This window comes from Corvus cornix, chromosome 19 (genome assembly GCF_000738735.6).
Source record: "Corvus cornix cornix isolate S_Up_H32 chromosome 19, ASM73873v5, whole genome shotgun sequence".
NCBI lineage: Eukaryota > Metazoa > Chordata > Aves > Passeriformes > Corvidae > Corvus > Corvus cornix.
The window spans coordinates 5,638,917-5,760,812 of NC_046348.1; the positions used below are offsets into that span (position 1 = coordinate 5,638,917).

At 51.9% G+C, this 121,896-nt stretch overlaps 7 protein-coding genes and 1 long non-coding RNA gene across 13 annotated transcripts; 5 read left to right on the plus strand and 3 right to left on the minus strand.

Annotated features, from left to right (window-relative positions):
- Window positions 1-22,688: 22,688 nt before the first annotated feature.
- On the minus strand, window positions 22,689-47,019 carry TMEM132E (transmembrane protein 132E). Of its 2 annotated transcripts, none has more exons than XM_039563101.1 (9): window positions 46,913-47,019; window positions 35,202-36,102; window positions 34,227-34,367; window positions 30,847-31,039; window positions 30,316-30,459; window positions 26,566-26,771; window positions 25,719-25,998; window positions 25,448-25,639; window positions 22,689-24,992 (listed from the first exon to the last, which is right to left on the minus strand). In XM_039563101.1, exons 1-9 carry the CDS (start codon window positions 46,983-46,985, stop codon window positions 23,964-23,966), a joined length of 3,159 nt encoding a protein of 1,052 aa, XP_039419035.1. In that variant the 5' UTR covers window positions 46,986-47,019; the 3' UTR covers window positions 22,689-23,963. The 2 variants fall into 2 exon arrangements, with proteins under 2 accessions (XP_039419035.1, XP_039419036.1); XM_039563102.1 differs by having other exon boundaries at window positions 24,224-24,960.
- Window positions 47,020-65,799: 18,780 nt separating this feature from the next.
- On the plus strand, window positions 65,800-66,803 carry LOC109144985 (C-C motif chemokine 4-like). Its single transcript, XM_019287517.2, has 3 exons — window positions 65,800-65,967; window positions 66,149-66,263; window positions 66,395-66,803. Exons 1-3 carry the CDS (start codon window positions 65,895-65,897, stop codon window positions 66,498-66,500), a joined length of 294 nt encoding a protein of 97 aa, XP_019143062.1. The 5' UTR covers window positions 65,800-65,894; the 3' UTR covers window positions 66,501-66,803.
- Window positions 66,804-66,888: 85 nt separating this feature from the next.
- Window positions 66,889-68,742, plus strand: LOC104691092 (C-C motif chemokine 5-like). The gene is made up of 3 exons (XM_010402478.3): window positions 66,889-67,696; window positions 68,043-68,160; window positions 68,509-68,742. The coding sequence occupies exons 1-3, from the start codon at window positions 67,627-67,629 to the stop codon at window positions 68,606-68,608; spliced, it is 288 nt and encodes a 95-aa protein (XP_010400780.1). The 5' UTR covers window positions 66,889-67,626; the 3' UTR covers window positions 68,609-68,742.
- A 4,793-nt stretch (window positions 68,743-73,535) lies between these two features.
- LOC104691091 (C-C motif chemokine 3) lies at window positions 73,536-74,498 on the plus strand. The gene is made up of 3 exons (XM_010402477.3): window positions 73,536-73,689; window positions 73,925-74,033; window positions 74,184-74,498. Exons 1-3 carry the CDS (start codon window positions 73,617-73,619, stop codon window positions 74,275-74,277), a joined length of 276 nt encoding a protein of 91 aa, XP_010400779.1. The 5' UTR covers window positions 73,536-73,616; the 3' UTR covers window positions 74,278-74,498.
- Window positions 74,499-80,075: 5,577 nt separating this feature from the next.
- LOC104691090 (merlin-like) lies at window positions 80,076-101,450 on the minus strand. Of its 3 annotated transcripts, none has more exons than XM_019287683.3 (19): window positions 101,431-101,450; window positions 97,264-97,509; window positions 95,992-96,109; window positions 94,254-94,379; window positions 93,758-93,880; window positions 91,244-91,327; window positions 90,510-90,578; window positions 90,196-90,278; window positions 89,467-89,542; window positions 88,916-89,053; window positions 87,184-87,258; window positions 86,720-86,833; window positions 86,191-86,313; window positions 85,450-85,667; window positions 84,506-84,608; window positions 83,717-83,844; window positions 83,031-83,181; window positions 82,141-82,350; window positions 80,076-81,164 (listed from the first exon to the last, which is right to left on the minus strand). In XM_019287683.3, exons 2-19 carry the CDS (start codon window positions 97,269-97,271, stop codon window positions 81,129-81,131), a joined length of 1,983 nt encoding a protein of 660 aa, XP_019143228.1. In that variant the 5' UTR covers window positions 97,272-97,509; window positions 101,431-101,450; the 3' UTR covers window positions 80,076-81,128. The 3 variants fall into 3 exon arrangements, with proteins under 3 accessions (XP_019143228.1, XP_019143229.1, XP_010400778.1); XM_019287684.2 differs by lacking the exon at window positions 101,431-101,450 and adding an exon at window positions 100,374-100,809 and having other exon boundaries at window positions 97,264-97,454; XM_010402476.4 differs by lacking the exon at window positions 101,431-101,450 and adding an exon at window positions 100,374-100,809.
- An 836-nt stretch (window positions 101,451-102,286) lies between these two features.
- MRPS17 (mitochondrial ribosomal protein S17) lies at window positions 102,287-105,526 on the plus strand. Of its 3 annotated transcripts, none has more exons than XM_039562662.1 (3): window positions 102,287-102,374; window positions 103,640-103,786; window positions 104,789-105,526. In XM_039562662.1, exons 2-3 carry the CDS (start codon window positions 103,664-103,666, stop codon window positions 105,077-105,079), a joined length of 414 nt encoding a protein of 137 aa, XP_039418596.1. In that variant the 5' UTR covers window positions 102,287-102,374; window positions 103,640-103,663; the 3' UTR covers window positions 105,080-105,526. The 3 variants fall into 3 exon arrangements, with proteins under 3 accessions (XP_039418596.1, XP_039418597.1, XP_010400776.1); XM_039562663.1 differs by lacking the exon at window positions 102,287-102,374 and adding an exon at window positions 102,424-102,514; XM_010402474.3 differs by lacking the exon at window positions 102,287-102,374 and adding an exon at window positions 102,656-103,282.
- Window positions 105,527-107,730: 2,204 nt separating this feature from the next.
- NIPSNAP2 (nipsnap homolog 2) lies at window positions 107,731-121,183 on the plus strand. The gene is made up of 10 exons (XM_039562661.1): window positions 107,731-107,880; window positions 111,400-111,539; window positions 111,622-111,667; window positions 114,369-114,463; window positions 116,310-116,380; window positions 116,718-116,858; window positions 117,260-117,291; window positions 118,393-118,487; window positions 119,246-119,329; window positions 120,034-121,183. Exons 1-10 carry the CDS (start codon window positions 107,795-107,797, stop codon window positions 120,096-120,098), a joined length of 855 nt encoding a protein of 284 aa, XP_039418595.1. The 5' UTR covers window positions 107,731-107,794; the 3' UTR covers window positions 120,099-121,183.
- Window positions 111,800-119,309, minus strand: LOC109144996. Its single transcript, XR_002046095.2, has 3 exons — window positions 119,054-119,309; window positions 114,189-114,255; window positions 111,800-112,027 (listed from the first exon to the last, which is right to left on the minus strand). It is a non-coding gene; the product is annotated as an uncharacterized LOC109144996 (long non-coding RNA).
- Window positions 121,184-121,896: the final 713 nt, after the last annotated feature.

A 121,896-nucleotide genomic window follows, 5' to 3' on the forward strand; every position in this document is an offset into this window, starting at 1 on the left:
ACCACTTCCCTCAGTCTCTCACACTTCCAAGGCACTTCCAGCAAGTGAATAATCAAACTTTTTTCCCTGGGATGAGGCCGGGCACCTTTTTCCTTGGACAAAACCAGGAACTGCCTGATCCTCTCTGCATGGGAAGGGCAGCACAGAGCTGAGTTCTCCAGCTGCGGCTGTTCAAGGCCACTCAAGGGAGTCGGACACGCAGGATTTCGATTTTTGGCTCTGTAATCCCTGGAGTTTTCCCTCCAAGTTGCTCCAAATATCCAGGAGCTCCAAATATCCAAAAATTCCCAGCAGCCAGCCCTCTCTCTGGCCCAGGTTTAAGCAGGAAGCACTTTTGGCTCCTGTGGATGTCAAACCTTCAGCTCAGTATCTCTAAGTGATGCTAAAACAGGATAAAGACCCTCCCAGGCCAATCCTACTCTTGTGGCCCCTCAATTCCAACGTTTTACTTGCAGAGTCCCTTAATTTTTTGCTTTTTTAGCCAAATTTGGTGCTGTTCAACTCGAAGATGAAGTTTTCAGCTCCTGGAGCAGTGGCATTTGGTGCCAGACACCCATCTGACTGCATGGCTCGGGGCCAGCAGCTCCCTGCCTCACCACGATGCCGAGGAATTTCACCCCCGGATGCCGGCTCCGGATCCTGTTTGCTTCCCAAAGCCCTGCAGAGCGCAGGGACTGGTGCTGGCACCGAGCTGGAATGGGAACAGCACCCCCAGAAGTTGTTCTGGGAGATGAAAAGGGCTGGATTTGGGGTTTTTTTCTCTTTGCATTTTTGGAGCTGCAGATGGGCCCAGCTCAGAGAAGGGATGGACTAAGCTCCGTGCCAGGACTAACCCAAGCCCAGAACTTCCAGACAATCCAGGAAGCTTCCCACTCTATTTCTGGAGCTGATCCAACCCAGACTCACTTTCCTGGGTCACCGTTCAGATCTTCCCATGTCCTAATCCTGCACCCTCATGTGATGCCGGGTGATCCCTTCCCACGTGCAGATCGCTGAATCCCTGCGAGCCGGATCCAGGGGGAGAGCAGCACATTCCTGGCCAAAAAAACCCCCACCAATCTCATCAATCCTTGCAGGAATGAGCCCAAATTCACTTCCCTGATGGATTTTCTGGGCTGCCCAGCAGCAGCCTGGAGGCTGAACTCAGAGTTCTCCTCTGCTTCCCTCCCGCGCCCATCCCGGGGGAGCAACTTTGCTTTTCCCACCTTGGAACAGGACTGGCTTGGAGCAGCCTCTTGCAGGAGCCTGGGGCAAAGGAGTGAACCCACTGCAGGGCAGAAGGTGGGTGAAGGTCCCAGGATGCCCGTCAGGAGTTTTTCCCCCTTTTCTTGCCCTAAAACCCAGGCTGGAACATTCCAGGGTTTATCAGAGATCCCGGCGATCTCCTCCGGCTTTTTGGGGCTGAGCAGGTGGGTGGGACTGGAGCAGATGCTCTGGAATTTGGGATATTTCAGTCTCATCCCAGTGGCCTGGAAAGCCCTGCAGGAACCCTTTCCCTGGTTCATTGCCCCGCTGACACCTCCTGTCCGCACTCCTCGGGGAGGAGATCGGAGCCTGCAGCTGGAGAGCGCCGGCTCCCCTCTGAGCAGGGATTCATTTTCCCCAAACGAAGGGTGGTTTCTGCTTTCCCAAACCCAGCCCAGATCCAGGAATATACCATAATTCAGAGGAAAACCAAAACCTGTTGTTTAAATCGCTGAATTCACGAGGAAAAACTGATCTTTTAAGTCCCAGGCTGGGCTTAGCCTCACCTGTGCCCTCCCAGGGGATGGGCTGGGGCAGGATCGGGGGTGTTTGGGATTTTGGGGGAATTTTGGCTGCAGGGTGGTGGCGACTCCATTTGGCACTGCAGCAGCAGGGACCTATTTCTGTCCTCCTTCTGGCGTTAGGAGGGTCCGGGCTTTTTTCGGGGCTGCGGGTGCCGCTCGGCTCCCGTTTCCCATGGAGAGGGAGCTGCCAACCGCATGACTCAGGGAGCTCCAAGGAAAAGCAGGATGCGAACACGAGGAGGGCTGCTGGCTCCCACCTCCTGTCTCTCCCGCTGCCAGAGTTCATACAGCTGTTTCCTCCGGCTCGAAACTGCCTGCTAAAAATACTTTGGAAAACTCGGGGATGTTTCATTCCAAATCGCCTCATTCCGAGCTTTTTCCAGGCTTTTCCCCCGCTCCCTCCTCCACTCTTAGTTGCTTTTCCCCTGTGCAAAGATGCTGCCCAGGTGCTTCCTGGTACCGAGCTTGGGATGGGTCATGAGCAGGAGCAAGAGGAGGAGGAGGAGGACAGGGATGAGCTGAGCCCGGCTGAGTCAGAGCTGGGAATGCGACCCCTGGGAACGGCCGGATTTACACCAGCCCGGGACTGTTCTTGGTCCAGCAGGGAAATATTCCTGCTCTGCCACTCCTCACCTCCTCCCTGCTGGCTGCGGCACAGGAGCCATCCTGCTCTCCAGCCTGGAGCTGCCCCAGAGGGAAGATTCACCCAGGGCAGCTGGGACATCCCAAATCATCCCTAAACCCCAGATCCTGGGAGCTGAGGAGAGGAGATTTGGGAGCAACAGGATGCTCCCATGCTCCGTTTATCCTTTTTGCTGCTGGGCACAGTCGGATTTTGGGGAAAGGCTGGATTTGGGGCTGTCCTGGGAGGGCAGTTTTGCTTTGCCAGCCCATCCAGAGCGGCAGAAAATAGAAGTGGGAATGTGGTGGCTTTTTCTCCACATCATCCCTGGGGGATTGGATTCAGCAGACACTGCCCCGTGTGATCCTGTCCATCAATTCTCCTGGGATCCCAAATTATCTCCTGCTCCCAGCCTGAAAGGAGAGAGTCCAGCTGCTGTAATGCCGGAAAAACCAGGAAAATCCACTCTGCCTGGCGTTTTACTCCCGTTTTTTACCCCAAAACCATCCTCGGGCAGGGTGCAGCCCCAATCCCTGCCCCTCAGAGCAGCCCCACCATGGCATTGGAATTCTCCCCGGATGCCGAGATCCAGGTGCTCCCGGAGTTTCTCTGCAATCCCCCTCGGGGACGCCGATCCCCAGCTGAGCAGGGAATTACAGCGAGCGGCCTTTCCTTTCAGACACTCAATTTTATCTCCCTCTTCCTTAATTTAATTCCATCCTTCCTCCCTTCCACCCCCCGGGGGAAGCGATAGCACATCATGATATCCGGGGAGAATTCTGTCTTTAATTTGGCTCCGCCATCAAAAGGAGAAGAAGAAGAAGAAGAAGAAGAGGCCACAATTTGTCTGATGGGGTCTTTGATATCCTCTCATTCCGCGCTTCCATTCCTGTGCTGGCAGCACCTTTAGGAGGATGCAGCTCTGTCCCAGTCCCTCCCAGTCACTCCCAGCCCCTCCACCAGTTAATCCCTTAACGCTCTCCCGCCACGCTCCCATTTCCTCAGCGTTTCTCTTCCCCCCCTCCCGGAGCTATTTTTATGAGGCCTTTGTTACTTCCTAATTGTCCAAACCACTTTTCCACATTTCTCCTGATAAAGGCAGATTTCTAAAAGCAGTTCAGCGTCTCAGCCATTTCAGCCTCATCATCTGTCTCATCCCTTTTATTGTTTAGCAAATGCCCTACTTTTGCTGGAGCATTTTTATTCCCCCCCCCTACCCCCAAGAGAGGGTTGATTCCACTCCCCTCTCCCCCTCTTTTTTAACAGCTTTTTCTACCTCTTAAATAATTCCACTTACACCGATTCCTCCTGCCTTTGTTTCCCTGTTTCATTCCTCTGCTGGGCCAGCCTCCGCGGGCTCTGCCTCTCTCCCAGCGCTGAGACTTGGGTTTATTTATTTTATTCCCTTTTCCTCAGAAAAATCTTTTGGCTTTTGGGGAGGGTTTCAGTGCATTTATCAAAGGAGGGGAAGAGCTGGTGGAGGGTTCCATCCACCCACGGGGATGTGCTGGTGGATGGTTGGCATCTTGGTGGCCAAACTGAGCGGGTTATTGATGTTTTTGAATTCCCCAGCCTTTTCTTGGCCAAAAAAATTCACCCATCAACATTTCCCCAGTGCTCGCAGTTATTGGAGGAAAATCCCACCAGGCCCTTGGTGCCTCACTCCAGTAAAGAGGGAATTTGGTCCCTCACTCCAGTAAAGAGGGAATTTGGTCCCTCAACGGAGTTTTTGGAGCTGCCTGGGGACCACTCAAGGAAATTATTTCCTCTCGGGGGGAAGGAAAAGTGAGAGGAGACAAAACAACAAAAGGTTTTGTTTCCAAATATTGGATTAAGGGACGTGAAGGCAAACAGAGCCTTTCCCTCCAGCTGAGGCAGGGCAGGAAAAAAATCCCTCTGGGAGAGGATCCTGAATCCCACCCTGGATGGTTTGCTCTGAACTCGACAGAATCAGGAGCTTTTTGCTGTTGAAGACAATTTTCTTAACGAGAGCAACAAAAGATGTCAAGAAGATTCAAGCTTGGGTTTGAAACAAACCTTTCTACGGAGCCTCCCGAGGATCCAAACTGGTGTTTCCTCGGCTCACAGTGACACCATTCCATGGGATTCTGGGGGGAACAAGTGACATTTTAAGATGAAAGGGATGTACAGCACATCCCTGTGGCTGCCCAGAGCTGAGTGGGAACGGCAGGACAAGCACGGAGACGGTGTCTGTGCCCGGGAAAATTGGGGCAGCACATCCTGAGGGGCCTTGGTGGAGGGTGGGGATGGAGGGAAGGATCCTGCCAGGGAGGATCCATGGATTCCATGGGTCTGGTGAAGCTCCTGCTTCCTTTCATGAGTGTGGGACAGGGAGGGTGAGGATGGAGGGAAGGATCCAGCCAGGGAGGATCCATGGATTCCACAGGTCTGGCTGCAGCTCCTGCTTCCTCTCATGAGTGTAGGATGGGGAGGGTGAGGATGGAGGGAAGGATCTGGCCAGAGAGGATCCATGGATTCCGTGGGTCTGGCTGCAGCTCCCATGAGTGTGGGACAAGGAAGGTGATGGTGGAAGGAAGGATCCAAGCCAGGGGGATCCATGGGTTCCTTGGATCTGGTGAAGCTCCTGCTTCCTGCTGTGAGTGTGGGACAGAGAAGGTGAGGATGGAAGGAAGGATCCAGCCAGCTCGGATCCATGAATTCCTCGAGTCTGGCTGCAGCTCCTTCTTCCTCTCGTGCTACTGGAGAAGGTGACATGGCTGCCAAGCGAAGAGAAAGGAAACTTTCCATCCTGGAGGCAAACCAAGCCCTTCCAAGTGCACAAGCACGGAGCAGACACCAGAGAATCCACACGGGAGCGGGGTCTCAAATAGGGAACACCTCCCTGCGCCAGGATTGTCCCACAAACCCCAGAGACCCCGCAGCCAGCTGTGGTTTTCCTGCTGGTGCTGGATAACGCTCAAGGAATCTCCCCAGGGACTGCTCCTGATTGCCTGGGGCCATTCCCAGCACGGCCCTTCCCTCAGCAGGGCTGTTAATTGTTTAATTGTCCCTCTCCTCCAGCAGGCTGCGGATCCTCACCGAGCCTGGTACAAGATAATTCTCCTCTGATTCCCATCCTTGCTGTCAAATCCAGCCCCGACTGCTTCCTGAAGTCCAAAACGAGGAGGGCAGATGCTCCGGCTGTCTCAGGCACAGGGAAGGAGATTCCTCAGGTTTTCCCCAGGAATCCAGGCTTGCAGAAACCAAAATATTCCTTTTTGTTTTTTCTTTTCTCTGGAGCTCAGCACATCCATCCTGGCACTGCTCTCCAGCCCTCAGCACAATCCAGGGGTCCCTCGCTCCAGGAATCTTGGAGCACTCCTGGAAAGCTGTCCCAGCAGGAGGCCACAAGGGATGACCTGTCCTGGAGCCTCAGGAGTGAACCCAGCCCAGTGAGCACCACAGTGGGAGAAATCCCTCTGCCCTGGGGTTTCACCCTGGGAATTTACACGGGGTCCAGCTATAGGATAATTCCTTTTTAATTCCCTCTGTGGGGTGCAGAGCTTGGTGCTTCCAAGGATTGGGAGCACCCCAGGAACCAGTTAAAGGGGTGTCTCCATCCTTTCCTTGGGATGCACCAGCACCCGTGCTCATGGGCAGTTTGGCACTTGCCCTCTGCAGGGAAAAACAGGAAAATAAAAATGTCTTTAAAAGGTGGAGTGGTGTCCGTCCTTTGTCACCCTTGCAGGTGTGTGAGTGCCAGGGAAAGCAGGAGCCAGCTGGGGCTGGATCCTGGGATCCGGATCCATCTCGGCTCTGCAACAAACTGGAATAGAAATTTAAAGGTTTTCTCTCCCTTCTTCGTGTGCCCGGTGTCTTTTTTAGGATTCATGGGAGGAAGGGAGAGTGCAGGGGTGTGGGCAGGATAAAGCACTGGCTGGAGATGGGGGGAAAGGAATTCCAGGTGGGAATAACTCCCGGCAGCAAAGGCAGGGGGAGTGACACAGGGACAGGGCCCTGTACTGGATGGGGACATCCAGGCTCGGAGCAAAGCACGGCTCGGGAGCTGGAATGTAGAAGGTGGGAAGAGGAAACAGGGATCCAGCAGGGGATGAGGGCTGGGAGCAGGGGACAGGGGCAGCTGAGCCAGTGTCACCTTGGCCAGGCTGTGCTGGGGACAAGGACATGGCCTGGGGAGTCCTGCGGCTACCGGGTGCTCCGTGGGAATGTGAAGGATCAGGATTGACCTCTCCTGCCTGGGAGGACAATTTTTAGGGGCTGCTCTGCCCCTGTGACAAAGAGGCTGCAAGGAAAACTCTCCCTGGGTGCTCGGGGACTTTTCCTTCCTCAGCCCGTCGTTGCTGGCTGGGCTGCAAGGAGGGATTTGAGCGAGGGGAGAAGGGATCTGGCCGGGATGAAGGTGCTGAGCTCCCCTCTGCTGCCTGAGGATCCAGCCCTGAGCACAGCGTGCAATTCCTGGAACTCCAGGAGGAAAATCCGGGAGAATCCCTCCCTTTCCCAGCACTTCACAGCTCACAAAAGTTGTTGGTGCCGCTTCCCCCGACACAGGAAGGCAAAAAACGAGCCCTGGTGGGAAGGAAGCCGGGAAGGGAAGGAAGGAAATGAAATCATCCTCCTCCACAAGGCAGCAGAATTCCTGAACCAGCCAGGATCCAGCTCAAAAATCTTCCCAGAGCGTTTGGGGGGGTTGGTATCGGGGTGTGACACCCCTGCTGGGATGTGTGACGCTGCTGAGTGCTGGCTGTGCCACAAACCCATGGACAGGCGCCTCTCTTCCCTTTCACATTCCAAGGAGCTGGAAATTCTGGGAATGCTGGGAATGCTGGGAATGGGACTGCCAAGGCACAGCTCAGAGCTCCGAGCAGATGTTGCTCCTCCCGCTCCACCAGCGCTCGTCTGCTTCCCAGATGTCCCTGGTTAATGAGCAGCTCCTTCCCCTAATTCCAGAGGTCATCCCGGGTCTGAGGGGTTTAAAAATATCCATGGATTGTGCAGCTCAGCACAGTCCAAGTGTTTTGATGTGCATTGGGAAGTTCCAGGCCAGTGGCTGACCAGGAGGTGGATTTGGGGTGCATTTTAAACTCCTTTTTAAACCTGGAATGAAGCCGAAGTGTTGATCACGATACATCCCACATTTTTCCTCCAGCAAACTCCATGGATGCTGCAGCCACAGGATTCACCCATCCTGGTGGAGGTGGGCTGGGAGATCCCAAATCATCCCATCCAGGAGGTGGATGGAGAGATCCCAAACCATCCCATGCATGATCCCAGAGTGGGATTGCCACCATCCCACCCCACCTGGATGGACATTCCTGGCCTCTTTTCCTGCTCCCCATAAGAGCCCTGCAGTGGCTTTGAGCAAGCTCAAGGGAATTCCCATGGGATGGGAGCTGGGGGATTTGGGAGCACGGCACCTTCATTTCCTGAGTCCTGGTGGGGTTTCCAGGCTGTGCCCCACCCCGAGTGGAGACAGTGTTGCAGCAGGGTTATCCTGACGGAAAAAGCCTCCTGCTTCCCAAATCCGGAGTTTCCCTGCTCAGCTGCCAAAGCTTGGCCATCATCCCAACATCTCCGGGTGCTGACACCCTGCTTGTCCTTCTCCTTGCACCACAAGAGGTGGTGATGAGAGGTCCTGTGGGGTCTTCATCCCCCTCCTCTGCACACCCCTGGGCAGGGAATGCCCCACTCCTGTCCCTTGGGATGCCCAGGGCCACCTCGGGGGCTGTGCCCAGCTCTCCATGCAGAGACCCGGGCTAACTCTGTCCCTCCCCCATCTCCCCTGGCAAAGGGGGAAAACACCTCTGTTCACCCCTCCTGGACGTGAATTTTGCTGTCACTGCTGCTCCAGAGGATGAAGGCAACTCCTGCCACCAGCTGGGTCATCCTCGAGCTCCAAAACAACCCGACCCGAGCACGTGGGCAGCAAAAGCCATTTCCCCACTGCCTCAACCCCAAAGGAAGAGCAGCCACGGCCCCCACGCAGCAGCACCTCGTGGGACACGCGGGTGGGACAGGGATGGGGTCACATGGCTGTCCCCAGGCTCAGCCCCACAGCACTGAGCAGAGCTGTGCTGCCCTAATTAGAAACCCCCAAATTAATCAGTGCAGTGCAGCTCTGAGGAGAGCCTGTGTTGTTCTGCACTGACCTGAAAGGATTTGTCAGCGGTCACCGCCGCCGTGCGGGGGGACGGTGTCTGCTCCCATTCCAGATTTCCCTTCTGGTCTGGGCTTGGGTTCCCTGGATTTTCTTTTTTTCCCTGAAGAAAAAGGGGGTATGTTTGTGTTTCTCCTTCAGCAGCAGGAAATTTCCAAAGGAACGGCTGTTTCAATCAAAGTCTGTCCCCTCTGAACGGGCCAGTGAGGTATGGGGTGATTTTCCCTGTTTCTTTTTGAACTTGTTTGGGATGAGACTCAGGAAAAGTGGAAATGGGGTGTGGGGTCAGCACCCACAGCTCTGTGCCGGGACAGATGCGAGGGGACAAACCGCGGTGTGAGAACTGCCCGGCAGCCAGACCTGCCTTGTGACAGATCCAGGGAAGTGGCCTCGGGGCCTTCTTCCCTCCACTTCAGCCTGAAGCCGTGACAGCTCAGGCTGTGCTAAGAGTTCGTCACCCCAAACAGGGCAGGGAGGCTCTTCACAGGCTCAGCTGAGGCTCCGTCCTGGGTTCTGATGGGGACACTGGGAGCACAGGCGGTGATCCGTGTGTTCTCCCCAGTGACAAGAGGAAACAGCCTCGAGTTGCTCCGGGGGAGGTGTGGGTTGGATATCAGGGGAATCAATGCCTTGGCTGAAAGGGTTGTCAAGCTCTGGCAAAGCTGCCCAGAGCAGTGGTGGAGTCCCCATCCCTGCAGGGATCTGAAAGCAGCGTGGATGTGGCACTTGGGGACACGTCAGTGGTGGCCTTGGCGGTGCTAACGTTGAACTCGATGACCTTGGAGGGCTTTTCCAACCTAAATGACCCCAAAATTCCATGCCCACGGTGCCAATGCTCCCACGGGGAAAAGCACCACAACCCATCCCCATTTCTGCATCCTGCCCTCCTCCAGAGTCACCCCACAATCCCTCTGTCCATCCCTCACTCCCTGGGAACGGGGATGGTGAGCAGGGCAGGGATCAACCCCGAACAGAGGTGGGAGCTGAGCTGGAGCCTGGGGTTGCCCCCTTCCTGCCCCGCTGTCACTGTCACAGCTGAAAGGCAGCAAAAAAGGAGGGATTTACTTTGGGATGGCCATGGAAAAATCAGCCAAGGGTGAGGAGGCACTTTTTGGGAATGTGAGAGCTGCTGAGCGTCGTTTCCTTGCTCAGACCTGCACCAAAGCAGCTCAGGGATGTTAATACAGTCTGGGGCGTCACACCTGAGCCCAGGTTTGCTCCGTCCCAGAGCGATGCTCATGCTCTCGAGGGCAGAGCCGCAGCTTCTCCTTCTCCTCCCTGGGCTCCCACCCTCGGGGAAGGTTCCGGCAGCAGAGAGGCAGCAGCAGCTCGAGGCTGGTGTTTGAAGAACGAGTTCGATCCGCGCTCTGCGATTTGGGGAATTGCAGGAGGGAGGCGGCGGCAGCTCGGGATATTGGGGGTAAAATAACATCAATAACGGAGAGAGCGAGGAGGGAACGAGCCAGGGCTGCCCGTCAGCTCCCTGATTTAGGATTCACTTTGAAAACCCCTTCCCCTTCAGGGGAAACACGTGCGTGCCCCGCCGGCATCCTCCCCCGCCCTCCGTGCGCTCCCGGCAGGAGGAGTTCGGGAAGGGGAGGATTGCGGGAGGAAAGCGGAGTTTTGCGGGGCCTAATCCCTTCGGGAGAGGGGCAATTCCCACTGGATAAATGGAATGTGGGTGGCTCCGGGCTTTGCCCTCGGGGTGTGGTCAGGCTTTGGTCAGCGGGGAGCGGGAGAGGCTCGCCCTCAGCGCGGGGATCCAGGCGCGTCCCTCTGGGAAGAGCTTCAAAGGCTCTCCCGCCTCAAACACCTTCCCTTGCTCATAGCCTCTGCTTTGCGCTGTCGTTTTTCAAGCACCGCCTAATCGCGCTAATTAGCACATTCTGGGATAATTCTTGCTGGCTTCCATCAAACCGAAGTCAGCTTTTATCAGCGCTTTGCCGTGGCTGCGGTGTTTGTTCGGGTCCAGCACGGCCTCGGGCGTTATCCCACCCTGCTGCCAGGGCCGGGCGCTCCTTCCCCGGCCACTTTCCTCTCCGCAGAGGTGACACCACGGGGTGATGCGGTTTGGAATTGCCCTTTCCAGCCAAAATTGATCGTTCTGCCCTTTGATCCCGCTCTTTTCCTGCCTCCCCTTTCCTTGCGCCAGCAGGAGCCACAAGGGCCGCTGGGGATGGGTCAGGACAGGCACACAGGGGGCTTTTTCTCCCCAAAACCCATCTCTTGGAGCTCACACACCCTCCTGCTCCATCCTCATAGAGGCTGGGGGAGAAGGAGGCTCTCAGGTGCCTCAGACATGGAATGGGAGGCTGCATCCCCCTCCCTCACCTCCCACCGGGGAGAAGCGGATGTTGAATCCCAGATTCCGGCAGCTGGGGAGCTGAGAAGGTTCGGGGGTTACCACTTGAATCGCTCCAAATTGTGGCCCTCGCGTTTGGGGTTCAAACCCCCCTGCCCCATCCCCTCCCACCGGCACGAGCAGGAAACTCAACAGAAGAGGCTGAAGGATGCTTTTGGCACAGTCACTGGTATTTCCCGGGGGAAATTCCTGCTGGAGAGCCAAGCCAGCCCTCCCTCCTCTCCCCGCAGTCCCCTCGCTGCCGCCGGCGATGGCCGTGATCGATTCCCGGTGTCACGCCGGGGCAGGTCAGGGCCCCGCGCCCCCAGCGCCGGCCGGGCTGCGGGGAAAAGTCACCCGCATCAGCGTCACGGTCATTAATATTAATTAGAGGTGCCAGGGCGGCTCGGAGCCCATCAACCCCGGCTCGTCTCGGCTGTCAAACCCAGCTCCCGCCGGGCTGAGCCCCTCCGTGCCCAGGGAAGGAGCGGGGAGAAGGCGGAAAGGGTGGAAATTTAAGGAGAGGAGGAGAGCGGACACCTGGGGTTTTTTAAGAGCACAGATGTTGCAGCGTGCCCTTGCTGTCACCCTCTGCCTCCCCATCCCAATGTCCCCCATCCCCTTTCACAGCCCCCAAAAGGACCCCAAGGCAGCAGCACCACACCAGGATTAACCCGATCCCGAATTCCTTTTTTCCCAGCAATTATGAAAAGCTCCGAGATTTTGCCTCTGCCTGACACAGTCCCCCATCTCTGCACTCCCAAAATATTCCGGGGGGTGCTTCCCAGCTGCCTGGTCGTTTAGAAGGGCAAAAAAAAATGCTCCGATTCCAGCGGCTGCTCAGTGCGGGAGAGCTCGCTGCTGCATTAGCTGGATCAGCTTGGAAAACGTATCCTTCAATCGGTTTAAACCCTTAGGCTTGATGTAATTTCACTGCTGCCTTCTCTCTGAGGTGCTTTTACGGCTGCTATCTCTGAGTATTTACAGCAAAGTGAGGAGAGACTCGGCTCCGTTTGTCCCCGCCACGGGTGGCAGCTCCAGGGCTGGCACAAGAGGTTTTTCCAGGGATTCTGGCACGGGTAAGGTGCATTTTTCAGCACCAGCGAAACCTCCAGCCTGGGCAGGAGCTGGTCCTTAAATCCTCCCATCCCAGGTTTTTCCTCCTGGGAGCTGAATTTACTGCGGGTCTAGCTCCTCGCGGGGGTGCTCCCTGATTTTTGCCACCCCTTCTATTCAGGTTTTCAGGAGGAAAAGCTTCCCTGAGGATGAGGAAAGCTGCAAAATCAGGTGTGTTTGCCCACGCCGAGAATTCACGCCCGGAACCGAGCTCGGTTTAAATCAGGCGCAGGACTAGAGTTGGGCGTGCGCTTAATCCCAGCTCCGCCAGACAAAAGGGCCCTGCCTAAAGTTCAGCACGAGCTTAAATTTAAAGCGTTGGGCGAGGTGGAGCCAAGCCCGCCGAGCCCAGCCCCGCAGCGAGCTCTTGGAACGGAGCTAATTGCGCATTGTGCGCGGCAGGCGGGCCCTCGCCTCCAAAACCACCACAATTAATTCTTGGGAAGGTTCCGCGGCAGCTGCGCCATCGACACCAGCGGCGCTTCCAGCTGCATTCGCACGGGGCCGTGGGGTTTTGCTCGCTGGATATAAAAAGGGGTTTATTAGAGCGGCCCTGGGCTGTGTTTTGGGTACCTGGGGTGAGTCTGAGTGGGACCCACAGCTCAAAATGCACAGGGGAGCAGAGAAGGGAGAATAGGAATGATGGGAGCACTCCCTGTGGCCTGCACCCTGAAAATGGGGAGATTTCCGCATCATTTTTGCTTCCCTGGATCTTTCCCGACACGCAGGGCATCCCTGCTGTCCCTGCTGCTGGCGGGAGCATCATCATCCCTCTCCTCCACCACTGCTGGGCTGCTCAGGGCGGCACTTCTGGTGCTGCCTCACATCCCAGTGCTGCAGGGTCACCCGGGGATGCTCGGGCAGGAGGGATGTGGCAGAGCCAAAGTGTCACTACAGCCAAAGTTGTGACTCCTGGGGACGTCCATCCCCACTGAACCCCGTGAAACTGCTGGTCCCAGATCTGAGGGCCTTCAACTCCATCCGTCTTCTCTTCCCAAACCCATCCCAAACCCATCCTAAACCCACCCTGTGCCCATGCAAAACCCTGTAAATGTTTTTTATCCCCTATTTTCTCTCCCACCCTGCAGCTAACTGGAGCTAATTCACCCACATGGCCCCAGAACTACCAGGACCTTCTCCAAAACCCGCTCTTGGGCTTGGTTGCAGCCAATTGTCCCTTCCAGACGTTTTCAAGCAGCCTGGATGGCTGGAAATGCTCCAGGTTTGGGTGGCAGTGACAGGAAACGACCACAGCTACAGAAAACTTGTCCTGGGATTTTGCAGCTGCCCTTTCCTCTCGTCCGTGGAAGGCACCACGAGGTGCCCACTGCACTGCTCTGCTTTCTGGGACAAAGTCCATTTGTCCATCCCTCCGTCCATCCCTCCGTCCATTGCATCTCAATTTAGCCACGAGCCACGGCCGTTTGCTGCCTGGGCCACACAGATGAAGGGAAAGTTGTTAATGCGGCAAATGAAATTCATTAATCAAGGGACAGAGAAAACGCTGAAGGGAAGGGCTCTCGTTCATCCACTCCCTGACACCTCTAATGGGGCTTTCGTTTGCCTGCGTCTTCATCTCGCAGATGCAGAAATTCCAGGATGGAGCTGAGTTGGAAATTCCAGCAGGAGGAAGCCCAAAATCGCCTGTCCCCACGCCGCTTTGCATCCTGCAGGCTGGGGAGGTTGCTAAGTGACAGTGTTTCTGCTCTCACTGCCAGAACCTGGGTGCTTAAAAGCCAGAAAATGGCGATTTAAGGACACGATAACTCCTGGGCTTTGGGAGGTTCGTTGTTCCACGAGGAATGGGCGGAATTCCATGCGGGAATCTGGAGGGGATGGCCGGGAATTTGGCCTTGGCCACACCTGGCCTGCAAAGAGATTGTTGTCAGTCAGCGGTGGAAAAATCCAGTTCATTCCCAAATTCTGACCCTCAGGACACTCCTTGGGTCTTCCCCGTGCTGGCAAGTCCAGAACAAATCCCAGCAAAGGGATCCAAACCCCTCACCCTGCTCCTAGAGCACAACACTCAAACCCTTTCCCAGCCTTCCAGAGACGTGGAACAGAGCCAGGGATGCAGCGTGCCCAGGGATCCGCGGGCATCCCTGCCAGGGTTTCAGCCCAGTTTGAGCCTAAGGGACGCCGTGCCTCAGTTTCTCGGCCCTGGGTAGGGTGCCACACGTGCCACACCCTCATGCCCAGCCCCGTGGGTCGTGTCCCAGGTGCGATGCTGAGGAGCTGATCCCAATTTTACTGGCTGTGACTCAGGACCGAGCGGAGCCTGCTGCACCCTTTAGGGATTCCCGAGGGGATGGGGCGGATCCCGAGGCCCCGGAGCCCATGCCAGCCCAGCCCTTCCCCTCTCCCCTGCCAGGCAGCTCCGTTTAGTTTTTTCACCCCACTGCTGTTGTGCAATTCTGTTTAAAACCATTGATCGGAGCAATTGCCGCTGTTATCTCGCTGTGGGCCACACGCTGCTGGCTGTGAGGGGGTGAAAAGGGGGAAAGGAGAGCAAAAAGAAGGAAGAGAAAAGGCTGGAGCTCCCCACAGCCAGCCTGGATCCATCCCTCACCCCATTCCACATCTCTGGGAGGCTGGGAGGGGGTTTGAGTGCTGCGGTGTGGGAGCAGGGAGAGGGGTTTGGATCCCTTTGTTGGGGGTTCTCCTGGATTTAGCAGCACAAAGAGCATGAGCTTGGGCTGGCACCCAGGGCAGGCATGGCCTCTGCAGGGCCTGCAGATCCAAGGAGTGTCCTGAGGGTCAGAATTGGGGAATAAATTGGGTTTTTCCACCCCTGGTTGGACACGAACACAATCAGAGCCGTAGGATCCTGTGTAACACAGCCCCTGCACCAGTGCTGGGAGTTCTTTTTCAGCTTGGGCTTCAAAAGTTTCTCCTCTCCCTGCTCAGGTTTGAGGCCTCAGATGCCACCTTTGCCTCCTGTGTCTTCTGCCATTTTCTTGGAAAAACCCCTTTTTTGGGGGGGAGGGGGGAGAGGGGAGAGGAGAAGGAAATCCCAACGTGATTCCAGGGAAATCTCTGCATCGGCGAGCTCAGAAACAGAAAGTGAGAAACAAAACCTTCCCCAGCTCCGTGAGGCAACAAACAATTGACAGGAGCTCTGAGGGGGGGAGAAAACATCCCAGCCCTGTGGTTCTCAGCAATAAATTTCCAGTACTTTCCTAGCCAGCCTGGAAAAGAGCTCAGGTCTTCAGAGCGCCCCAAAAAGCACAATAAGGGTGGATTTTAGGGGTACCTGTGTCTTTTTAACCATTAGTTCCGAATTAAATCATGAGAGCCCAGGGAAGCTGTCCCAGAGAGGCTTTGCCTCCGTGGTGATGGGTGGAGAACTCTCTCCTGGCTGTAATCTCCAAGACAAACCCTAAACTCAAAATCTGGTCATGGAGAGAGAGTGAGAGAGGGGGAGAAGGAGAAGGAGAAGGAGAAGGAGAAGGAGAAGGAGAAGGAGAAGGAGAAGGAGAAGGAGAAGGAGGAGAAGGAGAAGGAGAAGGAGAAGGAGAAGGAGAAGGAGAAGGAGAAGGAGGAGAAGGAGAAGGAGAAGGAGAAGGAGAAGGAGAAGGAGAAGGAGAAGGAGAAGGAGAAGGAGAAGGAGAAGGAGAAGGAGAAGGAGAAGGAGAAGGAGAAGGAGAAGGAGAAGGAGAAGGAGAAGGAGAAGGAGAAGGAGAGGGAGGACCTGGCAAATGCGAGCACTGCGGGGATTTGAAAACAAATCGTGAGCATTCTTCGAGCAGAGAGAAAATAAACCATAAAGCAGCTACCTGAGAGCTTTAAAAACTCCCTCACAAAGGGATCCAGCTGCTTTCCAGAGGGTTTGGGAGCTGCTTTTTAGGGGCAGTGACGTGCAAGGGGTCGCTGTGCCCTGCTGGCATTCCCAGTGTGCAGAGGCGAAGCGATGCTCTTTGGCGGTGGGGAAACACCTCAGAAATGAGGGGGTTTTTTTTTGGTGAAATGGCACTGAATTTGTTGCTGCTGCTCCCAGAAATCCCTGGATTGTGTTTCTCCTTCCTCCAATGGTTTTTGCTGGAATGGAGATGACCCTCAGTGCGTTTCCTGTGTTCTCACCCTCACCAGCATGCCCGGTTTGTGTGGGTGCCACACACAGCACCTGGAACCAGCAAAACCCACCCAAGCACCCCAAAGAAACCCCTCAGCAACAACAAAAGCTTCCAAGTTGTAAAGATCCCCAAATTCCCAGTTTTTCTGTGGGGAAGAGGAAGATTTTCACGCTATGAGCCGGAGCAGGAGGCTCTTCCACAGAGCAGGACCCTGAGTTGCCTCTCCCTGAGACCAAATCCTTAAAGCTGCCCCCAAGAGGGATCATTTCTGTGCTGGAGGGCTCATCCTGCCTCTGGACATGCTGGATTCCACGCTTTTGCAGCACCCAGCTGTTTTTCCAGAGGCATTTCGGCATCTCCAGCTGTTGGCAGAGCAGGGCCAAGGCCGTTCCTGCCAGAGACCTCCCCAAACTCAGTATCTCCTTCCCAGCTATGCCAACAACAGATTTATTTGGGCTTTTTCTCCTTCCTGGTTCTGGAGTTGTTCAGAGAAAATAAAAAAAATCCCTTTCCAGAGCCATCATCTGTGCTGTGTCTCTGTTCCAGTCAAAATCGAAAGGGCTTGGGTTGATTTCCAGCTTTTTAAGGCAAAAGAAGAAATAAATGCAATCAAAGGACGTGTCGGGGGGAAGAAACTTCAGATCAAAGCATTGGGGCGGCTCGCTGTGAGCCAAGGCAATGTGTCAAGAGGAAATATTTTTATTTCTGAATGTGAGATTTTTTTCCTGCCCTTTTTCTCCTGGAGTTTTCAGCCACAAACCGTCAGGGATAAATCCAAGGGGCTTGGAGCGATCCTGGGATGGTGGAAGGGGGTGAAGGTGTCTGGGAGGGGTGGAGTGAGAGGATTTTTGAAGTCCTTTTCCAACCCAAACCATTCCATGATCCCTGTGGGCATCTGTGGTGGGGAAAGGGAGCTTGGGAGGGTGCAGGGATTCCCCCATGGAGCTGCCTCTGGCTCCAGAGGGACTGGGATGAATCTGGAGGGATTAGGATCACCAACATCGGGGGTAAAGGGGTGGAGAAGAGGCAAACCCCTTTTGTTGCCATTAGAGAATCAAAGATGGGACTTGGAGATGCTCATGGACTTCTCCCAGCTCTTGTCACCTCTCTCCAGCTCCCTAGGAGCCTCCAGCTCCATAAATCCCAGGCTGGGTTACACCGATCCCAAATTTTCCCCACTCCACTGCTGATACAACTCAGAGAATGCTCCCCTTTCCCTAAGCAGCCCCAGAGCCATCCGAGCAGCAGGTATTCCTCGTTATTTTCCCACTGCTAAAACCGGGGATTTCAGCACCTCCATATCCTCCTGCAGCCCCAAACCAGGCCGCTGTTTATCAATCTGCTCAGTGGGGTCCTGGCAGATAAAATGCATTTCACTGCAAGGATGCAAAGGGATGGGCTCCCAGGAAGCAGCGGGACCATTCCCATGGCATTGATCGGGGCAGAGCTGCTGCTGGCTCAGCACTTTGGACCCCTGGATTTCATCAGTGGAGTGCTCAGCCCTCGGCTAATTGGATTTGCCGTCGTTAGGGTGATCTATGGCTCCTCCAAGAATTCTGGGCATGGGCCTGGCTGGGATTTCAGCAGGGACAGCGAGCCAGGAGGGCCTGGAGCTGCAAGGTCAGGCGGGAAAAGGCATCATGAGGTGTTGGGACATCAAATATTGGGATATTTCTCCCTGGGGATGGCAGGGACAGAGCTGGAGCTGGGTGAAAATTTGGGCTGAGGGAAGATTTTGTTTTTAACTGAAACGGCGCCTTGCAAAGGGCAGAACGAGACCCTGCAAACCCAGGGTCAGGGAGGGTGTGAAAACCAGCTGGGATTAATTACTGAGCAGTGAATCCCTGCTGCATTAATTAGGATGCATCCCAAACCGCAGCCCTGAGCCTGCCACAGGCTAAGGACGTATCAGTGGCGAGGTAAACTGAGGCATGGGTGGGTGAGGCTTTGTCACAGGGCCACCCAGGGGGGGCACCTTGTCCCTGTCATGCTGGATCATGGCAGAGATGCTGTTTCCATCCCCAGTTTGGTATTTAAGCCGTTTTTATCTCAGTCTGGAAAAGAAAAAAATCTGGGAAAACAAAAATCTGGAAAAATCTGAGTTTTTTCCTCCATCCTGTGGAGCAGCTCCTTCGATTTCCAATGAAGGCAAAAAGAGAGCTGCAACAACAACAACCAAAGAAGCTGTGCACCCACTGATTCGCAAGGAATGAAGATCCACGACTTTTTTCTGGGCCAAAAGGCTTTTGCTTTCCCTCGGCTGGCACAAAAAAAAAAGACCCAGTTTTGGAGCCAAGCATGAGGAGAGCCCAGGAGCTCAGCTGTGCCTCAAAATTCAGATATTCAGGAGGTGTTTCATCCCACGGGAAGGAGGAAAAGCTCCAGAACCCAGAGCCTGGCTTTCCATCATGTCCAAGAGGAGCCCTTTGCCGGGAGGAGCCCGGCAGACAGATAATTGGGAGCCGTGTCAGGCGGGTCAGACGAGCTGCTCTTCCCTGACCTTTAAATCCAGCAACTCACAAAATTGGGGCTTTTCTGCAGCCAGGCCACCGGGACAGCATCTGCTGCCTGCCCTGCCCGGCTGCGCCGTGGAGCCGGGAGTGGCTGGATTTATCCCAACCATCCCAGCCATCCCTCTGGGTGCGAGCGCTCCGCGGCCGCTCCAGAGCGGGGACAGGGAATCCTTGCACCCAGGGACAGCTGGGTCACCCCTCCCGTCAGTGCCGGGATGATGCGGGATGAACTCCGGGAAATGATTCCCGGCGGTGCTGAGTCGGGGAAATGGAAACGAGTCCGGTCCTTTACGGGAAGCCGGGGGAGCTCATTGAAAATGCAGGATCTGCCTCTCCCGGAGCCATCCTGATGATGGTCCTTTCCTGAAACGCTGGGATGAAAGCCCAGAGCAGGTTTGGGGCAGCAGCTTCTGTCCCAAATTGGAGAATTCCTAAATGATTTGGGTTGGAAGGGACCTTGAAGTTAATTTAATTCCAATGATATCAGCAGGGACGTCTTGCCCCGGACCAAAGAAATCCAGAAAGGCCCTAAAATTCCTGCCAAGCCAAGGGGGAGTCCTGGAGAGCAGCGAAAGCTCCCAGCAAGCCCTGAAAAACATTCCGGAGGGGCTCCAGTCCTGCCGTCCTTGCAAAGTGCTGGGGGATGCCTAGAAAACGGAGCGGGATTCACAGCAGGATCCCGGTGTTCCTGGGGGATTTGGGGACCTGCAGCCGGGGTTTTTAGGCAGCACAGAAGGATCCTCAGCTGGGAGGAGGGGAACAGCTTCCTAGAGCAGAGGAGGAGCCCCAAAATTTCGTATCTGATGGGTTTTCCTATTGCCGGTCCCTGGAGCCTCTCGGGAAGCCGGCGCTGAGCTCCAGCTGGTGTGGAGACAGGAGCATCCCATCCCTCCGCTCTCCCTGGGGAGGGATCCTCGCTGAGCCAGGCAGGAAAAGCAGCCGCGAGCCCGCAGAAATAACGGCGCAATTAGCAAAGTAATTAAACCGCGGCTGCCGCGCAAATCCCGCCCCGGGACAGAGCCCGATCCTGCTTTCATTAAACTTGCCCCGGCCAGTCGGGGATGGCTGCGGAGAGGCTCCGCTTGTCCCGGGACATGGATCCCCGCGCTGCCGGGAATATCCCTCCATCCGCCGGGATGTGGGACAGCTCCGGGAGCAGCTCCGGGTGCCCCCCAGGTTTTGGGATCGCTGTTCCTGGACAAGTCCCACCCTGGGGACACGGCTGGGAGTGGCTGGGGCATCCCAAGAGGGAGGCATCGGGGAAAAAGGGACAAACCCCAGAAAAATGGGAACTCTCTGAAGGCTCTGATGGGGTCCGATGGTGTCTGCTCCTCTTCTCTCCCACCACTGCCAGTTTCTGTTTTTCCCCATAGGAATGATCCAGTTGGGACGTAATAATTAAATTAATAATTAAAACCTCACTCAACCCTGAGTGAGGTCTCAGGGCTGAGAGAAAACCCAAGGCACGAGGAAACGATGATGGAGGAAAAGGGCGGAGAATAATCCCTATTTTTCACTCTCCTTTGATCCCTGCTCCCTCTGTTTCATGGAGCCATGGACGCCCTCTGAGGTTTGTGGGGGTTTTTAGGAGTTTAAAGGAATTTTAAGGCACGGCCGGGGGCACCGAGCATCCCTTTGGGGACATCAGGGGGCCGGTCCCCAGCTCTGCCTCCCTCCCCCTCACAGGGGTGGCTCCTGCAGCCTCACCAGGCCGAATTAAAATGCAAATATGTCCCTGCCTGCTGGGGACAGATAGGGAACCTCTAAACAGGGAAAAGGCAGCGGGAACAAGCACAGGGAGCGCCGAGGGGACCTGGGAGAGAGCGGCTTTTTCCATTATTTCCCCTTTTTTCCTCCTTTCCGTGGCACTCGGCTGTTTGGCTGGGGATTATTTAACGGGATCTGAAGCAGTCGAGGGGTTTGGGGTAGCACAGGTGGGTTTGGGGTTTGTCCCGTGGGTGCCACCAGCCCGCAGCTGCGGCTTCCATCTCCCAATCTCCAACAGCTCTCTGGGGCCTTTTTAAAAATTATTATTATTATGTCCCAACTGGATCATTCCCATGGGAAAGAAAATGAAAAATAAACAGGCAGTGGTAGGAGTGGAGACACCGTCAGGGCCTTCAGAGAGTTCCCATTTTCCTGGGGCTTGTCCCTGGGCGTTCTGCATTTGCTGACGGACTTCCAGGGCATGGGGAGCCTGGAAAAATTGGTGGAGAGCTGCTTTCCTGGTGTTCCTAATTCCCAGAGGGATTGTTTGAGGGCTGGGATGGTGGGTGGGACTCAGGGGTGTGGATTTAGGGGTGTCTGGAAATGTACCCCTGCCCCTGAGCAAAGCCTTTATATATTATACAGCCTTTATATATATATATATATATTTATAACATTTATATTTATATTTATATTTATATATTTATATATTTATATATATATAATATATCTACATATAGAAAATATATATAAAAATATAAAAAAATAAAATATAAATATAAAAATATATAGATATATAAATATATAAAAATATATAAATATAAAATATAAATATATATAATAGAAATTTATATAAAATATAAATTATAAATATATATTTTTAATGTAAAATGTATACTATTTTTGTTTTTTTATTTTTATTTTTTAATTTATATAAATCTATATATTTCTATTTTTTATAGATTTCTATTTTTATAGATTTCTATTTTTATATATTTATATATATTATATTTTTATATATTTATATGTTATATATTTCTATTTTATATATATTTATATAAAATATAAATATATAGAAATAAATAGATGTATATAAATTTTAAAATAAAAATATAAAAATATAAAAATAAATCTATCTATATATAAATAAATATACATACAAATAAATATACACACACACACACATTATGGATGCATATATATGTATAAATTCTAAATACATCCATATGGATGAAGGATAAATATCCACATCTAAAGGCACCAATAAATTGATGGAGCTACAGAGAAAGCTTTGCTCTCTTCACCCTGGTCCCTCACCCAGGAATGACCGGAATCAGGGATCCTGGGATGCTGGGAATTGCCTGGAGGAGGTGCCGGGGGGTGCAGGACACGGACTGGGGGCACACGGCCCTGAGAGCATCCTCAGCCCCTACAGACACCGTGGGTGCCGCCTTCCCAAGGGTTCCTGCGTGCTGGATCCATCAGCTGGGACGGGAGCTGACGGGCTGGAAAACCGCTGCTGCTGCTTGGTGTCAGACCTCGGGCTTGGCTACGGCTGGGCCAGCAGCCAGAAGGAGTGGGAAAACCCGGCAGTGGGCACAGCCCGTGCCAAGCCTGCCCGAGCTCCCTGTGGATCCGTCCCTGTCGTCCCCATCTTGCACCTCCGCAGCCCCAGGACGCGCTCATGGACCGGAGTCAGGCGCTGCCAGCTCTTATTACACTTAGAAAATTTTATTCCACCCTTTTCTGACCTTTCCCCACTTCTTTTCCTTCCCTTTTCAATCCCCCCCCCCTCCCGCCCCCCACGAATATTCATTTATGTTAATTTGAGCGAGGAGTTCCAGGCAGGGGAGGCAGCTGAGTTAATTTTCCTGCTCAGAGCCACTATCAGCTCCGTGGCTGGTTCAGATAAGGGGGCAGAGTAAAAACCAACCCCCTGCATGCCCTGCCTGCCCCCCGAGCACATCTCAAACCTGCATTCATATATTTATGGATATATATGGATATAGGAAACCAGCACGGAGCTCTCAGGTAAATTTTAAGGCCACCCAGGGGAGAAACTTTCCCAGCCCCAAAACTGAGCAACTCCTTAAAGAGGCTGTTGAGACACCACCCACCACCCCGAACCACGGCTCTCCTGCCAGGGAAACTGAGGCACAGGTGTGGCTACGGCATCACCTGCTCTCTGACCACCAGACTGCCCAACAGAGGAGGATTTTGGAGGGGGAACCCTCAAATCCACAGCTTTGACCCCAAAATGCTCGGTCAAAGCTGAGCCAGCCCCCAGCCGACCCCACAGCCACCAGGGCTCAACCCCAAACCCCCTGGGAGCCGCCACCCAGGGCACCACAGCAGAGACAGGGCCGTGACAGTGCTGCCACTTTGCTTTTTGTTCCATTTTTTTCCTTTTCTGATCTTTTATTTAAGAAAAAAAACTGAAAAAAAAAATAAAACGAAAAAAAGAAAAAAAAAAAAGAGACACAGTGGTGGGTAACTTTTGATCCAGAAATAATCCGCTGCCAGCCTCCACCGGGTGATGCCAGGGTGTCCCTGTCCCCACATGCTCAGTGCCCGTGGGGACAAGTGCACAGCCCAGGGTCCCCAACCTGCCAGCCCTGGTACCCCGGTGTCCCCTCCAGGCCGAGGGTGCTCTGCACCGGGCTGGGAGATGGCATGGCCCTGGACTGGGGGGTCCCCTGGGTGAGCCAGGGGGGCTGGGAGGTGCCACCAGCACGGGGAGACCGGGAGGCATCGGGTTATGGCAGTCAGAAGGCACCACACAGGCTGAGCCTGGCCCCGGGCATCCCTGCTGGGCTGGCACTGGGGGAGCTGGGCTGGCACTGGGACACATAGGCCAGGTCCCATCGAGGGTGTCCCCGTGGCACTGGGAAGCCCCTGCACCGCGTTGCCATCCCAGAGCCACATTCCAACACTGGGAGGGGGCAGAAACCCATGGCTGGCCCTGGAGACCCCAGTGGGGCTGTGGGGCGGGGGGGCCGAGCACTGGCCCCATGGCTGGGACAGAGGGACAGGCAGGGTGGGCAGCAAACGTGCTGGTCACCCCCAAAGTGCCCCAGGCAGCCAGGGAGTGAGTGGGGCACACCGGGAATTTGGGGCTGGGTCACAGCAGGCGATGGGGACAGCAGTGCTCCGGGCCCGTGGCCATGGTGTCCCCAACTCTTGCCTCGCCCAGCATCACCCAGTGTTGGCCAACGTCCCAAAAGCCATCGGGGTGACCCAGCACTCACCTCCAAAACTGTGCAGCTGAGCGCAGCAAAGGCTGGGGGAGGCCCTCTGGAAGCCCTCGCCCACCACCTCCCTGCTGGGCTCCGGGGAGAAATGGGATCTCTCCCCTCTCCCAGCCCCTTCCCGGCAGCACCCACAGCCTCCTCCTGCCCGGCCACGCGCACGCCCCGAGCTGTGACCCCGTCCCCTCGCTGGGGGGCCACACGTGTGCTGCTGCCTCCCCTGGGAAAACCAGTGGGGAAAGGGCGAGAACAGAAAAGAGGCGTCCCCGGGGGTGCCTTTGGACGGGGTGAGGACGTGAGATGTGCGGAACAAGGAGCCGGACGCGGGTGTCTGGCCCTGGAGAAGCGTGGTGGCGTGGCGTGGCGTGGCACGGCGTGGCGTGGCGTGGCCACAGCGTGGCAGCCCCTCCCTCCCACCCCGTCCCTGCTGCCCCTGCGTTAAGCGATCTCTTTGATCCTGCAGATGTAGTTGTGAAGCTCCTCGGGGTCCTGCAGCCCCATGTCCTGGCACACCCACTCCAAGTCCTCCTCATCGGCGATGGGGATGGAGTTGTAGGCCAGCTCGTCCGAGGGCATGGTGGCGAAGGTGGTGAATTTCACCCGCTTCCGTTTGGAGGTGGGTGAGTTGAGCGGGTCCTCGCTCTGGTCCCGCGTGGAGCCCCCCGAGGAGCCGTCCCCGCGCCCGTGCACCTGGCTCTGCACGCTGGTCTGCGAGCTCCCGCTGCTGTGGTGGTCCCCGTGGCAGCAAGTCTGCACGTTTTCCAGCGGGTTCCCCGGGCTCTCGGGCTGTGGGGAGAGGTCATTGTGAGCCCGCAAGGGCTGCCCATTGCCCAGGAAGACCCAGTGGTGGGAATGGTCCATGTTGGTCTGGCCTTCCGGCGGGATGCGCTTGTGCCGGTACTTCAGCACAAAGACGATGCAGTTGATGAGGAAGACCAAGATGGCCAGACAGAAGACGCCCAGCAGGGCGTACATCCCGATCTCCAGGTCCGTCAGCCCCCGTGTCACCTGCACGAAGCCGGTGGGGATGGTGGGGAAGTCCTCGGTGGGGTGAGACGCGCTGGACATCCGGCTGTCCTCGCTTGGGTCCGCTTTCCTGTCCACCTCTGCCCGCAGGGTGGTGCTTGCCCCCGCCTCGCCCAGCCCCGGCCTGCTGGGCATGTGGTCGTAGTCGTAGGTGGGGTCCTCCTCGGACCCGAAATGGACGCGCACGGTGGCCAAGGCCGTGAAGAGGACGCTCTTGCGCTTGGTCTTCTGGCAGCTCTCGCAGATGACCAGCTCCGCCCGCAGCAGCTCCCCTGCGCCCTCGCTCTCCGCCACCACCAAGGGGAACGCCCGGTCCTGGGTCACCGACACCACCTTCTCGTCCAGGCTGCTCACCACCAGGTTGTAGTCCTTGGGGTCGTAGAGGGACAGGGGCGCCGTGGTGCCGTCGCTGTAGGAAATCCACAGGCTCAGCAGCGCTTCCTGCGGGACCAACACAGGCACCGGTTGCCCAGCAGGAGGCCAGTCCCACCTGCACCCCTTTGTCCATCCTCCCGTCCACCTCTCCATCCTTCTCTCCATCCAATTCACCCTTTATCCCTCCATTATCCGTCTTGTTCCAACCATTCCCTGATTTTTCTCCTTAGCCTACTCTTCCCTCCATGTTCCCCGTGCTTGCCCAGGCTCATCCCAAATCCCAGATGTGGCTACCAGAGCTGGGCCAGGAGCTGCATAGGATTCCATCCCTCCCCCTCCATCCCCATGGTTGTCCCCAGGCTTGGATCACAGGTCTCTGTGAAGGTTTCTGGGGTGTTTTGTGGTCACCAGGGTGTCATGAGGACACCGGGTGCTGTGAGGGCCAGAGTGTGGGCAGGATTTGGGAGGAGGGGGTTGCACCCCAAAATCCCCCCCAAGCCTGGATGCCCCCCCGGCCTCACCTGCTTGAAGAAGCTCAGGGTTTGCTGCACGGATGTGCGGGCGATGATGGTGTGGCTGTTGCCAGGGCTGGGGTGGAGGGACAGCGAGAGGCTGGAGACCACCTGGGCCTTCAGGTCCGTGATGCTGACCTTCTCCTCCGCCACCGTCACCAGCGTCTCGCCCAGCACCGCCTCCACCAGCGGGGACACCACCTGCAGGGGTCGAGGTGCCTGTCACCGCCTGCCACCCCCAGCCAGGCTGGCAGAGGTGGGGAAAGGTGGCCAGGGGTACCTTGAAGAGGGTTGTGCCCGGCTCCCGCCCGGCCAGCGTGGAGCTGTCCACCATGTGGGCCACCCGCGGGTCGTCCACGCGCATGAAGTCGCTGACCAGGTCAGTGACCTCCACCAGCCAGTCGGGCCCCAGCATGGTGACCACCTGGCCCGTGCCCTCGGCCGCCGTGGTGTGGAACTGGGTGAAGACCTGCAGCGTGGAGTGCTGGTACTGCAGGGCACAGCCCCGGCTCTGCTTCCGCTCCTCCTCGTCCTCCTCGTGCTCGCTGTCCCGCACCGACCTGCAGGATGGATGGATGGATGGATGGATGGGACAGTGGGTGGGCAGTGCTGCCAAGCTCGCCATGCCACGGCTCTTCAGCTCCCTCAAGAAAGGTGGCCAAGCAGGAAAAAATGTGATGTCACCAAAAAATGGTGGCTCCTGGGCCAGGAGGGGCTGTCCAGGAGGGTTCACGGGATTTAGCAGGATGTGGTAACGGCAGGGTCACCAGCAGCTCTGCCCACTAAACAGCTGAGAGGACAAGGTATCTCTGCTTGGGATGGACACCTGGAGGTCTCTAGACAACAAAAAAGGCACTTTGGAGCTTGGCTGTTCCCAGTTTCATCCAGGGAACTTTTGATGACTGCCAAGGAGGGATGTTCTCCACCAACCTCCCTGTGAAACTTTTCTCCTTCCCCATAACCTGTGTCCATGACCTCTCACCTTTCCACCGAGGACCCCTGAGATGCCTTTGTCTCCACCACCTTTAAAACCTCCTCATGAAGTCACTGAGCAAGGCAATCAACCCATGACCACCACCTCCACCTCGCCTTCTCTGGGCTGGCCAGCACGGCTCCGCAGCACCCACCTCCTGTCCGGCAGGATGGGCACCCTCCAGCCCTTGACTTGGCTCAGCCGGGCGTCCGAGAGCTCGATGTGCAGGGGTAGTTTGGGCACCCACACCGTCATCTCCAGCGGGGCCGACAGGTGCTCGTAGTTGAAGGTGACCCGGGCGCTCATGGAGCCCCGCGACTCCTTCCCGCTGACGAAGACGTAGTCGCAGCTGCTGGAAACCTGTGGGACAAGAGAGGATGGGAATGGTCCTGTAGACACAGCAGAGATCCCAGCAGGAGGCTGGATGTGCTGGAGGAGCAGAACTTCACCCGGCATGAATCCAGTTCATGCCTCACCTGGAGCAGGGATGCTCCCTCCTCCTGGAGATCCTGCTCAGAGGGAGATCCACACCCCGTGTCCACCATGCAAAATGTCCCCTGACCCTGGTCCTCCTGAGGCACAGATCCGTGTCCACCACGCAAAGTGTCCCCTGACCCTGGTCCTCCTGAGGCACAGATCCGTGTCCACCACGCAAAGTGTCCCCTGACCCAGCTCCTCCTGCCAGCCCTCACTCTCTCCCACCTCCACCAAGAACCTCCACCAAGAACCTCCACGTGGAGCCTCAGTTCCCCTTTGGCCTCCACACTGGGTTGTCCCTGAGCTAGAGGCACCCATGGGTGCTTTACAGAGGTTGCAAATTGCTCAACCTGGAAATTCGCCCCAAAATCCCCTCCAGAGGGCACATGCAGCAAGCACAGCCCCACCACGTGCCCATACCCACCAGTGCCTTGTCCCTGTCCCTCCTGCTCACCCCAGAGCGAGATTCCTGCGGTCTGACTGAACCCTCCTGTTCCTCTTCTCCCTCCTCCCCTTTTAATTCCCACTTATGCAAATGCCATCAGCGAAATCTGCTATAAAACAAATCCATCCTGCGGGGGGTCACTCATTAAGGAGACAATTAAGGAGCTCAGGGGACACCAGGGCAGCATCTCCCAGGGTTTGAGCTCGGGTCACCAGTCAACAGCTCCTTCCCAGCTGGGGTGGCAGAAGACAACCAGAAAGGGACTCCAACCTCTCACCTGCAGCAGCCCTGTGGCCCACCCCTGATCTCCTGTCAGGGACTGCATCTGATTTGTTGGATGTTGGAGAAGAGAAGAACTCGTTTGCTCAGCCAGCAGCACTGAGCAGCTCACCAGTGCAGAAGAGCTGATTTCCAGCATCAGAGAATCCCTGGATTCTCTGATGGCTGATAAAGGGTTGAGGCCAGGCTGCAGGAGGCTGGCAGCATCCCTGTCTCTCTGCCAACCTATTCCTTGAGCACCTGTGGGCAACCAGATGCAGGAATTTTGCATTTCTGAGCCCACAGCAGGGTTTGACTTCTGCAACAGCTCCAGGAGCCCTCTGCAAAGGTGTTGGTGGTCCCCTGGGGCTGGTGGAGGAGTCAGAGCCCAGGATGTCTCCTTGGGATGTCCCTGCTCCCTGAGCACTGGAGGGAAGGGCGACGCAGGAGGGTTTGTTCCTCGTCTTCCCATCAGAGGTACCATCTCAGCAAGTCTGACAAGACAATCTCATCTGTGGCGAGGCAGCGCCTGAATAAAGATGAGCTCCCGGGTGAATCCTGCAGCCGAGGATCTCTGGATATTGTGCCATTTATCACAATAAACACGATGGGCTCTGCCGGTGTTACCTTGGCTAATAAACCCCCCAGCACCTCCCTCTGGGCACCACTTGCTTTGCAGCCAGGGAGGGGGGCTGAAACTATGACAACAAAAAATCCCTGCACGCCAGGCCTGTCCCGAAGATGGAGTGACTGCAGATTAGCTCGGAAATGAAGCTTGTGCGAGGAAACTTCCCGGATTTACGGCGAGGTGTCAGGAAGAGAGAGGCTGAGGGCTGCCTGGGCTCCCAGCCAAGACACCGCTGCCTCTGCTGCTGTGGCCAGGAGTTCCTTGCTTGGCACGGGGATAAGTGTGGGATCGAGGGGGACACACGTTCTCCAAGGCCCCCGGGAGTGGGAAGAGCCACCACGGTGCTGGTGGTGGCTGTGGGTGAGCAGGGTTCCTGAGGATCAATCCCACTGAGCTCCTGGGGGGTTCTCCAGGGGATGTGCAGTGTGGGGTTCTCAGAAAGGTCACACACAGGTGAGATCGAGCATCTCCCACTGAGCGCCGCTGGCAGCAGAGGTGGCCCTTCCACTCCCTGCGTGTCCCTCGACAACCCCCAAAGTCACCACATTTTAAAAATAGCGGGTGGTTTCTACACTCCCCTGAGTGATGATGTCCTCCTGGACACCTTTGTCAACCTGTGCCACCACAGAAGGGGACGAGGATGACAACTCCCACTCATACTCTCCCACCACATCCTTCAGAGCCATGTCCACACCAATCCCAGGACAAATTCCACATTACACAAGAGAGCAACCACCGGGGAGCCACACCAGAGCAGGGAGAGGCAGCTCGCCAGCCCGCCCTCACGTTAAATTATTTACAGTAACAGATAGCACATCCCACTCCGTAAGCTGTGATTTATGGAGCAGGTTTAGAGCTCTGACACCGCAATCATCCTCCCCGATCTCAGCAGGTAACTGAGAGGCTCCCTCGGAAATGAAGCTCCAACACAAACACCAAATAACTCAGCAAGAAATTGTGCAGGGCTCCGAGCGGGATGAGAGCCGGGGCCGGAGGGCTGCTCCCTGCATTATTCATCCCAGCTCCTGGGCATGTGCCTGCTCCCCCCAGGCCTGGGGACAGAGTGTAAATAGATTTATGAGCAGAAAGGCAGCACATTAAACAGTTTAAGTGTCTTGGAGTCCATCCTGAAGTGTATTATTGCTCCAGTGTTTTATCACGCTGGGGAGGACTGGGCTCCATAAATTAGAGCCGGTGTTGTAAATCCCATGGATCTGAGTTTCAGTCGAGAGCTTGGGTGAGCACTTTGTGGCACTGGATGTCCCCCATGGTGCGTGACACGGACCCAGCAGGGACAGGGATCTGCCATCACCCCTGTGGCAAAGGGGAGAAGGGGCTACAGCCCCCCGGAGAATCCAGACCCCTTCCCTGCCTCTGCCCAACCCAGCGGGATCATGGAAAGGGAGAGCTGGCTGGGTGCACGCAGGGAGAGGGGTGGGAGGTGTTCGGGAGAAGGGAATGATGTCTGGGGGCGGATGGATGGATGGAAATGGTGGCAGAGTGACATGGGCAGGTGGGCAGATGGATTTATTCAGGGATGGAGAAATCTATATGGATGAACAGGGCTGGTGATGGAAAAGTCGGAGGGTTTGAGTACCAGGGGCTGCCTCAGTGGCTGGGGCAGGGAGCCTTTGGCATTGGCCCCTTCAGCACCTCTCCCATCTGGATCTTCCCCCTCAGCTCCTCTTTCCCCTCCATCATTCCCAGCTTCCATCTCACCAGTCCCCAGCCCAGCAGCTGATCCAGTCGGGACAGAAATATCACTCCAAGGCCGAGTGTGGGCACCGATGGGGCCGTGCAGCTCAGCCCATGAGGTGACATTTCCCCTTATCAGCACCAGGTGTTGTGATAGCCTGCAGTTACTGCTGCTGCCTGCTGCCAGTGTTGGAGCATCCCGTGGACAAGTGTCTTGTCCTTCTCCTGGCAGACCCCAGGGAGAAGCTTGCATGGACTGGAGCCACCAAGGGGATGATGCTTGGTTTGGGTGGGGTTGTGAGCCACATCAGCTCGGTCACCAGCCCAGCCCAGGGTGCTGTTGGGGTCAGGAGAACCCCAGCCCCTTGTGAGGGTCACAGAAGTCCCCTCCCCACACCCACCTTGATGATGTCCTCGTTGTTGGACTTGCACTCCACCATGGCTGAGACATCCACGATGACGCCACTCAGCTCGATGGCAATGACCTTCACGGGAATGGCCACCGTGCGCCCCGTCAGGATGGCCGTGTTGATGATCTCCGTGTCCTGGGGGTGGCACAGAAAGGGCACCATCATGTAAGAGGGCAGCTTGTCCCAGCTGGGGCAGGGAAGGACCTGGGTGTGGGTGGGATGGATGGATGGATGGATGGATGGATGGATGGATGGATGGATGGATGTAGAGATGGATGGATGGATGGATGTAGAGATGGATGGATGGATGGATGGATGGATGGATGGATGGATGGATGGATGGATGGATGTAGAGATGGATGGATGGATGGATGGATGGATGGATGGATGGATGGATAGATGGAGAGATGGATGATGGATGGATGATGGATGGATGGAGAGGTGCTATAGGGCAGGTGGGCAATCCCTCAGGGGTCCCAACCCCTCAGAGCAGGTAACACCTGAGGGCATGAACTTGCTCACCATGGCCAGGGGCACAATGGCCCTGATGTCCCTCTGGATGACTGTCAGCTCCGTGACCACCTTCTCCAGGTCTGGCGGGGGGTTGCGGCCGCGGTAGTCGATGTGCCACATGATGCGGCGTGTCACTGACTGGCTCGTGAAGTTCTCCATCTCGAAATCCAGCTGCATGATCTCCGACGAGGAGTCCCCATCCCTGGGCAGGGGGACGGCAGGAGGGGACACGGTGAGGTGGCTGTCCCAGGTCCCACAGACACACCAGGATAAGCGCCAGGCCGTCCACAGACTCCCCAGCAGGTGCCCTTGGTGTCCCCAGGCACAAGGGGGACTGTGCAGTGGGTGCCACCCAAACCCAGCAGCCCGGACCCCCACCACTGCCAGGGGCTGCTCCGATGGGATCCTGCAGATTCCCATGGCAATCTCCCCAGTGGGAGAGAGAAATGTTTTTCACCGCCTCTGCCAGCAGGACAAGAACACCTCATCAGCTCTGCCAGGGCTGCTGGGTGACATCACAGGGTGAGCGTGTGGCCATGGCCTCGGGGGACAGTGGGTGGCTGCAGGTGCTGCAGGCCTTGTCTCCCTGACTGTCTTCCCAACAGCATGGATGGATTTATTGCTCCTGTCTGGACACTCATGTCCCACAGGTCAGATCCCACATGTCCCACACCCAGATCGCAGATGTCCCATAGATCAGATCCCAAATGTCCCACAGGTCAGACCCTATGTGTCCCATAGATCAGATCCCACGTGTCCCACAGGTCAGATCCCAAATGTCCCACAGATCAGATCCCATGTGTCCCACACCCAGATCGCAAATGTCCCACAGGTCAGATCCGAAATGTCCCACATGTCAGATCCCAGAGCACTCAGGAATGACAAATAAATGTCAACACAGCAGCCCAGCCCAAGCTGTTGATTTTAAAGCCCCTTCCAAGGGGATCCCATGGGGAAACTGAGGCACAGGAGAAAGAGGTCCAAGCCCAGGCAGGAGCTGGGACAGAGCTGGGATTTGGGGCTGGGCCATCCCCCAGCCTGTGAGGAAGGAGGGGCAGGGGACAGGGGAGGTGGACAGAGCCAGCAGGGGAGAACAGCCCCGGGACCGTCAGCTCAGCAAACACACCCAAATTAATGCCAGGGCTGGGGACAGCAGGACAGGGAGTGACCTCTGGGGTGTCCCCGAGGCAGGACAGGGTGTAGAGGATGCCAAACCCAGGATATGGTGCCAGGCTGAGGGGACAAGTTGGTGACCGTCTGCATCACGGCTTGGACACAACCTTACAGCAGCACCACCAATTACTCGCACGCCCCATCCCTACAACCAAATCTCCCCGGAGCTGATCCTGCCCTCACAGCTCTGCCCACCGGCAAATCCTTGGGGAAGCTCAGGGTTCAACCCTGCCCCGAGCCGGACTTCACTGCTCCAAAACACTGAACACCCCTGGCAGAAACCCCAGAGCCCCCCCAGACCACAGCACCGCTAAAAGCCCCTGCAGAGCCAGCGGGGTGGGGAGGGAAAGTGGAATTGCAGTGGAAGGGAAGCCAGGACTGGCTCCGCTTTCATCTCGGCGCAGCAGCAATTGAGAAGGTCCCATCGATCTGGGGTACAGGACACAGCCAGGTTTCTCTCTGATCAATATCTAATGAGTGAGAGGGAGCAGGGAGAGAGGAGAGCGAGAAGCTGGAGCTGCTCCAGACCACGGCAAGCCCCGATCCCTGATCCCTGCTCCCCGATCCCACAGCAGCTGTGATGGGCTTAGCAGTGGAGCTGATCCACAAGGGCTGGTGGGGTCTTGCTGTGCCCCCAAGGCAGGTTTGGGGGTTCAAGGCAGTTCACCAAAGGCCACGGGGTGTGAAAAGCAGATTTGGCTGCTCTCCCAGTGCCAGGAGTACCCAACCCAGCTGGGAAGGGGCAGGTCCAAAGGCAAAGGAGAGCCAGGGGTGCTGTGGCAAAGGGACTTCTCGCCGTGGGGTGCCCCGAGGTGTCCCAGGAGCGCTGCCAGGCCCAGCCGCCACCCTCTGCCCTGCCCCAGCACCGTCTGCTCTGAACAGAGGCAACAGCCAGGCTGCTCACATGGGGGGAACCACTCAGGATGCAGCTTCTGGGGTGCAAAACACCCCAAAATGGCCCTTCTGACCCCAACGCTCAGGGCTCTCAGCCCCTTCCTGCACAGCCAGCGCTGCCAAAAGCCCCCAGAGCCCCAGCGCAGCAACTCCTCTGTTTGCACAGCCCCGAGGGCAGCACGGCGCGGAGTCATTCATCCTCTCCGTTCCGTTAATATTTGATGGAGTTGTTTGTCTAAAAGGTGATTGTAATCACTTTAAATTCCTCCCCCGTCTCTAACCTTTGCAGGCTGATTGGAAGCAGCGCTGGCAGCGGCAGAGGGGGAAGGGGGAGAGGATCCGGCTGCTGCCAGCCCTGCTCTCCTGGGCTGCGGGGTGGGCGTGCAGGGGACAGGGGGCTGGTGGCCCTGGGGACACGCCAGGATCAGCCAGGCTGAGGCTTTGGACGCTGTGGGTGCATTTGCAGGGTGGGGGTGAAGGAAAATCCGCCCTCCTGGTAAGAAAAGGGTTCTGCAGAGCTTTGGGGGTCACACAAGAGCAGGCAGAGCTGAGGATCTCCTTTTTCCAGGAGTCTGGCCCCAGCTTCGCTCAGTTTTGGGGTGGGGGGACAGAGGTGTGGGGAGATTTCCATCGCAGAGGGCAGGAATGAGCACATCGAGGGGCTTTAACCCAGCTCCTGGAGACACTCGTGTCCCTTTTCCCAGTGACAGAAATGTCACTCTTGTGTTCCAGCACTTCAGAACCTTTCCTGCTGCTGGTTTTGACCCCGTGCCCATCCCAGCCCTCGCCTGCCATGTCCTGCCAGTCTCACATCTCCCCTTCTTCAGGCTGAGCACCCTCTGGGGTCTCAGCTTGGCTTTGTGGGTCTTTTCTCCTGCAGATCGTTCTCATTTCCATCTCCAGGGCTCTCCTCAATGGACCTGAGCCTTTCCCAGAGCCCCAGGAATGTGTGAGCAGGGTAGAACTGCCCAGCTCAGGTGCTGGCATGGATCCTGCTCCCCATCCAATGCTCATCCATCATTTTAGGGTTCAGGTGGGACCTTGCCTTGCTCCGCTGCCTTCCCGGAGGAGACAACAGGATGGACAGCAAAGAGCTGCTGCCTCTCACGGGGCAGAAATTCAATTTCTTAATTAAAAAATTAAAATTCCTCCACCCCAGACTACGGAATCCTCCATGGCTTCACAATTCACCGTAAAACCCTCCATTTCCCCTGCCAGCAGCCACGTGGCACCTCAGCCCCCCAGGGCAGGGGGTAAAGGGAGAACTGCTCCAGGCCAAATCCCAGCAACTTTCCTGGCATTCCCAGAGGTGCAGCCCTTACCTGGGCCCGGCCCCGTCTGCCCTGGACACGTCCACGGTGGCCGTGGAGTGTTTGCCACCCGTCAGCAGCTCCGAGCTCACCAGCCACTGCCCACTCCTGGACTTGGTGCTCAGCAGGTTCACCCCTTTCTTGGCCTTCACCCTGCGGAGAGCGACAGTCAGGGATGGAGCCTCCCCCTGCGGCAGCCCTGGATCCCCTTGGATCCCCTGCCGTGGCACGGGAGGAGTTTTACCCCTGATCCCTTCAGGCTGTGGGAAGCATCATCCAGGCTGGCAGCAGCAGCCCGCTCCAGCTGCTCTTTTTCATGGCATTTTGTCTCTCCAATGACCCCTCCAGCAGGATTTTGACCTCCCAGCCCCAGTGCTGACCCAAGTGAGACTGGGCACCCCTGGGGCACAGGACACAAGAGCCTGGAGCACCACATCCCCCATCCTGGGGGCTCCCTGCTGCTCCAGAGGCCACAGGGACGTTTGTGAGTGCCCTTTGAAGAGGTGTGGCCAGCCCTTGTGTCCCCATCTTTAGGGACACGCAGCGATGGGGGTCCCCCCTGCTCACCGGCCCACACTGGGGTGCCCAGCACCTCCTGCCCACCGCCCCATTCGGCTCCTGCGTGGCAGGAGGAGGGGACATGGGGCACAGCAGCCCCACGGCCATGCCACACCTTGTCCCCAGAGTGGCTGGCAATAAACCCAGAGCTGGCAGCAGAATCCCAGTGTGACTGGGAACACTGGGAGAGGACAGGCAGCAGCGCTAGTGCAGAGATGTCCTGCATGGACAGCCCTCCCCTTTTCTCCAGGAAGCTCCCACTGCAAAACCGCATTCCAGATATTCCTCCAGCCCTGCTTCCAGATCTGCTCCAGCCTCCAGCAGACCCCACAAACACCACTCCCTCCCAACCCACGCCCCCATGCCCACAGCTGCCTTTTCCCAACCATCCCCTGGAGAAGGGAAGCGGGAACATCCCCAGGCCCTCACCTGAGGGTGAAGTGCTCCACCGTGGAGTTGGACATCAGGTAGAGGAGGATGCTCAGCACCTCTCCAGGCTTCAGGGGCTTGTCGGGCAGGCGGATGAAGACGTTGCCGTCCAGGTGATGCTCCTGCAGGGCGGGCGCGGGCGGGGGCTGCAGGAGGCTGACGCTGCCGATGCGCAGCAGCGGGTGCTGCGTGGGACCCTCGGTGCGCGCCCCGCCGGCCCCGCGGCGAGCGCCCGCATCCCCAAGGCACTGTCCGGCACCGTCGGGTGCGTGCAGGGTGTAGTACAGCTCGGCCTGCTGGCTCTCCCCCGGCACCACCTCCAAGCTCTCGGGGCTCTTCCTCCTGCCCAGCGGCACGGCCGAGGGGCCGAACCAGGCGTGGGGCAGCTCGGCCTGCACCAGGCACATGGCCAGGCTGCCCCGCAGCCGGCACGAGCTCTTGAGCTCGCGGGCGTCGCGGAAGGCGTGGAGCCGCACGCAGGGCAGCCGGTCAGTCACGTCGAAGTCGTCCCAGTCCCGGCCGGCCACGTAGAAGAGCACTTGGACCACGGGCTGGCTGGCCACCAGCCGCGGCTGGACGATGAAGGCGCGCACCTTCCAGTTGACGGTGAGGCGGTCGGGCACCTCCAGGGTGCTGGAGGGCTGCAGGTGCTCCTTGGGCAGCACCAGCCCCGTGCTGAAGGGCCCCAGGGTGACGTTGAGGACAGGCAGCTCCTTGGTCTGGAAGACGACGAAGGGCTCGGAGCGCTGCAGAGGGGTGCTGCCGTTGCCCGCCGGGCTGGCTCCCAGCTCCTTGAGGAAGAAGGCCAGGCGGGTGTTGGACAGGCGGTAGCTGACGGGCAGCAGGATGGCACCGGGGGGCTCGGCGGGCTCGGGGCTGGGGGCTGGGCTCTTGGCGTGGGCTGAAAAGGGGGTGCAGAGTGGGGGTTAGCGTGGGGCATCCCCCTCTGGAACAGCTCCCGAGCAAGAAACACAGATCCAGGCCGGAGTGGCACAAGGAGGAGCTGGAGCTTCAGCCCCCAGACCTCTCAGAAGGGCAGCAAGAGCCTGGCTGGGTTTGTGTCCCACAAACCAAAAATGCGGGAGACCCCGGGACCCCGAGCAGGATTGTGCCTCCTGACGGGTGGCACCATCCTCACCCAACACCCTCGGCGTGGCACGGGGTGTCCAGGGTGTGTTGAAGCCACACCCAGCCTCATATTGTCCCTGGGGAGCCCGAAGCTCTGGTCACCCACCCCAGCACTGCCTGAAACAGCAAAGACCCTTTAACAGGAACAGGGATAACTGGCTTTATCCCAACTTCATCCCAGCTTCATCCCAGCTTCATCCCAGCTTCCCAAGACACGGATGCTGACTTTCTCGATGGGCTCGTTACCGAAAGTTGGATCCAGGCTGACTTTTGGCTGGCAGATCCCACCACGTATTTATCATCATCAAGCCTTTCCTTCTGCATTCAGCCCCCAGATCACCCAGGGAAGGTGGCTAAAGCAGCCCCCAGACCCGCTCTGTCCCCACAGACTGCCTTAAGGGTGGTGTCACAGCCGGTCTGTCACCCGTCACCCACCCCGGGGTGCCACCCGCATTGTGCGTGTCCCCAAAGCTGGCCCAGACCAAATTTTTCCAGACCTGGTGGAGAGGTGATGTGGATGATGTTGGTGGCACCCTGTGCAAACCCCAGCAGCGCCCAGGGCCCTCTGGAAATCCCACTTTGTCCTTCATTTTGATCACTTTTGCCTTAAAAAAAATTACTCCAGGACTGAGCAGAGCAGGGAGCCCCAACCAGTCGAGGGGCAGAGCTTCCCAAGCCCCTTGCAGGGACCCCGTTATCCCACTGCAAGCGAAGAGAAAACCCACGGAAATCTTCCTGGGAAAGGCGGCCGGCGCGGAGCCGGCGCCCGGCACGGGCTGTGCTGGCAGCTGCGGGATCCTGGAAGACATCTCAAGGTCTTTCCCTTCTCCAGCGGCTGCCAGGAATTCCCGGGAGGGCTGGATCCCGCCCGCTCCCCTCGGCTCCCCGCATCCGCCGTTCCCGGCGCTGATTGCAGCCGCTCCCAAGCGGCTCCCGAGCAGCGGAGTCCAAATTACGGGTGTCAGACGGCGAGGAGAGGTGTGGATGTGCCGGCTCCGCTCCCGGGAATGACTCAGCCCCCTTCCCCACGGGGGCTTTGGAGCGTGCCAGGACCCGGAGGCTTTTTCCAGCCGGGAAAGTGGCCCCAGACACTTTCCCCGGGGTTCAAGGGACGCAGGAACCCCCGGGCGAGCCTGGAAGTTTCTGCTGCGGGGCACAGGGGAGTTAAGCAGCTTAGAGGGCTCATTAAAGGATTAGCGCTGGGGACGGGACAGGCAGAATCCCCATCCCGGGATGGGAGCTGTCCAGGAGCCAGGTAGAGAATTCCCCGGGGCTGTGGGAATGCTGGGCCCAGCTCCAGCCCCTGCCACCCCATCCAGCTTGTCCTGCTTGTTTTCCCATCTCCCAGAGAGCCAGAAGCTGCAGGAGAGGTGCCAAACCCTGGAAAGCACCCATGGGTGCCCCTCTGCTCGGCAGTACCAGCGCTGAGGGGCTTTCTGCTCCTGTGACTCGTGGAAGTTGTTTTCTGTTGGGAAAGGTGAAGGTTGGCATGCTCCTGCCATGCCCGACAAGTGGAAAAGGGGAACTTTTTCCAAGGCGTGAGATTATTTGAGGAAAAGGATCCAGCAGCTGCAGCGACACGAGCTGGGCTGTTTGGGTGAGGGACAGGGGAAGGGGCTTTGCTCAACTTGAAACATCATCAGGCTTTATCCCTTCAAGATCTCCGGGGTTCGGAGCAGGATCAGGACATTTCACAGGGAAAACCCACCCCAAAGCCACCCAACTCAATGCCCAGCACAGCCCCGAGCAAAACCCATCCTGGAGGAGGTGCAAAATGCCCGGTGTCACCCTCGAGCGGGGGACAGGAGAAGCTCAGTGCCACCCCAGCGAGCACCCAGGGCCGGGCTGGCACGCACTGGGAGGGCTGAGGCAGCTGGGTTTGGGTGCAGTTTGGCCCCTTCAGCGCCCAGCTCCTTCCTCCTCCCGTGGGGATTCTCTGGTGGGTAATGAGGGTTGTGCGCTGCAGGAAAGCCCCTCTCAGACTCGGTTTGGTGCTGCAGTGGGGACACCCAGGGTGGCCCTGTCGCCGAGCCGAGCTGCGGGGAGAGCCAGGGCCAGGCTGGGCTGGAGATTAATGGGATGGCCGTGATGAGTTGAGTGCCGGCGGATTGGTGGCACACAGGGAAGCGATTTCCTTCGAAGACAAAATGCATTTAAATGATGCTCTAATCTGTAGCCGGGAGGGGACGGGAGCGGCGCCGCCCTTGCCTGGCCGGGAACTAATCCTGCTAGGAGAGGGTCCAACCCAGCCACATCCAGCCTGGAGTGCGGGGAATCACAGCCATGGGGGCAGGAGGGAAGGAGAAGGGAGGTGGGAGGTGCGTGGAGCTGGGGATGCAGGTGCTGGGTGGGGAAAAGGGATAAATAAAGTGTCAGGGAGAGTAAAGGATGGATGGATGGATGGATGGATGGATGGATGGATGGATGGATGGATGGATGGATGGATGGATGGATGTCAAAAATGGCTGGACAGCAGGAGAATAGCTTCAGGATGAGGGAGGAGAGGGGATGGATGGGTGGGAAGGGAAGGGAAGGGAAGGGAAGGGAAGGGAAGGGAAGGGAAGGGAAGGGAAGGGAAGGGAAGGGAAGGGAAGGGAAGGGAAGGGAAGGGAAGGGAAGGGAAGGGAAGGGAAGGGCCAACAGCTCAAGAGATGGAAGGAAGGTGCCCCGAAGAAAACCGTGAGGATGGACAGACGCAGCTCAGGACACTCCAGTCCCCAACGCCGCTGTCCCCAGTTCCTGCCCTGGTTTCTTGTCACCCCCGGGAGAGGGGGTGGCCTCATGTCCCGCTCTGGCCAGGTTTGGGGGGCCAGAAGGGTTAAGCCCTGCCGGCTGGCTCTGCTCCGCAGCGCTGCTGCCGCTGTGGTTAGCGGGATTTGCAGCACCTGACCTGCATTCCGGGTTCATCAGGCCGGCACTGAGGGGCCCATATGGCCCTTCCACCCCGGCAGCCAAAACACAGCTCCCCGTGCCTGGCCAGATCCCACCGGCCTGGGGGCTTCCCAAACCCCCCCGGCTGAGGATCCAGCCCAGCCCTACAGCGGGACCCCCGTGTGTCCCCTCGGGGGGACCGGCAGCGCTGACAGGGAGATGTAAACACACAAGTGGTGACCCCTTTGTGCAGCCCCACATCTGCCCCGCCAGATGTGCCCCACGCCGGCCGCAGACACGGGGCCAGATGGGCCGAGCTGCTCTGGAGGGCACGTGGGGACAGGGGCAGCGCCCTCCAGCCCTGCCTCAAACCCCAGACCGGGGCCAAGGGGTCTCACTCTCTGTTGGAAAAAACAGCACCGAAAGTCCCTGAACACCCCTCCTCAGCCCTGCTGTGGGGTTTAGGTCATCATCATCATCATCATCCGTGCTCCTGGTTCAGGGGGTGCTGGGCTCGGACAGGCTGCTGGACACATGGGAAAGGAGGCTGCTGGACAGCCTGGATTGAGGCACCAGCTCCATCACCTTCCCCTCTTGCCCTGAATCCCCAGGAAATGGGGCACAGGCGGAGCCTTTCCACCCTGCTCCCACCACCCCTGCTCCCACCTGTTATCCCGAGGTTTCAGACCCTCCTCCTCCTCCTCTTCCCCTGATCCAGAACCAATGGCAGAGCTGAGCTCCAGCTTAGCCCAGCCCCAGCTGTCGGCCATGGGGATCACTTCAGGCTCGCTCCAGGGGGGATTTTTATCCCAGCTTATCCCGTGGGACACAGCGGGGGCTCCGGGGCTATATCCCCACTTATGGGGGGAAGAACACACGGGGAAAGCTGTGGAGAGCAGGGATGGGAGGTTTGGGGTCAGCCCAGGAGGGTTAAAACCTCTCTGGGTGTTCACGGATGGCACTGGGGGCTCTCTGGATCAGCGGATTGAGCGCTGCTCCAAGGAATGTGGGACACCAGCCACTGCTCTCCCAGCCAGGCTTCCCTGGGGATCCCACCTTGGAGCAAGGCAGGACAGTTGTCCCTAAAGCTGTGACTTGAGCTGCCATGGGGATAAACCCGCCCCAAATACCTGGGGAAGGATTGGGGGGTGTCACCATCCCTCCCAGAGGGCCCCACCCTGGCTCCCAGCCCAGCTCGGGGCTCCTGGGGAGGGGTTTTGGTGCACACCAGTCCCCAGGACCACCAGTGATCCCTTATTCCCAGATCCAGTCCCGTTCCAGGGTGACGATCCTACCCCTGAATAGGGTGTCCCAGAGGAGTCAGTGGGGTGATGGATCCCCCCCCAAAATCCCGAGAAGCAGGAGCCCCCGAGGAGGATGCCCAGCCTGGCTATTCCCTGCTGGACACCAGCATGGATCTCTGACTTCTCTTTGCTTCCACCCCATTCCCCTGAGCATCCTGCACATCCCAGGCTGAGCCCCAAAATCTTCTGGGTCAGGCTTTGCCACCCCATCCGTCAGGACCAAGCACAAAGGGGAAACAGGGGTGGCAGGGGCCCCAAATACCGGGGATGCGCCACATCTGGAGCTTCTAGAGATGCCCCCCACCTGCAGCTCCCACAGCTGGATGTTCCCACAGCTGGAGGTGGCCCCAGCTCCCAGGGAAGGGTCAGGCTCGGACATCTCCCCACCTGTCCTGGGAATCCTTTCCCTCCTCATCCCACAGCAGCAATCCCTGCCACCCTACACTCCCACCTCAGTGGGGCCAGCACGTCCAAACACACTAAAAACCAACAAAAAGGGAGAAAAGAAACCTCCAGGCCTCGCCCCAAAACTCAGCCAGCCCCAACACGTGCTCCACGCTCCCAGGGGGGAGGAAAATAAAAGCCAGGAATTAAATACAAACGAAAAGCAGAAAATACAGGGAGACCCCTCACAGAAACCTCCAGAATGTTCCCTGCAGCCAGAGCCATGGGAATTGCTTTTGGTGACACAAATGACAACAAGCTCCCCCTTCCCTGTGATGCATCTGGAGCCTCCATCTCCAGTCCCAGCTAATTGGAAGTCAATTAAGTGAATAATTGTTACAAACGTGGAATCACCTTCCCCTGGCAGGGAGAGCGTGGGATGCAGGGATGCTCCCGGATCTGGCCATGGCCAGGGTGGGGATGAGCTGGGAATTCCCATGGCACCGAGGTTCAGCTGGTCCAGGCTTCCCAAAAATCAGCCTGGGGTGGGAATTGAGCAGGAGCTGGCTGGGATATGGAGTCTGGGATTGGATTCCTGGGAGCAGCAGGAGTGGATTCTTTGGTGTCTAACTTGTTTCTTGAAGATCCCTGAGATTTCTCCCTCTCCCAAAAAGTCCAGCCTGGCTTCTCCAGGATCGGGAGCAATAAAATCCAACAAGGCTGGTGGGACACATCCTGGGATTTTTTTTTTTAGCACCGAGGAAAAGGGAACTGCCGCAGCACTGCTGAGGGCTGTGCTTCCCCCAGGAAATTAATAAGAGGGAATAAACAAAACAGGGAAAAATAAATTTAAAAAAAAAAAAAAAGGCAGGGACCTAAAGGAATAAATAAATATAGCCTAAATGGGATGTGCCGTGCAGAGGCACAGCCTGCCATAAATTCCTGGAGCCAGCAAGGCTTTTACACAGCAGCTACTTTGGAGCAATTTCCACAAATCACAGCGAGGGACAGGCCGGGGGACAGGGAGGAGAAGACCTTTCCAGAGGAGGGAGAAAAACGAAGGAATTAATTAAAAAGGGGGATAAAAAAAAAAAAAAACCACGGGAGAAGTGGCTGATTCTGAATGGCCGGAAAGCAACGGGAGGGGAAAAAATTTGGGATAAACAGGGCAGCCCCCAAAATGTTCCCTGGTGGGTGCTGGGCTGGGGGAGCTCCACGCTGGGAGCAGCCCAGGTGGGCACAGGTGGATCCCCCAAAAACCCACGCTGGGGAGCCAGAACTGGGAATTGGGGACGGCAAATCCCGAGGGAGAAGCCCCCAGCACCCCGGTGTGGGGACGGCGGCAATGCAGGGACACCCCCAAAGCCACATGTCCTGCTCGGATCACCCCATCCCCTCGCCATCCCTTCCCACCACGGCCAGGAGCAGGAATACGCTCCCAGCACCCTCTGAACACCGAATGTGCCCCCCAGGCTGCCCTCCCAGCAGCTCCAGGCTGTGCCCAGCGACACCTCCCGCACTGATTCGATGCCAATTAATTCATTCCCCTCCTGCGATGTGGGGCTGGATTCGATTCCAGAGGCACCCAAGGAGCCACAGGGAAAGCCAGCCCTGGGTTTAAAGCCCCAGCATCAGCCTCAGAGCTCCAAAAGCAGGGCTGGGAACTGGTAGCAGCTCCAACAGGACTGGAATTCGTCCCCTTCCTTTGCTGATCCCGCAGCCGCACCGAGCTGGCAGCAGCAGCAGGGAGGGATTGCATTTCCAACCTGATTTATCTTCCAGAGGAGAAACACAGCTTTTCCTTGAAGGAAAATAAATGGAAAATGAATGAATTCTCAAGTTTTGCCAGTTCTGGGGTGAACCCAGACTCCTGCAGGGGACAGGAGGTGACAAAGCCACCCCGGCAGCATCCGCTTGGGCTTTTAGGGAAAATCCAGGCTGGCAAATATTATCCAGGTGGTGGAAAATGCTCGCCAGAAGGTGACAGTGGCTCCACCAGAAGATTGAATTGGCCTTGCTGGTGGTGTCCTCCCCAAGGCCAGGGCAGAGGTGAGGGGGGACGAGGGACATGGGCCGGGCCAGGAGCAGCTCAAGGAAAGGAAGGGAGAGCCACACCCTGAGGAACAACCCCTGCATGCCAACCCTGGGGTGCCTGTGGCACAGGTGACAGCCCAGAAATCCCCCAGCCCAGCTGGGCCACCACCAAACGTGGCTGGAGGACCCTGGACCTCCCAGTTTCCCCGCTGGGTGAGCCTCAGCCTCATTTTCCCTGGGAAACAGGCAGCAGGACCTGCCTCACTCCACCCCCCTGAACCATTTCTCCCTCTGCCACAGCAACTTCCAGAGCAGACCCCGTCCCCACAGCCACCGCTGGGGTCCCCAACCCCATAGCAGCGTGTCCCACCCCACCGCCTCCCTCCCTGCCCGCCCGGGGGGCTGCTCGTTAGCAGAGCCGTGTATTTAATAACAAAAGATCCTGATTAGATTAGCAGCAGCGACCTTTTCCAGACGGACGGGACGCTCCCGCGGCGGCAGTGACAGGCGCCACGCGGGAGGGGACACCCGGCAGCTCCCGGTCCCCCCACACACCCAACACTGTTATGGGCAGGCAGTGCAGGAGCCAAAAATAATCAGGCTGTGCTGTCCAAGCAGCCCTTCCCTCGGCCGTCATCCCCCAGGATGGTGCCACATCCCGCTGGTTCCCTCCGTAAGATGGGATGGAGCCGGGATGAGCCGGTGGAATGCTCTGCAGGCATCCTCAGCTGGGCTGGTTTTGCCTTTTTTCCCCCCTCTTTTCTAGGATGCAGGCGAGCTGGGAGAGGGACCTTTACGATTTAAATCGTGGCACTTCAAAAACAAAATTCCCGAGGAAATAGCCAGGGTTCCAAAAATTCCTGAGCAATCCCCAGCCAGGGGGCTGCTGCCACTTCATTCCCTGCCTCAGTTTCCCCCCAGCGTGCTCGCCCAAAAGGATGAGGACCAAAGCCCGTGGCTGCTGCTCCCCAAAATCATCGCGCAGAGGATCTCCCTCATCCTCTTCCCTCCCCTCAAAAGCACTAAGAGGGCAAAAAGGGGTAGAAGAAAAGATGATTTCTCAGTGGGGTGGAACTTCACACCCCTAAATTGGGCTGGGATTTAAGGTATTGGGGTTTGGGGGAGGTGGAGCGAGCCTTGGGGTCACGCAAGGACACTCCAGAGCCAAAATCCATTGGAATATCCCCCTTTTCCATGGCACCAAATGTAAAACTGGTGCCAGGCCGGGTCCTCTCCCCTCAATTGCCTGCCACGGATCCTATTGCCCCTTCCCTGCTCCTGGGAATGCTCAGCTGCCCTGCGCCCATCCCAATAACCGCGGTGGCGGCTGTCAAACCAGCAAACGGCGGGGTTGTGTTCCCGGCGAGCATTCCCAGTGTTCCATGAGCGAAGCCGGGTGTCGGTTCCCAGCTCCCAGCGAGTTATGGCACATCTCCACCTGCTGGTCTGAAAACCCCGGAGCCGGGAAACGCTGAGCCCAGACGGGCTTGGGGTTTGGGGTTGGGCTGTGTCCCCCCCACTGGGTTTGGGGTGTCCGGGCCGGAGACCCCACAGGGATGAAGCCGTGGATCATCATCCTTCACCCCCAGCCCCGTTTTCCTGGCGTGTGGTGGAAGGCAGGACTGGGAAACACACAGCACAGCCCCGTTCCCTCCAGCAGTGGGATGGGCTGTGGGATCAGGCGCAGCACACCCCAAACCTGCCCGGAGTGCAGGGCCAGGATAACCACCCCAACCCCAGCAGCTCTGGAGCACTGCAGAACCTCCAGGCTCCTCTGGGAGCGGGGAAACTGAGGCACGCCGCAGGCACGGGGTTCGGTGCGGAGCTGAGGGAAGATGCAGAGTCCGAGTTCAGCCCTACAGACAGCACAAATCATCCCATAAACCCATAAATCCTGACACATCCCTACACAACCACGCCGGGCAGACACCACCAGCATCCCCCCATTACACCACGGCCTCCACGTGTCCATCTGTCCATCCTTGGGGCCACCCTGGGGCCATCCCAGCCGGGGAGATGCCAAAATAAAAACCCCCTTTTTGGGCAGCAGCTGATGTGGGGCCTCGGCCAAGCAGCTCCCGGGGAGTGCAGCGGGAGCCAGGCTGGCACAGAGGGCTGCTCCTAAATAAAAAAAAAACCCAACAAAACAAGGAAAAAGGGGGAAAGGAATGAAATCTTCCAAGCAGGAGAGCAGCACACGGCTTCACCACGGGCTGACCCTGCTGAAAGCCCCAACAGTTTGTAGGGAACGCTGGAGAATCGGGAGCTCTCCTGTGGGTTTTTTTTTTCCCAGCTCCCCCTTTTATTTGTCCACCAAAGGCCAGCGAAGGGCAGCTGTGCATCCTGAAAGGAGCTGGCCAACTCCTGGCAGAGGTTTCCCTTTTCCCTGGGCACCGGCAGCACGGCGAGCCCTGGCACAGGCCACCCTCGCCCACCTCACACCGGCAGCGCTGCTGCAGCGACCCCCACAAGCCCCACAGGGAGCCCCACAACTGTTGTATCCCCCAAAATCTAAGCCCCAGGCCCGACCCACTGCATTTGTGGGGTCCCAGCAGCAATGGGGGCTCAGAAACCCCCTCCCGGGGGTTTCTGAGCCCCCATTGCTGCTGGGACCCCCCTTCCCCCCAAGGAGGGGATGGGGAGCAGCACATCTCCCACGGGGATGCTTCCCGCAGCCGACCCAGACAGTTGGATCTTATCCAGGGAATTCGGGCAGCAGGAGCTCCCTGCTTGCCTCCAAGCTGGCCAGACTGCTGAGCTGATGGTCCCAAAGAGCTCTGCCAGCCAACCCTGCCCGTGAAGGAGCCCAAAAAACCCCTCAGTGTCACGGTACAGGGGTCCACCTGCCAGCCCTAAGGGTTCGACGGGAAGTTGCGGCTCCACAGCCCGGAGCATCCTTGCTCCTCCACTGGGCTCCGAATTTCCAGGCTGGAAAACCTCTTCAATGCTCTCAATATCCCCTCTCCTCCTTATTTCACCACTCCCCAAGCTCCTCCAAGACCCTGGAGTGCTGCAGATGCTGAGAGAGCCCCCAAAGCACCTCGGCCATGGGCTGTTGGGGTGACACAGAGCCAGGCACGCTCCAGGGATCCCCTCCGGCTCCAGGAGGCATCACTGGAACCGGGCAGTGTCCCCAGGACACCCCGAGGCCGAGGCCAGAGCCAGGTGGCCACCCCCAGACTGCAAACAGCCCCCGCTTTCTGCTCGGCCCGGCTGGGGAAAGCGGCTTCGGTAGGGGCTTGGTTTTAAATGGGAAACACCCACAAAAATCCTTCGTGGGAACAGCCTGGCACCCCTCAGGGTGCGTGACCCCTCTCTGGCCTGGCTGGCCAATGAGAGCCCCCAGCAGCAGGTGCTGGCATCCCCAGGGCTGGCACCGGGGAGGCCGGGATGGCACCGCAGCCCGATCGGGATGCGACTCAGGGCAAAGGGGGGGGGGGGTGCAGGCCCCCCAAACCGCGCGGAGGGGGGGGATCAGAAGGAGGGAGAGGGATGGCAGGGGCTGCACCCCCACCCCAAAACGCTGCCACCCGCGCAGAGCTTGCCCAGCAACTCGGCGCAGCCCGGGAAAGTGTCTGGGTGCGGGTCTGGGGATCAGCGAGTGGATAATAGCGGATCAACCCCTGATCCTGCCGCTAAAGCAGCTCTGCATTAAGGAGACAAGAGTCGGGGGGGGGCCGGGGGACACCCCCTCGCTCCTTGTGTCCCCCTGCCCACCCTGCTGGCAGCCCAGGCTCAGCCCAGCCCGCCGCCAGCGCTCGCAAGCACAAGCTGTCATTTTATTAAGCCAGGAATAAACTCTAATCTTCACCCATTTCGCTTTGGGGAGGGGGGGCACGGAGAGAGCCAGGGAGGGGGGCGCAGAGGGGCAGGGGGTGCCCCTGGAGGGGGAGGAAGATGGTGCAAAGCCCGGTATTGAAGACAGAGATATAATATAGAGATATATTTATAAATATTTATATCCCCCCCCCCCCCCTTGCCAGCACTTACCGGGGAGCAGCAGGGAGCAGAGGCAGCAGAGCAGCGCGGCCGGTCCGGGCAGCATCTTCTCCGGAGAGGCCATTGCAAGGTGGGGGAACAGCCAGAAAAAACGGGGTGGGGGGGTGGGATGGGGGAGCGGGAAAAAAACCCGAAAAAAAAAGAAATAATAATAAAAAAAAATAATAATAATAAAAAATAATAACAACAAAAGGAATCCAAACCAAGCACCGGAAAAAAAAAACCCGCAGAAATCCCCCTAAATCCAACCACGTGCGAGCCGGGAGCAGCAGCCAACGGCGGAATTTGGGGAGGGGGGGGGAACCGGCTCAGGTTAGGGGGGGCTCGGCTTTGCCCCCCCCCCAGCTCAGCGAGCGCAGCACCCCATCTCCGGTCCCCCGCCCCTCCCCACCCCGCACCCCAAAGCTGCCGCAACCTCCCCCCCAACCAGCGCCTGCAGGGCGGCCGGGGGAGCGCCCAGCCGGCGGGGGCGGGTCCCCCTCCTCTTCCTCCTCCTCCTCTTCCTCCTCGGGAGCCGCGAGCGGGGGGAGCAGAGCACGTGGAACCCCCTCCCGGAGGCGAAAAAAGCCCCGATGTGCGATGGAGGATGATGCTGCAGGGTGCGGGTCTCCAGCCCCCCCCCCCCCCCCCCTTCCCTGCACGAGAAGAGAAATCAGAATTCCAAGCGCTCTTCTATCAAAGGGGGGGGTAAAAAAATTTGGGGGGCGGGGAGGGGGGGAGCCAAGAAAAAAGAATCTGAATTAACGCGCTGCCCCCGAGGAAAAAGACAAACAGGGGGGGAAAAAAAAAGAAGAAGAAGAAAACAAGAACGTAACAAAAAAACCACAACCCGGAGCCGGGTGAATAATTAATCCCAGGCAGATGCGATCAATCGGCGGCAGGAGCGGCTCGGCGGTGGAGTCCCCGCATCCGAAGGCAAACTTTGGGGGGGGGGGACACCCCGGGGCTCAGCGCTGGCAGCGGGGGGACCCCGCCAGGAGCGTTGCAAGGAGGGGGGTCCCCGCCTCCTCCGCGTTAAAGAGGGGGTGCCCCCCCTTGGATGAGCAGCGGGGATGCCGGAGGCTCGGGCAGGTGCGGGGGGCTCTGCCGAGGGCCCCCCCCCGCCTGTGCCGGGCCGGGCTGGGCGCTCCGGTGCCCGCTCGCCCGGCCCGAGCCGCATCGGGCTCCGCTGGGTGCCAGCGAGAGGAGGGCGGCAGGGGGAGGCGCCTTCCTCCTCCTCCTCCTCCTTCTCCTTCTCCTCCTCCTCCTTCTCCTCGCAGCCCCCACCTCCCGCTTCCCGAGCCCCCCAGCGAATTCCCCAAACACCCCCGGGTGCGGCGGGGGGTGCCCGGCCCGGCCTTGCCCTGCCCTGGGGCGATGCAAAGGGGTCGTGAAAATTGGGGGGGTTAAGACCCCTCCTGGGCAAGGGGAAGCGCGGAGAGGAGCAGCCGGGTTTGGTCACTCCTCGCCACCCTGAGGGTGCCTGTGCCACCCGGGGGCATCGGCCTTGTCACCCCCTCCCTGCAGGGCCCCACACAGGCTGGGGGTGTTGGGGATCCAAGGGGATCAGTCACCCCTTCCCTGCTCCCCTACACACTCCACACATCCCGGGATCATCTCCTGCAGGGCCCGGAGATGCTTCCAGCATGGCTAGGGAAGGATTCCCTTATCCCGGCTTGCTGGAGCCATGGGAGAGTTGGGATTTTGGGGAGCAGCACTCCTGGGAATGCCACCCTCCCCTCAGCTCCCCTTGTGTGAGCTTTTGGGGACCGAGACCCCATTCCCAGCCATTCCCTACATTCCCACCTGGTTTTTCCTGCCCACGCCAACCCCGCGGGTGCCTTCCCTCTCCCTGCTCCGCTCCCGTCCATTCCCGCATCTCCTTTCCCCAGGAAAGCTCGGCCAGCACGCTCCTCCCGGCAGCCTCATTGGCAGTGGAAGTGCGGGAGACATCTCCATTAACGCCCAAATAATTCACGGCAATTAATGGGATTGACCTTGAGCGGCGACAGGAGCTGGAGCTGCCCCCAGGAAGAGGCAGCCCCACAGCGCCCAGGAGAAGGATGGATGTCCCCGAGGGTCCCCAGCACCTCTGGGTGCTGCTGGGAGGGCTTGGAAACAACGCCGGGAATGGCGGGACCGGGGTGAGGAAGAGGAGGGAGATGGGATGTGCCCCAAACACCTGGAATTCTGCAGGAATGGCTGAGTGCTGTTTTGGAGCGGCCCCGCCACCTCCCAGGCGCTCGCTGCTTGTTTCCATAAAAACCCCATGATTTATAAGGCAATCTCCCAAATGCTTCAGGAGGGGAGGGCTGATCCCGGGCTGAATCCCCAGGGATGGCACGGCATTAGATGGAGCGAGGCAGTGCCCAGCCCGTGATTTCCCCCTCCCCAGATGGGGCAGAGCCTCAATTTCCCCACCCCAGAACCATCCCTGGCACCGGGAAACTGCGGGATGAAGGCACGGCCACGCCCCATCCTTCCCCGTCTTGGGATCCTTTTCCCGGTGATGGATGAGAGCTTTTAGAGAGGGATGTTTGGGTGCCATCCCTCCTGAGCTCCTGGCAGGTTCTTGGCACCGCTGCCGGGAGATTTTTCAGCTGTTCCAGAAAGGAGCATTTTTACCCCAGCTGGGTTTTATTTACGATTCCGCGGAGGGGGCTGGGGTGGGCCGGAGCCTGGGTTGTGATCTCTCATTCCCGAGTGAGGATCCAAGTCAGGGGGAGAGGCCAGAGATAATTCCCGTTATTCTGGCAGGAATTGAGGCAGGGAAAGGCAAAACGTGGTCTCAGCACAGGGACCCACCTGAGCAACTCCTGCTCTTCCGCGCTGGATGGATTTCCCAAGGAGTTATCCCAAAAAAAAGCAGGATGGGGTCTGACTTCCCAAATCCCACTGGGCATCTCGGGGATGGCAGCTCTGTCCCACTCACCCCATCGGCTTTAATCCCAAAACACCACATCCACCCCATCAGCTTCAATCCCAAAACACCACATCCACCCCAGCGGCTTCAATCCCAAAACACCACATCCACCCCATCGGCTTTAATCCCAAAACGCCACATCCACCCCAGCGGCTTCAATCCCAAAACGCCACATCCACCCCATCGGCTTCAATCCCAAAACACCACATCCACCCCATCAGCTTCAATCCCAAAACACCACATCCACCCCATCGGCTTCAATCCCAAAACGCCACATCCACCCCATCGGCTTCAATCCCAAAACACCACATCCACCCCATCGCACCAGGCCCTGTGCAGAGCAGGATTTTATGGCCTCTGGGCATTTCCCACGTGGATAAATCCCGGTTTTGGGAGCCAATCCCACAGATCCAGCGCCAGGTCGGGCAGAGAGCATCGCGGCCTCTCCCGGTAATCCCTGGCCGGCGTTTCACCTGCCGCTGATCCCGGGGCAGCACTAATCGCTGGGATAACAGGGCGCTAATCACCCAATCCAGCCCTAATCCCTGTGGGAGCCGCTCTGGAGGTGGCGCGGCCGCCCAGGGCCGGGGATGGCTCCGAGAGGGAGCAGCTTTCCTTTTTCCTGGGGAAACTGAGGCACGGCGGAGCTTTCTCCAGCTCCGCTGTCTCCAAGGTTTGCTGGGATGATCAGATGGATCCATGAAGAGCAGGGAGAGCTCCTGGTGTGCAGACCCCTCCTCTGGACTCATTAAACACCAAACCCTGTTTTGGGGGGGCTTTACCAAAAAGCCGAGATTTTTGCACCTGGAATTGTTGTTTTTCAACCCCAGGGCCCTCCAAAGAAGACAAATCCCCTGCAAACCAGAAAGAATTCATCCAAACCAGCCAGCAGAGTGAAAGCCTCACTCCAAGCATCCCATTTTCCCATTATTTCCCAATAAAGCAGGCAGGGAAGTTCCTTGCTGGTGGCTGGAGCATCCCACAGCTCATCCTGGCTGGGAGCTGAGTGCCTGATCCTGGAACGTGATTAAAAATATCTCTCAATTCCCTCCCTCGCAGAGCAGTGCCCGAAATCCATTTGTATCCTCTGCTTTTTCCCTCTATAGTTCTGATAATGACGGAAATAGAGGAATCCCGTAATTGCCATAAATTCATTTTATGTGCTTATTTCTTGGAAAAAAAAAAAAAAAGCCTTTTATTGGAATTAATTTTCCAGCTGCATTCATGGTTCGTTATGTGGATCCACGGCTCGGTCCCTGCTCCCAAAGTCCACCCCAAGGTTCTCCTTCCTCCCAGAAAAAAATTGCAAACCCCCCCCCACCCCCAGCGAATCCTGCCTGACTTTTGGGTGCCCCGAAGAGTGCGAAGGCACATTAGGTACGGAATGCAATATTTATAATATTTAAATGAATATTTTAATAGCCCCATAAAAGGAGCGGAAGGGAGAAGCGAAGCAGTGGCGCCAAAGCCGCTCCTTCCTGCGAGATAAAAACGTTTCATTTCGGTTTTACTGTTCGGATCCGTCCCTGCCTCAGCTTTTACGCGCTGCTAAAATATTCATTTCGGGGCTTAACGTGGAAATTTAATGTTTTAGCGGATTTAACAAGTCAATATTATCAAAACTGGGGGGTTGGGGGCGTCAGAAGGGAACATCTCAACAGAGCAGCAGTGATATTATTTCCCGTTTTCTTCCAAAAATTGTTATCCCGTGGGGAAATTTCTCCATTTCTGCTTTTATTTCTATTTTTGAGGGGGGGAAATGCCAAGGGTGGGTTCCCCGATGTTTAAATCGCTGTGTCCCGTGTTTTGTGTGCATCCAGAATTCCCTGATGGAAACGGAGCATCCCAACATCCTGGAAATCCAGGGAATTGATGAACACCGGGGATTCAAAGCACCTAATTACTGCAGCTCATTAGGAGGGTTGGTTATCTTGGCAGCCAGAGAGGCCAACAAGAGAGTTCCTTTCCTTGGCTTGCTGTTTGTTTTGGGGCATTTTAAAAAATGTGGATGTTTGGAGTTGGATTTAAGCTCTGGATGAGTTCAAAAGCAGCTCCTCTGAAATCAGGGCCGGGCTGGCCGTGGGCATTTGGGGTTGGGAGCAGTGGGGTGAGGAGCAGCACCTCATTTTATCCTCATTTTGGAGGGGCTGAGGGCGGATTCGCAGCACCTAAATCAGGCTCTTGAAGAGAGCAAGGCACAGCAGATGCTGATAAAACCCAAAAGCAGCAGGTCCTGCCTTAAACAAAGCCCATTTTGCCCCCTGACCCTGGGGTTTTTCATGAGGGCTGGATCCCAAATATAAAAATATATAAAAATGGAAGAATCCCTTCTTTTTTCCAGCCCTGCTCCGCAGCCTGTGAAGGTTGGGAGCTTGCAGGGGGACAGGAGGGCACTTGGAGGTGTCCCCAAGTGTCCCCACTCCCCTTCCCACTCCATTCCCATGTGGGAACACAGAGAGGGAAAAGCACTTTAGGAGGAGCAAGAGCAGCCCCCATTTGCTCTGGTTTCCCGGTTGTCCCCTCACTTGGCTTTTCCAAGCAGATTTTCCAGAGGTTTTTGGGATCAGGGGCCCTTAATGGTGCTGTGGGGACGAGGTCACCACCGGGCACAGCCCTGGGGCCCCCCCAGGACACCAAAGAGCTCCTGGCCAGTCCCACTCACTCCAGTGAGAGCTCCGAGCCACTTTCTGCACCCCTCTCCAACTCCCCGGCTGGGATTGCTCTGGGCTTGAGCAGATTCCAGGGAATTCTGGGCAGTGGAGAGGCCGAACTGGAGATTTGCAGGGAGAGGGGAAGGGCACAGGGATGTCCTGGGTGGCCTCAAGTCAGGCATGGCGTGCTCAGGGGTTTGCTGCAACCTCAGCATCCCGGGATCCCTTCCCAGGGAAGGGCTGGGCATCTCCAGGATGGATTCACCTGGGAATTGCATCCAAACTTCTGTTTGGCTGCTGGGATGCTCAGCCCTGTGCTCACTGCATCCCAATCCATCCATCCATCCATCCCAATCCATCCATCCCTCTTCCCCCTCCTCTCCTGTCCTCTCTCCCCATGGCCACTGTCACCTTTCCAGCTGGGAACCCCCATTCCAGGGGTTCCAGAGCCCCTTTTCCCCCTTCCCTGGCACCTCCTGGCTGGGGCTGAGTCCACCCCCGAGGGCCTCCTTTTCCCCTTCCCTGGGCCTGTCCCAACAGTGCTTTTCCATCTGGGACAGAGCCAGCTGAGCATCCCACAGCCCGATGTGGTTTTGGGGTGCCTTGGGATCAGTTTGCTCCTGGCCACGGGCCGGTGGCAGCTCTGGGTTGCCACCACCACCCTACAGGAGTGTCACCTACAGGACACCCCCTGGGCACTCTGCTGCACCCCAAACCCACCCGAGCGCCCCCAAAACCCCAAACCCCAACAGCAGCAGCAGAATTGCTCCCATTCTCCCTCCGTGCATCTTCCCATGGGATTTTAACACTGAGCCATGGGATTTTAACAGGCTTCCCGAGGGAATCTCCCTCCAGGGCTGGCAGAGCGAGCAAGGAGGGATCAAACCCGTCCCAAATTCCCTCCGGAGGCTCTGCCCACCCCGGCAGGCGGAAGCCTCCCCTGCCCACCAGCCCCGGGAGGCGAAACCCGAGCCTGGCCTTTATCCCGGAGCTCGGAGCTCCATCCCAGCGCCTTCCCGGCTGCCGTGTCCAGCGGGATAACAATGGAGCAGCTGCTGAATCAGCTGGGTCAGCCTAAAGGGCATCCCACTAATGGCCAGGGGGTCCTGGGGCTGCGGGATCCCAGCTGGAGCAGGATCCACTAAAACCCTTCCCTTGCTGCCATTAGCAGCTCCCAGCTGGGATTTGGGATGCTCCCATCCCTCCTCGAGGGGCGGAACCCCCCTGGAAAGGCCATTTAGGACCATGAATTTTTCAGGAGCTCGTTTAGCATCTTCCCAGCTGGTCCTGGGCCGAGCGGATTAACCCCTTCGGGGTGGGCATGGAGGAGGCAGATCCCGAGTGGGAGCGGGGCTCGCTGAGATCTGGGGGTGGAAAAGGCGGAATTAGGAGCAGGGGATGGGTTTGGTTCCCTGTTTTCCTCTCCAGGACCAACAGCCACGGGGCAGGAGCCGGCAGGGAACCTCTGGAGCAGCAGGAATTTGGTCTCACCCGAAATATCCCTGAAGCGAGCAGGAGAACCACGCACGGGGCAGCCGGGAGGGAAATGCTGCCGGGAAATCCATGGAAAAGGTTTTGCCTGCATCTCCCAGCACCTGCTCGGAGCCTTTGGGATCAGAGGCAATACCGGATCCGACGGGAAGGAGCCGCCAGCAGGACTGGGAGGCGTCGGGGAAAATTGCATTTGAAGCACAGCCAGGGCTGGAGTCTGGGATAATCCCAGCAGCGGGGCCAGCGGAGCCTCCTGCGACAGCATCTCCCAGCTCGAGAGGCGGCAGCCGCTTAAAAAGAAATGAAGTTAAATAAAATAATTAAAAAATAATAAATTAAGGTAATATAAAATAAAAATAAAATAATAAAAAAATTAAAAATATAAATATAAAATTAAATTTAATATAAATTAAATTAAATTAAAATGAAATTAAACCAAAATAAAATAAAAATAAAATGAAATTAAAAGGAAATGAAGTTAAAATGAAATTAAATTAAAAGGAAATGACATTAAAATAAAATTAAAATAAAATTAAATTTAAATTAACATTAAATGAAACCAAAATAAAATAAAAATTAAAATGAAATGAAATTAAAATAAAAATAAAATAAATTAGAATTTAAAAAATAAATAAAAATGAAATAAGATAAAAATAAAATAAAATAATAAAAAAATAATAAATTAATGTAAGGTAAGAGAAAATAAAATAAAAATAAAATAAAATAATAAAAAATAAAATAAAATAATAAAAAATAAAATAAAATAAAATAAAATAAAAGCCCCTAGAAAGTCCACACGAGGAAAGGGTGGGGAATGGCTGGGAGAGAGGGAGGATTCTCCAGTGGGATAACAGCTGGGCTGTCTTGGGGGAAGAATCGGGATTTTCTGGAAAACTCTGCCATTTAAGGTTTCCAGCAATGACTCCCCTCAGAGCTCGGATGTTTTTTTCAATAAAATTCCATTTCCCTTGAGGGTGTCTGGCCAAAGATAACTCAGGGTTTGGCTACAGGTGGGCACAGCTCAGTTAAAGCCCCCAAAAGCTGTGGGAGCACCTGGCAGGGAATTCTGCTATTAATGAAATTTCCATATTTAATGTGGGGCTTTTTTTGGGGGGGAAGGTCCCAACTCACACCTTTGACCCCACACCCAGGTGTCCCCTCCTGTCCCCTGCTCCATCTGGGTTCTTTCCATCCCAGTGGGATCCAACCCAGCACAGCGAGACCAAAATCCCACCAATTCAAAGTTAAACTCCCTGGAACTGACCAAAATCCCACCAATTCCAAGCCAAACCCCCTGGAATTGATTAAAATCCCACCAATTCAAAGTCAAACTCCCTGGAATTGACCAAAATCCCACCAATTCAAAGTCAAACTCCCTGGAATTGATTAAAATCCCACCAATTCAAAGTCAAACTCCCTGGAATTGATTAAAATCCCACCAATTCAAAGTCAAACTCCCTGGAATTGACCAAAATCCCACCAATTCAAAGTCAAACTCCCTGGAATTGACCAAAATCCCACAAATTCCAAGCCAAACCCCCTGGAATTGACCAAAATCCCACCAATTCAAAGTCAAACTCCCTGGAACTGACCAAAATCCCACCAATTCCAAGCCAAAACCCCTGGAATTGATTAAAATCCCACCAATTCAAAGTCAAACTCCCTGGAATTGACCAAAATCCCACCATTTCAAAGTCAAACACCCTGGAATTGACCAAAATCCCACCAATTCCAAGCCAAACCCCCTGGAATTGATTAAAATCCCACCAATTCCAAGCCAAAACCCCTGGAATTGACCAAAATCCCACCAATTCAAGTTGAACCCCCTGGAATTGATCAAAATCCCACCCTGGAAATGGCCAAAACATTGGGGAAAAGGATCAGAAAATCCAGGAGAGGGAGTCAGGGGTGGCAGCTCCTCGTGGCTGCAGCTGGATCCTGGCTCTGGATTTGGGCAAGGACAGGAAAGAAAATCCCCCGCTGGGACTGCGGGGTCGGATGCTTGGATCACCCAAATGGGGTTATTTTCCTGCTTTTTGGCCAAAGCTGCTGGAGTTTGACCTTGAAGCCGTGTCGGGTTCCCTCCTGCCAACCCCAAACTTCCAGGTTTTCAGCAAAATAAAACCAGGAGCTGGCTGAGCGCTGTTCTTCTCCAAAACGGGATCCCAAGGCAGCTTGGCTGGCACCCCAAACATCCCAAATCCCCTCCGGGTGCCAGTCGGGCTTGAGGGGGGAATTTGGGGGGCACCCAGCAGCAGTGGGAAGTCAGGGAAGCAAACAACCCCTTCCCATCCCCGCTGCTCCCCCAAATCTCCCAATTAATGCTCCTAATTCCCTGTTTGTGGTGCTGATGGGATCAGGGATCCCTCTGGAGGCTCCTTGCCCCATCAGGGAGCCACGGCCCAAGCCTGACTCCGACACGGCGGCATCACATGAAGGATATTGAATTATTTCCCTGCCTTTTTCTGGGAATTGCTGGTTAAAGCTCTCGGGCAGTGCTCATTCCCTGCTCCTAATCTCATTCCCGCACCATTTACCCCAGGAGCAGAGCAGGAGGCAGCCTCAGCTTCCCCGGATGCACAGAAATGGGGGATCACGTCACTGATCGGAGGGAATAATCAATATTCACCAGTGGGATCGCATTGATTATAACATTATAATATATATATGACATTTTAATATATATATAACATTATTATATATATATAACATTATTATTATATATATATATAACATTATTATATAATATAACATTAATATTATATCAATATTTACCAGGGGAGCAGGGCAATTCCAAAAAATGGGTCCTGGCACTCCAAAATCCCTCACAAGGGAGGAAAAGGGAAGGGAAAAGCAGAAATTGGGGTTTCTTGGGAGGGGAGGGGAGGATTAATCACCTGAATAAAAACTTAAAATCATTCCCCAGTTACCCAGCTAAGCTGCCAAACACCCGGGAGTCTCCAGGGAATGTTGTCCCCATCCCCAGGATTTCTGGGCCCTAAAACCACAGCTGGGGACCCCGAACTCGATGGAACGTGGCCCTCAGGAAATAAGGAGAGAGGAAATCCGACAGCTCGGGTTTCACGCTGGCAGAGGGAGAGGCTTTGTCCTGCAACCCCTTCCCCGCTTCCAAGTCGCCTTCAGGGATGCTGGAAACGCCCTGAAATCCAGGCAGCCCCCACCAAAATCTTTCCTTTCCGCCCTCAAAGTTTCACGAAGAACAACCCAAACCGCTTTGATTAGGGCCCAAGACAGAAGCGTCGCTTTTTTCAAACCTATAAACGAAATAAAAAACCCCAAAAAGCCGTGGGGGTGGAAATTCCCGTCAGCTTTGAGGCAGAAAAAGGAGGAAGCAGCATCAGGGATGGACGTGGTGCCGCGCAGGCAGACGGGGGAGAGCTCTGCATGAGAAATCCTCTTCACCTCATTTCTATTTTGCTGCATTTTGATTCTTTTTCGGCTGGAAAGTTTAAAAAAAAAACCAAACCACCCTCTTTTTAACACATTCCCAGAGGGCTGCAGCTCCCTGCCGGAAACGGGGAGGGTGCTGACACCCACTCCACCACTCCTCCCGTCCTCACCTCCTTATTTTGGGGTTTTTTTTGGTGTTACTGATATGATTTCTCTTTTTTTTTTCCCCCCCGGCTCATTTCAAGCCGGAGCTCCCCAGACTCTCGCTGACATCTGTTAAAATCCCCGAAACCCGAGCCTGAAGGGGCTGCGAGGCTGTGAAACCTCGGCTGCTGCTATTTTCGGGCCATGCCAGGATCAGGAAGGGTTTTTCCCCACCTCGCTGGCGATCCAGGGCATCATCCCAGTGTGTTTTCTGCTGGATTTGTTTTCCAGGATCCAAACCACGACCCAGGGAAGCCGGAGAAGCTGCTGGAAGGGGCTGAAACCCAAATTGTCCCCAAAAACGGGGACAGAGGGGACCAGCAGTGACGCACACACCGGGAAAGGCAAAGCATCCCGCACATCCCGCCGTGCCCAGCCCGCCTTCCACGCTTTCCTTCTCACGCTGCTAATTCCAAACAAGGAAAACTCCATGTGGAGAAAAGAGAAAAATTGGTAATTTAATTTTTAAAATTTTTAAAATTTTTTTAACATTTTTAAGATTTTTTTTCCCCTTTTTTTTCTTCGGTGCGTATCGAGCGCGCCGCGTTCTCGCCACCCGAGCCCAGCCCGCGTTTTACCCTACTAATGACTTTTTACACTCCAGGTAAAATCGGAACAAGACGGGAAAGCTTTCGAGAGCTCGTTCTGACAAATTCCTCGCTGTAATTACTGGAGCAGAAAGAACTCATCAGCAGAACACGCCGCTGCTCGGGGCGATAAAAGTCTCGAGTGGTGGGGAATGGCCCAGATCTGGGAGCCGCAGCACCAAGCAGGTCCCCAACCCCAGCCTGGCTCCCCCTCCCCGAACCAGGAGAGATTTTATACCCGAGTGATGCCGAGAAATCCCCGTCCTGCCGGGGCTGAGCTGCGTTTTACGGTTAAAGGGGTTTGGGGCTGGTTTGATTCACCCCTGTTTTGCTGGCGAGGTGAAAGGTGGGGGTCCCCCAGGCTTGTTCCCACTGCTCACCCAGGTCTGGTTCTGCCCTGGATGCTGTGGTGGGGGAAAAAAATCCATTTACATCAGAATCAGAATCAGAATCATCAAAATCAGAATCAGAATCAAAATCAGAATCAGACTCAGAATCATCAAAATCAGAATCAGAATCAGAATCAGAATCATCAAAATCTAAATCTAAATCAGAATCAAAATCTAAATCTAAATCAGAATCCATTTACATCAGAATCAGAATCAGAATCAGAATCATCAAAATCAAAATCAAAATCAAATCCATCAAAAGCCAGAGGGGGAAATAAACCCCAGCATCCAGTGCAGTGGTTTGAGCAGCCAGCAGCAGGTCTGAAAAATCCCCTTTTTGGCTGCATCCACAGCTCAGGAGATGCTGGAGAAGCAGGTCAGGAGGAGAAGGCCACCAGGATGTCCTCAGGTGCCAGAGGAGGTGGCACCATGGCTCAGCAGCTGGCGGGCACTGGGACAGTGCAGGCGTCCCCAGGACCATCCCAACCCCACATTCTCATCCCCAGACACCCTCATGGCTGCACCCACGGAATGTTTCTCTCCCACAGTGAGATGGGAAGGGTGTTGGGAAAGGTTTTTGAGGCATTTTGAGGGAGCTGCAGAGGAGTTGTGCCGTTCCTGTCCCTCATCCCTCATGTCCCGCCTGCTCCTGGCCCCAGCACAGGGAAAACCCATCCGGGCTCAGCTTTCACTGCCCTCTCCAGTCCCCTCCAGCCAAGGCATCTCCCGAAGAGAGAAATCCCTTAAAAAGATGGGACAGGGAGGGCTCTAAACCCTCGGGACCCCCAGCTCTACCCCCAGCCCAGGCATCCCTGGGTGAGCGATGAAGGAGAGGAGAAATCCCTCCATCCTCGAGGTGTTCCAGGACGAGTTTCCATCCTCGATCCTCCACCCTGGGATGAGCTCCCAGCACAGGGGGCTGGGGGCTGCAGAGATGTCCCCCCGCCACAGAGGACACGAGGACACACAGCCCAGGAGGCCCCACAGCGGCACACGGAGTGTCCATCCCCTCCCCTGCCGCCACCCCCCGGCCACCGCTGTCACCTAAAAGGATCGGTCATTAGGGATTGATGGTGGATTAGACACTCGGCCCCATGTGGCTGAAACACCGCGGGCGAAGCATTAGCGGGGAGCTCAGCGGGGGAGGGACAGGCTGGGGGCAGCTGTGGGGACAGCTGGGGACAGGCAGGCACCTCCCTGCCCCGCCGGCTGTGGCCCAGAGCCACAGGGGCTCCCAGGCACCGGGGCAGGAGGGGGATGTCAAAGCCAAAAAGGGACAAACGTGGACCTGGATGGATCAAGAGCAGGATGGATCCTGGATGGATCTAGAGCAGGATGGATCCAGCATGGACCTGGATGGATCTAGAGCAGGATGGACCCAGGACGGACCTGGATGGATCCAGAGCAGGATGGACCCAGCATGGACCTGGATGGATCCAGAGCAGGATGGACCCAGGATGGATCTAGAGCAGGATGGACCCAGGATGGACCTGGATGGATCCAGAGCAGGATGGACCCAGCATGGACCTGGATGGATCTAGAGCAGGATAGATCCAGCAGGGACCTGGATGGATCTAGAGCAGGATGGACCCAGCATGGACCTGGATGGATCTAGAGCAGGATGGACCCAGCATGGACCTGGATGGATCTAGAGCAGGATGGACCCAGGATGGACCTGGATGGATCCAGAGCAGGATAGACCCAGGATGGACCTGGATGGATCCAGAGCAGGATAGATCCAGCAGGGACCTGGATGGATCCAGAGCAGGACGGATCCATGGATGTGGATGGATCCAGAGCAAAGGGAAAAGTCACCCCCAGGCCCCCCCACTGAGCTCAGCCCCACAGAGCAGCCCAGGCTGAGCGCTTCCAGCAGCCCCACGATCCCACAAAACTTTCCCTGCCCCCCGGAAAAGCCTGAGCCTGGCTCCTGACCCACCCTCTGCACTAGCCAGCTCCCTTTGCTGCCCTCGGTGGCCGGTTCAGTGAAACGTGGGCAACGCCGTGGTGATGATGAGCAAAGATGCTTTTTTTGGAGCACCCTGAATCTCTGAAAACACTTTCAGCTGAAGTTTCCTTGGACGGCTGGTTTGGATTTGCAACACCCAGCTCGTGCCAGAGCTCTCTCTGCCCTCTTGAGCGGAGCTTGGAAAACAAAACCTTCCCTTTTTGGGGGTTCCTTCCCTTCCTTTGGGGTGCCTCCACCCCGATTCGGGCACTGAGTGTGGCTCCAGGTCCCCCACCAGCACCGCGGGCCCCCAGCACCCAGAGAGGAGCTGGAGCAAACACAGAGAACGGATCCCTCTGCTCTTAATCTCCCTCTATCTGCTAATTAAATATTGATGGGAGTTAAATATTCATAGAACATTTGGCTCGGGGTTTTTATCTGTCTTCAGGCCGACGTGGGGTCTTCGATGTGTTATTTTCCTGGTCACCCAAGATCCCAGAAGCCTCCAGACTTGTCAACATTCTTTTGAGGTTTGGGGCTTTTTCCCCCCTCTTTGCCACGTGTTGCTGGGAGAGAGTTTGGGTTCTTTCATCCCTTCTGTATCTGCTTTCCTCCTGGATCTCTCCCCGGATGATTCCCGGGGTCCTGGAGGTGTCTGGGAGCCTCGTGGTGCCTCCAAAAAGGGAGGTTGGGCATCACCCGCTGCTCTCGGTGCATCTCCATCAGCGCGGAGAAGCCCCGGTGGGTCCCTGCGGGCACAGGGGGCACGTCCGGACCCCGGGGTGCTGCACCCCGCTTTGGGGACCCCCAAGGAGCACCGTGGCCAGGCCAGGGCCGGGCGGTGGAACAGCGCCGAGAGCCGTTCCTGGGGCAGCACTGACATCTTGTGCCAAACGCAGGGAAAACAGCACCCAAGGATTGTTGGGATGCGGGAACTCCTCCGCTGCTGCTGCGCCCCGAACCCTGCTCGTGCCCCCGCCTGGGCTGGCACCGCACTCAGCTCGTGGTTTGGCTGCTGCCGGGAGCCCTGAGCAAGCCCTGGGGTCCCAAAAATGACAACGGGAGCCAGCCCTCGGCCCAGCCCTGCACAGCTGTTGCTCATCCCCTTCATCATCCCCATCATCACCCCCATCATCATCCCATCTTCATCCCCATCATCATCATTCCCATCATCATCCCCATCTTCATCCCCTTCATCATCCCCATCTTCATCCCCTTCATCATCCCCATCTTCATTCCCTTCATCATTCCCAGCTCCATCCTCATCATCTTCCCCATCTTCACCCCCCATCATCTCCCCCCCAAATCCCCTTTGAGGTGTCCCATCCAGTGCTTCCCACCTGGAATTTTTCCTGCAGGAGGACGGTCCTCCCCACAGCCAGCCCAGGAAATATCTGTAAAAGGATTTTAGGGGAATTCCCAAAATGGAATTCCCAAAATGGGGGCAATCCCAGTCCGCACCGGGGCTGCTGCACCACCCATCCCACCTGCCCGGAGTGATTCCAGGGGAGGGATTCTCCAGGAAAACACCCCGGGCTGGGCCTGGAGGAAATGAATTCATCTCCCCTGGGGTGTCTTTTCCTCCCTGGTCAGGCGGTGGCACAAAATACGTGTGACAAATGTCACCGAGGCCACAAAGGCAGATCGGAGCTGCTGATAGCTGGGAAAACACCACGGCCAGCTCAGGGAGGGGGATTCAGGTAGGGTGCAACAGAATTCCCCAAATCCTGGTGATGCTGATCCGCGTTATCCATCAGCATCTCCCTGCACCCCATGGGCGCTGTCCAGCCTTGGATCTGGAGCCTGGAGAAAATCCAGAGAGCCCAGCAAGTCCCCAGTGCGGAGGGGGTTTTTTTTGGATTAGTTTTGACCCCAGCTCCTGGGTTTTAGGATAGAGGATTTCAGGAGCATCTTGCTTGCCCTTTTGGGATTTATCCTTTTTTTTTTTTTTTTTTTTTTTTCCTAATTTTGTGCCTTTCAGGTTGCTGGGAAATCATGAGGCTGCAGGAATCAGGATGCAGATCAGGAATCGGGGCGCAGATCAGGAATTGGGGTGCAGATCAAGAGTCAGAAGAGGCTTTGGGTTTATTTGAGCTCTAAACTCGGGGTTTTCAAAGGCCAGGCTTGGGAAGAGCTCGCTCAGCTCGAGCAGCCCAGCCCTGATCGCAATCTCAGGCAGAGGAGTCTGGTGTGAAATCAGCGTTGGAGCCGGGGCCGTCCCCGTGCGGGGGCAGCCAGGATGCCGGGGGCCAAAGGACACGGGAAATGAGTCAGGGAGCGCTCGGAGAAATGTCGAGGAAGGGGGAGAGTTCAGCTCGGGACAGCTGAGAGAGGATGAAATGCCCAGGGACAACGGGAGAGCCACAAAACACCTGCCCTCAGGAGATGGGGACAGCGCTGGTCATCCCAAATGGGAGCTTTTCACCGCTGGGATCAGCTCTCTGAGCTCCCCACCACTGCTTTGGGCTCAAAGCCCTTCCCTTTGGGGCTGCTCGCCCTTTGGGAAATGGGGACACAGCTCCAAAATCAAGAGAGGAGCCCAAACTCGCGGAGATCTACACCAAAGCCACACAATGCCAGGTTTTTCATGCTGTTCCCACTTCCCACAGGTGGGAACATCGCTCCCAGCCTCTCCCTGAGCCTGAATTTGGTGGGTGAGGGTGACATGGGCTGGTCCAAGTTTTTTCCAGCAGCTCCTGTGGCATGCCCAGCATTCCTCCCAGAGGATGGACATGTCCGAAATTGGATTTAGCCGTGATTTTCCTGGTGAAATCTCCTCTGGAGAAAGACGGCAGCGCTCATTCCATCTTATTTCCATAGGAGGAGGAGTCTCGGGGCAGCTGGGTGCCCTCAGGGGCTGCACACTCCACTTAGGGGAGCACTTTTGGGGATGAGATGCAGGCACCCACTGGGTTTTATAGCCTTGGACAGAAAAAAAACCCCAAACCACCTCCATTGCTTTTTGGAGCAGAATCCAGTTGGGCTCTGGAGGGACGTGGGTGGTGGAGGGGACACTCTGAGCCACCTTATTTTGGGGACAGGAGGGGGTGACCCATCCTGATAGAAATCATCTCTGCAGCAGCAGGGGAAGTCCTGGGTGGCTGGGGCTGGACAAGGAGCTTGAAAAAGGAAACGACACGAAGGGGGTGTGAATTCAGTGGTTACCTCAGCGTCAGCCTCGGCGAGGCGGTGGAAAAGCTGATCCCGAGGAAAAAAAAAAAAAAAAGCTCAGCCCGAAAAGGGAGAAAAAGAAATTAAGAAGATAAATAAAAGAAATTAAATAAAAGAAATTAAATAAAAGGAGGAGGAGGAGAAGAAATCAAACAAATCCTTGCTAGAAACAACCCTGCCCTGGCAAAGCTGCTTCGCTCCCCGGGCGTGACTTCGGCTGCAGCCGCCCCCGGGGGTATCGATCGGCTGGGAGGGAAACGCCGCAGCATCGATAAAGCATCGGCTGGAAAAGCAGCTGTGCCCCGGGGGCGAGCGGCATTCCCGGTGTGTCCCGGTGTGTCCCGCACAGACCAGGCTGGGGCTGGTTGGGAGCGCGGAGGGGGATTCAGCACCAGCACTCCCAGGAATGCTCCGCTTTCCTCAGCAGCGTCCACCGGGATACCCCAATCCCACCCAGAAGTGGGAGGTTTGGAGCGCCTGCAAATGTTTTGGAGGGGGCAATGAAAGCTCAGCCCCCCGGTGGGGTCCCAAATTTTGCCACCTCCCCCTGTGCAGGAGCGGGGTCTGTCCCGTTTGTCCAAGCCTGGAGCCAGAGCTGGGAGTGCAGGCGCGGAGCCCCCCCCGTGAAACAAGGCAAAAAAGGAGGAAAAAGGTGTTTTCCTGCCCAGATCATCTGTGGGATCAGAGGATTTGTGGGGCCACCCCAGAGCAGAGACTCTGCCCATGTCCTGTGCCCTTCCCTGCCCCAAACACGATGGGTTGATGAGCTGGGAATGTCATTGCCATTCTTTGCCTGCCGCATCCCAGAATTTTACCTCGGAGTCTTTAAAAGGGCTTTTCCCAGCCCGACAAACCCTGTTTTGTTTTCCTCGTGTTTCGTTCTCTTCCAGGGAATATTTTCTACCCTCAGAGGGCCGTGTTTGCCCCGGCTGCGCCAGGAGCGTTGTGGTGCGTGGGGGTAGGAAGAGGGATGAGGGAAAAGATGGATCCGGTCAGGGAAAGGCGAGCCAGGCAGCTGAGCCAGAGCAGAGCCGGAGTCATCCTCTCTCCTCCGCTCCCTGAGGAGGGATTAACCGGGAATTTGGGTGATGACAGAACGTGGCAGACAAACACAGACCCCCTCCTCATTATCCCCGGGGCATCAGCCGTCACCTCACTGTCATCCCGCACGCTCATCCCAAAGCAAATTTGGGCTGATTTCTGGGAAATGGCTTTGAAGAAGAGCGAGTGGAGGCTGTCCCCATTCGTGGCAGGGCAGGTCCCTTTCCCGGAACAGCATCCCCGTGGCAGGGCTGTGCCCGAAATGCCCCAGGGTGCCCTCGGCATTCCCAGCCCCGTGGTGGGATGAGATTCCAGCACAGCCTCTGCCTCTCCCCGCTGCTTCCCACCACCCGCCAGCTGCCGGCAGCTGGGAAGCGCCCTGGGATTTGCAGGGGCTGGGGGGAGAGGGGGATTTTGGACAGCTGCAGCCAGGCAGAGCCCTCGAGGGAAGCCCCTCGCTGGCCTCTGCCTTTCCCAGCCCAGCCCGGCCAAGAACACGAGCTGCTGCTTTGGCACCGAGCGCGGGGAAGTGCAGCCACCTGCTCGTCCTCCCCCCGGCCCCAAACACCCCCAAACACCCCCAAAGGCAGCGCAGAGGAGTTTAAGTGCCTGATGCAGAAGATGTTGCTCTGTGTTTTGGGGTTTTTCTCTATGGTTTGATTTTCTTTATGTTTTTTTTTTTTTTTGCGGGGGGGGTAAAGGGGTTTTTGGCTGGTGGTCCCCAGGATACAAAACTGCAGGGTCGGGGAGGGGGGGGGACATGGACCATGGGAGACCCTGCAGAATGCTGTGCCTGTCCTTTGTCCCATCCAAGGACATCCCCAAACCCTCTCACCCACCCTGGGGCTCCTTCCACGTGGCCTGGACACAGCCTGCCCAGGCAATCAGGGTGCAGAGCCAAACTTTGGGAACAGCCTGTCCATCAGCCCTAATGCTGGAAGCCGGAGCTCAGGAAAAAATCCCAAGCCCGTCGGTGCCAGAAGCACAGCCTGGGAGCACATTTTTTTCTTTCCCAGGGCTGGGAAGGGGATGAGGTGATGAGTATCACTTACCCTCTGTGCTTTGGGACGTGGCAGGGGACCAGGCCCTCCCCCTGGCCCTGCGGGAAGCTCCCCCATAAAAGCAGCCGGGACAGCCTGGCCCCGGCACAGGCGGCTCTGCCACTGCCACAGCCCAGCATGAGGACAGCGCCCAGGGTGGTCTGTGCCCTCCTCATCCTCTCCATGCTGTGCTGGCACAGCCTGGCTCAGAGTAAGCACTGTCCCAACCCCAGGGGCTGGGGGACGGGGACAAAACCCAGGGCTGCGGGGTCGGGTTTGCTTCATCCACGGCACGCAGGGGGGTCCCCCCAAAGAGCTGCCATTGCCATGGCAGGAGGGCTGAGGAGGGAGTGGGGGTGTCCAGGCTAAGCCAGGCTTGTGCTGTCCCCCAGGAGCTCCAGCCATGCCGGACAAGTGCTGCTTCAACTTCCAGATGAGAAGGATCAAGAGGGACAACGTGGTGGCCTGTTACCCCACCAGCCCCGAGTGCCCGCACCAGGCTGTGATGTGAGTACCCCAAATCCACCCCTGCGTCCTGCCAGGCCCCTTGCCTTGCTTTGGGTCCAACCCTGATTCCCTGAGCCCCTCAGAAACTCAGTGTTGGGGTCCCCACTGATCCCAGCTTCTCTGTGCCCCAGCTTCAGGGTGAGGAACGGGAAGGAGATCTGCACCCAGGCCAGCAGGCCGTGGGTCAAGAGGTACCAGCAGAGCTTCCAAGTCAGCTCCTTCTCCATCCCCAGCTAGCGGGGTGGCCGGGGACAGCGGGGACTCCTCCCCATGGGGGACACCGCCGAGGCAACCCCTTTGCATGGGGGATACTTCTGGATGGAGCAGCTCACAAGGAACATCCTCCCCCTCACAATGACCTTCACCACCTCCCTGAAGGCGCCAAGGGCCTCTCCCAACCCCTCATCCCACCAGGATGGAGTGTCCAGACTCTCTGTGGTCCACAGAGAGGCTGCAGCAGCCGGGGGGTGCAGGGGGAGCAGCCCCACAGCTGTTATTTGTAGACACTGAGCAGAATAAAAGGTGATTCCCACATGCAAACATCTGTCTGTGCGAGTCTCTCGGGAGTGGGCACATCCTGCTGTCGGCTTTCCTGCCCACCTGCTGGGATCAGCAAGGAGCCAGGAAGAGCTGGAGCCTCAGCCAGGTCTCTGTGAGGACATCCAGGGGTGAACGGGGCCAAACCATGTCCATGAGGGCTTTGGGGAAGCACCAGAAGGACAACACTCCCGGCAGGAGGGGCCTTCCTGTGCTCCTCACCCCCCATCCTAATTAACGGCCCAAATTCTATCAGAGGGCGATCTTGGGGATGCCTGAGACAGCCCAAAACCCCAGGGTGCCACCAGGAAATGTGACGGGTGCTGTGACAGCAGCAGAGCCACCACGATGAGCAGCCAGCAATGGGTGATGGAGAAACACCCAGGGACGAGCCTGGCCACCACCCAGCCACCCCACCCCAGAGCAAAACTGCGAGAAGAGGCCTCGCAGCCAATGGCAAAGGGGTGATTCTTGCACAGAAACTCGCACAGGACTTTGGTAAGTGTGAGCATCATCCTGTGTGGTTTGCTGGTGGCCACAACCCAACCCAAAATAGACTCAGCCCCAGCATCACTAGTGCTCCCACACTTTCCAGCAGCCCTCGGGTGTCACAGTGGCCAAAGGGGCTGTGAGGAGGAATTTCCCTTCACCACTTGCCCTTCATGGAGAGATCCCAGCGGTTCTTTCCACGGGGAAGGCCCGGAGCTGTCATGGAAAGCCTGGCAGGAGTTATATATTACCCAGGGGTGCAGGCAGGAGGGCAGCGAGCTCTTGGTGGCTGGAGCAGAGTCAGAGCTGCTGGTGCTGACAGAGCCTCAGGTGGGACATGAAGATCTCCTTGGCCCTGCTCGTCCTGCTGCTGGCAGCTGCCTGGGCTGGGAGGCCGGGGATGTCCTGTAAGTATCAACACAGAGATTTTCCCCTCTGAGCTGTCCCAGCTCCTCCTCTGATGGGATTTGGGGCTGGGGAGGGGGCGGACAGTTCAGCTCCTGATGGGGTTGTGGGGTGTCACCAGCTGCCCCAGCATGGGGCTGTCTTGGATTTGTTGAAAATGAGCAAAAATAGGGTTGGGTTCAGCCCTAGAAAAGCCCAGCTGGGGAGATCTACGGGCAGGGAAACGGGGGGCTCCTACCCCGGGGCAGAACATCCCCACCAGGGCTGCAAGATGTGGGATCAGGGAGCAGGAGCAGCACCCCTCGTGCCAGGAGTGGGAGAGCACTACATCCTCTCTCCTGCTCTCAGTCCGCAGCTCCAAAGTCATGTGCTGCCCCAAGGAAAAGTTCTCCCGTGGGAGGATCCCTGAGGACAAAATCCTGGAATACCACTACACGTCTCCCACCTGCACCCACAAAGCTGTTCTGTGAGTAACCTCAGTCCCACCCAGCCTTCCTCCCTGCCACCCCACTCCTCACGTCGCTCACCCACCTTCCCTGCAGCTGCTCTGCTTTTGGGGAGTCCCCCAAACCCCTTGGGAAGGGAGCTGAGGGTGGGGCTGCCCTAACCTGGCTCTTCACACTCACCTGCTTAACCCAAACAGCCCCAACCCCCCCCTGTTTCTGCTGTCAGTGGGGAAATGGGGAGGAAGCCAAAACTGCAGAGGTGGCCAAGAGTCAGCACTTCCAGGAAAAGAGGGGGGCAGGATGCTGCAGGAATCCCTGGTGGGATGCTCCACTCCCAGGCTGACTCTGGATATTCTTTCCCCCCAAAGCGTGACGATGCCGAGGGGGATGGTCTGTGTGGACCCAGAGGAGAAATGGTTCCAGAAGTACCTGAGGAAGCAGAAGAAGCCAAACAGCACCTCCAAGTGAAGCTGCCTTCCCCAAAAGCTCTATTTATTTGTACCCCATAATTCTCTGTGCCTTCTTGTGTCACTCATTAATTTATGGAGCTGGCTCCATCCCCTCCCTTGTGGACTCAATAAACCCTCTCGTGCTGACCTGCAGCTGCAGTGAGATGTCATTCCTGGGGGAGAAAATGGGTCACATCCAGGCTCAGCATTCCCAGGAACAGCCCAGGAGCCCCTGGCAGGACAGGGAAACCCAAAGGGCTCAGCTGCCCTCCAAGGTGGAGCAGCCCCTGCCCAGCTGTGGGGTTGAGGATGCCCTGGGCAGCTGCCCATGGGATGGGGATGGAGCTGAGGCTCCCTTTGGGGGTGTTTGAGGGTGTTTAGGGGTTGGACTGGCTCTGTCCCTGGGGAACACCACTGGTGACAGCCCCAGCCTGGTGTCCCTCTGTTCCCCACCACTCCCTGGGCCCGGGTTTGTCACCCAAACAGGGCACCCGTCCAAGCCACGGGCAGCCAGTTTCTCCCGAGAAATGCTGAATTATCCACTTCCCTGTTTGTTTGTGACTCACTTGAATCATCTTTTTGATGAGCTGGGACTCTTTTTGACAGCCTCACTCCTACAGATACCTTTATTCACACTGCCAGACTTGCTGCCATTTATCTGCCCCCATTTAGGGCATTTTTTGTACAAATCGATGACCTTGGGCCAATTGATCTGCCACGATCCCCACAGGATTCTTCAGCAGCTGGAATTGGTCTGGAATTGGAAAGAATGGTCTTGCCTAGAGCTGTGTGACTGCAATTCTCAGTCAAAATGAGAGTTAACAAGACTTTTCTTGTTGCTCTTTGGTGCTGGAAATCCAAGGATCCAGCAGAATATTGGGATGTGTGAAGGACAGGGCAGGAACTGGTTCTCCAAATCATAGAAGCATTAAAGAAAAGACCTTTAAGGTCAAGTCCACCCATTAACCCAGCACCAAATTGTGTCCCCAGGTGACACATCTTGGGATGGGGATCTCACTCCAAATGCCATGTTCACCCCGAGCACTGTGACTCAGAGCCGGAGCCCACACAGAGGTGCAGGATGATGACAGCAGGGCACAACCTGGAGATGGAAGATTGCCAAGAGTGGGGCTGAGGGCCACCAGCTCAGTGTCCCTGTGGCTTTGGCAGTGCTGCATGGCAGGAGGGTGGCTGCAGTGCCAAATCACTGCCCTTTTCCCGGGCATAATCCCCCACTAATCCCTTTGGGATTTACTGGAATGCCAGGTGTGCTGCAGCCTCCTGCCTGGGAGAGGTTGGTCTTTTCCTGGCCATTCTTCCTCTCAGTCTGGCACAAAACTCACTCTGTCTTTGATGCAGGACCACAGGAAACCTGTCCTGGGTTGTGGGCCTTCCCTCAGGATCCTCGGAGAGGGAAAGAACATTTGGGAACTGGAATTACAAACCCATCTCCGCTTTGAAGGCAGAATTACTGCCACAAAGCCACACACACGAGGGTCAGAGGCAGCTCATGAGGCTGTGCCTTCTTCAGAACCTCGAGCCACGGGACCCCTTTGCATAATTTTTGTCAATGAGTGTCACTTCCCAGAGGGAGGTTGCATAACCCCAGTGGTTTTCTCTGCACTTGCACGGGATCAAAGTGCTGCCAGTGCCTTTCATTTCTTCCTGCTGTGGGCTCCTGTTTTGGGGGAAGGCAGAGGTTGCTGTGATCCCTTTGGTGCTGCAAAATGTGGGGTCCCTCTCCTCAAGAGGTGCCCAGAGCATCCCCCTGCCTCACGGGCAGCAGTTGGACTTGATGATCCTCGTGGATGCCTTGCAACTCAGAATATTCTGTGATTCTCCTCTTATTTATTTTTGGGAATGTGCAGCCCTAAAGGGCAGGTTTCTCACCCCGGGACTGAGCAAATTTGGGGTCTGCTCTGGCCCCACACTGTCTCAGCTGCTCGCCCTCAGTCAGGGTTGGTCCCTCTGCACAGCCCCAGAGGGTGAGGGGGGTTTTAGACTTAATTCCATCCTTTTCTTTGGGTTTCTCATGCAAGGCAGTGCCACAATCATCAGATTATGCAAGACCAGGGCCACATTTGCTCAGCAGAGGAACCTCTCCCAGTCCATGTGAGTCTGTCCTGGTGGTGAGGTGGCCACAGCCTGGCTCAGGAGGAATTTATGGGAACCTTTGGGGCCTTTTTGTTTGACTGCACCTGCCCCACCTGCCTCTTCCTTCCTCATTTGTTCCCTTTTCCCTTTTCTCTCCTTGGTGCACGAAATTTTGATGGTGTTGAGAACTTGCCCGTAACCAGACAAGCTAAAAACAAGTGGCAGCTTTGGCCCTTTACTCCCCTCCCTAACAAAAATGGGCTTTTTCTCTCTTTAGTTCTTCAAATTTGCATTTGTAAAGCCGAAGTTTCTCTTTCCCTGCCTTTCCTCCTCCCCAAATTCGTGCTTGTCTGCTGGATCCAAACATCATCTGCTCACAGACGAGGCCTTCCACGGCAGGAGAAATAAAACCACCCAGCCATTTCTTTACTCTCCCTTTAGATCAGTTCCCTGTATCTAATTCCTCAAACAGAATTAAACACAAACTCCCTGCCTTTGTGCTTTTGTGCAATTCACCGTAATACCCTCGATTCCAGTTATAATGGAAAATATTTCATCAGCATCCAGTAAGAAGTCCCATCCGGTCCTCGGCTGAATGGAGAACCGAAAGCTTGGCCAGTCACTTCTGCAGCAAAGAGGAAATGGTTTTGCCTTTTCCACCAGAAAGCATCTATTAATTGTGAGATTCTCCGTGCTTCCTGCCGGATGATAAGTCACCCTCTGTCATCCTCTGGAAACTGCAGTGCTCACAGTGCCCCGATCTCAGTTTCCAAGGTTTTCTGGCTGTGGGATGTTCCTCACCACTCTCCTGGCATTTGTTGTCCCCCAGTGCTGCTCTCTTGTCCATCCTGCCCCTTCTCCCTCTGTTTGGGCTCCCACCAAGGCAATAGCACCCAAGTCCAGCTCATCTCTGGCTCAGGGCTGTCCTTTCCATAAAAAAACCCATCCCAGGGTTTGGATAGCTCAGGATCTTGTTCCTGTGGTTGAGCCAGACAGCAATTCCTGGTTTCCTTCACCCTAACAGCCTGTCTGTCCCCACTCCCACTTCTCCCCCATGCACAGAGCAAAGCTGGCCCTGCTAAGGGCAGGAGAGGTGCCAGAATTCCAGGGGTGGCTGGAGGGCAGAGGTGTGGGAATGTCTCTGTGGGACATGTGGGGTTTACAGGCAGACAGGTTCATGAAAGCACAAAAAACTTCTGCTGGCTCATCCTGAACTTGGGATTCCTCTGCACAAAGGGGGTGCTTTGAGTTTTAGAGAAACCTCTGGGTGCCTCTGCAATGAGCAGAGCAGAAAACCAGAATAAACTCGTGCAGATCTGCATTCCCCCGAGGAGCCAAGTCCCTTCCTTCTGCCTTTGTGTTCCCAGGGACATGGCACAAGCAGCAGGTGAATTCTCCAAGCCTTTCTGATGGAGAGCCTGGTTATTGTTAAATCCAAAGGATTCATTGATTCCTTTGCAGCCCCGTGCACAGAGTGGCTGGAACAGAAATAGCTGAAAATTGGGAGTTGGAGAAAGAGCTGGAACAGCTGGACCTGTTCCTCCACCACCCCAAGACCAGCTTAGCACTGCCCAGCTCCTCCTGACCAACTCCAGGAGATGATTCGCAGCCATTCCCACCTCAGAGAATGGCAGGACCTGGTGGCTGGGGAAGGTTTGCTGGCCAAGAGGCAGCTGCTGTGAGTGGGGAAGGGAGCACAGGCACTGCCATGGCTCAGCACTTTGGGCAGTTGGACTTTTCCCTCGAATCAGTCAGGAATTAGTCATGCCCAAGGCAGGGTCAGCAGGAAGGCCAGGGGAAGCTGGGGGTTTGCATGGTGACTGCAAACCCTCTGTGGCAGCATCAGGGAAAGGCTGGAAAAAGAAAAAAAAAAAAGGAGTATGGAGTGATTTTGGCAGCTCACTCTGTCTGGGTGTGCAGCAGAGGGGGGTGTTTGGGAATTACCCTCTGGCATTGCAAATGCTGCCCTTTTTCACTCACTCTCCATTTTCCTGGAGGTTTCATCTGCAGTGAGCTGATCCCAGTGGGCACCAGCAGGATCCTCTCCTCTCTCTGGCTTCTGCCCTTAATGCTGTCCCTGACAGAGGGAGCTTTGCTTTTTGGGGCTAAATCAGGAGAGATTAAATTGGATTAAATGACCCTGCTTGGGAAGAAGTGGGCAAGCAGTTAATTGCAACAATTTGAGCGTTGAGAGGCTGCAGCCAAAACTGAAAGCCTTAAAGAGGTGTAAACTCAGCCAGGGACAGGGAAGGTAGCAGGGCAGGCTGCAGGCCTGGATCAGAGCATGGACCCCGTGTCTCTGCAACCTTTCCAGTGAGGAAATTGATCTTTTGACCACATCACAGCAAAAAGGGACAAATGTGAGCCCCATGGTGACTTCCAGCTCAACACAACCCTGTCCCTTCACGATCTCTGCTGTCCAAGCAGGAGTTGGGGTTACCAGTGCAGAGGAATGTGTGTGCAGTGGTTCCTCGCTCCGGATCCCTGTGGTGGAGCAGGGTGAAGAAGTGGCATTTGTGGCAAACTCGGGGAGAAGTTGGGATCTGACTCCTGGCAGTGGTGTCCTGCCAGAAGCAGCAGCTGGGGGTGTCCATGCCAGGGCACCTGAGCTGGGCTATTCCACCCCCAGAGCTGCTCCAGAGCCCTGCCATGGTTTGGGACCACCAGGCACCCAAAGAGCACCCTGAAAGCTGCAGCCTCGTGGCCGGCGCTTCCCCTTCTGCGGTTTCCTCGCCTTCTTCAGCTCAGCGAAACTGGGTGATCCTGACACAATTTCCCTGGTATGATGCCATCACTTTCTTTCCTTGAAGCCCTGCACCCGCCCTCCGAGGAGGATAAAAGGGGAGCACGGCCCCAGGGGCCACAGAGAGAGTCCTGCAGCCTCCCCAGCTCCAGCTCCAGCTTCGCTCGCAGAGCCCTCAGCCCACAGCACCATGAAAGTCCTGGCAGCCACCCTGGCCACTCTGCTCCTCCTGGCCACCTGCTCCCCATCTGAGGGCCACCTTGGTGAGTCCAGCATCACTGCATCCTCCCTGGGAGCTGCCAGAGAGTCCCAGCTCTGGCAGGGCGGCGCTGGTGGCTGTGGGGAGGGTTGGGGGGTCTGTATGCAGGTTTGGAGCTGGGGGGCTCCTGGAGGGGGTTCTGCCAGGGATGGTGGCACGAGATGGCAAATCCCTGGTGGGGGGCAGAGGCTGTGCTGCAGCTGAGGCGTCACCAGGGCCGTGTGTCTGTCCCCTCACAGATGGTGTCCCCAGCACCTGCTGCTTCAAATACCATAAAATGCCCATCCCTCGGCGCCTCGTCAGCTCCGTCTTCGTCACCAGCAGCTCCTGCACCAAGCCAGGCGTGATGTGAGTACCCAGCACTGCCAGCGCTCGGGGCAGTGCCCAGGGGTGCCAGGGGGCACTTGGGGACGTTCGTGGGACACTCGAGGTGCTGCTGGTGGGACTCAGATGCCACTGCCTCAGCCCAGCACCTCAAGGCAGGTTTTGTTCCGGCAGTGTGGTCACCAAGAAGGAGAAGATGCTGTGTGCAGATCCACAGGCACCATGGGTGAAGGAGCTCCAGAAGCACTTCCAGAGCCTGGAAAACTGAGCCTTCCCTGCTGACATCCACAATCCCACCCCTGCATGGCTTCCAGCCTCGGGCACACCAGAGAGGATTTGACATCCCCTTCTTCGACGGGGAAAATTATTTTATTTATCTTATTTAAGTTAAACTAAATATTCTTTTTCTAAGCACAAAAATTATTTAAACTGTGTCAGAATAATAAACTAAAATAAAGTTCATTTCAATCACATCAATGTGTCTGGTCATGAAGAGTCAGCTTTGATGCCTCCTTGCACCAAGGTGGGAGAAGAGACCCACAAGGACCCCCTTGCCCTCCCTTCACCCTGGGTTTGCTGTTCCCCAGCCTGGGTCCAGCTCTGGTGCCACCCAGCCTGTCCCCACAGGTAACACCAGTGGTGGCTTTTGTTTAGGGAATGTCCTGGAAGCACCATGGTGCCACAGGAGAGTCAGGGCATGATGTTCCATGGGATGGAATATCCTTTGCCCATCTGGGATCAGACTCTGCCCCCCCCCAGCAGCTCCTCAAGTCCTTGATGAAGGAAAACAACACATCAGAACAATTAAAACATCAGCGTATTATCAACATTATTCTCATGCTGGATCCATCAGCAAATATCTAAAAAATGATAATAAAATTGAGCAGCAGGTCCTTCCCCAGCTCCATTGCCCCACACCACTGGTGACACCACCAGCCAGGACATGGGCAGCTCCATCCCCAGACACAGGACATGAGGACACTGTGCCCCAACCCAAATTTCTGTGCCACCCAACTCTTCGTTAACAGGCACATTGCTAAAGTGGAAACTGTTTGGGTTTGAATATCCTGACATATTTTAAATACCACACCTCATAGCTGCCTCTTGTAAGCTCAGAGATATTTGTGGTGAAGGAAATGCAGTGGATCTCACTCATCTGGGCTTCAGGAAGACACTTGAATTAAGGCCAAAGAGTAAATCATGAGCAAAGGCAGAGAAGATGTGACCAGCATATGAAAAGTGAATTTGGTCAAGAGCTGCCTGAAAGGGGCACGGTAATTGCTTCAGCTGCAAGGGGCTGTGTCACACTGAGAGGGGGTTACCCACACAGTTCCTTGGGTTTCTGCCTCAAAAAATATCCTGCTTGACATTTGCATTAATGACCTTGGCACACAAAGCAGGGGAAGGCAGAGGAAATGTGCTGATGAGGCAAAACGAGATCGGATCATCAATCTGGAGCAGGCCAGGAAATCACACAAAAGGATTCTACTGACCTTGAGGGATGGAGAAAGGATCCGAGGCAGCGGTACAGAGTAGGATCCTGCTGGTGGGGACTGGGATAACAGGAATAGCCACTCCAGTCTGGGATCCTGTGAGCTGGGAATGTCTGGGGCAGGGAAAGACCCATGGCACACATCACAAGGCTGATGTTAAACAGCATGAAAAGGGTTCGATGCAAAAAGCTTGGGTTGAAAAATGAGGGACTGATCCATGTGAAGGCATCAGAGGTTGGAAGGAGGTGCAGGGGGCACTGCTGGTGTGAGGACAGGCTGGAAACTGCCTGGGAATACCAACAAAGGGGAAATCAGCTTTCCACAGGGGAGCTGTGAGGATCTCATGCAGGTTTCTGACCCAAGATAAAAACCAAGCACTGCTCCCACAGACACCAGTCCTACCAGCAAATTCCACAAGCCATCCAGACTGGAGCTGAGATTTCCTTCCCAGTGTGAACTGGCTTGTCTTTACAAGGGTCACATAGGCCTGTGAGAGCCCTGTTTTCCAAGGTGTCCCTAAAAGCAGCGCTGCTGTGGAATCCAGCACTCTCCAAGGCTGTCCAGCCACCAGCAGCCTGCTCTCATTCCCAGGAAAAGCACCAGATTCACTCGTTCCCCTGGAGGTGGTTTTGGTGGTTGTGGGGTTTTGGTGTGAGCTGCCTCACTCTGAAACCAGCTCAGCTCAAGCCTTCAGTCTGGAACCAGGGACTAACAGCACTTCTGCCCAATTTCCTCCAGAATATCTTTTTTGGGCACTCCCATCTCTACCAGCCCCTCTTCCTGGGCCCTGAAGGAGCAGAGCTGAGTCTGGTTGTGCATGCCCCATTTCCTAAGCTGACCTCTTGCTGTTTCAGCTCCCCAGGGCTGAATTAATTTTGTAATTCCAACCTTTTACTCTCCACCTTCCCCGTGTGTGCCCATCCCAGCAGGAATGTGCCACTATCCCTGCAGTACTCAAGCACATCAAATCACCTCTGGGATCATCAGGGGTTTCTATTTCTTTATTTCCCTCCTTTCGGTTTCTTCCACATCCTCATCTTTGATTAAGTCCCTCAGAGCTTCCTGGGCCACCTCACTGCTGAGCTGAAAGGTTTTTATAGCACTACTTTAAATTTTCAGGCTCTGTCTATGGACTTCCTCTTTCTCTGGAATTTCTCTTTCGAATTCACTGGGACAAGACTAATTCTGGGGTCTGCTTGGATCCCTTTCCTGTTCAACCACAGGATGTGGCACTGACTCACGTTGTAGGGAGAATTACATAATGGTCCCTCACTTCTGTCCCCGCCAATCTGTGAATCCCAGCACCCACAGCATCCCTCCACTCCCAAATCCCAGCCAAAGCTGTCTCTCTGGACCCTCTCTCCTGCTTTTCTCCTGATTTTTCCTCCTGTGAACTCCCCAGCATGGGAGGCCCCAGCAGGACACGCTGTCAAACCTTTGCTTTGCTTTTAGGACCAAGCCAGGAGTAATGACAACCATCAACCCTTTCCCATCCTTTTAAGAGCCAGTTTTTTTCCCCTGCTGGGTGTAATTCAGCATGACAAAGCCTCCTCCTCTCAGGAGAGGCATCACTCCTGATTCAGAGTGCTTTTTGGTGTGAAAGCTGCTTTTTACCCTGGGCTAAACTCCTCAGTGCAGCCCCAGGGTGGGCTCTCCTGTGTGCCCAGGGCCTCTCCAAAGAGCTGACCCTGCTACCCCCCAAAAACGCCTTGCAGGAAGGTGGGAAAGAGTGCAGACAGTGCAGAGAACCAGAAAAAATACAACCAGGTTTTGCATCCGAGCCTGGCTTTTGCCCATCGAGCTGAGTGAAGAAACAGTGACTTTGCAACCAAGGGCTCACGACAGCTGTCCCCACACCAGGACTGTGCCCCCATCACCAGGAGCAGCAGGCTGGGAGCTCAGGTGACAATGACAAATTACAGGTGCCAGGCTAGAGCTCCATGCACACTCCTGAGGTTGTGCCACAAGTGCCAGGGATGCTCTGGGAGGGACACAGCCTCCAGCAAACACCTTGGGCACAAGAGGCAGCAGACCTTGGGGACAAGCAGAGGAAAAACACAGACACGGGGATGTCTGCAAGGAGGAAGAGGAAGGAGTTTGCTCTGTGTGTGATTCTGCAAGATGTGAACTCATCCTGCTGCTGGTAAATGGGCTCCAGAGCAGCAGCACGGGCAGGACAAGATCTGGATGACTCAGGGGTCAGCCACATGTGTGGTGGTGCCCAAATTCCAGGGTCAGGTCAACCCTGGATCATGCAGGAGAGGTGAAAATGAACGGGGTTTTGAGAGATAGGTCCCAGCAGATGATGTGCTGTCTCCAAGGATTGAAGAGCATTTGCTGCCCCTTCCATGGCTCAGGAGCATCCTGAGGAGCTTCCCATCTACACAGTTCCCCATCCAAGGGTTTCATGAGGGAAGGGAGAGGCCCTTGGGGTTAGAGCAAGTGGTTTTTCAGAGAAAAGGAGAAAACAGGGCTTCGGAGAGTCAACTTCCACTCACTGAAATCTAGGAACAGATGTCCCCTCTCTCTCCTGGTGATCTCCCAGCACAGTTTTCCTCACTGCTGCAGGATTCTTTCTCCCATGTTTTTGCTGTTTGAGATCAGAACATCATCTCCTTTCCAGCAGGAAAACAAAGGATGAAATTGTGCGGTGACCCCTGCGGACCGTTCTCAGGCCTCTCTCACCCTCTTTGCACTGCACACCACGATTCTTCCACGCTCTGCAAATTTAACAAATCCGTGCTTGTTTCGAGCAGCATTAATAAAAATATCACATAGCACCAGAGCTGTGGGGTCCCACATGCTCCTGGCAGCCAGGGGTGAAATGCACCCAGGCCATTTCCACAGGCTGACAATGCCAATGAGGTGTCAGAAGCATTAGGGGATTTTTTTGCCATTTGGGGAGCTGGCTCATCCCCACGGGACTGAGCTGCTCATGCAATAATCACTTCCCAGAGCGCACTGCTCGCAGATTTTGAATCCCTGTCAAAAATGATGTCAGGTTAAACTCCAGGAAAAGAAAAGGAGCGAGTCCCTGCTAGTGTGGGAACACAGGACTTGGCAGAGATTCCCAAGGAGGGTTTCCCAGCCAGGTCTTCCCGGGCTGTTGCAGAGCAGCATTGCAGCACCATCTGCTGCCTGCTGCTCCCCAGCTCCTCAGCAGGCAGCTGATAAATACCTCACTCCTCAGGGCGACAAATCCTGCAGTCACTGATTAGACAATGGATCTGTCTTCTCTTCTGGGGAGGAACCAGGGCTCAGGCTCCTCAGGCTTTCCTCAGCTGAAGGGCAGTCTCAGATGCTGAGGTCAGTACCACAGGTGAGTGTGAGCAGCAGAAGAGAAGCACCAACTCACAAAGTTTGATTGCTGCAAATATTTACTCAGGGTTTAAGCAAATTAACGCTTCTCTTTGCAGTGGCCTCCCAGCAGGGGCACAGCACATCTGACTCCATGTGTGGCTGTGCATTTCTCGAGTTGATCCCAGCTCCTCCTGCCCCATCTGAAAGGCTCACAGGAGATTCCAGCTCCTCTTGCCCCATCTCAATGGTTCACAGGAGATCCCAGACCCTCCTGCTCCATCTAGAAGATTCACAGCAGATCCCAGCTCCTCTTTCCCCACCTCAGTGGTTCACAGCAGATCCCAGCTCCTCTTTCCCCACCTCAGTGGTTCACAGCAGATCCCAGCTCCTTTTTCCCCATCTAAAAGGCTCACAGGAGATTCCAGCTCCTCCTGCCCCATCTCAAAGGTTCAAACACCCACCCCAGGCTGCAGGATCGTGGTGCTGCACAGGAACAATGCACAGCCAGGACACAGCAGGCTGAGAACAGCTTGTAAAGGCTGTTTTTCTGTATTTGAGCTGGCAGGAGTGTGATCTTGTCCTTTTCTTCACTGGAATTTACAGGACTAAGTCCAAAGACATGAACCAATGGTGCACATGGAGCAGTTGTCCTCCTCTGGGCCCTACTCCATGGTGCAGCTCAGACACAAGAGCAGAAGGAAGCCCCAGCACGTGTGAAGGATGAGGGCACAATCTCAGTTAGCTGTGGCAAGACACATGCCACGAAAAAAGAGGGAACAGGAAAAGAAGAACCAGGGGAATCCCAGTATTTCTCCTCACCCTCAAATCCGAGAATGCCACATTCAAAGTTGTGCTGGAGCATTTTCCAGCTAATACAGGAGCTGGTTCACTGTCCCAAGTCCTGGCCAATGCTCCCTCTCCAGCCTTGACCATGACAGCAGCTGCCTCATCATTCTGGCATCTCCAACAGCTTCTCCCTCTCAGACACCAGGCTTCTGCAGACAGCTCAGAAATTGTGTGTAACAGCCAATATTCTGCAAACATCTCGTGCCAGATTGAGCTGGGAGACAATTAACACAGCCCAACCCATCCAGCCAAGTGCTCCCAGGGCTGGGAGCACAGTCAGGGCAGCCCTGCAGAGCACTGCTGTCCCTCTCCACAGGCAGCTGCCATCCCACTCTGTGCTCAGCCTGCTGCACATGTGTACAGAGGAGATTTGGGTGTTTGTTCTCCAAACCTGCCTTGTTAATGCTGGAGGAATATTGACACAGCATTCCCTTCAAAGCAAATGGAAATTGAAGCTTTTTATTGAACCTATTTTTTTTAAACTTAGCTTTTAGAACAAGATATTTAACAACATTACCATTCATTTCTACATCACATGTCTCAAGTTCAGCTGGGTTCCTGCTTTAGCTGCAGCTGAATGTTGTCTGCTTCCCCAGAAGTCCTCAGAGTGAAGATTTAGGGAGAAGCAGACACTTAAACACATACAAACCAGGGAAATGCAAGTGGGTTTTACTAATGAGGCAGGCACTTTGCTGCATGCACCTCTCCACCAGAAACAAGTCCCACTTTAGCAGACACCAACAGCATCTTTTGTCTTTGTCTAATGTGGGAGCTGTGTTGCACAGAAGTGGGAAGCCAGTTAATGTATGCAAAGTTTGCTGGAGCAGAAAGTGCTTGATCTAGTCAGGGACTTGAAGAACAGAAGCTTTGCATTCCAAACAAAGGATTCCCCCAGGAATGGGAGGTATTTGAAGATGTCCACTTCTGCATCTGGAATTAAAAAGCTGAGATTTCTCACAGAGAAATGCAAATCAATTAAGTGAACCAAGAAATGTTTGGGGAGGAGAAGGAAAATATTTGGCAGGCAAACACTAAAACGTCGAGCAGCTCTGTGGGAGTCATGTCCCAGGGACTGGACCAAAAACATAATTAGTCTGTTGTGGAGATAAACACCAAGCTTATGTTCTGTTTTCTCATCCCAAACACCTCCTGGGCACTTGCTGCCTCACATCCTTCCTCCAGCAGCAGAGCTGTGAGTGTGTGAAACACCTGGGAGAGGAAGGGTTAGCAAAGTGTGAAGAGTTCCTTCCAAAGTGCACAAGTAGTAAACAACATTTCCTCTGGGTTTGCACTGCTCCCAGACACACCGGGGACCACTTGTGGCATTCCCAGCTGATGTCACCTGCCTGGGAGCTGGATGGCAGCTCTGGATCCACAGTGCCTTGTCTCCCACACCTGGCAGCAGCCAGAGCTGCTCACGTGTCCCCACAGAGGTAAAAAGGCCACCAGTCCCACCAGGCTGGCAAGGAAATGAGGGGCTTCAAATGTAGATCACATCTGAGTCATGCTGCTGAACCTGCAGGCAAATCAAAGAGGGAGAATTAGTGCTGGCTTAAAGTAACTCCCTTTGCTCTGGGTCTTCCTTTGCCTCCAACTCTGGAGCCCTTTGCAAGATGCTCTGCAAGAGCTTTTTCTTCTTTCTTTAAACAAATTCTTCGCCTCAGCCCTGAGTTTAGTCTTAAAAGTTGCTTCTGTAATTTGCCTCAGAAAGAGCTGATCCCTCAGCTGTTGCTGCACTCAGCTGTGTCCTTTAGTTCTAAGCACCCAAACCCTGAAGGAGGTGTTGGATGTTATATTCTGGAGCTTTTAATTGATCCTAACCCCCCCCCCCCCCCCCGTTTTGTTCAGATAAACCACAGCAAATCCATCAGGCTTTCTTCATTCCCAACACCTTGCCCAATTAGCATTGCCACAGACAGCTGATTTCCTTCCCACTGTTCCAGACCACATTTCCTCACAGCTCTTCCTGATTTCTCCAGTCCAGTGACATTTCAAAGCAGGTTGTTCTTTCCTGACACCCAGCTCATTGCTCTTCAGGCCTGTTTGACAGGGAGCACATGGAAGAGAACTGAACTGTTGGGAGCCTGGGTATTTATTGGTCTCTTCCTGCCTGCCTTTTAAAACCACAAGACAGGCACAGTATGTTTTAAGCTCTCTGTACCTGGGAGCACATTTCTCATTTCCAAGTCTGGCTGGTACAAATAAAATTTAACGCAGATCCTCCTACTGTGTACAGACATCTCTGCTTCATTTACCCAGGCTTACAGCTTTGCAATCCAGCTTAGATCAGAAGTGAGAAAAAAACAGGCAGCCTCGAGTTATAAACATTCCCAAATGATGTGCCAGCACCAGGGGCTCCAAAATCCTGCAAAAGCCTTGTCATCTGTGAGGCTGGGACAGAGCAGGACAAACCAGGTCCCTACAGGCAGCCACCATCTCTGAACTCTAAACTTTTAGTCAACATTTAGGAATTTACTCACAAATCTGATTACCTTTATCATCTGTTTTCTGGCTCCCGTGCCCACACTGTTGGCAGCCAAGGAATTTCCTTGGGAAGATGACTTTTCCACTGGCACCGTGTGTTGAATTTTGTTGGTACAGGGCCAGCTGCTTGCAGTGTTTAACAAGTAAGCAGGGAAAGGTCTTGGAAGATTTACATCCAACGAATCCCCAGTTTCAAAGGTTTTCATCCAAGATGGGGCCTTTAAAAGAAAAGAGCACATGGAAATTGAATGCCCTCTCTGTAGCAACACTCAGCAAGCCAAAAAGAACATCAGATGAGTAGTCAGAAAATAAAGGCCATCTTTCCTCATCATTTCTCAAGCCTCCCCCTTCTGTCTCTAAAATCCATTGACTTAGAGCCATTTTTGCTGCATGAGCAACAACCTGCAGACAAAGCCAGCCCTACTCTTGCCCTGCTTCGGGAAGAAGTTGAAGAATTTATTTAAAACAAGCAACTTATGACAAAAATCTGGGTCTAGTTCCTCATTTCCTTTCAAAAAAAAAAATACACCAAGGCTTTTATGACTTTCAGCAGCCACAAAGCACATGAATGAGAATGTGATGCAAACTGTAAGAAACCACATTTAAACGAGTCAGTCACAACATTTTCGTTTGCTCCAAGACCTTAAACCCCTGATTGTGATTTCATAATCATAAAATGATTCTTTTTTTGCTTATGGGCCTGCTATTCAGCCCAGGAAAAAGGCCTTAAGATTTTGTTTTGACATGAATTTTCCTCCTCTGCGTTCATGCTTCTAATGTTTTATCATCAAGGGTAGTGAAGGCTTGGACTGAAATACAGCAGCTCCCTCTGGCACACCCACACTGTTCCATTTTAGGGTTCATGCTGCAGAAAGGGGCAGGGATTTAGGGTACTTACAGCTCCTAAGGAGCGATCCAAGGAGCCCAGGACTTCATTCCAGTGACAGTAAAGCCCAGCCTGTTTTTCCTCCAGTTTCAGAGCATGAATTTCAGACTTCAGTTCTTTCAGTCGATCTTCGAATTTCCTGCTCTTTTCTAAGTAGTCCAGCCTGGGTCCACGCATCAGAGACAAAAAGCTTAGAGTGGCACAGTTTAACTCCACAACAGGTGTTTGTGGAAGGAGGAGAGTTGGTTTTCGTTTCATTTTATGTTTTATAGGTAGAATGAATTCTGCCAGTGCCAGCCTGGCTTCCCTGACCCAGTGACAAGGGGGTTCACGTCTTTCTTTTTAATTCCTAACTTTTTACCAAGCATTTCCTTCCAGACTAAGGGATGCCCGATGGATTGGCTCCCAGCAATTCCACACTTTAGCACTAGAGGGAAACTTCTGTCCTCTCACACGCTGTTAGTTCAGCAAAGTGCTTTGTCCCTCCCCAAGACAGAAGGTTCTGGATTTATCACGGCTTGATGCCACCAAAAAAACCTTTCCTCTGTGTGAACAGCCAGTCTGACACAGAATCACCCACACCAGCTCAGTAAAAGGCCTCCAGCCACATGCATATCCCAAGTTAATAAAAGATGAACTGTGATTCCCAAAGATTTCAATTCCTCTCTCCTTCATTTGCACCCCAAGCATACTGATACCTCTCTCTCTCTATCTCAAAGGAGAGTCTCTTGAGGTCAATGTCCTTCAAATCCAGCTTTATGGATCCTTTGTCAAAGTTGGCATCTCTGCTGTCACCTGGAGAGTACTGGGGGTACTTGGCCATGTGCTGGAAGAGGCAACACAGCACTGTCAGTCAGATCTGAGGGACTGACCCGGGGTTTATCTCCCCAGCTCTGCAAGAATGCCATGCTGAGCCATTTTCTGAGACACACAGATGCTCCTGCAGCCTTTCCCCTGCACCCAGCTGGAATCCACAACCCACAGATCCAAGAGCAGAGATTTATCCTGGCTGCAGCGTTTCTATTTCAGCAGAGAATAGAAATCCATCCTCAGCAGGGCTGGAGCAGAGGAGGGAGTTGGGGCACAGAACTTTAGCAGTGCTTTCATGCTGGGGACAACTTCACTCCTTTGCCTGAAGGCACTCACGGATGTGCCAGGATGACAGAGCTGGCTCAGCACAACCAGCTCCACAAAAAAACTGCCTGGCTGCAATGCCACCACGAGTTAGTCAAGACCAAAGTTAAAACAAGAACTGGTGATGGACTTAGGGAGCAGAGGCTGTCTTGCCTTCATGCCTTTCTTATCATCCTGAGCAAACACAACTCCCATCTTCGCTACACTGTTTTTACACACCAGTTTGTCCCACAGGTCTTTGTCCCCAGCTGGATGCAGCCGTGCCACTACTCAGCTTGCTGGGGGCTACAGAAATGTCATCAACACCTGACTATCCCTGAAGATGGAGTGGTTCCCAGTGGAGCAGAACTTACAGGATAATTAAGCCTGGTTATGTCTAAGAGCTTCTGCTTCGCTTTGCGTTCGGCCTCTCGGGCTTCGTGCAGGTCTTGTTTCAGGTGCTCTGCTTCCTTGGCTCTGGAAAATAAACATCCTGAGGGGAATGGCTGATGGTTTCCAACCAGCACATGGATTTCAGAGCTCACCAACTTCCAGAGAACAAGTCCACTACTGTGCTGTCTTTACATCAAGACACTCGTGGAAGGATGCTCACATGGAGAGCTCACAGGACACAGCAGGGCAGAGACACCCCTGCACAAAGTGGCTGAATTAATGTGATTTTCCTACTCCTAACTTCCATGGGCTCAGTTACAACCTGCTGATACAGATTGTCTCCAGACCATCAGAGATCCTCCCTGAGGTGGGGAGAGGCTGCTCTTTATTTTGGCAAGTTTTTGGCAGTATCCTAAAACAAGTAGAAGGATTTTTTAATAACAGGGTTAAAAATCCTCTGTCAACACTGGCCTGCTCTGCATCTTCAGGGAACATGCAAACATTCCGAGTGGTTTATATTTCACATGAATTTACCTGGTTTTACACTGCTGGAAGATCTGAAAGGGAAAAAAGAGGCCATTCACTTGGTACTAACGAATGAAAACAGCCTCATATCTCACAGGGGATAAAGACTGGTAAATTCAGTTAGGTAGCCAGTGCTCATTTGACAACACTAAATAGAAAATGCCTCTGCATTCTGGATCTTTCTTGCTAAACATCTCCACAGCTTTGCATCCGATCCTCTGTAAACCTGACCTGCAATACAACAACAGCTTCCAGGTGGAACAAACAAAGCACAAGGAGGCTTCGTCACTCTGAAGTGTCACTTCAGGAGCAGTTCCCCCCTGCTGGGCTCGGCTCTGCGGAAAGCAGCACTCTCTGCAGCGCAGCTGAGAGCACGCAGCGCCAGGGAAGCAAACCCCACCTCCTGTCAGACTCCTTCACCAGCTTCACCGCGATCAGCTCCGCCTCCCGCATCTTCTGCTCCATCAGCCGCTTCTCCTCCTTGCTTTTCAGAGCTGTGATCTCCAGCCTCTGGCGCTCCTGCTCAGCTTCTGCAGCGTTCTGGGCCAGGAGTTTGGCCTCTTCTTCTGCAATCTGAGCCTTCTCAGCCAGCAGCTCTGCTGCTTCCTGGGATCGGAGCTGAAGAGAAAGAATTTTTCTTAGTTCCTTGTTTAGAGCCAGCAAAATCCCCCCTGCAGGCAGGCAAGCAGGCAGAAGACATCTTTTACCAAGAGATCAAGTGATAAAATATTGTTTCTTAAATAAAAACCAGACACAATTTCAGGGTCTAATGCTCCTCCTCTGCTCCAGAATTTCCTGTGTCTCACCTCTATAAAGCAAGGAGAAAAATTTTAGAGCTGGACAAAGTTGAAGCCAGCCCCTTTCTCCCCATTTCAGCTCCAAGGTTGCTTCCTTTCCCCCGCTCTTTGCCTGAAGAGAGCCCTGTGAGCCAAATCCAGGGAGAGAATGGTTCACAGATTATGGCAGATCGGGGTTTTCCCGGGTATTCCTGGGAAAATGGGAAATGCCTTTTCCACCAGTGATTGGAAACTCTCCAGCCTTGCCTGAGCTACAATGTCTGGTTGTCTCCTGGTGTCAAAAAAGCATCCTACTTCCAAACCAAGAAAGCCCATCAAGCACAAGAACATTCAGCCTAACTCACCAGGGCCTCGTTGGCCTGCCTGGCTTCATCTTCCAGCTGGAAGAGGCGCCTTTCCAGCTCTTCTTTGGCTCTCTCGGCTTCTTCTCGGAGCTGCTTCTCCCTGGCCAGCCTCTGGTTCTCCATCTGGAAGTAGGATGAGCAAGAGTTTGTGGGGTTGCAGCAGAATCTCACCTGGGCCTGAGTGAAATGCATCAAATGAAGAAGGGGCTGCTCTCCAGCTGGGATGGTCACCACAGATGCTGGAGCTGCCTGAACTTTGCAGCATGGACCTCCTCAGGCAGGCACTCCTGGTTATTTCAGACTGCTGGGAGAGCCCTTGGATTGATCTGTTGTGTGGCCCAAATCTTTGGGATCACCTCTCCACACAAACACCTCTGATATCCTCAGATGCTTCAGAGCTGTTCCCACATCCAATCCTGCTGCATTTCCTCACCTCCCACACACATATTGATGGAATACAGGGGCAGCAAGGGCACCAACTGGAATAATAATCAGTGTTTTCAACAACACAGGAGCAGGAAGAATCTACCTTTTTCCTAGCTTTTTCTTCCCTGGCTTGTGCTTTCATTTGCTGGATCTCTATGGAGTCCACTTTTCTCCTCCTCATAAATAGGTCGTGGTTTCCAATGCACAGCTGGAAAATCTGGAGAGGAAAGGCAAAGCAGATGTGATTTTGATGGACTTGTGCCCCTGCCAGAGGGGCAAAGAGGCCCACACTGGCCTCAGAGGACAACTCTGACTTCAGCACAAGTACTGGCAGCTGCTTCCCTTCCAAGCAAATCAGCACCCAGGGCAGGCACACAACAGTTTAGGTAAGTTTGTAACAGGATGAGAGATTCCTTCTGTCCCTCATCTCCCTCTGATCCCATTTTGCTGAATTACACAGGCAACACATCTAGGCTGAGATGTCAAGATCATGATTTTGTTTACAAACAATATTTCTCAGTCTGTATCACCAGGTTCAGCTTCACAGAAAGAAAGCAGGGCACTTACCAGTTTATTCACTTTGAGCTGAGAGGAAAAGAACTTGAAGACTTCTGCTTTTTTGTCAAGGGGTTTAATAGTTAACTACACAGGCAAAAGAAAAAAAAAGAAAGGAAGCACAGTGAGGAGGAAAATAAGTTGAAACTATTAAAACCAATGCAAACTTTAGCCCATCTCCACGTCTCTCTGGGGAAGCAGTGATTCATGCCACAAATAGGGGGACAGTGATATAAAACTGTTTTTCTCCATAGAATCAGCCTGTGTGGGAGGATAAACCCCCAGGCCCACCCCAGTGCCAGTCTGGGTGGTTTTCCTGATGCCACCTGTGCACTGCACACTGTCCCCAGAGCGCTGGAACAAGCACTGGTTATCAGGAGAACAGGACACATCAGCAAACCCAAGGACCAGGCATAGCCCTAAAGTCAGGGAAATGTCAAACACCTCTCAGGACAGCAACCATTGCAGGGATAAATAAATGGATCAAGGGCCTAAGGGCTTGTTCTTCAGAGCAGCAGGTAAAAGTGCTGGAGACTTCCTCACTTTTTCCTTTTTCAGTCCACTTCCCAAGCTGTTCCCAGAGGCCAGGAAGGGTCTTCCTGCTCCACTCCCCACTTTGTGCTCTGTTTGGCTGCAGAACAAAATATGGCCCCCTTTTTTTTTTTTTTTTTTAATAATTTAAGACCCTGTTTTCTGTGCCTCAGAGGTTCCTTGGTACTCAATTCCTCTAATCCCTTTGCAAGGTAATTCCTATATGATTCCAGGGCATCTGGATCACCAGGATCATGATGTCCTATAGCTTCTTTCACCCTATACGTAATGCCTGGCTGCCTTTTGAGGAGCCAGGCTGTGCTGTGGCACTGAATAAAGTGAAGTTTAAACACAGGGCTGCCCAATTTCCCCACAACAGGGAGTTAAAGCAGTTTATTCCCACATCTCAGGGGAAGTTTGATGTTATCAGGTACCAAAAATGTTTTGGAGGCAGCAAATCCTGTAGGTTTGCCTTACTGAATGGGCATGAATCTAAAATCTCACCTTCATGTTTTCCAAAAAGCCCACAGAAAATGGAACAGGCTGTGCTGCCCTTTGGCTGAAAAATCCCAGGGATTCCAGTACCAATGGAGTTTTCCTGGGTTTGATTTTTCTGCTTAGAGCCTTCCATGCAGCCCGTGATTTGCACTGAGAGTAAGTTTTCCCTGCTCCTTCACTTTCCAGAAGCAAAAGCTGGGCTTCCCAGTGAAATTGCAGCGGTGGGGTGGTGCTGAGGAGTGAAATCATGTCCCAGCAAACTGGCAGAGCTGAGGCAGAAAACCATTAATATCTCCCTGCATGTGTCCTCTTGCCACTGGGCTCCAAGCCTCAGCTACAAGGACGGCTCCTGCATGTGCAAACAGCATTAAGGTTTTATGGATTGTGGAATTCCTGCTGGGATAACTGAGGAAGCCAGGCACGGTGGCATTCATAATATCTGTCTTTTTCAGAGATCAACACACTTGTTTTGCAAAGGCCAAGCAGCAGGGAAGGAGCCAGAATGGAGTCAGAGCTCAGAGCAGCCTCGGGGAACCAAGGTTTCGAGCTCATCTGCAAGGCAGGGCTGTTATTTTTAGTTTTGTAACAAAGCTCCCCAGGATTTCCCCCTTCTCCCCCAAAATTATTTCAACAGAGGAAGCTTTCAGCCTGTTCCAAGAATCCCAGTCCACACCCATGCCCATGTAAAAAGAATAATACATCAAAGCCAGCATACCTCTTTCTCACTACAGGAAATGTTTCTGATAGAGCTCCACTCAAAGGACTTATTTGGAGAGAACCTGTTATTAATGCTGTAGATATGAATACCTTTGGCATCAACTCCAAGCAGGAGATCTGTGTGGTTTTTATTTTGCTAAAAAACAAGAGAGATCAGTAAATGGCATTTTTTTGGTGACATTAAACAACCACAGACAAGAAGCCCATATTTTAATATATTGATATTTATCTGTATTTTAGGAATTTGGTGTTTATATAAAATACTATGAATGCTGTCGCTGTTACTAATAAATTCAGTCCTCTAGGTTGTTTATAGCACCTCAAACTATTTCTCCTTCCTATTCCAAGGAAGCTGTCAAGTTGTAAAAATATTAATCTTAATTGTTTGATTCACCTGCTCATCTAGAGGGCAAGAAAACCAAGTCAGAACAAAACCAGCAGCAGGGAAAAGCAGGAGTCAGGAGTCCCAGTTCCAAACTCCCTGGAGGATTTTAAAAGGACAGCACCATCATCTGCAGCAACTGCAAACTGCTAAAATAAGGCACTTACAGCAATTGGGAAATAATTGACACCATACATTTCCAAGTCTTGGGCAATTTTCAGGTAGTTCATCTCAGCTTCATCCCTGGAGAATAAAGCCATGATTATGAAACTCCTTTCCAGCCTTTCTCTCCTGGCTGACTCTCCATTTCCCACTTAGAAAAGAACAGGTAATCTGGTCCTTTGTACAAACTTACTTTAATTTTGTCATCTTGCTCTCAATAATAGAAAAAAGGATAATAAAAACAGCATCTGGACAGAATAAAGGCAGTAAAGTCGCACCTATTTGAAAAGATGACTCATGGATAGTGTAATCTTCTTTAAAATGCATGAAAAGTCTCATCCTTGTGTTAGTTTTGCCACTCCATGTCTTGGAAACCCAACCTCCCATTGTTTTCCATGAATATATCTCCTTCAGGAAACAGAGTTCATTGAGAAATGAGCCTTGAACAGAGCTTTTGGCCAAGGCCAAAGAAGGGCGAGAATCTCTCCGCCCACTTTTCTCCTCCCTTCAAAGGTAAATCAGTACATCTTTAAGAAAATATTCAATAAAAATAATGCTAAGAAGCCTCTAGAACAGAGAGAAATGGAACCCAAATATTAGGAAAAGCTGCCTCTGGGTGCTAACACATCCTATTTATTGCTTAATTGCATTTCCAGATAGGCTGAATCACACTGAAGACAACAAATCCCATAAAGAAACGTCTGGGATTTCTAAGAAATGCAAAGGTTTCCTACCTGGCAATCCCCCTGTGCTCAGCATACCAAGCAGTGATCTTCTCTTCCCACATCTCTGCTGTCAGCTGGTACTGCCTGAGAACCTGCAGGGGAAAGGAAGGAGGTTGAGTCCCTTTGAAGATCCAAATCCAAGTGCTGCCTCTCCCAAGCAAAGCGAATGCTCAGAGGTGCAGTTCACATCTTGGTCATTTTGCAGAGTTTTTAATGCTCTGGTTAATCCCCAGCAATATCTGCACTGCAAAGGGGAGATTCAAAGATTCTGCACTGCAAAGAGCAGATTCAGAGATTTGGATTTGTATAAAATTAAGACTCACCCTTTTGGGTAACAGCTCGTCATGGGCTAGAAAGCCTGGCTCATGGAAATTTGGGTCATAGTCACCATACTGTCCCAAAAAAGAAAAGTTATATCAGTTTGTTAGAGGCAGAATGCTGAGGGAGCTGTTCCTTGCAAATTTTGACGCGAAAACTTGAGGCAGATTTTATTTTGGTTTTGTTTTGGAAGGAACTTCCAGCCCTTGTGCCATGCAGGTGGCTCCAACACAGCCACTGAGTCACTTAGACTTCAATCCTAACCTGGAAACTGAAGGAATCTCCCAGGAATTCACCCTCTGGACTAGAGGAACGTCAGCTGTTGAGAAGTTGTGTTCACCTCCTGCCATTGTGTAAGTTGGGCTCTTGGTGGCAAGAAGGGAACAGAGCTCTAAGAGACACTAAAAAACTTCGTGTCCTCCCATTCTGAGCTCTGTTTTGAGCAACTCCTGCATCCACGATCATTTTTTAAGACAACACGAAATCATTCTAGCCTGGACAAAGATTATACTAAAATGTTAGGCCCAAATAAATCCCCTAAATTGCAGAAGCACAGTATAGAAAAAAAATCCTTGTAGTAGCATTTGATGCTTCTTTTTCTAGCTGTGCCTTTACATCCCAGGATGATCAACTTCTTTAACAGCAAATTTTAACCCTGCTGTGTTTACACACCACCAGGTAGATGTGTTGGTTAAACCAGAAAAAAGTCAATGAAAAAAGAGATTTTCTATGCACAAACCTTGGCCTGAACAGCATAAGAAGCCAGTAAAACTGTAGCTTCTGGTGAGCAATAGATCTCCTCATCCAGGATTTGTTTCTTAACCTAAACCAACAGAAAAAGGGAGCAAGTGAAAGAAGCTCAAAGTCAGGATTTCTGTCAGGCTTGAAATGAAAGCAGACATGCCCAGACTATAACTTGGCACCAAATATCACCTTTATGAGTTAATAACAGCAACAAGAAATTGGCATTCAGGAACACAGGAAGCCTTTAGTTAGCATTGCATTTAATGAGACCAAAAATGCCAGTCAGCTCTCTCCACACAGTTACATAAGGAGCCCTACGAAAGAATATCTTATAAAACATCAGTTTTATTGTCTGCGCTTCATTTCTTTTAACAATCCTCCTTTTTTTCTGCCTGCTGTGTATCACATCAGACATCAAATTTTAAGTTGGAAGGGAGCTCTGGAGGTCAGGCTCAACCAGAGCACACTCAGGGTTGTGCAGCTGCTTGGTGCTGCCATATTAAAAACCCTAAGAGGTGTTCTCCAGCTTTCCAAAATGAGAGAATAAAGGAGAGCCCCAAAAGAGAAGCTGAATAATAGAGCACTTAATTTCTTCAGTTGCAATGGTCTAAGCACAATCACACAATGGGAAAGAGTCTTTCAACATTCGTCTCATTTTAATAACCTGTGGTGCTACCAAGACCAGAGGTGTAATGGTTTGGAATGTGTTGTATGATTTTAAATCAGTTGTGCAATTTCTGTTTGAAAACCTAAAGAGGGAAGGGGAAATCAATCTTCCCAAATCCTCCTCTCAGGTGGATTTAGCCCAGGAACAAACACAAGACAACAAAATTTTGCATAGCTCACAGTCTTAAACATTTCCAAAGAGAAAAAATGACTTGAGCAAGCACAAGTTCTGTTTACAAACACACCTCTGTAGGTGCTGGGAACTGAAATGAACCACCAAGAAAGTTTTTTCTTTTAAATTTAGTCCCTGGTGAGCACAATCTCTGAACCTGAGTTCCAGCGCAGGGAACATTCTTTCTAGGCTGTTAAAATGGAAAGAATGAAAAGATTTTTCTTCCAATTTGGAAAGCTCCAGCTTTCATTCTCCACGGTGTAAATCATGCTCCAGAATTCAGAACAATGTGGATAAATCCCCTTTAAGTGTCTGGGCTGTTTTGGGGTTTTTTTCCTAATCAGTTTTTACAAGGACTTTTTGTTAAACTTCATGAAGAAGCAATAAATGACCTCATCTTTCAGCAGACAATATTTAGCTTTAGTAATTGACATTTATTCAGGCATTTTGGAAAAAGCTGTTATGCCACATTAATTTGCAAAGTTCTGAAGAGTCAGGAGAGCTGAAATCTTCAGGCATCCAGATGTCTGTACATGTTTTTCCTATTAGCATCCAGGTGTGAGCTGAAGTTCTTAACAGTCGGGAAACTTTGCAAGTTCCAATTTGTTTCAGCCTTGTTTTCCTACGTTGGAATGAGAAGTATTTGCTAATTGCCTGTCTGCTAGTTAAGGCAGGTTCAAGCAGAAAAGAAAAAGAAGTGGAAAAATCAGGATTAAAAGAGTAGGAAAAGAGTTCTGCTGCTCTCATTTCTTTCCAAAATTAGCTGAAGAAATAAACTGCCAAAGTGGTTAAAGGTTCTGGATGAAGTTCTGGTGGGTTTCTTAACCATTTCCCCATTATTTCATTAGCACACCCTCCTCAGGGCACAGGGGAATTTACTGGGTTCATTTCCAGCTGCAGACTGAATTTCTCTCATACACCCCAGCTACCTGCACAGACACATCCTGCTGGAATAAAGTAACACTCCAGAGGCTGAAACTTTCAGAGGGACTCCACAACAACTCAGCAGAGAAGCTGGATGTCCCAGACATTGGAAGTGACCATCCCAAATTCAGTGCTTGTATCCTTTGCTGCAGCTATGGGGCTTTTCCTGCTTGATCCATCTTTTTTTTTGATAAGGCTCTAAGAATTTGCTCCTTCATCCACTTTTTGATGGAGCTCAAATGGTGTTTGCTGCTCTGCTCCTTTTAAACCTTGCCAGGTGAACAAACCTGGATTTCAGAATGCCTGTCAAATTCCAGGATCTTTTACCCCTACAATCCAAAATGAAGGTTTAGGGAGTCCTTGTTTTCTAGAGGTTTTGCCCTCCAGCACAAGATCTCCCCAAAAGCCTCACAGTTCTTCCAACAGTTCCAGCTTTGCATGAAATTTTTATTTTTTTTTAACACACATTAAGGAGCAAAACAAGTCTGGAATATCCAGATTTGGAATCATCAGCCAAACTGCTGGGTGTTGTCACAAAAACCTGCAGAAGATGGAACATTCCAGCTTACCTGGACACAAACCCACAGCAGGCAGGAGAGATGTTTGTATTTCATAAAAGTAATATCTGTAAAGTTCTTGATAAGCTGAAGCAAGCAAAATTATCCTGAGCTGCCAACAAGATCAAAGACAATGCAAAAGGACTGGGGGAAATACAGAAGGAATTCATGGTTAAAAACTGTTCCTGACCTGAAGGAAGAATAAATGCTGGGTAATTTCCTGTAAAAGTTCCTCTTCTACCTTCTCTGGATAGAATTTAGCCAAAAAATGAAAGCTAATGGGATCTTCTTTGGGGATTTCTTGATCTAAAACCTGTTTAGAGATAAAATCAGCAGCAAAAAGGATACATGAGTGTCTCAAGATAATATTCCCGAGGAAAAGCAGAAAGCAGCAAATAATCCCCTTAAAGCAGCCTTCCCGTATTTTAGAGGGAAGGATAATTCTGAGCTTTAATCTATAAGCAATTAGTGGTGATTAGTGTGGGATGTTCCAGGTCAAATGGGATAGAAGCAATCAGAGCAAAGAATCCAATTTTAGCCTTAAAAAAAAAGCTATCATGTAAAATTCTGAGTTGTCATGGAACACACCCCTTTAGCTCCTGTGCTCCAGAAAGTCAATACTTACAGAAATAAATAATTGCCACACAATAGAAGTAAATAATTGCCACACATTTTGTTCCCTGTACCTTTTTGTCCATCTTTAACCAGGTGCACATTCCTTTAATCGTGTACTGCAAGCCAAAGAACCAAGTCTCCCTTAAACCAAGGGCTCGGCACACCAGGTCAAACAAATCCTTTCCCTTCCACTTCATCTAAAAGAGAGAAAAATCAAGAAAAACATGGCTATCCTAAATGAATTTGCTCCATTTTAGCCCTTTCTCCTATGAAATCTTATTTCACTTTTAGGTTTTTAATGAAATAGTCTAAGAGTTGCTGTGTTCCACCTCCTCTCCTTCTCCAGACACATCCAGAGAGCAGCTGGAGTCATTTAATCACCAAGCAATTGAGGAGCACTGGGAATGAGGATTGTACTATTGATTTCCTGGGATGTGGCTTTATAATAAGTCTTTATTAATATTTGTCCAAAATTTTGACTCAATAGTTTATACAAATTGGAGAGACTGAGAGGAAAGCCTTGGGAAATCAAATCAGGACATGGGGTAGGAATGCTGAACAATGAGAGCAGATCCACCTTTCACACCCCTCAGGTATTTCTGTGGCACCAGGCCAAGCCTTAATCCTACTCTGATTTAAATGAGTCTTCTTAAATGTTTTCATTTCAACTCAGCAGCCAGAGAGCGCAAACTTTGATTAAAGGTCCCGAATTCACACACATCTGATGCTTTTTTTCACCAAAGAGGCTGCTCATCTCTTTCTTCTATTTGACCACATTTTAGAACGATGATTTTATCTAATTGCTAAAAATAAAAACTGAATGGCAAAAAAACCAAAAATAAAGTGAAATTTAGGCGGTATTTGAGTGGAAAGCTGGAAATCATCCCAGCAAAAGAGCAGTGTCTGGGGAGAAAGGAGAGGTAGCAAAGGAAGGAACACATGATTTGTTAACAAGGACTCTGACCTCCAAATCGAATTTTCCAAATCCTTTATTTTCACAACTCTGCCTGCAAGCACTCCAGAGCAGTAAGTCACACAAGACTAATCTATTCTGTTTCTGCAGGACCTAATAAATGACATTAAATGTCTCACTAAAATTGCCAGTCCCATTGGAACTGAGTTTTCTAACTCCTCAGAATAACTGTGTCTTGCTGTGCTTTTGCTGGATGATTAGGAATTAATTAATCAGGGACAGTTCTGTCCCTTCAATTGTGCAGCCCAATTTATTTAGCAATTGATCATTTATTTTTCTCCAGCCATGATTTCCCTAATCATTTTATCAGATAGCTATAATTAATGGAAGAACTGTCAGCTTTTTCATCAATCCTTTTTTTCTCTTCTGCCCAGAGATCCTAACACACGTTGCAGTTAAAGAACTGGAGTTTATAAATGGCAAATTTAAACAGAATGTCCCAGATCAACAAAAGCACCAGCTTATAAATTATTTTAAAAGCAACATTTTAGCACCAGCTCTGACCAGTTTATCCAATCTGGAAGTGTCTTAAAGAGTTGTGGCAGTTCCAAAAAAAAGAATTTCATGGAGAAGTAGGAATGCTTACAAACAATTGGAATGCTTATGAAGAAAGCAGGTTTAGTGTTAATTTAGCTATGCCAGCCAAATGGATTTCATGCAAACAGCTTTAAATTCTGAACAGAGCTAAGAATGCACCTGAGATGAAATAATTCATTCTTTATAAAAATAACAGATCAGTTTGAAGACTCTCCATGAGCTGATAACCTGATTTTTCCTAATTTCTTGCTAATACAAAGGTCAGTCCCCAAGTCCCCAGAATTTGCTGACACTCTCACCTCACAGCTGAACTCCATCTCAGCATCCACTGTTATAATTTTAACTTTAAAAGTCTTTGGTTGTTTCTTCTTCAGGCCTCGGATGGACATATTTTTCAGTTGATGAGGGCAGCCACACCTGAAATCACACATTGAGGGATGGAAATTCGGCAGCATTTTCTTGGTTAGATTCCAAAGTAGGATAAGTCCAAACATGCAGAATAAAGTCACCTTTAGAGATGCATTTTTTGTGTCTAAGACAATAAGGACGTTGAAAGAAAAACCTTGAAAATGAGCTTGCTTCTTAAAATAAGTTGGTCAGAAAATGTTATTGCTGTCTTTTCTCAGGTTTTGGCTATCACAAACAAAATTCTCTTTCTCAAGGGTCTCTGCAGCATCTCCACACAGTAGAACAGCAGAAAGTGCAGCTAAATTTTATGATGTCAAATCCAACACAATCCTTTTCCACCAGTTATGGCTCCTTCAGCAACTGAACTATTGGATTTCTTTATAACATGAGATCTTAACTCCCTGAAATTATACAAAAGCCAAGGAATATATGCAGTGAAATTAAGCTGAATTTACCACATTCTCTTGTGCTACTCATTCACGATGACAAAAGTTATTTAGAACAGAAATTTTCCCAGTGAAGTTTTTCTGAAATGAGTTTAATTTTGCAGAAGCCAACAGAAAATTCCTTCAGAAATCTTCTCTTCTAAATGTAATCACCTGCACACCATCCACAAAATTGAGGAGATGCTGCTTCCACAAGGGCTTTGTGGAAAGCAAATATTGAAAGCTGGGGTTAAATGATGGTGTGGATCTGCTCCAGGCAGTTCTCAGGCATTTCTTTCTGAGCACAGGAAATCAGCCTGTAAAGGTTTTTGCTTCTTTTTACTTTATAAAATTAACAGGTCAAACTTGTATAATGCAGTGAGTAACTGTGAACTATACAGGGCAAGAGCTGAGGCATTCCTGGTTTCCTACAACCTAAGACTATTTACAGTGTGGCAGAATTCCAATCTGTCCTTGAGGAATTCCAAAGTAAAGCTCGAGTTTAAACTGAAAATTTCCATTTGCCTGCACCTTCCAGGATTTTATAAAGTATCTTGCTCCCTTTTTTTGCTTCTGCTGAGCTCTAAATTGGCTTGGGAATGTATTGATTTTCCACTTACTTTGTTTGTGCCCCCCACCCACAGATTCTGAGCAGTTAAATAGGAGGTGAAACAGATAGGGAAGTTTTTCTTTTCAGATTATAGGGAAGCTGAGGCAGGGAAGAGATAAAATAGTTACCAAATCATAGGGATATCAGAGGCACAGTTGAGAACAAGTCATTGAGGCAACTCAGAGTAGGGAAAACAAGCTCAGGAGGAAATTCATCCTTCTGATACCACTGGGACCAGTTGGGGAGGCCTCTCCCTCCGGTTGGCTCTGGTGAATCTTCTGCTGAAGTGTTTTTTGGGTTTGGGGCACCACTTCTGGAGCTGGGAAGGCAACTGGAGAGAGTCAAAAGGAGAGGTCCAAGGGCTAGAAAATCATCTGTGGTAAGATGAAAGCACTGGTTAGGACAGAGAAAGGCCGAGTGGTGACACATTGTAATGGCTGCTCTTCGTGACAAGGAATAGTGGGCTTAATTAAGCTGCAGGCAGGATGCAGACTGAGGGAAATTCAAGAATAATCAGGATGTTCTGGTGCTGGAAAAGCACAGGGTGGCATTTCTCTTTCTGAACTTCCCCACAAAACAATGTGACTGCATATCCTCGAGACTGGAGGGGCCTAAACCCTCAAAGGACTCCTCCCAAGCTGGTCCCTTCTGCCAGTGCCCACCACCAGCCCAGGAGAGGCCACACCACCAAAAACCAGTGAAATCCAAGGAACACCATATCCAGAGCCCAAATCCCATCACCCCCAGGGCGCCCCTTTCTCCTCAGGGATTATCTTTTAAAGGAGTGAAAACCAGATCTGTCACAAACTTTCCTCTCAAATTTAGGCAGCTCAGTGCACCCAACTGAGCAGAGCTCAGGTCCTTTCTGCTTAGCACAGCAAAGTGTTTTCAATTAATGAAAAAGGGAATATTGAAACCCCCAAAATGACCACAGCAATACTGACAGGGAGAGCATCATGTGAGGGTATCCAAACCAGCAGTGATTACCCCAGACATTTTTTGATCTCTAGTCTGCAAGCTGCAAAATTAAATTTTAACCTGTTGCATTCCAAAGCTCTTCTCCACCTGGCTTTCTTCCCAACTGTAAATAATTGTACCATTAGACACACCATTTATAGCCTGAGAACTACAGGTTTCTATACAATCCTGGAAATAGTTTTATTCGTTTCTAGAAGAAACATCAATGGCTGAAAACTAAGGAGAAAAAAAACTTCATCATTCATTTTTAATATGTAACCTGAAACAGCCAATTGAGTTAAACAGGAACTTGGAGTTAGGGCCAGTACAGAACATTCTCAGAGTTTCATATGGAAAATTCTGAACAGATAAAATTGAGCAGCTAGAGAAAAATGTACTAATTATCTCAAAATATGAGAAAAATGCCAGAGCTTTTCATTTGGACTTTGAAGTTATTTCTTTTTTCTTATATAACCAGGTTGAAATGACAATATAATTTGTTCAATATTTCCAATAGCATATTTTTTTTGTTCTTTCCAGAACTTTTATTCCATGGAAAAGCACATTCTGACTCACAGTGAAAAGACATTTTTGAATATCAAATTTTCCCCAGAAAAGTAAACTGCATTTTAATCAATAGCACTGGTAAAGAAATTGGAAAGGGTTTTCACACTGAATAGCTGAAATGAATGTCAGATCCCAACAACAGAAGCAAAAGCACTTAGCAGACGAGATTTTAGAAAAAGAACTCTTTCAAATAAGAGAAATCTTGCTGAAAAAAAAAAACCAATCTGGGTTTGCCATCTCTTGTATAAATGCAAAAGCAATCCTTGTTAACAACAGCGTTTAACTGGGAATCAAGTGCTCCAAGGCAGAGTTCCTGACACCCAGCTCCAGTGATTTATTCCTGCAGGGATCCAGAAGCAGCAGAATGTGAACCCTACCAAAGAACTCATGAATGCAAAAGAGGGCACGGTGATCAAAGATTCCTGCCCAGCCAGAACCTGGGAACAGAGAGTTCAGGAGCTGGGAACAAGCGCAGGGAGATGATAAAAGCTTGGTGTGGTGAGGGGAACAGAAAGGCAGCGATGGGGAATAAAATGTAAAGGAACAAAACAGCCCCAACTCTCTTTTCACACCCAGGATGAAAGGAGGGACATCCAGCAGCTCTGGATTAGAGTGTTCTCCCTCGTGGACAATGAGAAACCAGGAGCAAAGCGTGGGGGTGCAGTAGAAACCGGGAACGGGGAAGAGCAGGAAGAACTGGCCAGGTGACTCTGGCAGCAGCGATGCTTATCTGTGTCACAGCAGCGGGTGGGCAGCGTGTTACAGCACAGCTCTGCCCTTTGATCCACGCGGGGAGTACGCCACACATCAGATCCCACTCACTCACAGCATCCACCGGCAACCAGAGAGAAAAATGTGAAAGCAGCATCACCGCACGCACACAAAGCTCAGTAAATCCACCAGAATTCAGCACCTTGTAGACAAATATCTCCAGGAACAAGCTGCCCAAGAGTGAGGGTGCAATTTATTCCCAGCTTAGCATTTCCAAGGTGGATGGATGGGGTTTTGCAGGGTATAAAAACTTCCCTTCACGCGGCACTGGCTCTCAGTGACACCTGGGTGGGAGCTGTCACCATCCATCACACTTGGGGCAGCCACACTGGGGTGAAAAATCATCTGTTTTCACACTCACACAGAAACCAGCAGCACTTCTTAAGCTGAGAACTCAGGTGCAGACAGGCAAAGAACTAATAGCAATTGAGACCCCTCTCTAACACTCCCAAAATGAATCTGCCCCACAGCAGCAAAGTCTTGACAGGAGCTGGAAATAGAAAACCTTTGGGAGAGCAGTGAGGATTCAAGAGACAAGGCTTGGGAATTACTTTTAAGAGCCACCAACAGAAGATGCTTGGAGCATCCACTGCAAAAGCACATTAACATAGACACTACCACAATATGAAAGACTGTCATCGCTGAAATATTTACTGCAACTCGGAGTGGCAAATTCCCCTGACTCATTATGTTTCTCCCAGTTCCTGAATTTCCATACTCCAGCTCAGGAATTAATGCAAGCAATTTGAATGCAGACGACACAGGCGAGAGTCGTGGGCTTTGAACAGTTGTTGACTCACACTCCTGTCTGTGCTCCCTGCCCGAGGAACAATTTAAGCAAAGAATTCACTGTTTTAAAATGGGTCAGCAAGATAAAGGATTTTCTCTACCCCTCACTCTAAAAAGAAGTTATCTAAAGTCACCAGTTGGAATCAAGACTTACCTCACAGATCCTTTTTTTGAATGACGATAAGAAGAAAAATAAAAAATCCCTTTTCATCCAAAAACTCCGTATTTTCCCCACAGACATCAATATCCAGCCCTCACAAGTTCTGCCACTGAGAATAAAATCCAAGAACAACTTTTCTACTTGATCCCCCTTCCCTTTGTTTCCATGAACTGCAGCATGTTAGCGCCCTCTGAAAAATCAAAGGATTGCTTTCCCAGGTGATAGGAACGGCTCTTAACCATTTCCTGCCTGCACCAGGGCTCCTCCCAACTTCTCTGCTCTGTAACTCACGTAACCAGGCACTAAAATAAGAGAAGTCCACGAGTTTTGACTTGGATATTCGTAAGGATTGATAATGAACTTCCAAATAACTCCTTGGATGTGTATCTGATCAAACTATTTCAACAGTGTCTCCTGTTCTCCACATATCAGCCACCTGAAGAAGGGAAACTGCCCAGAGTTGTGCTGTTAATTAAATATGATTCCCTACCTGTCCTCTTCCTGTGGTGAGAGATGATGAGACACTGACACCAAAGAGAGAACAAGCCTCAAAAATGGGCAGCAGCCAAAATACCAGCAGAAAGTGATTAAGTGAGCACATTTAAATAAAAAAAAAAAAAAAAAGGATGGCCTCAGTCTCCAGTCACGGGGAAAAACCAGGAGCACCTTACCTCAAAGCCAAATAATTTTGCCAATATTTAGTTTGTAAGTGGTCTGGGAGTTTTTTGCTAAACCTCCATTTTATAGACAGATTTACAGAAACTGAGTATCTGCCAGGTTATGGAGAGCAAGGACAACAGGCCAGCTCTCACTCCATATCTCCTCTAACTATTCCAGATTTACACAGAAAACCTTCCAAGAGTTGTCTCACATCCATCACTTAACAGCAGGGGGAAGAGCACAACACTTGTTGCTGTGCAGAAACCTCAGTGCCACACGAAGAGGCTGCACTGAGAGTCACCTCCAAAATTCCACGTAATTCAGCACTTATACCCTGCATTTGTTCAGAAGAGGAGGCTCAGAGAGGAACCTTATCACTCCCCACAATTACCTGAAAGCAGGCTGTGGTGAGAGGACAAGAGGAAGTCTTTTCTGCTGTGCCTGTAGGGAGAGGACAAGAAAAAAATAGCCTTAAACTGAGATGGGAGATTCAGATTAGATATAAGAAAAAATGTTTTCACTGTTTGGGTGGTCAGGCACAGGAGTAAGTTGGCCAGGGAGATGGTGGGGTCACCACCCCAGAGGTGTTCAAGAGCATCTGGGTCTGGTGCTGGGTGATGTGGCTGAGGGGTCGCAGTGGCAGTGCCGGGTGCACAGCTGGACTTAACATTCCAAGAATCACAGAATATCCTGAGTGGAAAGAGACCCCCTCAGGATTATAGAGTCCAACTCCTGACAGCACACACAACACTCCAAGAATCCCACCATGTGCCTGAGTACTTGAGCTCTGCCAGGTTTGGTGTTATGACCACTGCCCCAAAGAGCCTATTCCAGCACTTAACCACTCTGGGTGAAAAAATTTTTCCTGATTTCCTTATATCCAATATAAACCTCCCCTGGCTCAGCTCCAGCCATTTCCTCGAGCCTTGTCACACACGACACAGAAGAGATCGGTACCTGCCCCTCCTCTTTCCCTCATGAGGATGTTGCAGACCCTCAGTCTCCTCCAGGCTGAACAAATCAAGTTACTTCAGCCACTCATCTTAAGATTTCCCCTATAGGCCCCTCGCCATCCTTAAAAGACCTCTAAGGAGATCTTAGAGTGCTCTTCCCACTTTAAGGCTGCGTTATCCCCACCAACCACACCCATTTTACCCGCGCTGCCTCTGAGGGGACGGCCGCCGCCTGCGCCTTTAAATACCCCGGGAAGCCCCGCCCCCCCTCTGGCCCCGCCCCTGGCCCCGCCCCTTCCGCGCGCGGCGCTTCCGTGCTCGGCGCCGCCTGTTCCGGGCCCGTCCCTTTAAGGCCCCCGAGGCGCGGTGGCGGGCAGCGGCGGTGAGAGGGACTGGGGCTCCTTGGGGCTGGGGGCTCGGCTGTGAGGGTTTCCCCGTGCTGGGGCTGCGCCCTGGGTGCTGCATGAAGCGCCCGGCTGAACCCCGCCGCCTGCGCGGCCCTGCTGGCGCGGAGGCTCCGGGGTAGGGCCTGACGTGGAGCGCTGTGGGGAGCTGCGGTGGGGGGGGCTGAGGGCTCCCTCTCTGCTTTAATTTTCTTTTTTATCCGTGTCTGCCAGTAGCCGCTGGTGCTCGGTGGGTGTTGCCTGTGTTGCACACGCCTGTCTGTGTAGGGTGTTTAGCCCTGGGGTACAGGAGGTTTCCCCACACTGACCTCGTCCAGCCCTGAGCGCCCACAGCTGAGTTAGGGGTGGGAAAAACAGCCCCTGAGTATTTGCTGAGCGTTTCATCCTATGGCTGTGTCCCTGTATCCCTAAACTCTTCTTTTGATGTGTTGCAACATCAAAGCAAGTCTAACAAATTGGGTAGATGGAGAATTCACAGGTGTTGGTAGTGCTTAACAATATATCAGAGTGGGAGAGAAAATGGTCGTTAATCTCTTATCAGTCTTAATATTGATTCAAGTTTTCTATTGATTTTGCCCCTGACTCTTGCAAGAGTGGTGCAGAAAGCTGTCCCTAATTAAACCAAATAAGATGATGGGATATAATTACTTGCAGGGAAGGACTCAAAAGCAAATAGATGTACTATAGATCAGACAGCTCTTTGATGTGTCATTTATGGCTTGAGAAGCTCATTACCTTTTTTTAGGTTTCATCAGCTCAGCTGATAATGAGAGGCACAGAAGCAAATGACTTTGAACAAAAGCTGCAGGCTGCTCCCTTGTTTGGGAGCACTCTGGTCATACACGGACCTGATGAACAGGTTTCCAGCCAAAACAGCTGCTGGAGCGTGAGTTAAATGAGTAATTTCCATAGCTACACTTTTCTCTATTGTGTTTGTGGCAGTTGGGGTGATTCAAAGGAGTTTTGTGGGATAAATCTCATCCTCATGCTGTTGTGTCCGGTTTTACTGCTGTCCTGAGATAACTTTTACTGATAGCAAGGACATGGTGACATCCCTTCTATATTGTCAAACAAGGCTGAGGTAGTGCAGTAAATGGAGTTTTGAACTGTTCTTCCCCATTTTTCCAACAAAATGACCTAATGCAGCTCTTAGTCTAAAATAAGGAAAACTTTGGTATTGATCAGAAAGCCCTTATATTTTTTTGCTCTGTTACAATAACACATCTGCTTTTCTTGCTGCCAGGCACTGCATGACCATAACTAAACAATGTCTGTCCCACGTGGAGCTGTCCATGCAAAATGGATAGTAGGGAAAGTAATTGGGACCAAAATGCAGAAAACTGCCAAAGTGAGAGTGACAAGGCTTGTGCTGGATCCCTACTTGCTAAAGGTAACACCAGTTAACAACTTGTCTTGCATGGTGGGTTTTGTATTGTGTGGAGAAATGTTCTGCTCATTCGACTCTTAGAAGTTTTGATGAGTCCTTACAAGTCAAACTCCTTAAGGAACTTAAGGTTTTAGCTGTGGGGATGACTGCAAAGGATGAAAAGCAGTGAGTGGTGAGGACTTACAAATTACCTACTAAATGTATTTCTTTGAAGTGCCTTGTTAATGCACTTCATTTGATCTTTTTGAGAAGGTAAGCTTTTGTTGTTTCACACTTAGATTTAACTTTTCATGTTGATGTGGAGCATGCTTTGGAGCCTTGAATGTGTATAAGTCACTTGTATGATAAATTTTATAGCTGTTTTTTTCTGTATGCATAATTGTAATGTTACTGTGATCTTGGATTTATTCCTTGTCAATGCACTTCAAACGGGAAGGTTAAAAATTGTATTTTCTCCATTTTAAATAGGGAAACAGTGGTACATGGAGGTAGAATAAGTTGCCTTTGGTGACAAGAAGGTTAAGGATAGAGTCAGGATGTGGAGCCCCTTTCAATATTTTATCCGGTAGAAGAATCTTTATTTATTTATTAACCTAATATATTTCTTAAAGGATTCTGAATTCTGCTGTTCCAACAAGAAAAAAAAAATACCGACTTTTTCTATGAAAGAAAATTATTTCAGCAAGAAAACCCTCACATAAAAAACTTCAAAATACAGATTTCAGAGCTTTTTCTTCCCCATCTCCTTTCCTGTGGGCTCAGTTGGCAAAACTATCCTGACAAGAGATTGGGAAGGGCAGTGCTGTGCTTTCTGTGGAGAGCCTGTAGAGTGCACAGTTGCATTTCTCTTCATGATCCCAACTGAATCTCACTTTAAAAGATACATGAGACTTGACTTAGTGAAATTTATTTATTTATTTGATACTAACTATATATTTACCCATTGAAATATAATGCCAAGGTTTCTCTTTTTTTTTTTTTTTTTTCTTTTTGTTCCTTTTGCAGTTCTTTAACAAAAGAAAAACCTATTTTGCCCATGACCCACTGCAGCAGTGTGTTGTTGGAGACATTGTTCTTCTGAAAGCTCTGCCTGAGCGAAGGAGCAAACACGTGAAACACGAACTGGCTGAAATTGTGTTCAAGGTTGGCAATGTCATAGATCCAATCACAGGAAAGCCCTGTGCAGGAACCAGATTCCTGGAAAACCTGTCAGATTCGGAAAATCTGACAGAGGCAGATACTACCTATCTAAGTGAGAAACTTCAGGAACTTAAAGTTTGTTCAACAGACAAATAGCAGGGGAAGTACTTTAAGCAGAGGGCTTCCAGCTTTTGTCTCTCTCTGCCAGGGATGTTTGAGGCCCTGCTGTGACATGTTAAATGTTTCAGTGAAATCTGTAGTCAAAATAAATAGTAAATGTAGTTGCTTATGCAAAGAGATGTTGCAGAGTGATGGGCACCTGGAGCTTTGAATGAAAACACAGAGAAAAATGCAAGTTTAGTGTTGCCACTTCATTTTGTTGCCTGTAGTTTTGGCCCAGTGACAGTTCCCAAAGCCAGCTGCCCTCCTGGAATGACTCCTCTGTGTTAAGACAAGACTACAACTGTGTGATGTTTAATTTTGGTGGGAGGGTCATTACATTATTTGGTTGTTCTGTATTTCAGGCAGTCCTTTGTGGTTTGTAGGGTTACTGGAGATGATGCTATTAAAGCTTTTGAAAGGAAGTGTAGAATTTTAAAAGCAGCTGCATGCTTGTGTCCTTATTTCCTCTTGCAGGAACCTCCTGACTTCCAAACTCTCTAACAAAACACAGCCCTTTGCCTTTATAGTGACAGAAAGGTGAGAATCAAAGCTTTGGGCAGCTTAGTGTGGTTGGCTTTGTAACCTGTCCAAAGGCAGGATTTAATTCTGGGAGAGCTCAATCTCTTTGAGCTGCCAGCAGCACAGGGGAGCTGATGAGCGTACAAAGCCAAAAAGTAAAAGCAAAGGTGATTAGATTGTCTCATCAGAAAAGCTAATTAAAATAACACATTTTGGGGAGATGGAGGTGCTGCTTTGCTGCATGCTTTAATGTGGAGCTAAAGTTCAGAGCAGCTAATGATGAAAGATGACTTTATCCTGGTACAGCTCTGGGGATCTCATGTCCTCTCTTCCAGGACATAAAGCAAGCTGAGAGCCTGCAGCTGTTGCAGCAGCCTCATGTTCCTGACTTTAGATCTAAAAGGGCATCTGCCTCAAAATTTAGCAGTGTGGGAGGGGGGAGTAGGATATGAGAGCTGTGAGAAATCCTTTCCAAAGTGTCTGTTGGGCTTTAAGATCAGAAGCAAAACAAGGTGTATCAGACCTAAAATACCTTCCTTTAAGCAACTTGAGCTGTCTTGCACTGGTAGCTTCCAGTTGTGTTCTCTGCTGTTGTCAGAGTAAAGATCATTTGCCCTTTAACTTCCTGCACAAAATCAGTTCTGGCTGCCTAAAAAGCCTGACTGAACTCAGCAAATTATTTGGGACAGCAGGAATGAGAAACTTAAAATTCCTTCAGTGCTTCAAAGCAAAAAACGCTGCTCTTTGAATGCCAGTGTTCACGTGGGGTGTCAAGAAGCCTTCACTGTGTATAAAATAATGTGGGCATGGGCTCTGAGTTTGAGGAAGTGCCTTAAGTATGTGGCTGTAGGGTTTTTCTTGTTCGTGGCAGGGGTTTAGGTTTATATAAATTCCTCAGATCAAAGCAAAGGGAAGGAAAAACCTGAGCTCAGACTCCTCCCCAGGTGAATGTAAAACGTGAAACTTCATCCAAGCAAAGATTGGGAGAATTTGGGTATGGGGTAGAATTTGGCCCTGGGCTGTAGGAAATGCACTGAAGTTGTATCCAAGCAGAACTTGACCCTCAATATATGGGATATGAGTGGTCTAGTAACTAGATAAATGTAAGAAATAGAAAAGGTTTCCTGTTTGCTTAATAGGTTGCGTCTACATCTAATTAGGAAAGTAAATATTTTCTTGTATTTCTTGTGATTTCCTTTGAGTAGCAGTGAAAATGCCATATTTTTTTTCCTCTAAGATTGAGTCATCACAGAAGGTTATCATTTTTCCAGTGTAGGCTCTGGGAGGGTTGCTGAAGAATTTGCCATGCTGTCAGATCGAAATGTGACTAAAAACAAATTACACATCAGACTGTGCTATTTAATAGAGTGATGGCAATTGTAGATTGTACTTTTGTGATGTTAAAGCACATCATATGTGTTATCTTCGGGATTAGTCTCAGAGAGTGCTGATAGAAAAATCCTAAAATGGGAAGGGAAAGTTTATAGGGCCAAGATAGAATCATTATAGGTGTTATGTGAAATGATAAGGATTAGTCATTGACTGCTTTCTGTGTTTATTGGCTTGTTGCTTTTAGAACTACCCTTTAATTATTACCCTAATTATCACTTTATCCTTAATTTGAAGTTATTTAAGGATTCAATGCCAGCACACACCTCCTCCTCAGCCAAAATACCTCTGAGTATAGCGGAGCGGTGTGAGGAAAACCCTTCAGCTGCCAGCGAGTGAAAAATGTACTCAGAGAACAACAAACCAGGGCTGGGGGTCCCCTAAATCCAACTGTGTCCCCCAGAACCAGGGCTGGGATCCCCAAAACTGGGGCTGGGATTCCCCTAAATCTGACCAGAGGCCTCCAAACTGGGGCTGGAATCCCTCAAAACCGGGGCTTGGGGGCATCCCCCTAAATCCAAGTGTGTCCCTCCCCAAAACTATGGCTGGGGTCCCCCCAAATGCAGCTGGGTCCCCAGAACCGGGGCTGGGGCCCCCCTTTGTCTGAGTAGCGGTCCCCAAAGCGGTCTGGGTCCCCCTAAACCTGGCTTGGTCCCCCAAAGCCGGGGCCGGGGGTCTCCCCTCAGCTGAGGGGCCCTGAAGGGGTCCCGGGGCCGCCTCAGCCGCGCATGCGCAGGCGGCGCTGCCCGCCAGGGGGCGTGGCCGCAGCCCCCGGCCCAGGAGGGAGGCGGCGGGAGCAAGATGGCGGCGCGAGTGCTGCTGCGGCGGAGCCTGGCGGGAGCGCCCGCCGTGCCGCGCCTGCCGCCCGGCGCCGGGCTGGCCCTCAGGTGAGCCCTGAGGGGGCGAGGCGGGCGGGACGGGGCCGCCGGGGGAGGCTGTCCGCGGAGCCGGCGCCGCCCGAGCCACCCGGCGCCCCGCCGCGCAGAGCGTCCCCTTCCCAGGCTGGAAATGGCGCCCCGCTGGCGGGGCAGCGGCCGGGCCTGGGGCGGGGAGTGCGAGGCGGCGGGGTGTCCCTCAAGGTCACGGGCCGCAAGGCCGGCCCCTTCCTTCCCGAGTCCGAGTCCGCCCCTGGGTGGGAGGATGGCCGCGCCGCTGACCTGCCAGGACGAACCGGCCGCCGGGCTCAGGGGGCAGCGACACCTCATCCCCGCACGCACCCCCCGCCCCTGCATGGACACCCCCGCATGTAACAGGGCACCCCACAGCCACGGCTTTCGGGGTGCCCAGCCGCCCTGCTCACATGTATTCCTGGGATTTAAATACCTGGATGCTCCGCACCGCGCTATCCCTCCAGGATCAGGGCGTGCAACAGCTCTCTATCCCAACTCCTCCAAGCAACAGGGTGCACAGCCCAAAAATCCATGTTTCCTCAGGGTCGGGGTGCGTGACTGCACACCCCGGCATCTTCCTGCCTTCACCATGCACAGCCACACATAGAAACCCCCTTGGGAGTCAGGGCTGGTGTATCTGTGCTTCCCATGGGAGCTGGGATGTGCACTCACCCCTGCCCTGGTGCCAGGGCACAGAGAGAGGCACATCCATCAAGTTTTGGGGTGCAGAGATTTGCATCTGTGTGAACGGCTGCCCGAGGTGCAGACACACACACAGCTCCTGGGGTACCTTCCAGCTGTAGGAAGCTGGCACAGGGTGCTGGAAACACAGGAATTCCCAAGCTGGGATGGATTTACACGGTTTTTCCTCCCTTTTTTTGAAACGGGGAAAGCTGCTGCTTCAAGCCTCAGAATAGGCAAGACTAAAAGCATCCCTGCAAGCAGCTGTTCAAGGAGTATGTTGAGAGGTGCATGTTTTGGGGTTATTTTAGTTTCAAATAAACTTTGTTCAGACCACAGATCAAACACTGTCAAACGATAGACAAGTTGTTTTTCTTTCTCTTCCAGGCAGACATGGGTTATTAAAAAATCTAAATACTTCACCTGGTGTCTCTTACCCAGTTTATATTTTGTGCTAAAGTAGGAGCTAAGTGAAAAGAAGTATTTTCCCTGACATTTTTAATCTAATCTAAGCAAGCTATTCAGTGTTAGCCTTTTGCATTCACAGCCCAACCTTTGTAGCAAGAAAGCAAAGCTCACAGTTAATATTTGCAGGATGAGAACTTGCTACCAAAGGCAAGTTGATGCTCACAGCTGTTTAAAGACATGAATTGGCTCCCTGCTCCTCCAGAGCTAATTTTGGGTACACACTGCCCACAAAATTGAACCAGTGATCAGTTCAGGGCTTCTTGGTTTGTGGGAGTCTGGGATGACAGTGGTATTTTAGGATATGGATTAAAAACCAGGCCCTTGCATCTCAGTTTGGGTGCAGTGAACATCTGCTTTAATAAACTTAGCCTGTTACCTTTATTGTAAGTGAGGTGAATATTTAGTTGTGATTTGTTAGTCAGTGCTCATGAGGAGCTTTCCAGCTGCTGGGGAAAAGATTTTCCATAACTCTGTAAAGTATTACTCCTGTCACTGTTTTGAAAATTAGCCATACCTCCACTTTTAGGTGCAGTTTAACATTCAAGTCATGAGATTCTCCTAATAGCAAAGAAATTTGCTTTTCAGAGTTGTCCCTGTAGCTCCAGCTTATTCCCGCTGCTGCTGAAGTTCACAAAAATGATGATTAGGAAATTAATCATGATTATTTCTCTCTTTCATCTTCAAAGTTTGCTGCAAACAATGATCCTCGAAGAGTAGTTTTCTAAATACTGCTTTGCTAACTTTGTTTAATAAAGGGCAGGGGATGGTGAGAGTTTACAGGTCTGAGTATTGCAGGGCTGGGGTTGAGTTCTGCCTCCTGGAGCCCAGTGAGGGTTTAATTTGAGGGAGCTTTTTAAAACAAAACTTGGATTTCTGAGGTGGGGTTTAGCCCTGTGCTCTGAGCTCGGAGAAAGCTCCGCTCCAGGCCATTCCAGCAGCAGCCTTATCATGGAATGCCCTTCAAATGCCTGCACTCAGGAATAGCTGCTTGGCTTCCAGCACAGCCACATGTTTGTGTGTGTGCTCAGGGCCAGGGAGGGCACCATTTTCAATAAACTCACCAGTATTTACAAATTATTTCTTCATGCTTAAGGTCATCTCAGCTGCAGTTGTTGTTTCTCTGCTGTGAAGTACTTTCCCGCTCCTCCATCCTGCTCCCATGGGCAGAACCAGGTCATTATGTTCTTTTCAGACTAAAAGGTGGATTGTTGTAAAAAACTGCTTTTGTGTAATACAGGTGTGTCCAGTGGGATATTTTTCTCAAATGAAATTGAGATTTTCTTTCCCTGTTTTTTTTTTTTTTCCTGAAAGAAAGCTTTAGGCTGGAGATCCAGCTGTCTTCTGCATCTCCAAGTCAGTAATTAAGGGTGAAAAGTTGACATCTGAGGCAGGAAAAGGCTGAAATTTCCAGCTTACAAGTAAATATATGTGGTATAAATACCACATTTGATACTTCAGAATTTCACTAGAAGCTTGTGACAGAATTAATTTTCTTCACAGTGGCTACTATGGGGCTGTCAAAAAAAAGGCAAATTGAAGGAAGTGATCTTAGGAGAAAGAAGCAAAAACATTTGAGCTTGTCAGACATTGTAGAGGATCAGTTAAATGCATCAGATTCCCTGTCCTGGTCATCTGGAAAAGAAGAATAATTCTTTTAACACATCACTTAAAAAAAAAATCACAGTTATCACTTGGTTTGTGTGCTCTGATGTAAAGGGAGCTGGTATTATTTGGAAAGTGTACTTGGAGAAGCTGAATAAAGATGAGATAAGAAAAGACAGTGAAATTCGTGTGTTTCGAGGCAAGGGAAACGTGGATGTTGTACAAAGAGCCTGGATCTGTGTCCCTACATGATGCAGTTGCCAGAATCTGGAATTGAAATATTTCTTGGCTGGTTGTTTCCTACCACTCATCTTTTTTCCCAAATTAGTCTTTCATGCTGTTTTTCCTCTTGAAAGACATTTCATTTTTCTGCACAGGAACACAGGGCAGTTCCTTTCCCTTTTACGCTGTATGCAGTTTTCCTTCTGCACGGTTTTCTTTCTTCTTTTTCACTCCTGACTGTTCACACGAGGGCAGACCCAGCCCTGGGCAAAGAAAATGGGCTAAAAAGAGGATAAATAGGCAGCAAAAGTATCCATTGCACAGGGAATAACCATGGATAATGTATGGTTAACTGTATCTAGTGAAATGAGAAATCTCCCTGGGGAATGAGCCCCCTTTGCCTTGCTGGGAAAAGACTCAGTGGGAAGTTTTAGCAATATGTAACTGTATGTTGTGATACTATAATTTGCATTAAACTCATGGCTGCCTTCCCTGCCTGGTGGGAATTCCAGAGGCTCAGTGCCCTGTCCTTGTTCCCTGCAGGGGGCTGGGCTCCTCGGCCCACAGAGCCCGTGAGGAGAGCTGGTTAAAATCCCTCTTCGTGCGCAAAGTCGATCCCAGGAAAGACGCCCACTCCAACCTCCTGGCCAAAAGAGAGACCAGCAGTCTGTACAAACTCCAGTGTGAGTGATGGCTTTGTGCTCAGCAGCACCATTCCTCCCCTCTGTCCCTGCCTGTCTCACGTCCCTGTTGTTGTTGTTGCAGTTCACAATGTCAAACCTGAATGTCTAGAGGCCTACAACAAGCTCTGGTAAGTGTGTGAGTTCTCTTTTCACCTTTTAGGCATGTTGAGTTGATGTGTAAATTGGCAAATATCGTAATTGTGTAGAGGGGAGGTGACAAAATTCTGCTTTTTTAGGATTTGGTATTAAATAGATGCTAATGAAAGAGCAAAAAATCCTTTACTCAGTTCACCCCACTTTCCTCTTGGAGGTGTCATTTTCTAAGCTGCAGTTGAGGAGGATTCCTGTTGTGAGAGCTTTGGGATATTTATTGGAACAGCTTTCCCCCTTCCCTTAGTGGTCTTAAAGTTGCTGATGCATGCAGGGAAAGGTGGAATGTTGGCATTCCCTCTGCAGCTGCCAGGTTGAGGATGGGTTTTGTCTCTGCCCTGAAAGGAAAGAGAGATCACTGGTAAATAAAACTACACCAGTGTTAAACTCAAGTAGAACTTTGAGATGTTACAAACCCAGGGGGTGATTTCCTCTCAGCTTTTTTATGTCCCTTTCACAACTCCTGTTGCTGAGCTGCTCCTAAGGAGTTACACAAACCCTTGGACGTGGTCTCTGCTTTGGGGTGATTCCCTCCAACAAGAGCAGCACTGTGACAGCTTTCCCAAAAAGTTGCAGCTTTAGAACATGTAGGAGTTAATCCCATTTGAAATGGACTGCTTTAAGGGTGAAAGTGCAGAAATGCTACTCCTTTTCTGCCTGCACAATCCCCCCTCTGGAGCCCTGAAAGAGCTGTGTGGTTAAATTTGGGGATGGAGTGAGCCTCGCACCCAGCAGTGCTTTTCTCACTGACAGTGCCCAACTTGCCAGTGAAATAAAACATTCTCAGGATAACGACAACCAGCTTTGAAGTGTGAGCACAGCAGCTGGGCTGGAGGGAGGGGAAGAAGTCCCAGCTCCCAGTTCATGTCCTCAGCTGTTACTGGGTGGCTGCACAGCTCATCTGTCACCTTTGTGCCTTCTTGTGTTGGGCTGGATAACCCAGTTTTCCCTGCTGTACAAGCATAAAAAGCCACTAGAATAACATTCAGTCAAGGTATTTTTAGCTTTTTTGTTGTTTAAAAAATAGATACACAGTAAAGGACAATTAGCATTCAGCCAGCTTGCTGTTTAAAAGCTGAATATAAACATGTCCAATTACTCAAGGCAGGGAACCACTTCTGTGCAGTATTTCATGAGCTGCCTAAACATTGAGTGAGAGCAGAGATTTCTATTTTCAAGGAAAGAGACAAACAGCAAAGAAAGAAACTGCTGACAGCAGTCAGATTAAGTATGTGTGGTTGGATTGATTCTTTCCAAAGCAAATTGAAGTATTTCAGGGAAGGAGACAACTTGAGTAAAGTAATAAACAAAATTAAGCCTCTCTGAACATTCCTCCTGCCTCTTCCTAAATAAAAAACAAAAAAAAGAACAGGTTAATTCTATATCAAATCAGAATGAGGATTAGTCATTAGTTATTAAGAAATAATGTAATGAAGACAATTACAAGAGTATTTCAGAAATTACTGTGGTTAAGGAGCCCTTCTGAAGAATTAGGGACAGGTGTTTTTAAAAAGGTGTTCTGTGGGCATTTTTTCTCTTAATTTGCAACAATATATGGTAGAATTATGCAATAATCTACCATTCCTCTTCAAAGCTGCCTTTCCAGGACCTCATTCTGCTCTGCAGAAATGAACTGATGGTGAAACATCCTTGAGAATGTCCTTGGAGAGTCATTTATCATATTATTTACACTGGCTAGTGAGAAAACGTCGAGGTACAAATTGGTAATGAGATTTGCTCAAGGTTGTGTGGAAAGTCAGTGGCAGAATCGAGAGGAAAACTCATCTCTAATGACTCCCAACCCCAGCCCAGCCTACTTTTTATTACTTGATACTGTGCAGAGACTCGTTGCCTGTGAGCCAAACTGAGGAAGAAGGATAATTATTCAGGGAAAAACAGAAAAGGCAGAGTTCAACCAGACTAATTGACTTATTCATCAAGGCACAGTGCAGGGAAAGCTGTCTTGGCCAAGTCAGCAATCAGCAAAACCTAATTTCCTCCTGCTAATGTGGGCCACTTGTAAAGTTGGAAAGAGTGTTAGAAATCCTGGGAGCAGTCAGCCAGAAATCATGTTTTGGAGGTATTTTTAAGGCAGTTTCACTGTTGGTTAGTGGGTAAGTTGCCTCAAAGTAAGAGTGCTTTTTGAAATTAAAAAGCAATACTCTGAGGTACAGCCATTATTTCATTTATCACATTATTTTTATTCATTCAGCTCAGCAAGTGTAACTGGTTTAGAAGACTGTGCTTTCTTATTTCTGTGCATTCTCCCCCCCTTGAGGGGAGCTTTTCCTCAAGCAAAGAAAAGCTTTTCCTCAAGCAAAGAAAAGCTTTTCCTCAAGCAAATCACCCCTTTAAGCTGAATTTTCTGTGAGATATCCTGATATTTGTTTCCTGATATGCTGGATAACCTTTTAGATAGACATAATTATTTAGATAAACCTAATTTCCTTCATCCAAAGAATCCTTTGTTAAAAATTCTAAGAAAATGGTAACACTCACCTTAATTCTCCACGAGGGTGTAGCCACCTTCCTCCTGCGTAGCAGAATTTGATATTTCAGCTTTCTCCTGTGCAAAATAAACCTTGTGAATGTTCCTAGCATGATGCTGTGTTATTCATATATCGACTGTGGCCTCCCTGAAGGCAATGCAACCCAGTGTCTGTGTTCCTTGTTTTCAAGTCAAGAGGTGCTGCCAAAGATTCATGAAGAAAAACACTACCCTTGTGCTCTGGTGGGGACTTGGAACACGTGGTACGGAGAGCAAGATCAGGCTGGTAGGAGATAGAAGTACAACCCAATGTAAACCCATGTGCTTGGCAGGTTTCTTCTTTTAAATCATCTCTGTTGACACTCAAAGCCTGTTGGCAGTGTGTCCACTGAGGGGGTGTGTGCATCACTTCTCAGCTGTTTGTCTTGCTTTTGTCGTGCTGGGTTGGACAGCAAAGTGTTCATTCCTTCAATTTTGTCTCATTTTTAATATATTTTCTTGTTTTCCAGGTGGTGATGGTTGTTAAAATTGACAGGTTTTGGGGAAATGCTTGTAAAATATAGTCCTGTGGACACAGTTCCTGAATATTTTAGGGTAACTCTTGCAAAGCCAGAGTTTATCCCTCCTTGGGCAGTATAAAAGCTTTGCTCAGGCTTTCAGACTGTAATTGCTGTATGGTAATGAAATGCAAATCATTCCAACCCATCTGCATTGTAAACTTAACATTAAACTTTACTGGGGGAAAGTAAAAATATTTCTGTTCATGTTCATATGAGGATACTGCCTAACTATGAAAACAAACTGGAACTAGGCATGACTGAAGAGCTGCTACAGAGGTAACTCCAAAGAGTCCAGTGTAGAGAGAAAACCTGGAAAACACCCTGGGAATTGGAAGGAATGGGAAGCCACAGATCCAAATCCATAGAGGTTCTGTTACAGTTGTGCCAGGATCGGTGCTGTTGCTTCCTACTTAAAAAATAAACTGCTGCACACATTAATTCTCCTTGCACTGCCAGCATATTGCAATATTGACACTGAACAAATGCAGAGAATTAACAGCAGATAAACCAAACAGTGTCTGAGAGCCAACCCTGCAAGCTGAAGGGGAATTGGGGAACGAGGACAATTGAAATGGGAATTCCTTAGGCAAGTCTCAGTGGCTGCTTTTGTAACAGATGAACACAGGCTGGATCTGTCACTGCATCCCCAGCCTGCCTTGGAAGTGTTCTTGCAGCACTGGAATAAAGCAGATTATGGGGTTTGACTTGTTCAGTGCTGGGTTAATATCAGATGGATCCATCAAATCTGCCCTGGGGCTGAGGCAGCAGAAGCAGGAGGATAAATCTGCTCTCACGGGGAAGTGCCTCCCATCAGCCTTGTTTGCTCTCTTGGAAAAGGCACAGAGCTGCTTAAGAGGGGAGAAAATAGTTTTTTGTGATTCTGTGAGGTGAAATTATTGCCTTGCTACACTAAATGCTTGTAAATACATCTTTCTGTGATTTACTAAAGGGGTTGGTTCTGATTTTTTACAGAGGGAATGCTTTGTAAAAAATTTAGATACAAACATAAATACGTGTCCTGAAGTTGTTTTTGTGGGGGAAATCCTGGCTAATGTTCAGTTATCTTCTGCTTTTATTAATGTTGAGCTCACAAATAACATTTGCATCGTTTTTCATGTCCTACAGAAAGTGTCTTGCTTTTGTGCTGGAGTAATTTACTGAACTGAAAATCTGCCCCTCCACTGCTCTTAGATGAAATTGGTATAAAGCACGTTTTTGGAACTAAGTCATCCTCTTCAACTGAACCTTAATTTCAATAACAGTCATGTCAAGTCATCACATCTTACTAGCATGGCAACAAAAAGTCCTTTCAGAAATTTCCCTGTTACCCTCAGAGTAAATTGCAAAATTTTCCAAGAGAACCCCTTTCAAAAAGCAGATGATGCCATTATCCTTAAATTATCCCAATGTGTAGTGCTTTCATGAATGAAAATCTTGTTTTCAAACCTGCTGCCTGGTTTCTGTTTTTGTATAATTCTGTAATGTGAAGAGCATTTTATAGCGTGATTTTTCCAGAAGATTTACCACTGGTCTGGGACATCCCTCGAAAAAGTTTAATTTTCTCTGTTTCAGTTCATTTGTGGAGATATGAGGGAGGTTACCCAGCTCTCAATGAGGTCATGAGCAAACTTCGTCAAAATAAGGTAAAAACCACTGATTTTCTTACTCAGGAGAGAGCAAAGAACAGGCAGAGCAAAAAAAAAATGCAGATTTAGATATTAAAGTGTCTCATCCCTTCCTGTACAAGCCCAGAAACCTCTTTGAGAAAGAATTTATTGTCACATTCAGGTTTAATTCCTGAACACGTCACGTGTAAATCCTTGGAATTCTCAGATTCACCAAGGAGAATCCAGATTCCTTTAAGGATTTCACTGTCCCACAAGCCTGATAGCATTAAAAAACCAAAAATCCAAGCCACCATATGGTGTCCTGCTGTTTGTTGTTGAAGAATTTGACCCAATTCCCACATTATTTTTTTAGGAATTCATAGAATTCCGTAAGGAGAGGGGTAACATGCTCCTCTCCCGTAAGAACCAGCTGCTGCTGGAGTTCAGCTTCTGGAATGAACCTGTTCCCAGAGATGGCCCTAATATTTATGAACTGAGATCTTATCAACTCAGAGTAAGTTTAAATTTTATTTCTTCTATTATTTTTGAAGCTCTGTGCTGTCCTAAAACCTTCTAAGGGTGTTTATGGCCAACTGAGCTTGTGTGAAAAATCTGCTTCTTATCAAAGCTGATTTCTGAGTCAGTGCTGCTCTCAAAGTGTGGGGTCTGAAGTGAAGGCAGGCTCCAGCAAGATCCTGATGTCTGCAGGGCTGAAACCCTGTGGTTGCTTTGAGGGATGCTTCAGAGATGACTAAGAGGTGGTAAACAGAACAATTAGAGATTATTTTTATATTCTTATCACTCAAAAGGAAGGCACTGTGTTAATGCAGAGTGGTTTCCATACAGAATCGGTGTGAAAATTGTATTTTGGGGGTTTTTTAACTGCAGTTTTAACAGTGTCTGTTGTTCTTGCAGCCTGGAACAATGATTGAGTGGGGCAATTACTGGTAAGTGTTGCCTTCAGCCCTGGTGTGCTCCAGGTTGAGAGGTGCAGGTGTAGAAAAAGCACCAAAGCCACCAAATCCCCCAGTTCAGGGGCTGCTGCTGCACTTGCACCACTGGTCAGACAGTCCTGTGACCCTTTGAGGAAAGGAAAAGGAATTTTGTGCACAAACAACGCTCTGGTTTGGTTTTGCTTCCCAGAACTGTTTTAGTCTGCTGCAAAAACCATGGATTTTCAGCAGAAAGCTGCTTGGAAAGGGTGGCAGTTCCTCTGGGAGACTTGGGTCATCTTTCACAAGACCACTTTTAGCTTAAATCTTGGCTCTTCAGGCTTTTAAAGTCAAGTTGCTGCTTGAAAAGCTGCTGAGCAGCACATTTGTTATTTTAATATATAGGTTAGAAGTATCTGAGACAGTTTTCTATTGATTATATGCTTCTGATTTTGTCTTATTTTTAACCTTATTTCAATTTACACTCACTGTGCTTGCAATTCTGCTGGTTGATAGTTAAACAATTTAGAGTATTTTCAATTATTTGGACAAAGGTGAGGACTTAGATTTTCAGATTTGTCATTGATATAATTTTTTCAATTACAATCATTTGAACAAGTTGAATTTAGAATTTTTTATAAAATAGGCGCATCTCCACTGTAAGAAATCTGTTTTATAAGATCCAACAAGAGAAATATTTATCTTATTTATGCAAAGATCCACATGAATAAAAAGTCAGAATCTGTAGAAAATTAATGTGGCAAAGCTGATATGACTAAAACTTGAGGATTTAGTTATAAAACCTGCTATGAAAAGGCCACTTGACACTGTTCCAGCAATTATCTTGATCCTGAATCTGGTTGAAAAATGATTCATGCCAAGTTTAGTGTAAATGTAGCCTCCAATTTTAATGCATGCCTAACAAGACAAGAGGTAAATCTTAATTACTTAGTGCTGAAAACAAGGGTGCTGCAGATTTTTTTCTTACCTTTAATTGCTGAAGTGTGCAGCAAATGCAATTTAACATTCCAGCCTCCCTTCCACTCTTTCCCTTCCAGTTTTCCCTGATTTCCTCCCCAGACCTGCAGGTTCTGATGTCTCTTTGCTCCTCTGCAGGGCTCGTGCAATTCGCTTCCGACAGGACAGTAATGAAGCAGTTGGGGGATTTTTCTCCCAGATTGGACAGCTCTACATGGTCCATCACCTTTGGGGTAAATTCCTGTTCTTTTCTGCTTTTTTCCTGCTTTTTTCTTTCACTGCTTCAGCCCAGGAGGAAACATTTTTACACAAGGCAAAGGGAACGTCTTACAAATTGGGTTTTAATATTTTTTTTTCTTTCCCTAATTTGTTGATTTTTTAATTTGTTGATTTTTTAAAAAAATTTTTGTGTAGGCAAATTTATTCTTCACCAAACAAGAAATAAACATTTCATGTTTTCTTCTGTTTCTGCCACAGTTTCTGCTGTCCCCTTCTGTTTGCTCTCAGTCCCACAGCCCTGACCCTGCCATCCCAATTCATGCTGAAATCAGGTTTTTACAGTTCCATTTCAAGCCTCACATTTACCACAGCTGCAGGAGGAAAGTCAGGAAAGTCAGGCATTTATTTCCATTCCTGCCTGGAGGTGTTCTGGCTTTCTGTGTGCATTCATGTTTATAAACACCTTAGGATTGTTTCAGCTTGAAAAATGATAATTTGTTAGAAATCACTCCGTTTTTTCTAAATATCCCAACAATTCAGAATATTATGTACAGCTGTACCCCTGCTCTTATTATCTTACCTGTGTCCAGGAATTCTGTCTCTTCCCCAGCTCCTTCTGTTTGTCTTGCTCTGGGAGCTTTTCCTTCTGGCAGAGAACTCCTGCCTTTCTTCTTCCCGCTGTTCCCAGCCTCCTGATTCCTCCTTGGAATGCTTTTAAGGGATCTGTTCCTGTTCAGAAGGAAAAGGAGTCACTTTGTGCTTGTTTTCCCAGCTTACAAAGACCTGCAAACCAGGGAAGATATAAGGAATGCAGCGTGGCATAAACCGGGCTGGGATGAACTGGTCTATTACACAGGTAACCCATTAACTCCTCTGGAATGCTGGGGGCAGACTTTGGGCTGTGCCATCCTCTCTGCTCCTCAGCACATCCCACTGGGAGAAAAAGTTCTTTATCTCAGGGGGAATCGTGTTTGTGTGTCAGTTTTAATTCTGTGAGGGCACAAAGGGACATTGCACTGAGCTGTAAAGTGAATTTTGCAGCTGGTTGTAGTTGGAGAAGTTGCCCAAGTGCTAAGAAGTTGCTGCATTAATATTAGATTTTTATACCAGCGCTTCTGTGGAAGAACAGATTTATGTAAATGCTTGTCCAAAGATTTAGGGAGCCAAGAGTGAAATTTACCTTTATATTAAATGATTATTTCGAATATTTCATTAAATACAGGAGCCTTGTTAAATGCATTGCTGGGAAAAGGGAATTTAGACTTTGGAACTAAAAGCCAGGAGATGTTTGAGATCAAAGAAAACTGTCATAACAAAACTCCCAGAAGTGTGCCAAGAATGTCAGCTTTGGGTTCCACGGGGCACATTTCAAAGGAAGTTACACCAGAAAAATGTAGGATCACTTCCATTTTGGTTAAAAGAATGGAAATATTTGTCTTTAAACGAGCAGAGAGATGATATTAAAGTCATTTATTCCCAAAACTACCGTGCTACAGGGATGATTACTGAACGTAAGTAACTCTGTCAGTGAAATAAAACCCTCTCTCCATTTTTTTTCAGTGCCCCTTATTCAGGAGATGGAGTCCAGAATCATGATACCCTTGAAGATTTCTCCACTTCAGTAAAGTCACTGATTTTCTTGTGCCTACATAGATAAAGTGACAAGTATTTGTCTTAATTTATGGTATACATTGTATATCATAGTCTGAAATATAAAAGTACTGTATTGAGCTTATAAAAGAGACCTCTTTTCTTCAGAACCCAGAACCCATGACCTTCTGCTCTGAGGGGGGGGAAAAAAACAATACAAGACTGTGATTAAAAGGTTGGTGAATTGAAAACAACTCCAGATCTGTGGGACAGCTCCCCAGGTAATGTGTGGCTTACAGGATTTCAAATCTCCTGCCACACAGGCACTGCCCAGAGCTCAGTAACAGCATTGCTGTGAGGCATTTAATGACTGCAGCTTTGAAAAACAAACAAAAAAATGGGAGTGAAATGAGAAGCTCTGGAGAAAGGAGAATTTCATTTCAAATTATGAAACGAGAAGCTCTGGGGTTGCTGTGAAATAACCCCTGGCTGGTGGAGCAGGCCTGAAATCAGCAAGTCTCTGTCTCCAGTCATTAATTGGGGATAATCCTGTGTGGCAGGAGATGGGTTATGGCCAGAAAGGGGCATTTGTAGGATTTCTGAGCACACATTTGCTTGGTACCTCCCCCTGGAATTAATCCCACGCAGGGTGACCCACGCTTTCCCCACAGACACTGCCAAGACGTGGTTGGCTGAACACCCTGCAGGGAATCGATTCACTCCAAAGCATTTCCCTCCCCAAACAGCTCTGAAATCTGGGAAAAGGGGTTGAATTTAATAAGCAGTGCTGATTCAGACTTGGAGGAGGGGGTGGCACTCCCTGTGGCTGGGTTGGTGTGTGAAGCTGGCGCATGTGGGGTCAGTGGGATTGGCATTTCCGTGTACCATGGTGTCCAGTTCTGTTTTGGTTTCACTTCTAGACTAGAATGTATCCACACTTTTTGGTGTCTGCAACGATGTGAACATCCTGTAAGTGACAGTAATATTCTCTCTCTCTCTCGTGGCTCCAAGAATCAGTGTAACATACTGAATGTACAAATCAGTTCTGAATGTCCAGTTTGTACATTTCAAGACGTTTTCAGGAAGAACATATCAGTCAATAAAATCCTTTTAATTTTCACTTTTTGTTGGCACCTCCTATGTATTGCACCACCTGTGTTTTCTCTCCTCTTGCAATGTTTAGTATGGAAAATTTAGAATATTTCAGCAATATCTCTGGTTCAGGGACAGCATTTCCCATGTTCTGCTCTCCTTCTCCAAAGGGAATTTACAATCTTTCCATCGCATCCCATTTTGCTGAGTGTTCCAGAGGTCCTGAGTGCTGTGGTGATAAATAACAAAACACTTTTCCTTCTCATTTTTCTCCACAAATTATGCTGCATTTTTCAGGTGTGGTTTCTGCTTTCATGAAATACACCGCACTCGTGCCTCCCCTCGAATTTCCTCTTGAACAAAGTCAATATTTGATCTGGTTCTTGTCTGGGTTTATATTTTCCTCCTGTTGTCAAGTGATGATGGGATTTTACTGAGTCAAATTCTGTGCTGTATCAGCTTAAAGTTGCTCAGTGAGCCAAGGAAATCATTTGACCTGATCCTTCTCACAAATGAGCCCTGAGCAGTGAGATCACCTGGGGCTGCCATTTTTCCAGACTTTTGGGGCTACTTTTCAGCTCCAGAAGGAAAAAAGAGATGTCAATATCAGCTTCCAGTCCTTGTTACCTCTCCCAGCATCCTCCCAGATTTCTTTTCCCTGGAGAATTGTCCTTGTAACTCACACCCAGCGATCTCAGCCAGAGGCAAACACCAAAAAGCATTTTTGGAGCTGCAGGATTT

Excerpts from the sequence above, each read along its gene's own strand:
- LOC104691091 (XM_010402477.3), top strand. The coding sequence starts at position 73,617 with ATGAAAGTCCTGGCAGCCACCCTGGCCACTCTGCTCCTCCTGGCCACC. Across the intron at positions 73,690-73,924 it reads CCCATCTGAGGGCCACCTTG|ATGGTGTCCCCAGCACCTGC; the intron begins GTGAGTCCAGCA and ends GTCCCCTCACAG. Across the intron at positions 74,034-74,183 it reads TGCACCAAGCCAGGCGTGAT|TGTGGTCACCAAGAAGGAGA; the intron begins GTGAGTACCCAG and ends TTGTTCCGGCAG.
- NIPSNAP2 (XM_039562661.1), top strand. The coding sequence starts at position 107,795 with ATGGCGGCGCGAGTGCTGCTGCGGCGGAGCCTGGCGGGAGCGCCCGCC. Across the intron at positions 111,540-111,621 it reads CAGTCTGTACAAACTCCAGT|TTCACAATGTCAAACCTGAA; the intron begins GTGAGTGATGGC and ends TTGTTGTTGCAG. Across the intron at positions 116,859-117,259 it reads TGAGATCTTATCAACTCAGA|CCTGGAACAATGATTGAGTG; the intron begins GTAAGTTTAAAT and ends TTGTTCTTGCAG.
- LOC109144985 (XM_019287517.2), top strand. The coding sequence starts at position 65,895 with ATGAGGACAGCGCCCAGGGTGGTCTGTGCCCTCCTCATCCTCTCCATG. Across the intron at positions 65,968-66,148 it reads CTGGCACAGCCTGGCTCAGA|GAGCTCCAGCCATGCCGGAC; the intron begins GTAAGCACTGTC and ends GCTGTCCCCCAG. Across the intron at positions 66,264-66,394 it reads TGCCCGCACCAGGCTGTGAT|CTTCAGGGTGAGGAACGGGA; the intron begins GTGAGTACCCCA and ends TCTGTGCCCCAG.
- LOC104691090 (XM_019287683.3), bottom strand. Across the intron at positions 94,380-95,991 it reads AGATGGAGTTCAGCTGTGAG|ATGAAGTGGAAGGGAAAGGA; the intron begins GTGAGAGTGTCA and ends TCTCTCTTTTAG. Across the intron at positions 93,881-94,253 it reads GGTTAAAGATGGACAAAAAG|GTTTTAGATCAAGAAATCCC; the intron begins GTACAGGGAACA and ends ATCTCTAAACAG.
- TMEM132E (XM_039563101.1), bottom strand. The coding sequence starts at position 46,985 with ATGGCCTCTCCGGAGAAGATGCTGCCCGGACCGGCCGCGCTGCTCTGC. Across the intron at positions 36,103-46,912 it reads CTGCTCCCTGCTGCTCCCCG|CCCACGCCAAGAGCCCAGCC; the intron begins GTAAGTGCTGGC and ends CCCCCTTTTCAG. Across the intron at positions 25,640-25,718 it reads CGGGCACAACCCTCTTCAAG|GTGGTGTCCCCGCTGGTGGA; the intron begins GTACCCCTGGCC and ends CGACCCCTGCAG.
- MRPS17 (XM_039562662.1), top strand. The coding sequence starts at position 103,664 with ATGTCTGTCCCACGTGGAGCTGTCCATGCAAAATGGATAGTAGGGAAA. Across the intron at positions 103,787-104,788 it reads TGGATCCCTACTTGCTAAAG|TTCTTTAACAAAAGAAAAAC; the intron begins GTAACACCAGTT and ends TTCCTTTTGCAG.
- LOC104691092 (XM_010402478.3), top strand. The coding sequence starts at position 67,627 with ATGAAGATCTCCTTGGCCCTGCTCGTCCTGCTGCTGGCAGCTGCCTGG. Across the intron at positions 67,697-68,042 it reads TGGGAGGCCGGGGATGTCCT|TCCGCAGCTCCAAAGTCATG; the intron begins GTAAGTATCAAC and ends TCCTGCTCTCAG. Across the intron at positions 68,161-68,508 it reads TGCACCCACAAAGCTGTTCT|CGTGACGATGCCGAGGGGGA; the intron begins GTGAGTAACCTC and ends TTCCCCCCAAAG.